The 144,179-nt window shown below is 39.1% G+C and overlaps 1 protein-coding gene across 6 annotated transcripts; it reads right to left on the minus strand.

Annotated features, from left to right (window-relative positions):
* Positions 1-22,552: 22,552 nt before the first annotated feature.
* TSPAN8 (tetraspanin 8) lies at positions 22,553-111,996 on the minus strand. 6 transcript variants are annotated; one of them, XM_081483976.1, is made up of 9 exons: positions 111,935-111,996; positions 81,387-81,554; positions 70,481-70,543; positions 61,047-61,184; positions 56,586-56,660; positions 56,380-56,487; positions 49,845-49,976; positions 46,414-46,497; positions 22,553-22,805 (listed from the first exon to the last, which is right to left on the minus strand). In XM_081483976.1, exons 2-9 carry the CDS (start codon positions 81,444-81,446, stop codon positions 22,734-22,736), a joined length of 732 nt encoding a protein of 243 aa, XP_081340102.1. In that variant the 5' UTR covers positions 81,447-81,554; positions 111,935-111,996; the 3' UTR covers positions 22,553-22,733. The 6 variants fall into 6 exon arrangements, with proteins under 6 accessions (XP_081340102.1, XP_081340103.1, XP_081340107.1 ...); XM_081483977.1 differs by lacking the exon at positions 22,553-22,805 and adding an exon at positions 42,774-43,056; XM_081483975.1 differs by lacking the exon at positions 22,553-22,805 and adding an exon at positions 44,446-44,981.
* Positions 111,997-144,179: the final 32,183 nt, after the last annotated feature.

Below are 144,179 nucleotides of genomic sequence, written 5' to 3' on the forward strand. Positions count from 1 at the left end.
CTGGCAACTCCCCTGAGTACCTGGTGCTGACAGAACCCCTGCAACCCAAGTTGCTGCACCAACTCCACACCTGGCCCTCACTGGAGCAGACCCAAGTCCTCCAGGGCAGTCTCAAGAGCAAACCCTAGTGGACGACCCACATGCACAGGTGGAAATAAAACCACAATTGAAACCCAGCAGCAGTGTGGCTAAGGAGGAAGACCCAAAACCTTCCCACCAGCTGCACAAGTTGCAGATTAAATACACACGATCAACTAGGCAGACTCTGTGTGTATGGAATATATAAAAGGACATTGAGAGCCCCTACAAAAGAAAACACAGTAGTTCTGATAGCTGTGGAGATTTTAGGCAAGAACACACAGGAGTAGGGCCAGATTAGAATCTGAGCAGCCCCCATAACAGGTTCAGAGACAAACACAGTGTTGGAGGGCATCCTAGGGAGGTGAGGTGGACTGTGACTCCCAGGGAGGGAAAGGGCTCTGACAGCAATGACTCAAGAAAAACAAAGGCAGAAAAATACTACAGAAATGAAGGAACAAACTAGAAACACAGAAGTCCAAATAAATGAAGAGGAAATAGGCAAATTACCTGAAAAAGCATTCAGAATAATGATAGTAAAGATCATCAAAAACCTTGAAAACAGAATGGAGAAAATGCAAGAATAAATTAACAAAGACCTAGAAGAATTAAAGAAAAACATACAGAGACAAACAGCACAATTACTGAAATTTTAAACAGTCTGGAAGGAATCAATACCAGAATATCTGAAGCAGAAGAATGAATCAGTGAGGTGGAAGGTAAAATGATGGAAATAACTTCTGAAGAGCAGAATAAAGTAAAAAGAATGCAAAGAACGAGGATAGTCTCAGAGACCTCTGGAACAATATCAAATACACCAACATTCAAATTATAGGAGTCCCAGAAGAAGAAGAGAAAAAGAAAGGGTATGAGAAAAATTTTGAAGAGATTATAGTTGAAAATTTCCCCAAAATGGAAAAGGAAGTAATAAATCAAGTCCAAGAGGTGCAAAGAGTCCCATACAGGATAAACCCAAGGAGGAACATACCAAGACACATACTAATCAAACTAACAAAGACTAAACACAAAGAAAGAATATTAAAAGCAGCAAGGGACAAGCAACAAGTAACATACAAGGGAAACCCCGTACATTTAACAGCTGAACTTTCAACAGAAACTCTGCAGGCCAGAAAGAAATGTCAGGATATATTTAAAATACTGAAAGGGAAAAATCTACAACCAAGATTACTGTACCTAACAAGGATCTCATTCAGAATTGATGGAGAAATAAAAGGCTTTTCAGACAAGCAAAAGTTAAGAGAATTTAGTACCACCAAACCAGCTTTACAGCAAATGTTAAATGGACTTATATAGTCAAGAAATACAACAGAAGAAAAAAGATCTACAAAATCAACCCCAAACAATTAAGAAAATTGCAATAAGAACATATATATCAATAATTACTTTAAATGTAAGTGGATTAAATGCTCCAACCAAAAGACACAGACTGGCTGAATGGATACAAAAACAAGATCCATATATATGTTGTCTACAAGAAAATCACTTCAGACCTCAAGACACATATAGACTGAAAGTGAGAGGATGGAAAAATATATTTCATGCAAATGGAAAGCAAAAGAAAGCTGTAGTAGCAATCCTCATATCAAACAAAATAGACCTTAAAATAAAGGAGATTACAAAACATAAGGAAGGACACTACATAATGATCAAGGGACCAAATCAAGAGGAAGACATAACAATTGTAAATATCTGTGCACCCAACATAGGAGCATCTCAATACATAAGACAAACTCTAACAGACATAAAAGGAGAAACTGACAGTAACACAATAATAGTAGGAGACTTTAACACCCCACTCACACCAAGGGACAGATCATCAAAACAGAAAATTAATAAGAAACACAAGTCTTAAATGATACATTAGATGAGATGGATCTCACTGATCTCTTCAAGACATTCCATCCAAACGCAGAAGAGTACACCTTCTTCTCAAGTGCACATGGAACATTCTCCAGCATAGACCACATCTTGGGTCACAAATCAAACCTCAGTAAATTTAAGAAAACTAAAATCATATCAAGCATCTTCTCCGACCACAATGCTATCAGATTAGATATCAATTACAAGGAAAAAAAAAACCGTGAAAAACACAAACACATGGAGATTAAACAACATGTTTCTGAATAAACAACAGGTTACCAAAGAAATCAAAAGGGAAATCAAAAAACTCCTAGAAACAAATGACAATGAATATATGACAAAGTAAAACCCATGGAATGCAAAAGAACTGCAAAAGCTGTTCTAAGAGGGAAATTTATAGCAATACAATCCTACCTCAAGAAACAAGAAAAACATCAAAGAGACAACCTAACTTTACACCTAAAGCAACTGGGAAAAGAAGAACAACAACAACAAAAATTAACAGAAGGAGAGAAATCATAAAGACCCAAGCAGAAATAAATGAAAAAGAAATTAAAGAAACAATAGTAAAGTTTAATAAAACTAAAAGCTGGTTCTTTGAGAAGATAAACAAAATTGACAAACTTCTAGCCAGACTCTTCAAGAAAAAAAGAGAAAAGAATCAAATCAACAAAATTAGAAATGAAAAAGGAGAGATTACACAGACAATACAGAAATACAAAAGATTATAAGAAACTATTATGAACAACTATATGGCAACAAAATAAAGAACCTGGAAGAAACGGACAGATTCTTAGAAAAGTTCAATCTTCCAAGACTGAACCAGGAAGAGATAGAAGTTATGAACAACCCAATTACAAGCACTGAAATTGAAGGTGTGATCAAAAACCTCCAAAAAACAAAAGCCCAGGACAAGATGGCTTCACAGGAGAATGCTATCAAACATTTAGAGCTAATGTCTATATTTCTAAAACTCTTTCAAAAAATTTCAGAGGAAGGAACCCTTCCAAACTCATTCTACAAGGCCACCATCACCCTGATACCAAAGTCAGACAAAGACAACACACAAAAAGGAAACTACAGGCCAATATCACTGATGAACATAGATACAAAACCCAACAAAATTCTAGAAAACAGAATTCAGCAACACATCAAAAAGTTCATACACCATGATCAAGTTGGATTTATTCCAGGGATGCAAGGATTCTTCAATATACACAAATCAATCAATGTGATACACCATATTAACAGATTGAAAGATAAAAACCATATGATCATCTCAATAGATACAGAAAAAGCCTTTGACAAAATTCAGCACCCATTTACAATTAAAACTCTTCAAAAAATGGCCATAGAAGGAACCTACCTCAACACAGTAAAGGCCATATATGATAAGTCTACAGCAAACATTATTCTCAATGGTGAAAAACTGAAAACATTCCCTGTAATATTAAGAACAAGACAAGGGTGTCCACTTTCACCACTATTATTCAGCATAGCTCCTGAAGTCCTAGCTACAGCAATCAGTGAAGAAAAAGAAATAAACGGAACTTAGTTTGGAAAAGAAGTAAAGCTCTCACTGTTTGTAGATGACATGTTACTGAATATAGAAAACCCTAAAGATAGTATCAGCAAATTATTACAGCTAATCAGTGAATTTAGCAAAGTTGCAGGATACAAAATCAATACACGGAAATCACTTGCATTTCTATATATTAACAATGAAAAATCAGAAAGAGCGATTAAGGAATCAATCCCATTCACCATTGCAACAAAAAGAGTTAAATATCTAGGAATAAACTTACCTAAGTAGAAAAAAGAACTGTACACAGAAAATTATAAGACACTAATGAAAGAAATCAAAGATGACATAAACAGATGGAGAGATATTCCATGTTCCTGGGTAGGAAAAATCAATATTGTGAAAATGGCTAGACTACCAAATGCAATGTACAGATTCAATGCACAGATTCAATGTACAGATCCCTATCAAATTACCAATGACAATTTTCACAGAACTAGAACAAAAATTCTCACAATTCATATGGAAACACAAAAGGCCCTGAATAGCCAAAGCAGCCTTGAGAAAGAAGAATGGAGCTGGAGAAATCAACCTTCCTGACTTTAGGTTATGCTACAAACTTACAGTCATCAGACATTATGGTACTGGCACAAAAACAGAAATATAAACCAATGGAACAAGATAGAAAGCCCAGAAATAAAATAGAAAGCCCATATATGCATACACATATGCACCTATGTGTACCTTATTTTTGACAAAGGAGGCAAGAATATACAATGGGGCAAAGACAGCCTCTTCAATAAATGGTGCTGGGAAAACTGGACAGCTACATGTAAAAGAATGAAATTAGAACACTTCCTAACACCACACACAAAGATAAACTCAAAATGGATAGAAGACCTAAATGTAAGATCAGAAACTATAAAACTCTTAGAGGAAAACATAGGCAGAACACTCCATGACATAAATCAAAGCAAGATCCTCTATGACCCACCTTCTAGAGTAACAGAAATAAGAAGTAAACAAGTAGGACCTGATTAAACTTAAAAGCTTTTGCACAGCAAAGGAAACGATTAAGCAAGGTGAAAAGACAACCCTCAGAATGGGAGAAAATAATAGCAAATGAAACAGCTGACAAAGGATAATTTCCAAAATATACAAGCAGCTCATACAACTTAATACCAGAAAAACAACCCAATCAGAAAGTGGGAAAAAAGACCCAAACAGACATTTCTCCAAAGAAGGCATACAGATGGCTAACAAACACATGATAAGATGCTCAACATCATTCATTATTAGAGAAATGCAAATCAAAACTACAATGAAATATCACCTCACACGGGTCAGAATGGCTATTATCAAAAAGTCTACAAATAATAAATGCTGGAGAGGGTGTGGAGAAAAGGGAACTTGCTTGCACTGTTGGTGGGAATGTAAACTGATACAGCCACTATGGAAGACGGTATGGAGATTCCTTAAAAAGCTAGGAATAAAACCACCAAATGACCCAGCAATCCCACTTCTAGGCATACACCCTGAGGAAACCAAAATTGAAAAAGACACATATATCTCATTGTCCATTGCAGCACTATTTACAATAGCTAGGCCATGGAAGCAACTGAGATGTCCATCGACAGATGAATGGATAAAGAAGTTGTGGTACATATACACAATGGAATATTACTTAGCCATAAAAAGGAACACATTTGAGTCAGTTCTAATGAGGTGGATGAACCTGGAGCCTATTATATAGAGTGAAGTAAGCCAGAAAGAGAAAGATAAATATCATATTCTAATGCATATATACGAAATCTAGAAAAATGGTACTGAATAATTTATTTACAGGGTAGCAATGGAGAAACAGACATATAGAATAGACTTATGGACATGTGGATAGGGGAGGAGAGGGTGAGATGTATGGAAAGAGTAACATGGAAACTTACATTACCATATGTAAAATAGATAGCCAACGGGAATTTCCTGTATGTCTCAGGCAACTCAAACAGGGGCTCTGTATCAACCCAGAGAGGTAGGATGGGGAGGGAGACAGGAGGGAAGTTCAAAAGGGAGGGGATATATGTATACCTATGGCTGATTCATGTTGAGGTTTGACAGAAAACAACAAGATTCTGTAAAGCAATTATCCTTCAATTAAAAAACAAATTAATTAATTAAAAAAAAAAACAGACACAGACACAGACTCACAGATATCGAGAACAAACTAGTGGTTACCAGTGCGGAGACAGATGGGGCAGGGTACGATAGACAAAGGGGATTAAGAGGTACAAACTATACTGTATAAAATAGAAAGGCTAGAGACTTCGCTGATGGTCCAGTGGCTGAGAATCTGCATTGCAATGCAAGGGACACAGGTTCAATCCTTGATCAAGGAAGTAAGATCTCATGCCACAGAGAAACTAAGCCTGTGTGCTTTAACTACTGCGCCCTTGAGCTCTGGAGCCCAAGCAACCACGAGGAAAGATCTCACATGACACATCTAAGATGTGATGTGGCCAAATAAATAAATGAATATTTTTTAAATAAATCAATAAGCTATAAGGATATATCGAATAGCATAGGGAATATAATCAATATTTTATAACTTTAAATGGAGTGTAATATATAAAAATGAGTCACACCTACAACTAATATAATATTGGAAATCATCTCTCTGGAGAGATTATAGGCATTTTTATTTTCCTCTTTGTAAATTTTCTGTTATTTTCAAAAGTACATTTTTGTTGCTTCTTTTTTAAATTAAAAAAAAAATTAGAATAGAACAAATACCAGAGCACTTGCTTGCAATGTTATAGAAGACAGCTAAAAATTGCAATTTCATTATTTATTATTTTCACCAAGCATATTCATCAATGCTTATCAAAAAGATTGAAAGAAAATTTATTTTTTGCACCCTGGAACCTATGATCAAAGTCAGCTGACAATAATGTAATGGATGTATGGATGTAAAGTAGAAACATATAGGAAAATGGACACTGGATATAGAAACCATGTCTGAAAAACACACCTCCACAAAACTCTCCCCTCTTGTTGGAACTCTCCACATTCTTCAAAGGACAGTTTAAGTTCCAAACTCCTTTATGAAGAACTTCTGGACCAAGCTCCCCTGAATGATATGCTCTCCCTTTTCCAAACTCCAGCTTCATTTTAAATCACTACAACTTGTTTCATTCTTCACAAATGCTACCTAAGCTGTCTCCCCAATTAGATGTTAAGCTTTTTGTGAGCAGGGAGGGCCAAGGTACACTTTTACTTCTGAGTAACTTCTTGCCTCCCTCCACAACCTCCCCCCCTACCCCGTTGCAATGCTTCATATTACAAATAAATTATGTGTTAGCATTCAATATTTGTTAGTGCTCATTAGTGAATCTTAGTGAAGTCTTCCATTAACACTGAGTTCTTGAGGAGGAGAGCTGCAAACTCAATAGGAAGGAAAGCATGTAAGAAGATCCTCAGGATGAACTCTCACCATAGTTCTAATAAAGTGACTGCTTCAATAGAGCAGGACCAAGAATAGAAGCCATCCAATTCATCAAATCATTTCAGAGAGAGTACAGCTCTTTCCATTGGCAAGAAGGGCTGAATATTGTGGGAAGATCTTGAGAGGCTTCTAGGACTGTGTTGGCCTTCATGCAGCACCAAGCCCTAGCACCCAGCCTGTAGGTGACAGAATTGAAGAGAGCAGCTTCAGATGGAGGTAACCCACCCATAGCAACTGGATTTCAACTCTTTTACCTGAGTCACTCTAGGCAGATTACCATAGAGGAATAGTCCTAAAGAAAGTCAAAGCTAAACTGTCAAGTAAGGTGTTCAGCATCATAAGTCTGGGTGAAGTTGCTAGTATTAAAAACTCTAGACACCATGATTAGGAAAGGCAGGAAACAAGAAATGAATCAAAAGAAGAGTCCTTCAGACAACAGAATTTCAGGGGAGGAGATTCAGGAAAACAAACAAAATCAGATGTTTACTAGTCAAAACAACTACATATATAGTGGAAGTATCACATTAAGCTTTAATGCTGAAATTGGGCTCTAGGAGAAGTGAAGAGGAGACAGGGGTAGAAAAGGAGTGGGGAGTTTGGAAAGGGGCTCAACATGAGGCTGGACCACTGGATCAGAGTTCCTGGGCCTGAAATACAAAGTTATTTGTATTTGAAATACCTTTCTACCTGATCCAGGTGCTGGTTCACCTGCTCTCTTTCTTTTGTTTCCTACATTTCTTTAGAACCAAGAGCTATCAGTTTGCTCTTGTTGTATGAACCCAACCACTGTTGGAAATTTAAGGGAATAAAGAGAAAGTTTTTCTGATTTTCATGGTTCAAGGTCACAAGCTTTTTTTAAAAAAAAAAATCTTTAAAAAAATAAGAATTTCAGCATGATTATGCTTGTATTTCTCACTGAAAAAGCTGAGAAAAGAAACTCATGTGTTCCTTTTTCTTTTATGGCTGTTTATTGATCAAAGTTCAGCTCATATTCCACTAAAAATGAAGTCAGCCTTCCTAAAATCTTTATCATTTGCAGGTTCTGCAAGTGACCCACAGTGAACCAGTTAGTGAGTGCAGATGGAGAATTGGAAGAGAAGGGGTGTAGGTTTATAAAAGTGTCTTTTGGACTTTAACTAGCATCAGGCTACAACAAAATGTTTTTGTATGTACAAAATAAAATTAATTTTGTAATGAAAATGCATTAGAAGTAACAGGACAATAATAATTAGCCACATGAAATGACATTGAGTTATTTAAAACAATGCTCACCCTGATGCATCATTACACCTGCACAGAGAGAATAAGTCAGATGGAAAAGACCTCAAAGCATTGCTGAAGGTCAAGGTCCTAGAGGGCACAGAAGGCAAAGAACCACATAGAGCAAAGAATTCCAGAGGACAGTGTGAAACATCTGCATGAGGTCAGATCTGAGGAGGTTACAGAAAGCACATTTCCTTGGATCCTGTCTTAAAATCCTTGTTCAGATGCCCCCTGAAAGAGAAGTGTCTGGAGGATGATCAGAGTAACACAGGCTCTGCTGAAGATGTAGAGGATTTACTTTTTAGTAAGCTTCACCAAAATAATAGGAGTAAGTTGATGAATATAGATTTTTCCCATCACTGTGCATTTCTATGTTTATCTACCACCAAACTGCACACAACACTGACTCTTCATACTTTGAGAAACAGATTTTTGAAATCGTCTTATTTGAAGTGAAGGCATGAAATGAAATGCTTTTGTAGCACCGATGAGAAAAGTAAGATGCTCTTTCAAAGGCACCCATGCCTTGGTCTGTCACATTCACGTTCAAGAGTTCAGAACTCTTCATATAAAAAAGTGACATTTGTCTTCCTAACCACAGGAGGAAAAATCCTAAAGATGAGAAACTGTCCCCAGGGATGCCAAGTACTGGTAAGGCAACATGGCAACACACATAATGCAAAAAGCAGGTTGAATTTATTGATAGATGAACATCTAACATTTTCTAGCGCTGTTTCAATTTAGATACTTACTCAAAGCATGTCGAAATGATATAAACCTCGTGAGCCTACATAATTGAGCTTTATTTTTTTATTGAGCAGTTTTTCTTCACAGCATTCTCTCTGTCTCTGTCTGTTTCTTCTTTTCTCACCAGTCTTTGCTTCTCTGTATATAAATCTGGAAAGTAAAAGTCAAGGACTACACAGATATGAAAACAAACATTTGCAAAGTTTATAAATATGGGTCTGCTACACGAAAGTGGGATTCAATTTTCATTTGGCCACTTTTTCTACACCACTGTGTTAAACCCATTTCTCCTCATGCCTCACAAGATGGGGAGCCAACATGCCAAAAAAAAAATCTCGATTGTCTGCCCAGGACACTTTGTGGGTAACAAGGAAATATAAGTCATTATATTTGATAGAATATCTTCTTTTCAAATTTTTCAAAGTTTAATTTGCTTATTTTTCCAATATTACAGTCATATGTATAAGAATATATATTCATGCCCCTGTTAAGAGTCACGTAAAGGACAGAAGTGGAGAAGGAAATAGCAACCCACTCCAGTATTGTTGCTTGGAAAATCCTATGGACGCAGGAGCCTGGTAGGCTACAGTTCATGGAGTCACAAAGAGTTGGGCACGATTTAGCAACTAAATGATGAAAGGACAGAAGATTTGGAATCAGCTGGCCTCCCTGAGATCTCAGACTTGTTACTTAGTTTCTTTACAGTAAATTGTTCCCTTCAGTAAATTTGGAAAAATATTGACCATCAGATGCCCTTGAAGTTAAAATGAGAATGTAGAAATGCTAGAACCTGAAAGTCGAGCTGGAAAGTTTTGAAGGAAGTTGTTATGCCAAGTTTAAATATAAAGACAGAGAGACTCAAGGATTTGCCCTGGAATCATAATCCCCAGAAAACCTAGACAAAATCCTCCAAGTTTTTAAACTTCTAATCCTGTGCCCTTATTCAATACCTGATGCCAATGTTTTGAAAAGTGCCACATGAATTATTTACTGAGTATAGTTCACTTACTAGAAATTACCTACCAAGAACAAAATCAGAAACAGAAGGAAGAAAGGAAAAGGGAAATAAAAAGCAAGTCTCTGAACAACTCAAAACCAAGATTTTAATTTCATGCACATTTCTTAAAAGAGAACCCCTAAAGCCTTCCCTATGACTATTTACCTTTACTTTATATAGAAGTCTAACAACATTAATGATATAGTTTGCCCACTCAGACTAAATTAGAAAATAGAAAAGGAACTGTCAGACACAGGGAACTTAGAGAAGATATTCACTATTCTTTGACAGCTGAGGCAAAGTTGAGGCTCAGATGTGCATGATTTTAGATGATGCTATTGCTGGTATCTAACAGAATTCCAAGATTTCAATTGTATAAAAGGATGCCATAGGAAAAACAAAGGCTCTGTACATAATTGGAGACTATGTAAAATGTGAAAGAGAACAAGAGTGGATGGTCACAGAATTAAACTTGCGTGGGACCCTTGCATGAAAAAAAAAAAAACTATTATTTTGAAAGGAAGTTTAGAAACAGAACATGATGTGTTGATAAGAAGCAGTTATTCTCGGGTTCAGTTTCAGTTCAGTTCGGTAGCTCAGTCGTGTCCGACTCTGCGACCCCATGAACCACAGCATGCCAGCCCTCCCTGTCCATCACCAACTCCCAGAATCCACCCAAACCCATGTCCATTGAGTCGGTGATGCCATCCAAACATCTCATCCTCCATTGTCCCCTTCTCCTCCTGCCTTCAATCTTTCCCAGCATCAGGGTCTTTTCCAGTGAGTCAACTCTTCGCATCAGGTGGCCAAAGTATTGGAGTTTCAGTTTCAACATGAGTCCTTCCAATGAACACCCAGGACTGACCTCCTTTAGGATGGACTGGTTGAATCTCCTTGCAGTCCAAGGCACTCTCAAGAGTCTTCTCCAACACCACAGTTCAAAAGCATCAATTCTTTGGCACTCAGTTTTCTTTATACTCCAACTCTCACATCCATATATGACCACTGGAAAAACCACAGCCTTGACTAGATGGACCCTTGTGGACAAAGTAATGTCTCTGCTTTTTAATATGCTGTCTAGGTTGGTCATAACTTTCCTTCCAAGAAGTAAGTGTCTTTTAATTTCATGGCTGCAATTACCATCAGCAGTCATTTTGGAGCCCCCCCAAAAAAAGTCTGACACTGTTTCCACTGTTTCCCCATCTATTTCCCATGAAGTGATGGGACCAGATGCCATGATCTTAGTTTTCTGAATGTTGAGCTTTAAGCCAACTTTTTCACTCTCCTCTTTCACTTTCATCAAGAGGCTCTTTAGTTCTTCTTCACTTTCTGCCATAAGGGTGGTGTCATCTGCATATCTGAGGTTATTGATAGTTCTCCCAGCAATCTTGATTCCAGCTTGTGTTTCTTCCAGCCCAGCGTTTCTCATGATGTACTCTGCATATAAGTTAAAAAAACAGGGTGACAATATACAGCCTTGACGTACTCCTTTTCCTATTTGGAACCAGTCTGTTGTTCCTTGTCCAGTTCTAACTGCTGCTTCCTGACCTGCATACAAGTTTCTCAAGAGACAGGTCAGGTGGTCTGTATTCCCATCTCTTTCAGAATTTTCCACAGTTTATTGTGGTCCACAAGTCAGAGTCTTTACTGTAGTCAATAAAGCAGAAATAGATGTTTTTCTGGAACTCTCTTGCTTTTTCGATGATCCAGCGGATGTTGGCTATTTGGTCTCTGGTTCCTCTGCCTTTTCTAATATCAACTTGAACGTCTGGAATTTCACAGTTCACGTATTGCTGAAGCCTGGCTTGGAGAATTTTGAGCATTACTTTACTAGCGTGTGAGATGAGTGCAATTGTGCGGTAGTTTGACCATTCTTTGGCATTGTCTTTCTTCAGGATTGGAAAGAAAACTGACCTTTTCCAGTCCTGTGGCCACTGCTGGGTTTTCCAAATTTGCTGGCATATTGAGTGCAGCACTTTCACAGCATCATCTTTGAGGATTTGAAATAGTTCAACTGGAATTCCATCACCTCCACTAGCTTTGCTCATAGTGATGCTTCCTAAGGCCCACCTGAGTTGACATTGTAGGCTGTCTGGCTCTAGGTGAGTATGAGTGATCACACCTTCGTGATTATTTGGATCATGAAGAACTTTGTTGTACAGTTCTGTGTATTCTTGCCGCCTCTTCTTAATATCTTCTGCTTCTGTTAAGTCCATACCATTTCTGTCCTTTATTGAGCCCATCTTTGCATGAAGTGTTCCCTTTGTATCTCTAATTTTCTTGAAGAGAACTCTAGTCTTTCCCATTCTATTGTTTTCCTCTATTTCTTTGCACTGATCACAGAGGAAGGCTTTCTTATCTCTCCTTGCTATTCTTTGGAACTCTGCATTCAAATGGGTATATCTTTCCTTTTCTCCTTTACTTTTTGCCTCTCTTCTTTTCATAGCTATTTGTAAGGCCTCCTCAGACAGCCATTTTTGCTTTTTTGCATTTCTTTTTCTTGGGGATGGTCTTGCTCTCTGTCTCCTGTACAATGTCATGAACCTCCATCCATAGTTCATCAGGCACTCTGTCTATCAGATGTATTCTGGGGCAGAACATGAGAACTGCATCTAATTCCTCCCATTCTATCCCTGAAAGTTTATAAATTCAGAAGTCCTAGCATCTCTGCTATAGGAACCCCAGGAGATGGCTGCTAGTTAAAGACAGAAAGTTAAGAGCCTGAGATCTAGAGGCTCATGAACCTGCAAGGTACTTAGAGCAGTAGTAGTGGAGAGACCATCCCAAGGAGATTTATGTCACCTATTGTTTGACTCTCATGACTTTAATACTTCAGGAGAGTGGGATGTTTGTCTATTTTGTTTCCTGTGTAGCCCAAGTCTATAGAATAGTGCCTGGTGAGTAGTAGGTATTTAATAAATGATGCTTTTGATGGATGAATCAATTAACAGACCTGTGTAGGAAGTACAGGCAATGAGTAGACCCACAGCAGACAATCAGCACAAGAGAAAATGACAACAGCTGGAACAGTGAGATGAAAAAGCTGGGAGGATCATGATGATATCTAAGACATCCCTCTCTTGAAGGAAAGAGCTGAGATCGGTTGACAGTCTCAGTTGACAAGTGGGAACTACTGATTCAGCAGACTTGGATACAATGGTTAGAATGAATTCATTTAAAATCTGCTACCTTGTGGGATTCAGGGGACATTCAGGTTATAATTACAAACAGCATTATGCATATCAAATGTTCTTAAGACTTTAGTTCATAAAAATTGAATTTTTAAAAAATGTTCTTGATGCTACATTAGAGTATAGAGTATAGAAAGTATCTTTTGTGCTCGTGTTGCTTTGGAAAATCCGTGATGTATTTTAGAGCTATTTTCTTCAAAAGTACCTAAAATATAAAGATAGTAAGGCTAGGTTTTTGTTTCTTCTATCTTCAGTAAATATATCAACCATGGACAGTAGAGCAGGGGCAATGCAGAACCACAGAATCAGTTCTCTGCTTCAGTCATGTCAGAGATGTTGCCTCTTGATTCAAGATAAACAGCAGTCTGGCACCAGAGTTGAGCATCAACACAGGAAATGCATACCACAATTAAGCACATTCAGCCCAGAGACACCTAGAATGAAATTCTCAGGAAAGAAAACATGCTTACCAGTCAGACTCAGTGGACCCAGAAAGGACAAAACGAGGAGATAACTTCAAGATATTGTCAGAAAACCATAAAGGCAAAAGAGCTGTAAACACTGCATTCTAGTAGCTTCCAATGGGCAAAACTAGAACAATTTTAGCAAAAAATAATGATAGGATTGGATAATATGAGAAAGAATAGAATTGGCATTCATAAGTCCACACTGATATAAATACATGATTGATTAAATAAATAAAAGACAGTAACCATATATTCTAAAAGAATTTAAAATACCAAATGTAAAAGGAATGAGGAAAATAGAAAACCACCATTAGAACACCACAGTATAATTGCTGCAGGCAAGATTCATGGATGAATGCTAAAATTAGTGGGTGAAACTTTTAGGAGAAACAGGATGTTTGAATAGCCTCAATGTGACTCCCCCAAAATATATATTAATTACTGTGGTGGTTTTAACATATGTCCACAAATTCTTTGATACTCCTGTCTCCAGATGTGGAGCTTAATTTCTCTCCCCTTGAGTGTGGTCTGAACTTAGTGACTTATTTTCGAAGAATAGAGTATAGAAAGGAAAAAAAAAGATAGAAACTCCACACTGGAGAAAGCTGACAAACACCATTTTCACAACATTTGTTGCTGTTCAGTCGCTAACTTGTGTACAACTCTTTGCAACCCCAAGAAATGCCAGCACGTCAGGCTTCCCTATCCTTCACCATCTCTTGGGGTTTTCTCAAACTCATGTCCATTGAGTCAATGATGCCATCCAACCGTCTCATCCTCTGTCACCCCCTTCTCCTCCTGCCCTCAATCTTTCCCAGCATCAAGGTCTTTTCCAGTGAATTGACTCTTTGCATTGGGTAGCCAAAGTATTGGAGCTTCAGCATCAGTCCTTCCAATGACCTTTCAGGGTTGATTTCCTTTAGAGTTGTCTGGTTTGATCTCCTTGCTGTCCAAGGTCAACATTACCAGTAATGAGCCATGTTGCCATGTGAGAAGGGCACTTCACCTCTGGTATTCTTTCCTAAAATACGTTACCTCAGTCTAATCATGAGAAAATATCAATCAGACTCAAATTAAGGGGCATTTTATGAAATATTTTTTAAAAACATCAAGGTCATTAAAAGCAAGGAAAGACTGAGAAACTGACACAGATTAGGAGAAGCTAAGGAGACAACAGTAGTAAATGCAACTCAATATCCTGGTTAGGATCCTAGAGCAAAAAAAGGACATTAGTGGAAAAACTGGTGTAATCTGAATAAAGTTTTTTGTTTAGCTAATAGTTTAATATCAATGTTAGCTTTGTTCATTTTGATAAAAATAGCATGGTTACTTAAGACATTAACATTAGAGGAAGCTGGGTGAAGGGTTTATGGGAACTCATTCTACTGTCTAAAACTTTTATGTACTTCTAAAATTATTCCAAAATTAAATGAGTGTATTATAATAAAAAAAAAAAGGTTAAAAAATAAAGGCCAGGAAGCAGGATAAAAAATAAAAATCATTCATGTAGAAAAATGTGTTAGAATAGGTAACTAATAAGAACCTACTGTGTAGCACAGAAAACCCTGCTCAATACTCTATGGTGACCTCAATGGGAAAGACTCCAAAACAGCACGGGGGAAAGGGGCATATATGTAAGCATATAGCTGATTCACTTTGCTATACAGCAGAAACTGACACAACATTGTAAAGTAACTATCAGCTCAGTTCAGTCACTCAGTTGTGTCCAACTCTTTGCAACCCCATGAATTGCAGCACTCCAGGCCTCCTTGTCCATCACCAACTCCCAGAGTTCACCCAAACTCATGTCCATCGAGTCAGTGATGTCATCCAGACATCTCATCCTCTGTCCTCCCCTTCTCCTCCTGCCCCCAATCCTTCCCAGCATCAGGGGCTTTTCCAATGACTCAACTCTTCGCATCAGGTGGCCAAAGTACTGGAGTTTCAGCTTCAACATCAGTCCTTCCAATGAACACCCAGGACTGATCTCCTTTAGGATGGACTGGTTGGATCTCTTTGCAGTCCAAGGAACTCTCAAGAGTCTTCTCCAACACCACAGTTCAAAAGCATCAATTCTTCGGCGCTCAGCTTTCTTCACAGTCCAACTCTCACATTCATACATGACTACTGGAAAAACCATAGCCTTGACTAGACAGACCTTTGTGGACAAAGTAACGTCTCTGCTTTTTAATATGCTATCTACATTGGTTATAACTTTCCTTCCAAGCAGTAAGAGTCTTTTAATTTCATGGCTGCAATCACCATCTGCAGTGATTTTGAGCCCCCAAAATAAAGTCTGACACTTTCCACTGTTTCCCCATCGATTTCCCATGAAGTGATGGGACCAGATGCCATGATCTTAGTTTTCCGAATGTTGAGCTTTAAGCCAACTTTTTCACTCTCCTCTTTCACTTACATCAAGAGGCTTTTTAGTTCCTCTTCACTTTCTGTCATAAGGGTGGTGTCATCTGCATATCTGAGATTATTGACATTTCTTCCGGCAATCTTGATTCCAGCTTGTGCTTCATCCAGCCCAGCGTTTCTCATGATGTACTCTGCATATAAGTTAAATAAGCAGGGTGACAATATACAGCCTTGACGTACTCCTTTTCCTATTTGGAACCAGTCTGTTGTTCCATGCCCAGTTCTAACTGTTGCTTCCTGACTTGCATACAGATAGAACAAAAATTAAAAAAAAAAAAGAAAGAAAGAAAAAATAAATAGGCTCAGCTCTAGCATTAGAGAATTGAGGTTGAGAAATCTTGGATAGATTCTCAGGGTTTTGGCTTTTTGTTGCCAAATAATTAATTACGTTCTGAACAAAGGCTGGAACAGGCTAGAGAGTGGGTCATAAGTCTGCTAAACCCTTATTATAGGCTTATAATATTGAGAAAGGGCTTCCCTGGTGGCTTTGTGGTAAAGAATCTGCCTGCCAAGCAGGAGGCATGCATTCAATCTTGGGGTCAAGAAGATCTCCTGGCAAAGGAAATGACATCCAACTCTAGCATTCTCCCTTTGGAAACCCCATGGACAGGGGAGCCTGGAGGCTGCAGTCTATGGGTTCACAAAAAGAGTCAGATACGACTTGGTGGCTAAACATAGCAATGTTGAGAGAAGAAGCCAACATCCAACTGATCTACAACTGATCTAGAGTATTCTTACCTAGCTCATTTGTCACTCAAAAGAATGGTAAAGTGAAAAGATCACATCATTTAGAAATACAAAAATTGGGTTCAAGTCCTAACTCTCAGTAGGCTTTCCTGATAGCTCAGTTGGTAAAGAATCTGCCTGCAATGCAGAAGACCCCGGTTCGATTCCTGGATCAGGAAGAACCCCTGGAGAAGGGATAGGCTGTCCACTCTGGTATTCTTGGGCTTCCCTTGTGGCTCAGCTGGTGAAGAATCTGCCTGCAATGTGGGAGACCTGGGTTCCATACCTGGGTTGGGAAGATCCCCTAGAGAAGGGAATGTCTACCCACTCCAGTAAGCTATTTAGTTAAGTCAACAGACTTAAAACACTATCTATGTTTTTCTCATCTGCACAACATAGGTAATAATAATAACATCTATTTTATTCACTTCTGAAAGTTGGAGGAACCTTTAAAGAAAACATGTAAGTCAAAAGACTTGGCAAAATACACCAAATACAGTCCTACAGAAACTTCTGCATTCTCTAAAAAGATTATACTGTATACTTTTAATGATCAACCTATTCAAGTCTTACTACGGGATATGGGAAACTTTCCCATAATAAACAGATTAATTAAATATAAAGTCTTCCTTTTCCATGATGCCTAAAACAGAGAGCTTTCTAAACTGGACTCCAAGTAGACTAGAAGAACATACAGGTTACATTGACATTCACTTTGTTTCCTGGGATTTCATCATCTCAGTATATAACAGGCAAAATGATAAGTACTCTTCATTGCCTCACCTGAAAAACATAGAGATTGGTAGGTGATCTCCAAAAATCTTTCCAGTCAAGAGTTTTTAGGATGTCTATATTATTCCAAAGGAGCAATAATTCAAGGCAATGTTTCCCAGGATTACAGTTGGGGTGTAGGGAAAGAAATTTATACCATCTGTAAGCTTGCTGTAGTTTTCAACACATTACCCATAAAAAAAAAAGTCTTTGTAGTGAACATCCTAACAACAAACACACTCCAAGGAGATCCTGAACCCAATAATCTTCTTATCATAAATTACAGTTTCCTGCTCATATTTTTGGAGAACTATCATCCACAGTGGTCAACCACCAACTGTCAATATTCTAACCAACAATTGAGCCAGGATAAAAAAAAATGTCAGTGTATTTGTTCTTGTCTCAGATATTACAGCTGAATTCAGTACATTCAAAAATTCCATTCACATAATTGACTTTGTGTGTGAGTATGTGTTTTCTTCATATTAAGGCCTCTGAATTAGGTGAAATTCTTATTAATTGTCTTCAGACATATAAAATTGCCTAACTGACTCCAAATAGGCAAAACTCAAAGCAATCGACTCGTTTTTTTCCAACTTTGACTACTTCATCGGAAAGGAACTTGTAATAAATCTAGTCCAAATTAATCTGTTACATATCAGTCCAAAATAATTACCCAAGCCCAGCTCAAACTCAGTTCAGTTGACCAATTCTTTTATCTCTGTGATGTTTACACAAATCTTATCACAATCAGCACTCAGGGTTTGGCTTGAAGGCTGCCAAAAGAATAATAATTTTTTTTAAGGTAAAAATTCATATTTGACTCCACTTTTACCAGCTCAAGAGTGCAAAAAAGAACCTTCAGGATATATGACTAGATGCTGCCTTTTGTTTTGTTGATTAAAAACCATTTAACTTGTAAAAGAGTCTTTCTGCTCTGTTCAGACTACCTTAGAGGTATGTATCCCTGTTAACAGCCATAGCTATGGCCACTTTTTGGCATGGTAAAAATAAAAGTATCAGGTGGGGCATCTCCAATCCATCAACCTTAGGGAGCGTTTCAATTCATGTAAATTCATGAGTTTGGGCCTATTCCTCACTTAAGCCAGATATACTTTAGGATTCATGTCTTTCAGATTTGGAAAAGGTAATAAGAATCATATACAGAGTACCATCCCTAGGGAAGTCAGGAAACACACAATCAGTTATATGATTATGACTTCAGTGAAATACATGAATAGCCACACTCAGTATAATAAAGACTATTAATAGCTTCATGTCAATTCAGGACAAGTTTTGTAATAAAATGAATTATGAAAACAACTCATTTTCAAGAATTTTTTGGATTTGGAAATTGGGACTCATGATCGTGGACCTGTAGTGGGATTAGGATTTGAGTGTAAGAAAGGAACAAGGAAAGAAAAATCAGTTTGTTTTAGTGTCTTCCTGTCTAGGAAAGAAAAGACCTCTCCATTTTCAATAGTTAAAAGAATCTTTTGAGGGTTGATCCTCTCTAACTGAGACCTCAGCTTCTCACCTTCAAAAGGATCCTTGCAAGTAGATAGAAAGCATCTGTGCTTCCAACGTAGACCCTACACTAATTTACTGCCTCCAAACTCCATCCAATTTCTTTTGTAATGTTCACAGTTTCAGAAGACAGCTCTGCTCAGGCCTGAAATAGCAGCTCACCTGGCTCCATTTATCCCCCTTTCTTATTAAGGACAACGTAACCTAAAACCTTTATCTTCAACCTTTAAAGATTTCACACAGGCCATTTGGGGAATTTATTGTCATCTTACAGAGACTTGTCTTTTTCATTCAGCGTAGCCTACTACAAAAGCCAGCTCAGTACCTGTCAGCCATCTGGTCTCTGTGTACATACCAGGCCAAAATTTCCAGGTTTCCTTCTTTGAGTTTGCTCTGTAGAAGACGAATCCGATTAGGTGGAAAATAATGCTGGAAGATTTACAAGCCATTATTCTGAGCACAGATGACATTTTCTTTAATAAGTGTTCCCAGTCTAAATAAGCTTTGAACTTCAGATCTGTCTGGGTGCTGGGGTTTGTTTGCAAGTCTTGTAGTCAACATGACGACACCTTTGACTGAGACCCATATATTTTTAATCAGCAAAGCTGTAGTGTGTGAAATCAGATTCAAATGGCCCTTCCTTTTCCATGTCAGAAATTTCCAGGAACCTAACCTAGTGATTCTAGGGCAGAACAAATAAAATTAAACCAAAGTTTATTGTATCATTACAGTCAGCATCTACTAGTGACTTGAAATCTAGCAAATTCTTGTAACAATAAATAAAGAAATATTTATTTTTTGAGATTATGTAGGGTTATATGATGGTGATAGATGGGGAGAGTTTAGGTTCTGATCAAGCCATGTTATTAATTTATTAACAGTTATTATTTCCTCCTGGTCACTGTTTCTCATTTCTACCTGTATATCAGTGTTGGGGTCCTTTAATGGACCGGAACCTGGTGGTATGGAGTCGACGATAAGAAAGTAAAGGAAAGAGGCTGATATTCCCTGGTTTACGCAGAAAGCCAATAAAATCCTAGACAAAGGATTTGCGCCGTTTACGTAGGCACAGGGCGCCCTCTCGAGGAGGTCTTGAAAGCCTGTGCAGGTAAGTAAACACAGTGAGCCTCTGCACGCCAGAGAACTAGCCTGAAGGAGAGAGAGAGAGAGAGAGATAAAGAAAGACACGAACCTGGAATGGTGTTCCACTTCACACATGACAATATACATGTTTCAATGCTATTCTCCCAGAATGTCCCACCCGCACCTTCTCCCTCAGAGTCCATAAGACTGTTCTATGCATCTGTGTCTCTTATTCTGTCTCGCATATAGGGTTATCATTACCATCTTTCAAATTCCATATATATGCATTAGTATACTGTATTGGTGTTTTTCTTTCTGGCTTACTTCACTCTGTATAATGGGCTCCAGTTTCATCCATCTCAATAGAACTGATTCAAATGTATTCTTTTTAATGGCTGAGTAATATTCCATAGTGTGTATGTACCACAGCTTCCTTATCCATTCATCTTCTGATGGACATCTAGGTTGCTTCCATGTCCTGGCTATTGCAAACAGTGCTGCGATATCCATTCCAGGTTCGATGCATGGGACAGGTGCTCAGGGCTGGGGCAGTGGGATGGCCCAGGGGGATGGGATGGGGAGGGGGGTTGGAGGGGGCTTCAGGATGGGGGGCGCATGTGGACCCATGGCTGGTTCATGTCGGTGTGTGGCAAAAACCACTACAATATTGTAAAGTAGTTAGCCCCAAACTAAAATAAATAAATTTATTAAAAAAAAAAAATAACCAACAAGTACTACTGTATATCACAGGGATCTACACTCAAAATTTTGTAATATCCTATAAGGGAAAAGAATTTGAATAAATATATAATACATGTACAAAAAAAATTTTAATTCAATTAAAAAAAAAAAAAGAAAGACACGGGGACCCATGGAAAAATGGAAAAATGTAGATGGAAAAATGGAATTTATTCAACATAATGTGGGCATATATACACTGTCTTACAAGATAGCTTTTTCAGCAAAGATAAGGATCAAAAATCTTACAAATCATCCAGGAAACATGAGGCTAGAATCCATCTCAAAGAGAGGGGGTTGTAAATAATCACTTCCCATATCAAAAAGGAAGAAGGTTGTAAATAGTTACTTTTCACCTTATGGAAAAGCTAAGGAAGGAAATGTATGCATTCCTCAATCCCTGGGAGAGGTTTGCCATCTCCTCTTAAATCTTGAATATTCAAGAATTAATAAGGGACATAGGAATCATGACAGATCAGAAAACAGCACACAGGAAGCCTCCTGCCAAATGCTTCCTGACATCAGTATCATTGGAGAAACTCTAAAAAATATCAATGCCTCACTCCACAACAGAAAGTAAACCAGGCAGTCTAGGTATGGGTTTCAGAAGTTTTCACTTTTTAAAGTTTTCTTGGTGATTCAAATGTGTTGCCAATTTTGATAACAGCTACTCTGAACCATTCGTTCATTCAATTACTCAACAATTGTGTATTGACTACCAACTATGCCCTGGGACTATTCTAGCACTGGAGACTTGGAGGAAAAAAAAAGGCTGGAGGACTCTCATCAAAGGTCACAGCTGATGTTTGTACAGCGTGCAGGACCCAGGTCATATAGAACCTTAAGGAACTTTGGATTTTATTCAAGGTGCAATGGAAAGCCATGGATGGGGTGGGAGGGGAGAGGGTTAAGCACAGAAGTGACATGATCTGATTTATATTTTCAAAAGATCACTTTGGCCACCCCCTTGGAGAATATGATTAAAATGATGAGGTTTGAGGACAAAACAAACCATGAGTTCAGGGAACATGACAATAGAAACTATTAGACACTTGCTTTTATTATTGCCTTTGTCTCAGACCAACAGAGTGGTATGCCGGTTGTTTTAGAGTTATCATTCCTCTGGGCCACGTTTACATGAATTACTCCAGCACTAGCCCATTCAGTGAGCTCCCAGTATTTGCAGGAGACTACACATGACTTCCTCAGCTACTAGACAGAACTCACTTTCAGAGCACAGCTCACATTTCTCATCTTGATTGTGCATGACTGACTGCTTCCCAGCCCAAGCTTTCACTCAAGTAATAGGAGGATAAAAAGAATCTAAAAGATAACTCTCCCCAGCTGAGGCTTTATATGCTCATAGCCTGACGATTTCTCCTTGCCAAATATTGTTCAGATTATATGTTCATTAAATGATGTCACAGCAGCAGCATCTTTCTAATTTTTGCCAAATGGAGTTAAATGTTTACTCCATTATACTACATCCTTAAAAGCACTTTAAATTTTAATTATTTAAAATAAATGCTTAAAATATCTATTATTGTGATCATAAGAAGAGTAAGCCTCCTGCCTAGCTTGATTCTATTTTCATCCTAATTATATAGAATGCTAATTAAGCAAAATATCCATACAAACTGATTTTAGCTGGCTGCCCAGTGAGTATATATTTACTTAACATTTATTTACTATTTTTATCATTCATTAATGTATGCTTTAACTTATGAATAAGTAAGAAGAAAGTCAATATGTTATGGAATGTGAGCATGTCTTCCAGCCCCAAAATACCTCCTTTTAAGCATGATGCCAATAACACTAACTATTCGTTTGTCTGGGTCTCAGTCAAGTACTCATTCCACTTTGTAGAGTTCCCAGCTTTCTTTTCTGACACCTTAAAAGACAAAAAATAACAGTCAATTAAAAGCAAAAAATGTACATAAGGCTAAAACAGCAGACACAAGCTCTAAGTGTACAGGTGTACAGCTACAGGGTAAAGAGAATAGTGGGGGAAAGGGCATTGGAGAAAGTGTTCTGAAAGAGAATGTAGAGCAGTGCAGATGAATGAGATTTCCAACAGAAGAATGAGATTTCTGATTTCACAATTATGTCCAAGAGGATCCCTATAGTCTTGCATTTCCGTTGTGAGTCAGAGCATAATGTTTCAATTCTTAAAAATATTAGCTTGTCTTTTCATCTGACGCCACCCATTGATAAGACTACTAAGGGAATTAATGGAATTATTATTATTTCCTGAGCTTTTTATCCCCTCTCAAAGGGTCAAGTTCCTAGAGGATGGTAATAAATGGACCATGATAGAGCAGTTTGTGGAAATTTTTACTTGACCTGTAACTTAGCTTTATAAATAATTCTAAACAGTCATAAAATGACTATGTTTGAGGGATAATTGTTCATTGAGGTAGCAAATAAACTCCATGCAATTCAGCAAGAATATAATATCTAAAAATGACTTTCATTTAAAATTAAAATTTCATTTTTGTATGCTTGGCTAATTCTATAACTTTATATTTTTAGAAAATATACACTTTGCATATTTTAAAGGAAGAGGAAAAAATATTTACTTTAGTGATTCAGGATTTTTAATTTTATTTTTTATGAGACAACATAGGGAGAGGACCCAGGGAAAGAATTATTGAATTGGAAGATAAATCTAAGATTTTATAGTATAGCTCAGAGAGTTAAAAGCAGGGAGCTATAAGAGATTCAGTTATGTGGAAGCTATGCTGAGAAGGCTATATATATATATACATATATATATGTATGTATATATGTAGACACACATAAAATAACAATCATAGAAGAAAGATGATTTGATAATTTAATATCTGAAGCAGGACATATTACAGTGTGAGATGAAAGAGGCAAGGAGAAAATTAAAATTGTAATCTTTAAACATGTATTTATTAACCTATAAACTGAAGTGAAGTGAAAGTTGCTCAGTCGTATCCGACTGTTTGTGACCCCATAGACTATGCAGTCCATGGAATCCTCCAGACCAGAATACTGGAGTGGACAGCCTTTCCCTTCTCCAGGGGAACTTCCCAACCCAGGAATTGAATCCAGTCTCCCACACTGCAGGTGGATTCTTTACCAGCTGAGCCACATGGGAAGCCCAAAACTGGTTTCCCTTTAGTTATTGATCTACAAAATAGTTCTATTTAGTGTATTTTCAAAAATAAAACTCTTTTTAAAAATTAAATAACACATAATATAGAAAAAATACACAGTGTGAAACCATCTTAAAAAGTCAAAAGAACATACCTTTGAGGGGATATGTTCAGAGAACTCTCATTCTAATTCTTTTACCTCCACTTCCCTTCCATGCTCCCTCTATGGGCAATCATTTTCATTAATTTCTATTTTATCCTTTGGTCTCCTTTTCCACAAATGAGTGAATATGTATACATATCCCTATATCTCTTTATTTCTTATACACAGAAGTATGATATTGCAATACACATTGATTTTCCCTTAACAAGATAGCCTGGAAATCAATTCATAGCCAGGAATCAGCTCACAGAGATCTTCTTCATTCTTTCCTTACAACTGCATAGTACTTCATAAGTGGACCATAGTTTATTTAACCCATCTCCTTTATTTGGACCCCCAGTCTTTTGCTATTGCAAATAACACCAACGCATAAGCTTTGTGCATACCGTTTCACATTTGTGAGTGTGGAACTACAAGGTAATTCCTAAATGTTGAGACTACAAGATCAAAGGTTAATCAGAGATGTAGCTTTGTCAGATATTTCTAAATTCCCATCTGCAGAGGTTAGACATTTTTGCAAGCCTACAACATTATATAAAAGGGCCTATTTTTTTAGTGCTGCCAACAAAACACATCATTAAAGTTTTCAGATATTTGTCAACCTGCAAGGTGAGGAATGATTTCTTAGAGCAGTTTAATTTATAGTTCTCTTATTTTCAGTTATTTATTTTTCTTTTTCTATAAAGTGTCTTCATGTTTTTGCCAACTTTTCTATTGGATGCTTGATCTTTTTCCTCTTGATTGTAAGTAGCTCTTTACATATAATGGAAATTAGCACTTTTCAGTTCAGTTCAGCCGCTCAGTCGTGTCCGACTCTTTGTGACCCCATGGACTGCTGCACGCCAGGCCTCCCTGTCCATCACCAATTCCCGAAGTCCACTCAAACTCATGTCCATTGAGTCGGTGATGCCATCCAACCATCTCTTCCTCTGTCATTCACTTCTCCTCCTGCCCTCAATCTTTCCCAGCATCAGGGTCTTTTCAAATGAGTCAGTCCTTCACATCAGGTGGCCAAAGTATTGCAGTTTCAGCTTCAACATCAGTCCTTCCAATGAACACTCGGGACTGATCTCCTTTAGGAGGGGCTGGTTAGATCTCCTTGTCTCTTGCAAGATCTCCTTGTCTCTTGCAAGGTCTCCTTGCAAGACTCTCAAGAGTCTTCTCCAACACCACAGTTCAAAAGCATCAATTCTTCAGCGCTCAGCTTTCTTTATAGTCCAACTCTCTCATCCATACGCGACTACTGGAAAAACCATAGCCTTGACTAGATGGGCCTTTGTTGACAGAGTAATGTCTCTGCTTTTTAATATGCTGTCTAGGTTGGTCATAACTTCCTTCCAAGGACTAAGCGTCTTTTAATTTCATGGCTGCAGTCACCATCTGCAGTGATTTTGGAGCCCCCCAAAATTAAGTCTGCCACTGTTTCCACTGTTTCCCCATCTATTGGCCATGAAGTGATGGGACCGGATGCCATGATCTTAGTTTTCTGAATGTTGAGCTTTAAGCCAACTTTTTCACTCCCCTCTTTCACTTTCATCAAGAGGCTCTTAAGTTCTTCTTCACTTTCTGCCGTAAGGTTGGTGTCATCTGCATATCTGAGGTTATTGATATTTCTCCCAGCAATAGCACTTTAAAGTTGTAAATATTTTCTCCAACTTATTCTTCATCTTTTGACTTTAATAGTGGCTCCCTTTTTTATACTACTTCTTACATAGACAACAGTATGGGTATATCTCAGGCCAAAATTTTTTACTTTCATGTAATTAGATGTATTACAGATGCTTCTGTATTTTATGAAATAGTTTTTAAAAATTTCTTTACTTCTAGATTATTAAAGAATGGAATGCTTCTTTTGCTGTTTATGCTTTCTTGTTTAAGATTCACTTAGAATTATTATGGTATAGTGTGAAGTGAAGATATAGTTTTATTCTTTATCAAGTGTTGTCCAATTGCTCCAACATAATTTACTAAAACTCATTTTTTCCCATAGTGGTTTGAGATGCCACCTTTACCATAAACTAGTCAGATGAACTTCAGGGTGTTTATGGAATTTCTATTCTATTTGTGTCATAATATCAGTTGTTTTAATTATTACTCTTCATTTTGCTGCATACTTATTTTTTGCATATGAATTTTAGACTAATTCATCTAGCTTCAAAAAAGTGTTTTTTGATATTTGTATTCAGATTGCATTAAATGTGCATACTAATGAGGTAATTGACATAATTATGATATTGAATCTTCTACTCCAAGAACAAGAGTTATCTAATTTTTCAAGCCTTATTTGTATTTTTTAAGCATTTTCAAGTTTTCTTTATACAGATTTTAAACATTTCATGTGAAATTTATCCTTAAGTATTTTATCTTTTTTGTTTCTATTATAAATGCAATCTTTCACTCTATCTTTTAACCACATTTGCTATTGTTGTTGTTTAGTTTCTAAGTCGTATCCATCTCTTTTGCAATCCCATGGACTGTGGCCTGCCAGGCTTCTCTGTCTGTGGGATTTCCCAGGCAAGAATACTTGAGTAGGTTGCCATTTGCTTCTCTAGGGTATCTTCCTCATCCAGGGATCAAACCCATGTCTCCTGCATTACAGGAGGTGGATTCTGTACCACTGAGCCACCTGGGAAGCCCCTTTAACCACATATTGTTTGTTAATATGAAGACTAATGGTTTCTCTATTCTCACATTTTATAGTCTGTTTCCTCTGCAAATATGTTATGAGTATGTTAGCTTTGGCATTGATTTTCTTGAGTTTCTTCATTAAGTAAGATATTGAACTGAGGGAACCAGCTAAGGGAATATCAACAGATTTCTATTTTATTATGTTCTGTTTTTTTTTAGGAAAGGGCATTTAACTTTACTCAAGGTATTTTTTGGTGTCTATGGAGATAATTATATGATTTTTCTCATTATTCCCTTTGTATATTAAATATTTGTACACTATATACATTCATGTGTAGATTTATGTGTGTGTGTGTTTCATTAACTTGATCAAAAGCACACACATACACACACAAAGGAACTGACCAAATTAAATATCAAAGTCGGATCTGTCCGAATCAAAAACTAACAGAAAACCTTTCCCTCTCCAGATGGGAAAGAAAGTGGTGATTACAGGCAGCTACATTTCCGAGCATAAAACTTTATTTTAAAAAGTAGCTGTAAAAATTATTAAATAAAATTAATAAATAATATATGCTTTTTGATAAATAATTTTGTATGTATACAATGGAAAAGTATAAAGCAATGAAAAGTAATCATCTACAACTACACTAAAAAGTGTGACGAAATTTCATAAACATAATATGGAGTGATAAAAGACGGACACAAATTAGTATATACTGATAAATTCCATTTATATCAAGTACAAAAAAGGGAAAGATGAAGTATGCTGTTAGAAGTCACTAACAGCATCACCTTCAGGTTGATGACTCAAAAGGAGCAAAGAGGGGGCTTCTGAATTAATGGGAGTGGTGGAGTAAAGTTCTGTGTCCCAATCTGAGTACTAGGGTGTTCAGTTTCTGAAAATTCTTTGAGCTGTACACTTACTGATTTTTTGGCTAACAAAGTACTTAAAAGAGCAATGAATAATTATTATATAATTTCTTTGGGCTAGAAATTGGCAAAAGGCTTAGCTAGATAGTTCTGGTTCAGGATCTCTCATCAAGAAAGTTAAGCTTGAACGCAATAGTCATCTAAAGGCTGGATGGGGCTGAGGGATCTGCTTCTAAGAAGGTTCACGCACAGACTGTTGGTGAGAGGCCTCAGTTCCTCACCAACAGATGTCTCCAGAGGGATGCTTGAGTGTCCTCACAATCTAGCACCTGGCTTCTTCCAGATAGTTCAAGGGCAAAGAGGAAGCCACAATGCTTTTTACAATCTGCTTCCGGAAGTCACACACTATCACTTCTACAGCTTTTTATTCATTAGAGTGAGTCACTACATCCCCACAATCAAGGGGAGCACAATTGGACTTTACATTTGGAGAAAGGAGTAGTAGAGAATTTGTAGACTTGCTTTATAAACCTCACATTTGTAGGGACTTTGGGAAGGTCATATAGACACTGCCATATTTAAAGTGGATAACCAACAAGGAACTACTGTGTAGCCCTATGCTCAGTGGATCTCTGCTCAATGTCATGAGGCAGCCTGGATGGGAGGGGAGTTTGGGGGAGAATGGATACATGTATATGTATGGCTGAGTCCCTTCATTGTTCACCTGAAACTACCACAACATTGTTAATCGGCTATACTCCAATACAAAATAAAAAGTTTAAAGTTTGGGGGAAAAAAAAACTTACACTTGTAGGTTTTTTTAAAAAAAAAAATATACCATTCTTTGAGTAGATGGTAAAACAATACAATTTTAAAATAAATACTCTTTCAACTTATACAAGGCTGTATGTCAATTATATCTCAATAAAACTGGAAACAAAGGCTTTAAACCTAAAAAATAAATAAAATTTTTAAATAAATAAAAAGTTTCTTTCAAATGAGCACTGTTATGGAGAAGTGTTTCTTCCCCATATCTGATATTTCTTTCATATTTAGGGACCCTTGTTAGTTTAACTCTGGAGGGCTCTCTGCATGCCATCCCCAGCCTCTCTTCAACATCAAGCTATCCTACTGCCATCCCCTCTGCAGAGATGGTAGAGTGATTCATATGGTGGTAAATTAGAAAATAATACACTGGGCCTCCTTGGCTTAACTCCTCCTTTTCCTCTTTAGAAGCCAACATTCATCTCAGCTTACTTCATGGCTGGATTTTAGTTTGGGAAATGTTATCTCAAACCCAACTTTTGGTGTATGTGCTTTGAACACTGAGAAATAAAACTGGGAGTAGAATTTATAGACCCAAATGACACATTAAAAGTTTTCTTGTAAGGCTTGGATTCATGGGCCATGGATTTGAATGTGTGGGGAGGGAATGCTCCTTTGGCAGTTCATAAAACCCTACTTACAGTATGCTAAGAGGGTTTTTACTATGGCATGACTGGAATTTAACTGCTGCAGCTTGACCTTGGCAAGGTGGGTACCACTTTTGGCAATATTGTCCACAGGTTAGTGGCTGTTTCATAGAGGCAGGACAAGTCTTTGGACCATGGAGGCCTCAGCAAAGGCACGGGGTGGTAGGACCTGGCGTGGCCTGAGGAGGTGCAGTGCAGATCTCAGGAAAGATGTTTGCCATCAGCCCATCCTAAGCCAGATGGTGGAGGTTTTATAACACAGGCTGCTGTGCTTACTCCACAGGTACACCTGAGACAAAGATTCAAGTCTAAAGAGAAGACAGTCATTTCATGGTAGACAGTAGAAGAACAGAATAATGTTTGCTGCTTCCTTCATTATTATTTATTTATTTTTCACTCTGCGGGGTCTTCCTTGCTGCAGGGATTTTCTCCAGTTGTGGCTATTCTCTAGTTGTGGTACATGGGCTTCTCATTGTGGTTGTTTCTCTTGTTGTGGTGCACAGGCCTCAGAGCACACGGGCTTCAGTGGTTGTGGGGTGTGGGCTCATTAGTTGCAGCTCCCAGGCCCTAGAGCACAGATTCAATAGCTGTGGTACAAAGGCTTAGTTGCTCTGAGGCATGTGGGATCTTCCTGGGCCAGGGATCGAACCCGCGTCCCCTGAATTGTCAGGTGGATTCTTTACCCCTGAGCCACCAGGGGTGCCCTGCTTGCTGCTTTCAATGCAAGGTTTCTTAAGTTCTTTACATGCTACCGAACACTAAGGAGATCATAGCTATGAATTATTAGAGCCACTCTGTAGGAAGGCAGTCATTCCACACTAGACAATAGAAGACACAATAATGTTTGATCAGCTACCCTGACTTTCACTCTGAAATAAGGCTGAGATGGAACCCACTGAAAAACTAATGTTGAATTTATAAAGCTTATCCACAGGCTCAAGAGCAGAAAATATTTAGAAGTTACTGGGCATATTTCAAGGTGACATTTAGGAGTTACTGGGCATATTGTAGGTGGATACAGGTACTCTGATGGAAACATGTTTGACAAAATTTTTGGAATTCAACAACACACAAAAAAGATACTGAGCAACTAACTTTCACTTTCCCTGGTGGTCTAGTGGTTAAGAATTCACCTTCCAATGTAGGGGACACAGGTTTGCTCTCTGGTCAGGTAACTAAGGTCGCCACAGGATACGGAGCAACTGAGCCCACCTTCTAGAGCCTGTAGTCCACAACCCAAAAACCCCTGTCCTTCAGTGAAGAGCCCTTGTGCCTCAACTAAGACCTGACACAGCTGAGTATATAAATAAATAAAATTTTTTTAAAAAAGGTACTTGGAGCAGAAACTGGTTCTCACTGAATTCCTCTAAGGACATGATTTTCAACTGCACTGCACATCAGTTAATTCAAAATCTCAAGGGATTGGAGCCAGCCATTGGTACTGAGATATCAGCTTGGAATCAAGTATGCAAAGTGCCTAGCCTCTAACCTGACAAATAGCTGGTGTCTACTAGATAGATGATGGTGCCTGTCCCAGTTTCCACCTCTGCATAATGTGGTCTTTCCTTTTCCTAGGATGATTGGGTAAGTTTCCAAAAGAATTTTAATTATTTTACCAACATTTTTTTCACAACAGGTAATTCAACACTTCAGTTTAATCCAACCACCTCAGAAAAGCTTATTTGAATAACTATTTTTCTTTGGAGACTTAGCAGTCTTGTAATCCCAGCACCATTCTTTCTTTTTCCCCTTTCCCCTTTCTCAGTTGTTCAACTAGGACACACATTACTACCATTTAACCATAAAGATATAGGATAATCATATATAAGAGTAATCTGAGCATAAGGCAATAGCATGTCTGCTTTATGTGTCTTGAATATTTCTGTTTCCAAGATATTTTTAGACTTTTTATGGCTGGATGCTGCCCAGGAAAGTTGGTTATTCCATCAGAAATTTGCTCTTTCTATCTAAGGATTTTTAGATCTTTAGATCTTTGGAAAGTACTTTCCAAAATCCAGAATTTTAACCAATGGGGGGTAATTAATGAGGATAAAAATGGTACTGGGATTTTAGCCAGCATTGCACAAAGCCAGGCCCACAGCCTGACGGCTCCAGCTTCCAGACCCATGAGTCTGTGCTTTTCCCAGGTCACGTAGTCTTCACATCTTTATGTTCATTATACACATTTGATACTCATTTTAATTCTTAGTACTTATTTGGCTTAGTTTTCTTGACTTGCCTATCTCTAGATAAGGCTATGAAAAAAAGAGGTTCGATTGCTAATTATTACAGCTTCCAGGTATGAACTTATTAATGATTTCTTGCATGTTTATGACATTCCTAACCATTTCTGTTTCAAATGTTACTGTGACCCTAACCTGTTTTCCAAAATTGCAATTTCTTCAGAGAACAACATGTTTTGTTGGAATCACTTGAAATAATGTCACAAATTACTCTCGGAGGTATCGTGAGCCAGGTGCAACGTCATGCTCATCTCGGTTTGCTATTGCTCTTGGCTTTGCCACAACAGAAGCTCAGATCATATTAAATAGACACAACTTCTTCAGGTCTCACCTTACCAGCAAAGCTGACTGAGGTTTCTCTCCATGCATCCATGATGCATGCTGTTTAACATCACGATGGGCCCTGGATTACATCCCTTTTCATTCACCGTCTGTCATTTCATGCAGCTCGATTCCTGGCCTATTATTCCTTCCTTGTTTTCTTGGTTCTGTAACTTAACATGATCACTGGATAGCAGTCTTAGAAAAAGAGTCTGAGCAAATGTATCATTCTGTGGAGGAGCTGGTGTCAAAATCCATTTCAAAAATTCAAATCTTTGAAGATGAATTCCATGATGGCTTCAAACTTTCTTTGAAGTGTAAAAAAGCTTCATAATCAAAACCAAAACTTGGTAAGTGAGTATTTAATGATAATGCTAGGTCTACTTATTCTTATAATGATGATATTATAGCTACTAACACTTATTGAGTAGTTACTGTAGCATACGTTCTAAATATTTTGTATGCATTGATTGCCTCATTTAATCTCACAATAGCCATCTCCTTGGTTTTCAGATGAGGCACAGAGAAAGTAAGTAACATGTTCAAAATAACTCAACGAATAGACATTGAAGCCATGATTGGAACTTGGACATACCTGATGCCAGATTCTATAGTTCTTAATCACCATCCATTGTTATAAGAAAGAGGAGATCAAAGTGATCAACTAAACAAACTCTTCTCAGGACAGAGGACAAGATATTTTAATCTCCAGGTATCTTTTGGAATCAAGTTAATTGGTTGTAAGTCATAGGATCTGTCAACTTTCATTTACGTATATGGCAACTTTATTGTTTTTAAAAATGCAAACAAACTGTATCTTATTCTTTCATTTAATAAACATTAGTTACATAAGCATCCATCAGGAGGTACCATGCTATGTGTGGGTAAGGCATAAAGTTAAAAGATACATTTATTGCCTCAGTTGTTCCCTATAAGATAAAAGTAGCAGGCACAGAAACAGAACATTGAAATACAGAATGATAAATGTTATGATGGGGGTGTTCACAAAGCATAAGGCTGAAGGAAAGGAGACCACTTCATTTGAGTTTGTGGTAATATGTCAACATACTCTGATGGTCAGTTGTTACCCTCAGCAATGTAAATACTCTGGAAAGAATCTAAAACTCTGTTTCTTAAACAAATCAGTTTTCCAAGAGATATACTATAGTGTTGTAATTTAAGAATGTACACTGTGGAACCAGGGTAGCTGGATTTGAATCCTGGCTCCATTAATTTTAAGCAACTTACTAAACCTCCTTGAGGTTCAGTTTCCTTATCTATAAAATGAGGATAATAATTTTAATAATGGAATTGTGAGAATTGAATGAGTTTTTAATAATATATGTGAATTCTTTAGAGCAGCAGCCCCCAACCTTTCTGGCACAAGGGACTGGTTTCATGGGAAACACTTTTTCCAGGGACCAGGTTGGGGCATGGTTTCAGGATGATTCAAGTGCATTACATTTATTGTGCACTTTATTTCTATTATTATTATTACATTAGCTCCACCTCAGGTCATCAGGCACTAGATCCCAGAGATTGGGGACACTTGCCTTAGAGCATTACCTAACATATAATAAGCACTATATTATTAACTGTTTTTATTATAATTATAAATAAAATTGATAAATATCAAAATCTTTATAAAGTAAGATGGATAATTTTCTTCAAATGGACAGGTGCTATTACTGACAATATATACTTCAGTTCAGTTCAGCTCAGTCATGTCCGACTCTTTGCGACCCCAGGAACTGCAGCACACCAGGCCTCCCTATCCATCACCAACTCCTGAAGCCTACTCAAACTCATGTCCTTTGAGTCGGTGATGTCATCCAACCATCTCATCCTCTGTCATCCCCTTCTCCTCCCGCCTTCAATCTTTCCCAGCATCAGGGTCTTTTCCAATGTATTGGTTCTTCACATCAGGTGGCCAAAGTATTGGAATTTCAGCTTCAACATCAGTCCTTCCAATGAATATTCAGGACTGATTTCCTTTAAGATGGACTGGTTGGATCTCCTTGCAGTCCAAGGGACTCTCAAGAGTCTTCTCCAACACCACAGTTCAAAAGCATCAATTCTTCAGCACTCAGCTTTCTTTATAGTCCAACTCTCATATCCATACATGACTACTGGAAAAAGTATAGCTTTGACTAAATGGACCTTTGATGGTAAAGTAACGTCTCTGCTTTTTAATATTGAGCCTCTAGTATAATCTAGGTACCTTGCCAGGGTCTGGGGAACAAATTCAACTCTGGAACTTGGGAATACTCAATAAGCTTATAATAAAAAGAAGGCAAAAAAACTAGGTAAGTGATATATAAATATAATGTGCAATGGGAAAAGGCAGATGAATGGAAAAGTTAATTCAGTCCTGATAGATCCAGAAATGCTTCACTGACATTTGAGCCAGACCTTGGAAGGAATCTGTGGGCTTCCATGATAGCTCAGTGGTAAAGAATCTGCCTGCAATGCAGAAGACCCCGGTTCAATTCCTGGGTCAAGAAGTTGCACTGGAGAAGGGAAAGGCTACCCACTCCAATATTCTTGGGCTTCCCTTGTGGCTCAGCTGGTAAAGAATTTGCCTGCAATGTGGGAGACCTGGGTTCGATCCTTGGGTTAGGATGATCCTCTAGAGAAGGGAAAGGCTACCCACTCCAGTATTCTGGCCTGGAGAATTCCATGGACTGTATAGTCCATGGAATTGCAAAGAGTTGGACATGACTGAGCCACTTTCACTTCACTTCACTTTGGAAGGAATCCAACCAAAGGGTACTGAGGTCATTCCAGGATTAGGGAGCAGCATGGCAAAGAAATGAAAGGATAACAGAAGAAGAAAGTTGAAAGCTTATGGGCTTGCTAATGGAGCAGTGTCTGGAGATGAGCAGGGAAAAAGGGAATTAGTTTTTACCAAAAGACTTGTAGTCATGTCCAAACTAGGGAGAGTGTAATGGAACATGATAACATCCGCATTTTAGGAATATTATTCCTGTGGCACAATGGGGAACGTATTTGAAGACAGTAAAAGGTAGAAAAATTCATCTGCAATGATCTTAGAGAGAAATGATGGTGACTTGAACCAGGGCCATGACTAAGGAAAGAGGAAGGGAGAAGACAGAATAAAAGTATCAACAAGGCAGAGGGACCAATTAGACATGGTAGATAAAGAGATGCACTGCAGAATGTCTAGAAGCAACCCTGTCTTCTGCCCACTAGATGCCAGTAACACTCCCCTTCTACCTCAGTTGGGACAGCCAAAAAATGTCTTCAGGCATTTATGCCCTGAGGGGAAAATGGCCCCCAGTTAAGAACAACTGTTCTAAAGTCCTCTCTGTCTCTAAAACACAATGAATATTTATTGAAACAGAAAAAAAACAGGAAACTTTGTGTAATTCCACATGAAAATTTTTAATCTTAGTTATCAGTTCAGTTCAGTTGCTCAGTCGTGTCCGACTCTTTGCGACCCCATGAATTGCAGCACGCCTGGCCTCTCTGTTCATCACCAACTCCCAGAGTCTACCCAAACCCATGTCCATCGAGTCGGTGATGCCATCCAACCATCTCATCCTCTGTCGTCCCCTTCTCCTCCTGCACCCAATCCTACCCAGCATTAGGGTCTTTTCCAATGAGTCAACACTTCACATGAGGTGGCCAAAGTACTGGAGTTTCAGCTTCAACATCAGACCTTCCAATGAACACCCAGGATTGATCTCTTTTAGGATGGATTGATTGGATCTCCTTGCAGTCCAAGGGACTCTCAAGACTCTTCTCCAACACCACAGTTCAAAAGCATCAATTCTTCGGCGCTCAGTTTTCTTCACCATCCAACTCACACATCCATACATGACCACTGGAAAAACCATAGCCTTGACTAGATGGACTTTTGTTGGCAAAGTAATATGCTTTTAAATATGCTATCTAGGTTGGCCATAACCTTCCTTCCAAGGAGTAAGCATCTTTTAATTTCATGGCTGCAATCACCATCAGCAGTGATTCTGGAGCCCAAAAAAATAAAGTCTGACACGGTTTCCACTGTTTCCCCATCTATTTCCCATGAAGTGATGGGACCAGATGCCATGATCTTAGCTTTCTGAATGTTGAGCTTTAAGCCAACTTTTTCACTCTCCTCTTTCACTTTCATCAAGAGGCTCTTCAGTTCTTCTTCACTTTCTGCCATGAGGATGGTGTCATCCGCATATCTGAGGTTACTGATAGTTCTCCCAGCAATCTTGATTCCAGCTTGTGTTTCTTCCAGCCCAGCGTTTCTTATGATGTACTCTGCATATAAGTTAAATAAGCAGGGTGACAATATACAGCCTTGACGTACTCCTTTTCCTATTTGGAACCAGTCTATTGTTCCACGTCCAGTTCTAACTGTTGCTTCCTGACCTGCATACAGGTTTCTCAAGAGACAGGTCAGATGGTCTGGTATTCCCATCTCTTTCAGAATTTTCCACGGTTTATTGTGATCCACACAGTCAAAGGCTTTGGCATAGTCTATAAAGCAGAAATAGATGTTTTTCTGGAACTCTCTTGCTTTTTTGATGATCCAGTGGATATTGGCAATTTGATCTCTGGTTCCTCTGCCTTTTCTAAAACCAGCTTGAACATCTGGAAGTTCACGGTTCACGTATTGCTGAAGCCTGGCTTGGAGAATTTTGAGCATTACTTTACTAGCATGTGAGATGAGTGCAATTGTGCGGTAGTTTGAGCATTCTTTGGCATTGCCTTTCTTTGGGATTGGAACGAAAACTGACGTTTCCACAATTCTCATACCCTTATTCAAAAAGTTCAGCACCCATGTGCTTGCTTTTTAAATCTCCTATTGCTATGGCAGTCTTCTCAGTCCAATCCTTGCCTTGCAAAGATTAGGCTTGTATCAGTGGAAACTACAATTCCCAGGCTCCCTTGCTTTCTGGCTTTGCGGTGAGGTCAGCCAATGGAAGACACTGGCAGAAGACTAGAGAGAGGAAGAGGAAAGAAACCAGGGCACTTCCCTCTTTCTCTGTTCTGATAACAGCTGCTGAGTCACCTTCATGTCTCCTACTCCTACCAGACAGTTCTTTTCCTGTGTCCCTGCCATGGTTCCATCTTCCACCAGGTGGCCCAAGATTCAGGCTTCTGGTTACAATTTCTCCATCCCTCTAGGTCTACAAGTGGTAGCAATATCCTACTGTTCTTAATCTCTGGTTTGCCTTGCCATCCCATTTGACTTCTTACTTCTTCTATCACCCACTTGTGCAAGCAGTTGCTATGCACTAAATTGTATGCCCCTCCAACCCCAAATTCGTATGTTTGTACCCTTACCCTCAGTGTGGCTGTATTTGTAATAACAAAGTAATTAAGGTTAAATGGGGGCTTCCCAGGTGGCACTAGTGGTAAAAAACCTGCCTGCCAATGCAAGAGACATAAGAGAAACAGTTCTGAACCCTGGATTGGGAAGATCCCCTGGAGTAGGAAATTGTAATCCATTCCAGAATGCTTGCTGGAGAAACCCATGGACAGAGGAGCCTGGCAAGCTACAGTCCATGGGGTTGCAAAAAGTCAGACACGACTGGAGCACCTTAATGTGCATGCACAATGTTAAATGAGATCGTAAAAGTGAAGCCAAAATCTGATAGGATTAGTGCCCTTCGATGATGAGACATTAGAGAGCGCACTCTCTCTTGCTGTCATGTGAGAAAAAGTAAACAGGTGGCCGATTGCAAGCTAGAAGAGAGCTCTCACCAGGAACCACATCTGCCAAGAATTTGATCTTGAGCTTCCAGAATTGTGAGACTATTAATTTCTGCTGTTTAAGTCACTCAGTCTATGATATTTTGTTGTGGCAGCCCAAGTTAACTAAAACAGCAGTTCCCATATTATGTGACTATTTCCATTGTTTGAAATAGCTGTGCCTACCCTGACTGACACAGTTCTTTGTATTGTTGATACCACAAAATATTTACCATAACTATCTTAATATGTATCTAACTATGCAAAAGGTATATTCATTTCCTAGTCTATTTCTTCCAAAAACACTGTAAGGTAGGGCAAAATAATATAACATGAGGAGCACAAGTTTTGAGACACTTAGTCTGAACCACTACTCTTCCATTTATCAGCTGCATAACCCAAGAAAAGTAGTTAATCTCATTAGGCCCTGGTATCCTCCTCTGTAAAATGGGTCTGATAGTAATATTATTACTGAAAGTGGGATCTTGCTGCTCACCATTCAAAAGCCAATAAAGAGGCCAGGTTTGTGGAAAGGGAAGTTTACTTTATTTTGAATGACAGCAACTGGGGTAAGGGGAGGGGCAGATGTCTGTCCAAAGACCAACTCCCTCCCACCAACAAGGAAAGGGTAAGAGCTTTTATATACAGAGGGCGGGAACTACATTCAGAAACAGCACAGTCAGCTCTGACAGTCATCTTTAAATCAGTCATCAGTGGTCTGACCAGCATCATCTTGATTATTTTAGATACAGTTAATCCTTAGTTCCAGCATCTGTTTTTTTCCATTTCTTGAGTCCAGTTCTTGCAATTGTGGGGGCTTATGTCATGGCTGGGGCTTCCCCAGTGGCTCAGCGGTAAAGAATCTGCCTGCAATGTAGGAGCCACAGGAGACGCAGGTTCAATCCCTGGGTCAGGAAGATTCCCTAGAGGAGGGCATGGCAACCCACTCTAATATTCTTGCCTGGAGAACGCTATGAACAGAGGAGCCTGTAGGCAGGCTACAGTCCATAGGGTCTCAAAGAGTTGGACGCAACTGAAGTGACTGAGCACACAGCACATGTCATGGCTATAGTCTGGTCATCATGCAGTTAGCTTCTTCCACCTGGTGGGGGTTTCAGTATCCAAAGACAGCTCACAGGATATGGCTTAGAATATTATCTCTAGCCCTTGAAAAGGAACTAAAGTTCCTTGACTTTGCTTTGTGACTACATTATTATTATTTGGACTCCTTTGACTGTTTTCCTTTGTTTACACATGTTCTCATTTCTCTGATTAAACTTATTCTTTGACTAAAGTTTTCCACAGACAAAAGGTAGGCAGAAGAGATGGGGGCCCTGATCCATTTCAGTACTAACCTAAGAAAATTGTTCTCAGATTATATGAGTTTCTCTATGCTAAGTACTTAGAATATTTTTAGGTGTATAATAAGCTCTCAATAAAACTACGTATTATTTTTAGGGGCTTCCTAGGTGGCGCTAGTGGTAAAGAACCCTTCTGCCAATGCAGGAGACATAAGAGTTGTGAATTCGATCCTGGCTTGGGAAGATTATTTTTAGCTACAATTTATTGAGTGCCTACTATGTGCCAAGCACTGGGATAGATACTAGGGACATAAAGACAAATAAGAAACAATCAATGCCTTCAAGGAGCTGCAGTATATTCACAAAGGCAAACACATTAACAGGTAGGTAATTATAATAAAATATGACACATTTTTTAATAGAAATACAATAGGAAAGCCAAATAGAGCATGATCTACCAACACGGTTTGAGAGACAATTGCCAAGGTTTGAATCCCAGTTCTGCCAGTTCCTAATGGTCTGGCTCTGGGAAAATTATCTAACTACTGTAAGAATATTTCCTTACCTACAAAATAAGGATGGTAATAGCATATACTTCATATGGATGTGGTGAGAAGAAACAGATAATAAAAGTAGGTTTTGGTATGTATATTTTTCCTGGGAAATGGCTTGCTCAGAGGAGAGTTACAATTGTCATCAATAGGGAAGCAAACAATTGGGCTGCCTAACCCAGGCCAGGGCTCTGCCAAGATCCTACATCTTGCAGGCTACGCTGGTCTACTTCATCTACTTCCTCATCCTCCTCCTCAGAAGAGGAGACTAAATCTATCATATTTTCCCACTATGAGGATAGATTAGTATAGCCACTTATAAAATTTCTTGACAGACTCTATGAAATCTAATTACAGTATTTGTATGCAAAGCAATTCCACTCCTGCATGTCTACCTAGAAATGAATACATATATGTACCAAAAGATGTAAAAGAATGTTTGTGCTGTGCTTAGTCACTCAGTTGTGTCTGACTCTTTGAAACCGCATGGACTGTAGCCTGCCAGGCTCCTCTGTCCATGATGATACTCTAGACAAGAATACTGGAGTGGGTTGCCATGCCCTCTTCCAGGGGACTTTCCCAACCCAGGAATCAAACACAGGTCTCCTGCATTGCAGACAGATTCTTTATGGTCTGAGTCACCAGGGAAGCCCAAGAATACTGGAGTGGGTAGCCTATCCCTTCTCCAAGGGAACTTCCCAACCCAGGGATTGAACTGGGGTCTCCTGCATCACAGGCAGTTTCTTTGCCAGCTGAGCTACCAGGGAAGCCCCAAAGGAATGTTTATAGCACCTTATATGAATATATCACAGTGTATTTATCCATCCTCATGTTCACAGTGTATGGCATTGGGTTTGCTTCAGATTTGGTGAATAGCACCGTTACTCACAATAGCACCAAACTGGAAGCAAACCCAATGCCCATCAACAAGAGGACAGATGAATACACTGTGATATATTCATATATCATGAGAAACTACATAGCACTGAAAGGTTGTTGTTGAACCACGAAAGACGCAGGGACTCTTGGCCTCCAGGGGAGAAGAATTCAATCCAGGGCCAGTGACAAGGCTTGATCACTCAGAACTTTTGTGTAATAAAGTTTTATTAAAGTATAACAAAGATATAGAAAACTTCTGACATCAGAAGAGGGCAGAAAGAGTGCCCCCCTGCTAGTCTTTAGCCACATGTTATATAGCTACTAGCAGGTTGTTAATTACAGAAAGGAGATATCTCAAAACTCAGAGTGGCACCAAGCTCCTCACCCACAACATGAATTTTGAGATAACATTGGCACCAGGTGAGTCATCCCGGGCCATAAAACAATTGACATGAATCTTGAAGAAAGGCAGATTTCCAAGTAAATATAGAGTTTCATTAACATAGATTAGGAGAACAATGTATGAGTAAAACGTACTGGTTTGTTAAGTCGGTTCTGAGTCTTAGGCGGAACCAACTCGAAGACAGAGTCTAAGGTAAATACATAGTACATTAATATAGCTTAAGACAAACATTTCTATAAGAAAAACGCACTGCTTAGCTCAAGGTTTGAGAAAAGTTAAGTTCAGGTAGAGCCAGGTGTCGTCATGGCAACACAAAATTTTAAGAGAAACCTCTTTTTGAATTTGTATAGAGAAGGGGGAAAAAAATCTTAACACTTGTAATTTGTTTCCTCCTGCCACTTAAGAGAGAGAGAAAAAATGTCTGACACTTGTAGCCTGTGTCCTCTGTTTGGAGACCCGTGGCCTTCCTGCCTGTTGCCCTCTCAGCAATGAGAATAAACTAAAGTGACATGAAACAATATAGATGACTCTCACAAAATGTTGAGCAAAAGAAGCTAGAATGCAGACTTTACTTTCTATTTGTAGAAAGTTCAAGAAGGAGCAAAATAAATTGATAGCCATAGAAATTTATTTGCTGAAGGGTAGTGGTGTATTGATAAATGTTTAACAACCAGTACTCCAACAAAATGCCCTGATCTTACAGAATTTCTATGATGTAAATACTTAAATACTCCCACAATGGTATTTCAAGGTGCTAATGTGATGTCACTGAGCATGAACATGGGAAGAGATGTATATGTATATGTATAGATTTTGCTCTGACAAGTCAGTTGTGAACTACAAATTGGCACTTACCAAGAGCATTGCCAACGACTGAACAACAAAGGCATTTGCCATCTGCCTCTATGGAGACTGAACCCCATGCTGCTATAGCTGTTGACCTTCAACAATCTCTGAGGGAGTTCAGGGTGGGGTGAGGCACTCTGTGCTCCAGGGAATCTGGTGGGACAGGTCTTTAGATGGTCGGATGTTTCTAGGAACAGATTTTATGATCTGAATCCTTGCATCTCCTCATATCTAGAGAAGCACTAAATCTGTTCATGGTGACATCAGATCCTCATGACTAACAAAAAAACCTTTTGTAAAATGAGTGCTTCATGGTATTGAACTCCCCCTTCACTAAAACCTTATATATTGACCTTCCCCCACTGCCAACTTGGAGCAGTCTCTCAGAGCTATCTGAGATGCTGCCTCCTGGGCTGCAGTCCTTATTTTGCCCCAAATAAAACTCAACTCACAACTCTCAAGTTGTACATCTTTTTTTAGTCGACACAGTGAAACCCAGCTTTAGCATGCCCCACAGTGGAGGGTAACATGGAGGGTGTCTGGTGTGCTGGAGATGTTCTGTATCTTCATCTGGACAGTGCATACTATCCAGGTAGTGAATACTTGAGATTTGTACACTTTATTGTGTATATGCACATGTGCGTGCATGCTAAGTCTCTTCAGTTGTGTCCGATTCTTTGAGATCCCATGGACTGCAGCCTGCCAGGCTCCTCCATCCATTGGAGTCTCCAGGCAAGCATACTGGAGAGGGTTGCCATGCCTCCTCAAGGAGATCTTCCTGACCCAAGGATCGAACCCACATCTCTCATGTCTTGTGTTCTCAGGTGGGTTCTTTACCACTAGCACCACCTGAGAAGCCCTTATTGTGTGGGTATTATACCTCAATATAAAGTAAAATGCAAAAATGCTCATGAGAATTAAAAAGATAAAAGCACTTATAACTATGTCCCAGAGGAAAATCCACAGACAAACCAGCAATTCACTGGCTGGAAAGGAAGCATCTTCTTGTCCTCACAACAGAAAGAAAAGGAGACCCCATTAGTAAACACTGGCAAGACTGGCAAACTAATGGCAAGACACCACCAGTAAACATAGACAAGAAGTGGTGACTCTTCGCTGGGCCACTCTCAATCTTCCAACATGACGCTTAATTCAATCTTATCACCAATGGTTGATACATCTCATGAGAGAGTGTTGCTTTTGAAAAGCCTAGAGGCACAGTCCTGACTAACTATGGCCCTGTTACTCAGAGATTATTATTCCACTGGGTGGCTCCAGATGAATGTTTTAAGCTGTGTTCAGTACCACCTGAACAAAATAATCAGACAGGATTGCACCAAAGTAAAGAATATTACTTTTATTTTGGGGGAAAATGCACAGTCATATAATTTTCTTGTGTCTCTGAAATTTTAAATATGTTCAATATGACAGGAATATCTCTGTGATCCAGCTAAATGATACATTTTAATAGGAAAGCTGCTCTTAACATGGCACTCATATATTTAAAGTTACAACTCCAAAGTAAAATTTCAAAGGGGTTTGATCGATGATGGCTTGACACATCCACAGTTTTATTGCTTCCTCATCTGGCAGTACAGGACAATAGAAAATATCAGACCAAATACCTAGAAAATAGAGTGATAGAAGCAATGTGGAATTTAAGGGAAACACTAGAGATATTATAAATAAAAAGAACTTTATTTATGAAAAAATTCTGGCTACTGACAATTCTAATATTATTAATCTAAGTTATCTCTCTTATTGGGAAATTAGAGAGTCTAACATTGAGAAAGCTTCTGAGTATTTTTTGTCTTAATCAGGGTTTTCAGCTGGCAGTCTGCCTCTATCTGGCCCTGTTTGATCATGCAGTAGCACTGCCACCGGAGCAATCTAACCTTCTGAAACACACACACCCTTCTGTAGGTCGTGGCCCTGGAACTCCGAGGAACTCAGGCCTCTGAGGCTAAAGACACCGATTGCTTCTTTCATCTGGTTTAGATCATCCACGTAAAAATCAAGGAGTCTAGAATTTCTCTTGCCATATTTTTAGGCATCTCCAAGAAGAATGGGGGGGGGAGTAACGTTTTTTCTTATAAAGCTTCTAAATCTAAGGGGAATAGCAACATTCAGGAACTTCCTTTGAAGTGAGAATGCGCAGCTGAAAATCTGGGGCATAATTTCGATCTCATTAAGTGACTCCCCCAAGAATAAGGGACCTCAAAACAGTGCCTAATTGGCTCTGAAGTTGGTGAGTGGCATGCTGTGGCTTTGATGCAGAAATGACAGAAAGGACCTGTGTGTACTGTGGATGGAAAGTTTTGGCTCCATCAGCCTCCTCCTCCGAGAGGCAGAGAAAGGGTGAGACGCCATTTATGCTGAGTCATCTCCAGTGCTCCCACTGTACTAAGATGTCCTGCTCACTATTTCTTTCCTGGAAATGCCCTCCAAATGAAAACTTCTGCCCAATATTTTTTTCTTACAAAAAAAAATACATATATATATATCAACACCAATTCTCTGTGAATATAATAACTTTCATTCTGAAAGTTCTAAAAGTCATTCTTTTAGAATGACTTGAGAAAATGTTACAATTTAGTCTTTTGCTTTGCTCCCAAGCCTTAAATCTGGGAGACCAGTACCAGGAAAGAAGAAAGAATATGTCCAAGACAGTGGGATGAGGCAGCTATCACTTTTGCTGTTGCAAACTTGAAACAGAAGCCCACCATGCATCAACAGACTAGACAGTTAATATCACACTTTCCTGCATTTCACTGCCTCTGAAAAGAAAACGTATCATTGTTCACAAAAATAGGCAATAATTAAGAGATTCATCCTACAGTACTGTACGCTGAGACTCAGGATAATCTTGCTAAGTAATGTGCACAAGCGCCCATATTCTGAAGCCATCTAAAAAATGTAAAATTATTTTTTGCTCTTATTTAACTGCTCCATTCCTGGAACCTCTTGTCAGTATAACTTTTAGTCTACAAGTGGTGACTATCAGTGTCAATGGATTTTTTCTTTTCTTTTTTCTTTTCTTAATTAAAGTGAAGAGATAAAGTACTGATCTTTTTTTGTGCTTGTACATTGCTATAGTCAAGTAAGGAGAGATATCATAGTTCGGCTGTTTAACTCAGTAATGAGAATTCCAGTGCCTTGGAGAAGGCAATGACACCCCACTCCAGTAACTCTTGCCTGGAAAATCCCATGGACGGAGGAGCCTGGTAGGCTGCAGTCCATGGGGTCGCTAAGAGTCGGACACGCCTGAGCGACTTCCCTTTCACTTTTCACTTTCATGCATTGGAGAAGGAAATGACAACCCACTCCAGTGTTCTTGCCTGGAGAATCCCAGGGACGGGGAGCCTGATGGACTGCCGTCTATGGGGTCGCACAGAGTCGGACACGACTAAGTGACTTAGCATAGATAGAGAATAAATCCTTTCGGAGACTTCCCCAGTGATCCAGTGGCTAAGATTCGGCGCTCCCGATGTAGGGGGCCCAGGTTCAATCCCTGCTCAGGAAACCAGATCCCACATGCAGCAACTAAGACCTGGTAAGCCAAAGAAATTAATTTAAAAAAATACAAAGAAGAGAAACAAAGGAACTTTTATAATGGGCAGAATAGAGAGAAATAGACTTATTGCCCAGCATCATTTGATTTTGGTCATATATTAGATGTAAAGAAAGGCAGCCACATCTACCAACCAAGAATGCTTCATATCTGGACCTATTCATTTGGGCTAGAAGGAGGTCTGGAGGAGGGTATGGCAACTCACTCCTGTATCTTGCCTGGAGAATCCCATGGACAGAGGAGCCTGACGGGATACAGTCCATAGAGTCATAAAGAGTCTTACACAACTGAAGTGACTTAGCACGCACAAGGAGGTCAGGCTTAACAGCCCAATTTGCTGCTCATAGTTCTAGCCCTGTCTCTTATGGTTTGGCTGGGAAAGTCCACCAGTAACCTAAATGACAATTAGGATACTAAATTGCTTCAATCTCTGCTAAAATTCCTCTCAGACAGTGATGTGGCGCAAGAGAGGTAAAAGCTGCCAGAAAACCCAAGGAGAACGTTGGGCAGCGTTTGTGAGAGGGAAGCAGAAGTCACTTCACTGAGCAAACCAGCCTACAGTGGTGTTAACTAGGGAGACACCTTACACCGTTAGGATTCTTGCCAAGCCCCTGACGTGGGTTGTGAGTGAATTTAACTCACTTGATATCTAAATTAGCAAGATCTAATTATTGATTCCAAAACACTTCCCTGAAACAGTTTTATTTCATCTTTTTGCAAAGAATTTCAGGTCACATAAAAGAAAAATTCCTTCAGTTTTTGTGAAAGTCCTGCCAGGAGGCCCCATCAAGATAAAAACCTATACAGAATTCTTCTTTTAAAGTCAATAATCAAATTGATGAGAGCAAATGCAGATATCTCAAGCAAAGCTTCCTTAAAAACTTCTCCAAGTGAGTCCATAGTCCTTACAGTGAGAAAATCAAAGTCAACTATCTAACTTTTAAAACTTGTTAGATTTCTCTATAAAAGAATAGCAGGAAAATAGCTCTCCACACTTCTGAGCTCAGTTATTTTCTGTTTCAAAATCAGGAAGAGAGATAAAAAATTGTAAAGTTTATATTTTCATTTTGTTTGGTGCTGTTTCTTCAAATGAAGAAGCATTAACTCTGTGCTAGTTTTCAATGGGAAAAGAATAGCTGGGACTAAAAACTGTGTGGAAACTAATTCCATTTTCTCCCCCAGGAGAGAAATCATTCAGAAATAATAGCTTCAGCCCTGCTGAATTCCTAAGATTATAATCCCCTCCCCAGACCCAAGGATGATAGATGCAGCTGCTGGGCCTTAGGCACTTGGTACCCAGTGCTTTTCTGGAGCACCTGGTTTGTATTTGGCTCTTCATACATTTGTTAGAAAAATTAATGAACAAACAAGGGAATAAACAAAGAATGAATAATGCAAGATAATACTGTACCTCAATAACCGCCAGTCCAAACGCTAGTGCAATAACTATGAAAAGATGTCTTGAAAATATTTGGTTAATCGAGGCAAAGCATGACTGTTAAAAACAAAATATAAACAATTAATTTTTACCAAATTTTGACCTTGTTTTAATATGTACAGATTTTTATTCATTGGGTTGACTTTTTACATGGTTATCAAGGAATACACTCAACAAAAAGGAACTGGATTATTCCTATTACTCTAGCTCCTACCCTGTGCCTCTAAAAGGTTGTAACTGTTGTGGTTTGTTCATACATTAGGAAGCATTTGAGGAACAAAGTTTTGCTTCAACTTCCTAATTACTGAATCTAGGACTATTTAGCTATAAATATTCATTTTGTCCTAAATTCTGATTGTTCATTTTAGAGCTATTATCACCTTGACTGTGTATCTTTTAGGTTTGTAACCTGCAGCAGAGAGTTCCCTGGTTGAGGTTTCAGCTGATTATAGTGTAGATTTTCATTTTTAAAACAAGTTCTTTTTCAAAAATCCCTTAATATGTCTCAGGGTTATTTTTACCTTAAAAAGGAAAAAAAAAATCATTATATCTACTGTTACATTCTTTCCTTAAACAAAAAACAGAATTTAGAAAATTGTCTCTCTGCCACATTTTTAAACATTTATTCAAAGCAGTATGAAATATCAAACTCAAATTATTTTAGTATAGTTTGAAGTCAGGTTGATTCCTCTAGCTCCAGTCTTCTTTCTCAAGATTGTTTTGGCTGCACAGGGTCTTTTGTATTTCCATACAAATTGTGAACTTTATGTTCTAGATCTGTGAAAAATACCATTGGTAGTTTGATAGGGATTGCATTGTAAAGCAATTATCCTACAATTAAAAATAAATTCATTAAAAAATATTTTAGGCCAGACCTAAAAATTTCAGCAATTGTAAATTATGTGGATAATTTTTAAAATGGAAAAATAATTTGCAATATAATAGTGGTATTGTCTGTATTGCCAGAAAATATATTATTCCTATGATAGTCTTATAAGTGCAAAAGGTTAACAAAATATTGCTGTTTGTTAAATAAAAGTTCTCCATGTGGTTGAGTAAAACAGTTTTTTTTCCCTGCATTCCTGAATGTAATAGATTTCTCGATTCTCATCTGATTCAAAATGGTAACCTTTAGAGGAAATTATTATATCATTCAAGGTAAACTATGAGATTAATGATATCTACTGAGTCACATTCATTATATTTTAGGTGTTTTCTCCCTCCTTTCCCTCTAGATAATCCCGTTATCTTGGCAAAAGGGAAGGGGGAAAATGTGAATTATGGACATTCCAGATTTCTTATTTTTCCAGACTTCTTTCAAATGACACAAGGTAGACAAAAGTATTTTATGACTTTATGATCTTCCTTTTGGGAAACTGGTGCAACCATAAGCTTATCTTCAGCTGAATTATGTGTGAATTTGGAGGGAATATCTATTATTTTTCAGGATAATACTAGGGCTTTTCAAAATCTATCCTCAGGAAAGATACCTTTGAGTTGAATCGTTAACAGGACACAGATAGCAATCTTCAATTTAATTTACTAATTCCCTCATTAACCTAAGAGGGCACTGCATTTGTTAACATCATATTTACTCCCTCTCTTTCTTGTGGAGATTGTGTCACTAAAATCATGAGGAGAGAAGGAGAACAGAGAGGAGTATAAAAATTAATAATAAAAAATTTTAGTCAGATCACTTTGGTAGCTCTGTAATCTGATGGATAATGCCCCCCCCCCAATATTTTACTTTAAATACTTGGAACAGCAATTTCTCTTCAGAACAGTCTTCTTCATTTTGATAAAACTATTTGGTTGGCCAAAAAGTTCATTTGGGTTTTTTCATAACATCTTGCAGATGTTACAGAAAAACTTGAATGAACATTTTGACCAACTCGTTAGTAAACAGGCTATGATAGTCAACAGGTGAGATGTTTCCCCTGAGATACTTTTTATTTCCTAATATATAATTAACCTCAGTAGTCAGTACTCAACCAATGCTAGATTGAAAATAAATCTTTAGGTATTATAGAAATTAACCCATTGAAATAAAATATCTTTTCATGTATCTCTTTCCCAACTAGACTATAATCTCCTAGAGGGTCCAAAAGTATGTCTAATTCTAGCAAGGGTCTATCTGACACATGGTGGTGGTGGTTTAGTCACTAAGTCATGTCCGACTCTTGTGACCCCACAGACTATAGCCTGCCAGGCTCCTCTGTCCATGGGACTTTCCAGGCAAGAATACTGGAGCGGTTTGCCATTTTCTTCTTCATGGGATCTTCCCAACCCAGGAATTGAACCCGGGTCTCCTGCACTGCAGGCAGATTCTTTACCAATTGAGCTATGAGGGAAGCCTATCTGACACATAGTAGGCACCAAAGAATAGTAACAAATAAATGAAACATTAATATCAACTGTTATTTTTGTACACATCCATCCAAAGTTTCTTCCAGGAAGAAGGAATAAGTTATGTAAAACCCTATGGTAAGGATTAGATATCATGTCCTCCAGGAAGCTGTATCTCGAACTCCAAAGACTGAGTTAGATGGGGTTAGATATCTTGTGGCTGTCCCTATCCAAGAAATACCAGTAGTTCATTGGATTACAGTTGCCTAGTTATTTTTCTCTCTTCCCTATGAGAGCATTCACTTCATGAGTGCAGACATTGCAGCATATTTAGGAATGGATATCCAGCAGCTGATAGAAGGCCAGCACATAGGAAGTGGTCAATAAATATTTGATGAATTAAGCAATAATAAGGAATATGACATCCACGTATTAACACCTGCAAGTAACATAAATATGTCATCTATAACACATGAAAGACAAACCCAAGTTTTCATTGACTTTAAAGGTATGAAGCAACTTCTCAACTGGAACAATAATTAGGCAAACTGGTAGATACATTTAAAATTCAGAGCTGAACTCTCTAAAGCCAAAGTTATTTTTCTACATTCAATACAATTACTTGAGAAAGGAAAACTTTGATTAGAAAAAGAAAGCTTTACTTTGAAAATTAAAGTAAAAATATAGATTTCTAAAGCATATGTTAAAATAGGAAAAAAAATATAGTGGAGAAAAATTATTAAAGTCACCAAAGAGAGGACAAAATAAATTTTATCTGTTAGTTTGTACTTTGCCTCCCTTTGCAGCAGAATGATTCTTTCATCTAGTAAAGTTGAGTTTAAATGATGCGATACTCATAGAAGAAATAAAATACTTTTATTTTTTTATATCTGCTTTTATCTTTAAAAAAGGATTTATTTTTTATTTCCCAGGGAAACTCCTGGGACTTTTATATCAAGATTCCCATTGTAATTGGTGCAATTTAATATTTTGTAGAGACTTTTATTGTGAATAAAATAACAGAACCATTTACTATGCCAAATTTGATTTGTTCTCACCTGTTTGTAAATAGTTTTTCCTCTATACTGTGTACAAGAATTTGATTCACTTGGACATTCACATGTCTTGTAATAGTATTGAAAATTACTTCCCCAATCAGAAGCTCCATTGACCAAACCACAACATTTTAACTGTTTGATGAAAAGTAGATGTGAAAAACAGTCACTAGAGAGGATAAAAACACTGTCAATACATTGAATCACATTCTTTTGAAATCACTATAAAGATGCTTCTTATACCAGAATATTATGTGAGTAACCTCACCTACCTCCTTGAATGTAGAAACAAGAATGAAAGAATATTCCATTTTGGACTTCATATCAATGGAGAAAAAATAAAGTTTCAGGTGCAAAAGTCTGAAGAACTTGGAAAAAATATGAAGCACTCACCTTCTACTTTTTAATGACAAAAGAGAGGCAGAATCAGATTTATGTTTCTTATATCTTAGGAAATAAGCTTCCAGAGGGCTCATGAGAGAGTCAAAGTTTCTTTAAAGTGCTTTTACTTAAAAAATATGAGAGGTTTATAAGGTGAAATTTCTATTTCATGACCTTTGATAACTTTTGGAGAAAAAGGGGAGAAGAGTGAGAGGCATCTCAAAACCCAAAGAACTCAATCAGCCTTCCATGAGATTGAATTTTACATAGCCATCTGTAAAACAGCAAGGAGGGGAAAATGAAGGATGAAATTCTTAGAATAATGTCAGAAAGGTTAAGGCCTAAAATAAACCAAACATTTGGTTGTTGTTCAGTCGCTCAGTCATGTTCAACTCTGTGACTCCATGGACAGCAGCATGCCAGGCTTCCCTATCTATCCTTCACCAACTCCTGGAGCTTGCCCAAACTCATGTCCATTTAGTCAGTGATGCCATCCAACCATCTCTTCCTCTGACATCCCCTTTTCCTCCTGCCTTCAATCTTTCCCAGCATCAGGGTCTTTTCCAATGAGCTGACTCTTCATATTAGGTGGCTAAGTATTGGAGCTTCAGCTTCAGCATCAATCCTTCCAGTGAATGTTCAGAACTGATTTCCTTTAGGATGGACTGGTTGGATCTCCTTGCAGTCCAAGTCTCAAGAGTCTTCTCCAACACCGCAATTCAAAAGCATCAATTCTTCAGTGCTCAGCTTTCTTTATAGTCCAACTCTCACATCCATACATGACTACTGGAAAAACCATAGCTTTGACTAGACGGACCTTTGTCGACAAAGTAATGCCTCTGCTTTTTAATATGCTGTCTAGGTTGGTCATAGATTTTCTCCCAAGGAGCAAGCATGTCTTAATTTCATGACTGCAGTCACCATCTGCAGTCATTTTGGAGCCCAAGAAAATAAAGTCTCTCACTGTTTCTATTGTTTCCCCATCTATTTACCATGAAGTGATGGGACCAGATGCCATCTTCATTTTTTGAATGTTTTGTTTCAAAACAACTTTTTCACTCTCCTCTTTCACTTTCATCAAGAGGCTCTTTAGTTCCCCTTTGCTTCCTGCCATAAGGGTGGTGTCATCTACATATCTGAGGTTATTGATACTTTTTCTGGCAGTCTTGATTCCACCTTATGCTTCATCCAGCCCAGCATTTCTCATGATGTACTCTGCATGGAAGTTAAATAAGCAGGGTGACAACATACAGCCTTGATGTTCTTCTTTCCCAATTTTGAAACAGTCTGTTTTTCCATGTCCAGTTCTAACTGTTGCTTCCTGACCATCAGGTTTCTCTGGAGACAGGTAAGGTGGTCTGGTACTCCCAGGTCTTGAAGAATTTTCCACAGTTTGTTGTGATCCACACAGTCAAGGCTTCAGCATAGTCAATGAAGCAGAATAAGATGTTTTTCTGGGATTCTCTTACTTTTTCGATGATCCAATAGATGTTGGCAATTTGATCTCTGGTTCCTCTTCCTTTTCTAAATTCAGCTTTAACATCTGCAAGTTCTTGGTTCATGTATTTTTGAAGCCTAGCTTAGAGAATTTTGAGCATTACTTTGCTAGCATGTGAAATGAATTAATTGTATGGTAGTTTGAACATTCTTTGGCACTGCCTTTCTTTAAGATTGGAATGAAAACTGACCTTTTCCAGTCCTGTGGCCACTGCTGAGTTTTCCAAATTTGCTGGCATATTGAGTGCAGCACTTTACCAGCATCATCTTTTAGGATTTGAAATAGCTCAGCTGGAATTCCATCACTTCCACTAGCTTTGTTTGAAGTGATGCTTCCTAGGGCAAACCAAACATGGGCAAACACTAAGGGAAGTTGTGGTCATGTTTGGGAAAGGAAATCAAGAAAGCAATAAGCCCAATGACTCAGAGTAATGGGTCATAGTATTATTAGATGAAAGTGAGAGGTAATTCTCTCTCATCTTGTCATATTTGCTCTAATTTGAGACAAAACTTTTCATGCAGAAAAGAAGAAAAAAATTGCTTAAGAAAATAGAACCAAGACTGGGTGGTTTTCTAAGGCTCAGATGCATTGCCATACAAGAATATCAAAAGGACTTTCACTTACTGGGTGACCATGTTACTCACGTTCCTTAAACCTCTCTATGCCACAGTTTCTTCATCTGTAAAATACAGATAACGATAGTTTTTAATGATAGGATCTAATTCATAGATTTGTTGTAAAGATAAAATTAGAATATCCATGTGAAGATATGAAGTGTTTAGCCCAATGCCTGGGCTAGAAAGTACTTAACATATGTTGTCATCATTGTTGATTGTGTTTTGTGGTGGTGGTTGTTATTGCTTCCTTTACACTCTCACGTGAACAGGATCTGTTCAACACTAATATGAATACTTTAGATAACATTATGGAAAATACCTTTTCAACTCTATAGTTGATATAGAGATGGGAATGATGATTAATACACATGAATACAAAGTGGAGTTCCAAAGATATTTCACACAATGGCCTTCAGCAGGTCCAGCTGTGGCAGATATAAAGCCTTGTGATTTGGCTCAAAGATTCACTTGCACAAATATATGACTCATTAGATATTCACATGACAAAGAGTTGGAGACTTCAGATGGTTTCAAGGTCAATCAATATTAGCAAAGAGAGTAATCTTGAAACAATTTCTTTTCTTGCTTCCACAGTAGACACAATCAATTGCTCACTCTTTTTGATTAAATAAACTTGAATGATATTAACTGATATAGACATAGCAGATGAAAAAGAATATAAATCCCACTATATACACTCACAGATCAATCCATTTTTGGAATACAGTATCCCTTAGGACAGCATAGAGATACACAGGAGACAGAGCAGGAGGTAGAAAGGGTAAACATGGTTTGGAATCTAGTCACCAGATCAGGTGTGGGAGCAGCTGGGGAAGAAGTTGGTTGGGATGTATTGAAAGTGTGATGGCATTGGATGAACAAGGCGCTTCTCAGTGAATGATACAAATAGTCATTTCCAAGAATGCAAGATGGGCACATTCTACTAATATATTAGCAGAGAATTTGTGTGGGAATTCCCTGAAAACCCAAAAGATAATCACTTAGGAACTACAAATTATCTCTGTGTGATGGGACCCCAGGTCACCCAGTCAGAGTTTTCTTTTTCCAAAGAAGCATTACTAAAAAATAGAAAAGAAAGGTCTGGTGGATATATATTGTAAAACAAACAAAAACCAGAATAGACAATACTGTAAAAGAGACACAGTCATGTGGACCCAAGAAGCTTCAGGCACAGAATTCATGCACGGAAATCATTCAGAACTGTGCCACACACAGGAAGCTCAGCTCAGCGCTCTGTGATGACCTAGAGGGCTGGGAGGAGGGGTGTGAGGGAGGCTCAAGAGGGGAGGTATGTGTACAAATAGCTGATTCACTTCATTGTACAACAGAAACTCATGCAACATTGTAAAGCAAGTATTTGCTGCTGTTGTTCAGTCATTAGGTCGTGTCCAACTCTTTGCAAGTCCATGGACTGCAGCACCCCAGGCTTCCCTGTCCTTCACTATCTCCCAAACATGAGTTTGCCTAATCTCATGTCCATTGAGTCAGTGATGCCATCCACCCATCTCATCCACTGTTGCCCTTTTCTCCTCCTGCCCCCAATCTCTCCAGCATTAGGGTCTTTTCCAACGAGTCGGCTCTTCACATCAGGTGGCGGAATTATTGAAGCTTCAGCTTCAGTATCAAAATATCTGACAGTAAGTGTATTGTCTTCAGAAGAAAAGTATAAATATACATATATTAAAAAAAAGAATTGTGCTACAACAAACAGAACATTTAGAATCCCATGGATGACACTAAGACCTTGGACACCAGGGACAACATGCAGTGAATGTAACTCAGGACCCACCCAGAGACCCAGTATATTTGTCCTGTAGTATATTTTGTCCTAGATTAACAGGGAAAATCAAGGATGCTTGGCCCTTCCCCGTGGAGAAGCTGAGTTGCCTAAATTCTTTCTGCTTTTAAACCTGGATTAATCTGGACCCTAAAGTGGGAATGATCCAGGAGGAGAGAGGATCAAGGAATGCAGCTCTGGCTGAGCTAGGAGAAACACAACACAGAGGAAGCTAAACAGGGACTAACTCATATAAGGTTTCAGCTCCTGGAAACGATGCTTTAAGCAGAATTTTTACTAGCTGGAGTCTATCCAAATAGGAACTGGGCTCTGGGGGAAATGTCATCTGATAAATAGTTCAAGAAACCAGGGATGTTAGGATGTTTTGACTTGAAAATCAAAGCTCTTAGAAGTCATACAATAAGCCAGTTTCAAAGAAAAAGTTGCAATATGTAGAAGCAGATTTTCTTTTTCCTCTGCAACTCCATAAGGAAGAACTAAAACTAAATTATATAAATTTTAGGGGAGAAAGATTTTGTTTCAAATTAAGAAAAAACACATTAATCATCAGACTTAGATGCAAAGGGAATGGATGGGATGGGCAAAATGGGCAAACTGTCAGCTCTTCCATATTTAATTAAAAGGTGGATGAACATAAATATAAAAAACTTCAGTTAATGATGCGTGTGCTAAGTCACTTCAGTCATGTGCAAGGACTGTAGCCCAACAGGCTCCTCTGTCCATGGGATTCTCCAGGTGAGAAAACTGGAGTGGGTTGCCATTCCCTTCTCCAGGGGATCTTTCCGACCCAGGGATGAAGCTCACATCTCACATCTACCTGCATTGACAGGTGGGTTCTTTACCACTAGTACCTCCTGGGAAGCCCCAGTTAATGACAAGTCAGGTTAAATGTGCTGTAAAATCCTGCTCTACTCTCAAATTCTGAGGATTTCTATGTCATACGTGAAATAAATGCTACATGTCATTAATATGATGGAAATCCTGAGTAAATAAACTGTAGGGGGGAGGAGTTTCACAGAGCGATATTTCAGTCAAGTCTCCAAGTACAGGTAGTATTTGTAAAGAAAGAACAGACTTTTGGACTCAGTGGGAGAAGGAGAGGGTGGTATGACTTGAGAGAATAGCATTGAAACATATACATTAACGTATGTAAAATAGATAGCCAGTGGGAGTTTGATGTATGACCCAGGGCAGTCAAAGCTGGTGCTCTGTGACAACTGGAGAGATAGAGGGAAAAGGGGGGCTCCGAAGAGAGGGGACACATGTATGCCTATGGCCAATTAATACTGATATATGGCAAAACCCATCACAATATTGTAATTATCCTACAATTAAAAAAATTTTTTTTAAAAAAGCAAGTAAAAAAAAAGAAAAGTAGTAAGTACATTCCAAGGATGAGGAATGATGCAAAGGCAGGAGGGCAGAATTATTTAAGACATCCTGAGTAGACAAGCCTAGTTGGACCAGAGTGCTTTCTTCATGGAGTAGTCTTTAGTAAAGTTAAAATACGAGGTAGGAGCCAGATAGTAGAGTACCTTCAACCTCTGTCCGAATCTTGACTTTACCCTGAAGACAGTGAAGTAGCCAAAGTAAATATACATACATACATACATACGTGGGGGGAGGGAGGCTAGTGTACTGATTAAAAAGAATTAATGAGTCAGACAGATCTGCATTCAAATTCCAACCCCATCACTTGTTAGCTGTCATGCCTCTCTAAGTTGTAATCCCCTCATCTCTCTAATAAAGATAATGAGGGTAATGATATTACCCATCTCATAGACTTGTCATCAGAATTAAGTGAGCTATTGAATGTAAATCTGATACATACTAAGTAGTAATAAACAATAGCTATAATTATTTTTAAAAGAGAAGTGGGGCATGGAGGCAGAGAAAGAAAGAAGGGAAATTCCAAGCATTCAAAACACACTATCCTTCTAAATGGTAAATATTAAAGCAATTATTGATTTGGCTCAATCGAGACTTAATCTATCATAAACATATCCTCTTAATATCTGTCCTAAACTACCTCAGAACTTCATAAGAAGCTGGAGAAAAAATTAGAAATAGTCCCGGATTCTTCTTATTGCATAGTGACAGAATAATTGGTCAAAATATGTAAAAGGGAAACATTTTTTCAATCCTTAAGGAAAACATCTGTTAAAAATTAAGTAAAAGGAGAACTATGTCCAACTCTTCAAATAACCTACAAGTTCTAATTACCTCTTCTTGAAGTTCAGAAAAGACTCTCTGGAATACTCTTTCATTTTCATTTGTTGAACTCAAAAGACGTGCATTAGCCAGGAGAGTCTTATTCAGAGCTTGTTCAGTCTGAAAATTGAGAATGCTGTTAAATGATTCATGCCAGGAAGTAGCATGTCAATTTTTCAGACTTTTCCAAAACTGTCAGGTATAATATGTGTACACACCTTAGATTTGCTAGTAGTTGCTAGGATACCTGCCACCACCTGCAGGAGTAGGATCATAAGCAGTCCTATGAAAAACTGAAAAAAAAAAGAAAAGGAAAATATATTCAATATTACCCCCAGGACATTCAGTAACTACCTGGGGACATTTTGGACACGGCGCTTCTTTCTGCAGTAGGAATCCTAATCACAGTAGGAGTATTAACCATGCTCCTCATTTATTCCACTCTCTACCTCAAGAATCAAAGTTGGAGCCATTACTGCTCAAAAACATTTGCTCCAGAGACTGACTAAGGAAAATGATTAAAACTAAAATTGAGTCATAGGATTGTAGGCATCAGTACGATGTTGAATGGAGGGAAGTTCAAAAACTCAAATGAAGTTGTTTGAATATGATTTTTTTCTTCATCAAATACAAACTCAAACTTCAAGACAAATTTCAGAACTGACTTCAAAACAATGTCTCTACCACTACGAGAATAATCTGGAGTCTTTTTACAAATGTAGTCCTGAAATCTGCCTCAGATATACTGAATTCTAATTTTAGAGTTTCCCACAAATTAGTTTTCATAAAACCAAGCTCCTCAAGTAATTAAAGTCCCCAAATTTCAAATGAGGCCTTATTAATCATAAAGCAACCATCAGGGATGATATTAGAGTTCCATTAAAGCTCTTTCACTGAAAAAGCAAGAGAGTTCCAGAAAAATATCTCCTTCTGCTTTACTGACTATGCCAAAGCCTTTGACTGTGTGGATCACAATAAACTGTGGAAAATGCTGAGAGAGATGGGAATACCAGACCACCTGACCTGCCACCTGAGAAATCTGTGTGCAGATCAAGAAGCAATAGTTAGAACTGGACATGGAACAACAGACTGGTTACAAATTCCAAATCGGGAAAGGAGTATGTCAAGGCTGTTTGTCACCCTGCTTATTTAACTTATATGCAGAGTACATCATGAGAAATGCCAGGCTGGATGAAGCACACCTGGAATCAAGATTGCCAGGAGAAATATCAATAACTTTAGATACACAGATGACACCACGCTTATGACAGAAAGTGAAGAAGAAATAAATAGCCTCTTGATGAAAGTTAAAGAATAAAGTGAAAAAGTTGGCTTAAAATTCAACATTCAGAAAAGTAAGATCATGGCATCCAGTCCCATCACTTGATGGCAAACAGACAGGGAAACAGTGGAAACAGTGAAAGACTTTATTTGGGGGGGCTCCAAAATCACTGCAGATAGTGATGCAGCCATGAAATTAAGAGACACTTGCTCCTTGGAAGAAAAGCTATGACCAACTTAGACAGCATATTAAAAAGCAGAGACACTACTTTGACAACAAAGGTCCATCTAGTCAAAGCTATGGTTTTTCCAGTAGTCATGCATAGATGTGATAGTTGGACCATAAAGAAAGCTGAGCACCGAAGAATTGATGCTTTTGAACTGTGGTGTTGGAGAAGACTCTTGAGAGTCCCTAGGACTGCAAGGAGATCCAACCAGTCCATCCTAAAGGAAATCAGTCCTGAATATTCATTGGAAGGACTGATGCTGAAGCTGAAACTCCAATACTTTGGCCCCCTGATGCAAAGAGCTGACTCACTGGAAAAGACCCTGATACTGGGAAAGATTGAAGGCAGGAGAAGAAGGGGACGACAGAGGATGAGATTGTTGGATGGCATCACCGACTCGACAGACATGAGTTTGAGGAAGTTCCAGGAGTTGGTGACATACAGGGAAGCCTGTCTTGCTGTAGTCCTTGGGGTCACAAAGAGTCTGATATGACTGAGCGACTGAGCTGAACGCTCTTTTACCTTGTCTCATAATAAACCATCAGTTAAAAAATATTTGTTCAGGGGCTGACATAATACTTCTTTTATTAGAGAAGAAACAAGTTCAGATGAGCTCTGATAAACTCTTATGTCAGATTTGTATCTAATAAATACTTGAATTAAAAAAATTTTTTTTCTATATCCACTTATTATTTTCTACTGTGTATGTGTTCAGAGTGAATTATCTGTCGGTTATCTCAACTCAATCTATCCTTGAAGATTTCTAAAGGACAAATCTGATTATCTCATGTCCTTACATGGACATTTCTTAGCATGGGCTGTAATTTGACGCTAGTCCACACTCAGACCCACCTTCCATCATTTACTGAAAATAGTCCTTACACACTCTAGCCATACCCAAGATTTTTCAGTTCCCCAAAGATGCTAGCATTGTACTGCCAGGCTCTCTCCCTGGAAAGCTCATCACATCCTCACCCATACAATCACCTTATCCACTTTTGCTTCCAGCTTGAAAATTCCCTCCTCTATCATTGCTCTTTTCTTCTTGTACCACCTTCGCTGTAGCTAATTGTTTACTTGTTAGTCTTCCTTAATGGGTTCTATGAAGTGATGAGACTGTACACCATGATCTTAGTTTTCTGAATGTTGAGTTTTAAGACAACTTTTGATTCTCTTCTTTCACTTTCATCAAGAGGCTCTTTAGTTCTTCTTCACTTTCTGCCATAAGGGTGGTGTCATCTGAGATTATTGATATTTCACCCAGCAATCTTGATTCCAGCTTGTGCTTCATCCAGCCCAGCATTTCTCATGATGTACTCTGCATATAAGTTAAATAAGCAGGGTGACAATATACAGCCTTGAAGTACTCCTTTTCCTATTTGGAACCAGTTTGTTGTTCCATTTCCAGTTCTAACTGTTGCTTCCTGATCTGCATACAGATTTCTCAAGAGGCAGGTCAGGTGGTCTGGTATTCCCATCTCTTTCAGAATTTTCCACGGTTTGTGATCCACACAGTCAAAGGTTTTGGCATAGTCGATAAAGCAGAAATAGATGTTTTTCTGGAACTCTCTTGCTTTTCTGATGATCCAACGGATGTTGGCAGTTTGATCTTTGGTTCCTCTTCCTTTTCTAAAACCAGCTTGAACATCTGGAAGTTCACGGTTCACATATTGTTGAAACTTGGCTTGGAGAACTTTGAGCATTACTTTGCTAGCATGTGAGATGAGTGCAAATGTGCGGTAGTTTGAGCATTCTTTGGCATTGCCTTTCTTTGGGATTGGAATGAAACCTGACCTTTTCCAGTCCTGTGGCCACTGCTGAGTTTTCCAAATTTTCTGGCACACTGAGTGTAGCACTTTCACAGCACCATCTTTTAGGATTCAAAATAGCTCAAGTGGAATTCCATCACTTCCACTAGCTTTGTTTGTAGTGATGCTTCCTAAGGCCCACTTGACTTCACATCCCAGGATGTCTGGTTCTAGGTGAGTGATCACACCACTGTGATTATCTGGGTCATGAATATCTTTTTTGTACAGTTCTTCTGTGTATTCTTGCCATCTCTTCTTAATATCTTCTGCTTCTGCTAGGTCCATACCATTTCTGTCCTTTATTGAGCCCATCTTTGCATAAAATGTTCCCTTGGTATCTCTAATTTTCTTGAAGAGATCTCTAGTCTTTCCCATTAAATTGTTTTCCTCTATATCTTTGCACTGGTCACTGAAAAAGGCTTTCTTATCTCTCCTTGCTATTCTTTGGAACTCTGCATTCAAATGGGTATATCTTTCCTTTTCTCCTTTGCTTTTCACTTCTCTTCTTTTCACAGCTATTTGTACGGCCTCCTCAGACAACCATTTAGCTTTTTTGCATTTTATTTTCCATGGGGATGGTCTTGATCCCTGTCTGCTGTACAATGTCACGAACCTCCGTCCATAGTTCATCAGGCACTCTGTCTATCAGATCTAGTCCCTTAAATCTATTTCTCACTTTCACTGTATAATTGTAAAGAATTTGGTTTAGGTCATACCTGAATGGTCTAGTGGTTTTCCCTACTTTCTTCAATTTAAGTCTGAATTTGGCAATAAGCAGTTCATGATCTGAGCCACTATTAGCTTCCAGTCTTGCTTTTGCTGACTTTATAGAGCTTCTTCATCTTTGGCTGCAAAGAATATAATCAATCTGATTTCGGTTTCCACCATCTGGTGATGTCCATGTGCAGAGTCTTCTCTTGTGTTGTTGGAAGAGGGTGTTTGCTCTGACCCGTGCATTCTCTTGGCAAAACTCTGTTATCCTTTTCCGTACTTCATTCTGTACTCCAAGGCCAAATTTGCCTGTTACTCCAGGTGTTTTGTGACTTCCTACTTTTGCATTCCAGTCCCCTATAATGAAAAGGACGTCCTTTTGGGGTGTTAGTTCTAAAAGGTCTTGTAGGTCTTCATAGACCCATTCAACTTCAGCTTCTTCAGTGTTACTGGTTGGGGCATAGACTTGGATTACTTCTCTCATGGTATCCTCTAATTTGAGATAATTATATTAGCTTCCACAACCAAACCCTCTAAATAAAAGTGAGAGAGTTACATCAATCTTCACAAGTCCTTCTGACAGATAATGGGGATGGGAGATAATCCTCCAAAGTCTAAAGGTTGGGTATTAGGATGTGCTGGGAAAACTCACCAAAACTATCATGAACTGATTTTCTTTCATTGCACCACAGCATCCCAGGAAACCCAGAATCATGATGACAGCACCCACAAAAATTAACATATTCACAGCAATAAAGGGGCTAAGGTTCACATCCCCTGGAGTGAGAATCTGAAAATGAAAAAGAGATTAATGACAGAAAATTCCTTTTCTTGATGTTTGTTATTCAATAAATATCCACTGGGGACCTACTATGTGCCAAAACCTGTTCTAAGACACCAAGATGCCATAGTGGTGTAAACAAGCAAAAATTCCTACCTTTAAGGAGCTTGCCTTCTATTGAAGTGTTACTTGTACAATGTTTCCAATTTTATGCCTTTTGAAGATTTATATTGGATGTTGGGTGGAAGAAATGCAATAGGCTTTTCAAACAAACATTTTTAAAAGTTTAGAAGGATCAGTAGTTTTATCCATGATGTGATCTTTGATTTGCATATTTTGTGTTTTATACCTAAATAGCATCATAAATATGTTTTTATGGTAGTTTAGTTAAATTTTAAAGCCTAAGTTCCTCAAACTACTGATAGACTCAACAGTATGAGTAAATCTCTAAAACATTATGTTGAGCTAAATGTACCGTATTCAAAAGAGTGACTGCTGTATAATTCCATTTATATGGCAATCAAGAATAGATAAATCTATGCAAAAATAAACAAATGGGATATCATCAAACTTACAAGCTTATGCATAGCAAAGGAAATCATAAACAAAACAAAAAGACAACCTACAAAATGGGAGAAAATATTTGCAAACAATGCGACCTACAAGGGATTAATTTACAAAAGATCCAAATAGCTCATGCTATCAACAGCAACAACAACAAAAACAACCCAATTAAAAAATGGGCAGAAGAACTAAATGGACATTTCTACGAGGACATAGATGGCTAACACGTATGTGAAAAGGTGCTCAATATAGCTAACTATTAAAGAAATGCAAATCAAAACTATAATGAGATATCATATATCAATTAGAACGGCCATCATGAAGTCTACAAAAAAGTGAGGGAGAGAGTGTGGAGAAAAGGGATCCCTCCTACATGGTTGGTGGGATGTAAGCTGGTGTAGTCACTATGGGAAGCAGTATGGAGTTTCCTCAAAAACTAAAAATAGAGTTCCCATATTACCCAGCAATCCTAGTCCTAGGCATATATCTGGATAAAACTATAATTCAAAAAACTATGCATCCTTATGTTCAAAGCAACACTATTCACAACAGCCAAGACATGGGAACAGCCTAAATGTCCATCAGTGGATGAATGGATAAAGAAGATATGCTATATATGCTATTTAAAATAGCTAGGACATAGCAGCAACCTAGATGTCCATCAACAGATGAATGGATAAAGAAGTTGTGGTGTATATACAAAATGGAATATTATTCAGCTATAAGAAGGAATGCATTTGAGTCAGTTCTAATGAGATGGATGGACCTAGAGCTTATTATACAGAGTGAAGTAAGTCAGAAAGAGAAAGACAAATATAACTCTTAATGCATATAGAGAGAGTCTAGAAAGATGGTACTGATGGTCCTATTTGCAGGGCAGCAAAGGAGATGCAGACATAAAGGACAGACTTTTGGTCACAGTAGAGGGGGGAGAAGAGGGCTGATGACCGGAGAGAGTAGTAGTGAAACATATACATTGCCATATGTAAAATGTAGAATCAGTGGGAATTTGCTGTATGATGCAGGAAACCCAAAGCCAGTGCTCTGTGATAATCTAGAAGGGTCGGATGGAGAGGGAGGTGGCAGGGAGTTTTAAGAGAGAGGGAACATATGTATATCTATGGCTGATTCATGTTGATATATGGCAGAAATCATCACAATATTGTAAAGTAATTATTCTCCAATTAAAAATAAAATAAAATTTTTAAAAGATATGCACATACAATGTTACACACACATACACACACACACATACTCACGATATGGAATACTACTTAGCCATTAAAAAGAATAAAGTAATGTCATTTGCAGTAAATTCGAAGAACCCAGAGACTATCATAGTAAGTGAAGTAAGTCAGAAAGAGAAAGATAAACTTATCATATAACTTATATGCAGAATCTAAAATATGACACAAGTGGACTTTTATGAAACAGGCTCACAGACATAGAAAACAGACTTGTGGTTACCAAGGGGGAGGTGGGGTGGGAGGGGATGGAGTAGGAATTTGAGGCTAACAGATGAAAACTATTATATACAAAATGAATAAACAACAAGGTCCTACTGTATAGCACAGGGAACTGTATTCAATATTCTGTGATAAGCCATAGTGGAAAAGAATATTTTAAAAGAATGTATATATATGTACAGTATAATGGAATCACTTTTCTGTATAGCAAAAATTAACATAACATTGTAAATCAACTATATTTTGACTTTTAAAAAAATATCCAGATGGGGAATTAAAAAAAGAGTAGGTAAATCTAAGCTATGATGATAGAAATCAGAGCAGTGATGGACTTTGAGCAGAGTATCAAGTAAAGAGGGGACAGACTACAAAGGGATATGAGGAAACTTTCATGAGTTAATAAAAATTCTTTTCATTTTGATTGTAATAGTGATTACAGAGGTCTATACATTTTCCAAAACAAACCAACCATATTTTATACTAAGAAAATAAGTCTAGTTCCTGATATTCCATATCAAATCTATCTCCTTGTTCCCAGGAAGTATAGTCTATACAGTCTTCCAGAAACTCTTTATTTTGCCTGACTATTTAGAAAAGAGATATTGAGGAAAACATCTTAGGGCTCTTTATGATGGGCTGGACTACCAATCCTGCAAAATTTGGTTCTTCTCTTCCCCATATCCATAACCTTCATCACTATCATAACACCTAGCCTCAATCTCTCTCTTGCTCTACAGATATGACCAGAAGCAAATCACAATGAAAAAATGAAACCTTGTGCCTGTGTTATATATGAGTGCTGTGTGCAGCCCATTCATCTCTTAGGAGCTTTATCTACTGGGTTATTTCTAGGCAGACCACTAGTTCTTACACTAGCTCAGAGGCTGCCTTCTGGGATCTGTAGCACAGCATGCAGATGTGTGCCTTTAACAGCAAATACCAAAAAACAAACGAACACTACTACTCATGATCTTTACATTTTTAAAGACTTTTAAAATCAATCCATAGCCTAGACAAAGCCTTTGTTTGACAATCAGAAGGAAGGAATGTGCTGAAGTTGTAAGCGCACTTAAAAACAAAATCTATATTCTAGTCAGTCTTTATAAATTGGTTTCTAACCATGAAAGACAACTAACTTTACTGGGCTCCAGTTTCCCACTTATGAAGGGAATTAGGTCAGCCTCTGTGAATACCCAAAGCTTCCTGTGTCTTCAAGAGTTGATGCTTACAGATAATGTTTCAATTTGCGTATTTAGAAAGCTTGGTTATGTCCTAAAGATTTTTTTGCCTCTTTTTCAGGCTTTTCTGGTTTCTTTTTTTTTTTTTTTAATTAGTTTGCTTATTAAGATTGGAGCTAAGAAATAAGGTTTGTTAGTAACCAGGCATGGCATCTGAGTGAAGACAGATAACAACCAAAAAAAGCAGTATCAGGAAGCCTGGTCTACCCACTCATCAACAAAGTTTGCTTCATGACACTGTAGCCAGTCAGGAAAACCCTAAGGTATCCAAGACAGCTGAAGCTTCACCAGCTGAGTTATCGGTACTTTGGTCAGACAACCCAGATGTAGAAACAGTAGGTCAAACAGCTACCAGTGAGACATGAAGAGTGTGTTGTTTCTGTTGTTTAGTCACTAAGTTGTGTCTAACTCTTTGCGACTCCACAAACTGTAACCTGGCAGGTTCCTCTGTCCATGGGATTTTCCAGGCACGAATACTGGAATGGGTTGCCATTTCCTTCTCCAGGGGAGCTTCCCAACCCAGGGATGGAACTCATATCTCGAGTTTCCTGCATTGGCAGGCGGGTTCTTTACCACTGAGCCACCTGGGAGGCCCCTGGATAGTGTGGCCAGCACTTATTTGGCAGGTAATGAAGCACAGGAAACACCTGGCATAACAGGTAAATTTGGCCTTGGAGCACATAATGAAGCAGGGTAAAGGCTAATAGAGTTTTGCCAAGAGAACACACTGGTAATAGCAAACACCTTTGTCCAACAACACAAGAGAAGACTCTACACGTGGACATCACCAGATGGTCAACACCAAAATCAGATTGATTATATTCTTTGCAGTCAAAGATGTAGAAGCTTTATAGAGTCAGCAAAAACAAGACCGGGAGCATACTGTGGCTCAGATTACGAACTGCTTATTGCCAAATTCAGACTTAAATTGAAGAAAGTAGGGAAAACCACTAGTCCATTCAGGTATGATCTAGATCAAATCCCTTATGAGTATACAGTAGAAGTGACAAATAGATTTAAGGGATTAGATCTGATAGACAGAGTGCCTGATGAACTATGGACAGAGGTTTGTGACATTGTACAGGAGACAGGGATCAAGAAAATCCCCATGGAAAAGAAATGCAAAAAAGCAAAATGGCTGTCTGAGGAGGCCTTACAGATAGCTAGGAAGAGAAGAGAAGCGAAAAGCAAAGGAGAAAAGGAAAGATATTCCCATCTGAATGCAGAGTTTCAAAGAATAGCAAGAAGAGATAAGAAAGCCTTCCTCAGTGATCAGTGCAAAGAAATAGAGGACAACAACAGATTGGGAAAGACTAGAGATCTCTTCAAGAAAATTAGAGATACCAAAGGAATATTTCATGGAAAGATAGACTTGATAAAGGACAGAAATGGTATGGACCTAACAGAAGCAGAAGATATTAAGAAGAGGCAACAAGAATACACAGAAGAACTGTACAAAAAAGATCCTCACAACCCAGATTATCATGATGGTGTGATCACTCACCTAGAGCCAGACATCCTGGAATGTGAAGTCAAGTGGGCATCTCTACGAACAAAGCAAGTGGAGGTGATGGAATTCCGGTTGAGCTATTTCAAATCCTGAAAGATGATGCTGTGAAAGTGCTGCACTCGATATGCCAGCAAATTTGGAAAACTCAGCAGTGGCCACAGGACTAGAAAAGGTCAGTTTTCGTTCCAATCCAAAGAAAGGCAATGCCAAAGAATGCTCAAACTACCGCACAATTGCACTCATCTCACATGCTAGTAAAGTAATGCTCAACATTCTCCAAGCCAGGCTTCAGCAATACGTGAACTGTGAACTTCCAGATGTTCAGGCTGGTTTTAGAAAAGGCAGAGGAACCAGAGATCAAATTGCCAATATCTGCTGGATCATCAAAAAAGCAAGACAGTTCCAGAAAAACATCTATTTCTGCTTTATTGACTATGCCAAAGCCTTTGACTGTGTGGATCACAATAAACTGTGGAAAATTCTGAAAGAGATGGGAATACCAGACCATCTGACCTGTCTCTTGAGAAACCTGTATGCAGGTCAGGAAGCAACAGTTAGAACTGGACGTGGAACAACAGACTGGTTCCAAATAGGAAAAGGAGTACGTCAAGGCTGTATATTGTCACCCTGCTTATTTAACTTATATGCAGAGTACATCATAAGAAACGCTGGGCTGGAAGAAACACAAGCTGGAATCAAGATTGCCAGGAGAAATATCAATAACCTCAGATATGCGGATGACACCACCCTTATGGCAGAAAGTGAAGAAGAACTAAAGAGCCTTTTGATGAAAGTGAAGGAGGAGGGTGAAAAAGTTGGCTTAAAGCTCAACGTTCAGAAAACTAAGATCATGGCATCTGGTCCCATCACTTCATGGGAAATAGATGGGAAAACAGTGGAAACAGTATCAGACTTAATTTTTGTGGTCTCCAAAATCACTGCTGATGGTGATTGCAGCCATGAAATTAAAAGACGCTTACTCCTTAGAAGGAAGGTTATGGCCAACCTAGATAGCATATTGAAAAGCAGAGACATTACTTTGCCAACAAAAGTCCGTCTAGTCAAGGCTATGGTTTTTCCAGTGGTCATGTATGGATGTGAGAGTTGGACGGTGAAGAAAGCTGAGCGCCACCGAATTGATGCTTTTGAACTGTGGTGTTGGAGAAGACTCTTGAGAGTCCCTTGGACTGCAAGGAGATCCAATCAATCCATCCTAAAGGAGATCAATCCTGGGTGTTCATTGGAAGGACTGATGTTGAAGCTGAAACTCCAGTACTTTGGCCACCTCATGCGAAGTGTTGACTCATTGGAAAAGATCCTAATCCTGGGTGGGATTGGGGGGAGGAGGAGAAGGGGATGACAGAGGATGAGATGGTTGGATGACATCACTGACTCGATGGACATCGGTTTGGGTAGACTCCAGGAGTTGGTGATGGACAGAGAGGCCAGGCGTGCTGCAATTCATGGGGTCGCAAAGAGTCGGACACGACTGAGCGACTGAATTGAACTGAACTGAACTGAAGCACTTCTACGAGACTGATTTGGGCACAGTGACTCACTACCAATGTGGCCAGAGAGCAATGTGCTGGCTACCTGGCAATCGCTGTTTTAAGACCAGCCCAACAAGTGGCTATTCCTATTCAGAAACAAAATGAAAATTTGAATTCAGGTATTTGTTTCAGGGGAGAGATGTGTGTGCATGGTGGCTCATTTGTGTCTGACTCTCTGCAATCCCATGGACTGTAGCCCACCAGGCTCCTCTGTCCATGGGATTCTCCAGGCAAGAATACTGGAGTGGGTTGCCAGTTCCTTCTACAGGTGATCTTCCTGACCCAGGGATTGAACCCACATCTCCTGTATCTCCTGCATTGATTGGCAGGCAGATTCTTACCACTGTGCCTCCTGCGAAGCCCTCAAGGGAGAGACAGCAGAGTTTTAAAAGCTATCTTGGAAGAACACTGTCTCTGTGTGTCTTAGGATGGGGGTGGGGGGAATTTCTATAGAAAGGACATGACAGAACCTTGAAGAAGAAGGCTCAGGGTCCTCTTTGGGATCCCTCATAAGGGATCTCCTATGATGGCTGCACATACACTTTGCCTCATGCAGGGCTGAGTTCATCCTGAGGGAGAACAAGGCATCTCTAGGGGACACTTTAGCACCCATGGCTTTGCTAAAAGATGTGCACTTCTTTTCTGTGTTTGCTCTCAGGTTTCCCCTTCTAAAACTTCTCCTGTTTTTCTACTAGTAAAATTTGGTTCTCTGCACAGTCTTGATTCTTTGTCACTGACTTTGAATATATATAAGTCGATTTCTCATCTGTCAAGCTGGTTAAAGTTGTTGGAAAATACTGCTTTTTGTTTAGGGATAGAGACTGACAGAGGACAAGAGTCAAAATATAACTCAAGATGATGTCTAGCTCTATTAACTCATTCTTATCCCCAGATTTTGAGTAACACTATCTCGAGGACAGCTCTTTAATACACTCGATGTGTGAGATTTATTAGACTAAACACCAAGTTTGTTTACCAGAATCACTGGGGGGAAATACAGTGTTCCCATATCTACCAGAAACACAATAAAATTTAAAAATAAAATACAGGTTGCACACACATCTTAAAAAATGACAAAGCACCCTCTAAATCAATGGCTGTTCATCTCTATGCTTATTTATGAGTTCTCAAGTCAGAGAAGGCAGTGGCACCCCACTCCAGTACTCTTGCCTGGAAAATCCCATGGATGCAGGAGCCTGGTAGGCTGCAGTCCATGGGGTCTCTAAGAGTCAGGCACGACTGAGCGACTTCACTTTCACTTTTCATTTTCATTCATTGGAGAAGGAAATGGCAACCCACTCCAGTGTTCTTGCCTGGAGAATTCCAGGGTCGGGGAAGCCTGGTGGGCTGCTGTCTATGGGATCCCACAGAGTCAGACACGACTGAAGTGACTTAGCAGCAGCAGCAGCAGTAAGTCAGACATCAGTTTCTCTCAATGATTCTGTACATTTTTGAATACTGTTATTGGGCTCAAATTTCAGAATCCAAGGACATCAAGAAGTCACAGTCAAATTTATCAGTATAAAACAACAAAGTTCCGATGAAATAGAATGTTACCAACTCATTGTCACACCTGTCTCCCACTCAGTGTCCTCACCATGGCAAGGCTCAGAATGAAGATGTGCCTAATCACCACTGTAGTTTTCTGGGTTCTCTAATGGTAGAAACCAAAGTTTAAAGCAAAGGAAAGAAAGGGAAAAGAAAGAAAGAGGGAAGGAGGAAAGAAAAGGAGGGAAAGAAAGAAGGAAAAACTGGAGAGAAGCAGTGAGAGAGAAGGTGAGAAAAAAAAAAAAAGGTCCAGAAAACGCACCCATTTTAGGAAAAGAATCAGAAGAGATGTCAACTTGCTTTTTCTTTCAAGTAGGTTATTATGTCTAAAAGCATATAATTGCACCATGGTCAGATAAGTTTTAATAGATAATGTATTACCTGAATTTTTGTTTTAAGAATGTCTTAATACTTATTAGATAGGAACCGATATTCCTCTTAGAGAGGAAACTTTACTTGGGTAGCATGAGATAAGAATCATAATCTCAAGAGTGGAACATCCCTGAGAAGAAGGGAGACAGGAGAAAGGAAGCAGTGAAGTCAGGAAATGGTGCCAGGAATCTGTACTGACTAAAATTGACAGAACAACCCCGCCACACACCCTCCCTCCCCATCCCCACACTCTTTCCACACTGTGACACTGTGGTACGGAACAGAAACCATGTGTATAGAAATTAAAGACTAGAGCCAGAATTAACCGTATGAACTAAACTTCCTCCAGACCTGCAGAAATCCTGATAAGTGCTTTGGCAGCCATGGAATGGCATGTGGTGGAGAAACGGGATCCTGCTAATCTTATCTTGATGTCAGGAAGTTGGACATCACCAGTCAACTGCTGAGTTACATGGCTATGACCAGCCTTTTACTGTTACAAGGGATTACCCTCAACACCCGCTGCCCCAAGTCATTGCAACTATCTTTGAATTTTGCTGCCTTTAAAACAGTTTAAAAAAGAAATAAAACAGATTCAAGTAATTCTTCTCCAAGACAACATCTTATCATTTCCTTTTGGAGCACCACTTCACCCTGGGAATCAGCCAAAGTAATTGCCAACGTCTTGTACAAAAATTTCTCTTGGTTGGAGAGGCAAAGCAGTCTATATCCTGCAGATAATTTCAGGCTGTACTTCACAAATAACGAAGCAGGCTAATTTCTGCTTTGACCCCTTCTTATCTCTACTTTCAATGCAATCTTCCTATTTGGGGAGTAACATCTTCTCCGTTCTCCATAAGGACTCATTAATGCCTAACACAGTGCCAGACACAGAGTGAGTAACCTTGATTAATTAAATTACAAAAATCACTTAGCACAAATAATTACGTGAGGCAGTTAGGAAAATGCTGTAAAAACATTTTATTATTACTATCATTACTTTCATCACTATAAGAGAAATAAACTACTTTGTCAGTGGAGTAACATATTTATTTACCTCTTGACCAGTTTTCCCTGTTCGTATCAAAATAGCTACAAAAAGGATAATGGCACCACATAGCTGCAGAAAAAAGGAAAAAAATGTTAGAATGTGCCTAAGATAAACTAAAACTCTAATTCCATACAACCCTAGCCATCTGGTTACAATGGTTTATCGTTAATTCTACCATTACAACCTAAAAGATATAAATGAGGAATATTCATGTATAGATAATTGCTTGAATGTTCCACTGTAGTTGGAAAGTTTGATAAAAAACAATCTGTTTCCCATTCACAGTCATTCATAGGTCTGGGGCAAGAAGTCATCTTCACTATGGGGGACAGGAAAGATGGTTTTCCATATTTCAACTCTGTTTTTGCTAGATTTTAGCATGCAAAGGGCTTCCAGGTGGAGCAGTGGTAAAAAATCCACCTGCCAACACAGGAGACACAAGAGACGTGGGTTCAATCTCTGGTTTGGGAAGATCCCCTGGAGTAGGAAATGGTAACCTGATCCAGTATTCTTGCCTGGAAAATTCCATGGACAGAGGAGCCTGGGGGGCTAGAGTCCATGGGGTCACAGAGAGTCAGACATGACTGAGCACACACATGCGCACTCACACAACATAAAAAAAGTTATGTCTTAACAATTTAAAGACAAAATATCCTTATTGGGCCTCTGGGCTTGTCTCTCAGAAGCTGTCTTAGACTTAAAAGGAAGGGTGTAACTGATAATCACCAAACATTCCTACAAGATTCAAGTCAGATACACAGGCAACAGTAGAATATTTGACAAAATTAACAGTTAAGCAACAACAGTTTACAACACTTTTTGTATCCAAAAAAACTTGTTTAAAAATAAGCTCTTTTAGGTAGTAAAGCTTACCCAGAGAAGAGGAATGATGAGGAACAGTATTTAAAGTCTTAAGTTCCTTTAATGACTGTACCAGATTATTTAATTTGGACCAAGGCCAACACATAAAATGTGAAACACATTTTACTTTAGTGTAAGAAAAAACCTTGTCTTTTAGGTTTGGGTTTTTTGTTTTGTTTGTTTATGATATAGATGTTGTAGCCTTAAAAAAAATCAAAGATCTATTATTAGGCAGAGATGTTGAGAACAAGCTTGGTAACCGACAGGCACAGCAGTAGACCTTAGAGGAGTTTCCAGACTATTCTGGCCTCAGGGTGCTCTGACAGAGAAATGTCTGAGTCCTCCAAGCCCCGTGACATTGTAGCATCATTGCTTTCATGCATGGTCGGGCCGTATGCTCCAAGCCCACAAAGAGCTGTTTCACTTAATGGCTTCTCATTACATTTGGTGCGGAAGCTAACTCGGGGCTTTGTGAAAGCAATAGTAAGTGCAATGAGTGGCTAAACCTATGCTCCCTAATAGAGCTCAAAAACCATCTAGATTCAAACATTTCATTTCAGTAAAGGAACTGGAATCTCCCAAGAGGTAACTGTCACATGGCGAAAATCCAGCACCACTCCAAATTTAGCTCTGCCCTTACTTCAAAACAACAAACACAATGGAAAACCAAAGCTTTTTACCAAAGAACTCTTTGCCAAAGCACCAAATAACCTATACAATTTAATTATATTATAGGTGTGCACACGCACACACTGTAAAACACAAAACATTGAAAAAACAGATTTAGAGTCTGAAAACCATTCTTACTTCTTTTCCTTCTTTCTTCTAAATCCTAATTTCATTTGCAGATGGAGATCAACGCTCGTTTTAGTGGTTCTTGTTAGTAAATAAATCTGTAAGAATTTATGTCAAATGATAATGAAACCCTCTGGGATTTTTAGTAATTTTATAATTGTTGGATTTTTGTTTGTTATTTCAATTTGTTGACTGATATTTTTCTTTCTTTCTCTTTTTCTCCCTTTCACAGTAGATTTACATTAATTGTCTTAATAGTCACTCTGACTTTCAGCTTCAACCGAAAATAACATTAATTACATGAATAGTTATTATGATTATATTTACTTGACTTTTTAATGAAACTATGCATGAGACAATTTTAAGAACTGCACCATAATTTATTAATTAAATGTAACTTTTACATCAAGAATAATAGATGGATGAAACTGGAGCCCATTATACAGAGTGCTCTGAAGTTAGCCAGAAAGAAAAACAACAATACAGTATACTAATGCATATATATGGAATTTGAAAGATGGTAATGATAACCCTATATGTGAGACAGAATAAGAGACACAGATGCATAGAACAGTCTTATGGACTCTGAGGGAGAAGGTGAGGGTGGGACGTTCTGGGAGAATAGCACTGAAACATGTATATTATCATATGTGAAACAGAACACCATTCCACATTCGATGCATGAGACAAATGCTCAGGACTGGGGCAATGGGATGACCCAGAGGGATGGGATGGGGAGGGAGGCGGGAGGGGGGTCCAGGAAGGGGAACACATGTAAACCCATGGCTGATTCATGTCAATGTATGGCAAAAACTACTACAATATTGTAAAGTAATTAGCCCCCAACTAAAGTTAAAAAAAAAAGAATAATCAATCTAGAGTCATGATTGATACTAACTTGTTTTATCCCAATTGTTATAACACTGACCTTCATAATGGTTCTTGGAGCCCTTTCTCCAGTTTGACATTCACTCTTGATCTTTTTACCATGTCTTAAATAATTTGAAGTATGAATTAAAAAATAAGCATCCAGGTCTGTCCTCTCTATTGTTAAGATTGCAAAAGGAAATGAGAAGATATGTTGGGCCCCCCAGGTTATCGGACAGTGGACATTGTGAAACTTACTAGGCCTTCTTCACCCACCTCACCCCCCTTTCTGGTTTCTCTTTGAAGAAAGTCATTTTTGTTGCCACTCAGATATCCTGGACATTTTTTTTTTTTATGAAATTAGGATGCAGTTGGTCTGAACCAGCATTCTAAGAAATTAGGTAATTGACACTTGCTTACAAGTATGCTATGGACTGAGTTATGTGCCCCTTAACTTTCTATGTTGAAACCCTAATCCCCAATGTGACTGTATTTAGGGTACTTACCCAAAGTAGGGCAAAGGCTAATAGAGTTTTGCCACGAGAACGCACTGGTAATAGCAAACACCTTATTCCAACAACACAAGAGAAGACTCTACACGTGGACATCACCAGATGGTCAACACCAAAATCAGATTGATTACATTCTTTGCAGCCAAAGATGGAGAAGCTCTACACAGTCAGCAAAAACAAGACCAGGAGCAGACTGTGGCTCAGATCATGAGCTGCTTATTGCCAAATTCAGACTTAAATTGAAGAAAGTAGAGAAAACCACTAGTCCATTCAGGTATGACCTAGATCAAATCCCTTATGAGTATAGAGTGGAAGTGACAAATAGATTTAAGGGACTAGACCTGATAGACAGAGTGCCTGATGAACTATGGACAGAGGTTCGTGACATTGTACAGGAGACAGGGATCAAGAAAATCCCCATGGAAAAGAAATGCAAAAAAAGCAAAATGGCTGTCTGAGGAGGCCTTACAGATAGCTGGGAAGAGAAGAGAAGCGAAAAGCAAAGGAGAAAAGGAAAGATATTCCCATCTGAATGCAGAGTTCCAAAGAATAGCAAGGAGAGATAAGAAAGCCTTCCTCAGTGATCAGTGCAAAGAAATAGAGGAAAACAACAGATTGGGAAAGCCTAGGGATCTCTTCAAGAAAATTAGAGATACCAAAGGAACATTTCATGGAAAGATAGACTCGATAAAGGACAGAAATGGTATGGACCTAACAGAAGCAGAAGATATTAAGAAGAGGCAACAAGAATACACAGAAGAACTGTACAAAAAAGATATTCACGACCCATATAATCACGATGGTGTGATCACTTACCTAGAGCCAGACATCCTGGAATGTGAAGTCAAGTGGGCCTTAGAAAGCATCACTACGAACAAAGCTAGTGGAGGTGATGGAATTCCAGTTGAGCTATTTCAAATCCTCAAAGGTGATGCTGTGAAAGTGCTGCACTCGATATGCCAGCAAATTTGGAAAACTCAGCAGTGGCCACAGGACTGGAAAAGGTCAGTTTTCGTTCCAATCCCAAAGAAAGGCAATGCCAAAGAATGCTCAAACTACCGCACAATTGCACTCATCTCACATGCTAGTAAAGTAATGCTCAACATTCTCCAAGCCAGGCTTCAGCAATACGTGAACTGTGAACTTCCAGATGCTCAAGCTGGTTTTAGAAAAGGCAGAGGAACCAGAGATCAAATTGCCAATATCCGCTGGATCATCGAAAAAGCAAGAGAGTTCCAGAAAAACATCTATTTCTGCTTTATAGACTATGCCAAAGCCTTTGACTGTGTGGATCACAATAAACCGTGGAAAATTCTGAAAGAGATGGGAATACAAGACCATCTGACCTGTCTCTTGAGAAACCTGTATGCAGGTCAAGAAGCAACAGTTAGAACTAGACATGGAACAACAGACTGGTTCCAAATAGGAAAAGGAGTACGTCAAGGCTGTATATTGTCACCCTGCTTATTTAACTTATATGCAGAGTACATCATAAGAAACGCTGGGCTGGAAGAAACACAAGCTGGAATCAAGATTGCCAGGAGAAATATCAATAACCTCAGATATGCAGATGACACCACCCTTATGGCAGAAAGTGAAGAAGAACTAAAGAGCCTCTTGATGAAAGTGAAAGAGGAGAGTGAAAAAGTTGGCTTAAAGCTCAACGTTCAGGAAACTAAGATCATGGCATCTGGTTCCATCACTTCATGGGAAATAGATGGGGAAACAGTGGAAACAGTGTCAGACTTTATTTTTTTGGGCTCCAGAATCACTGCTGATGGTGATTGCAGCCATGAAATTAAAAGACGCTTACTCCTTGGAAGGAAGGTTATGGCCAACCTAGATAGCATATTGAAAAGCAGAGACATTACTTTGCCAACAAAAGTCCACCCTGTCAAGGCTATGGTTTTTCCAGTGGTCATATATGGATGTGAGAGTTGGACGGTGAAGAAAGCTGAGCGCCGCCGAATTGATGCTTTTGAACTGTGGTGTTGGAGAAGACTCTTGAGAGTCCCTTGGACTGCAAGGAGATCCAATCAATCCACCCTAAAGGAGATCAATCCTGGGTGTTCATTGGAAGGTCTGATGTTGAAGCTGAAACTCCAGTACTTTGGCCACCTCATGCAAAGGGTTGACTCATTGGAAAAGACCCTAATGCTGGGTAGGTTTGGGGGCGGGATGAGAAGGTGACGACAGAGGATGGATGGTTGGATGGCATCACCGATTCGATGGACATGGGTTTGGGTAGACTCCAGGAGTTGGTGATGGTCAGAAAGGCCTGGCGTGCTGCAATTCATGGGGTCGCAAAGAGTCGGACATGACTGAGTGACTGAACTGAACCCAACGTGAAGTGAGCATCTCCCTCTAGCCCCACAGATTCCTTGTCCCATGAGGTTGGAAAAGAATAAGAGTAGAGCTAAAATACTATCACATCAGATTCCAGCATTTTTAAATTAAAAGCAATTTGATTGTTGGAATTGGAAAAATATCATTAAATGAATTATTATTGTGTGTTAGTCCTTAGTCACAAGCTTTCATAAAGTAGATTTGTTAATCTTCACCATTGATCCTACCACATAAAATTACCAACACTGAACAAGTGCAAAGAAAAGTCAAGGAACATGGGTCTTTACAACTGTTGCTCTCGCATAAGATATTTCATTTAGAGATTGTAAGTCTCACCACTATGCTGATGGGAAGAACAAGGGAAGTTAGAAACATCTAACTGAAATCCATAACATCAGAAAGACTTCATTATTAGGAAGACAGGCCACAAAGCAATGTAGATTCAGGATTTGCATCTCAGCCTGTTTCTTCAAAATCCACTTTCTTTCCATTCTTCTAATTCATGATAGAAGAATTTCTGTCATATCATAATTCTTGCTGTCTTATTTCTTCTGTTTCAAAATCCAACATTGGAATTTACTTCTCACTATGCAGAGTGGTTTCATATGCCTATACAATGATGGCTGAAATATCTGTTTCTTAAACATTTATTCAGCATTATTCTGAATTCCTTGTATGTATGAACCCATCTAAACTTCACAACAATCCATAAAGTTAATACTATTACTATTCCCATTTTATAGATAAAGCTCAGAGAGGTTAACCAATTTCCCCAGAGTCACACAGCTAGTGATGAAAAAATTGTTCAACTCTTGACCTCTGGGCTCCAGGACCTTTGTCATTGTCATAGTTCCAAGCTAACTGCATAGTGGTAGGCAACCATTATATTTACAAAGTTCACATTCACACATTTTCGTCATGGTCAAGTTTTAACTTGGGGGACTTCATCAATCAGAATGAAATATAATCGTGCCTTATTTTTCAGGGATCCCATCTCATAGTTATGTCTACTCTGCTTTGTTGTTGTTTAGTTACTAGTCATGACCAACTCTTTGAGACCCCATGGCCTATTGTCCACCAGGCTCCTCTGTCTATGGGATTTCCCAGGCAAGAATACCGGAGTGGGTTACCATTTCCTTTTCCAGGGGATCTTCCCAACACAAGGATCAAACCTGCATCTCCTGCATTGGCAGGCAGATTCTTTACCACTGAGCCACCAAAAGCTCCTACTCTGCTTTAACTGTTTTAATTGCTCTCAGCACATCCAATCTAGAGGCCCAGGTACCATATAAAATGCAACGATGACACTGAAATGTTGGTTTCTGAACTCTCTCGATTCCTTACATCCTTCTGCTCTCTTCAGAGCTTTTCTTGTGTCAACTTCCTTCAGCTGCTAACACATTTGGTTTTACAACCTGGCTCCTCCTTCTCACCTTCCCCCATTTGGGTTTAGTAAAGTTACTTCACTCTGCTTTCTTTCATGAAAAGCCCGCCTTTACACAATCTCTGCCTCTGGCAATGATTTCACCACATCTGTGTGCTACAGGCCCTGTGTTCCATGCTTGTTGTCATTACCATTGTTTAGTCACTAAGTCATGTCCAACTCTTTTGTGACCTTGTGGACCGCAACCTGCCAGGTTTCTTCTGCACCAGACCCCTAAGATACTCCAAGCATCCAAAATACTCCTAAGCCAGACTTATCTAAGAGGACCATAAGAAAATGTGGGCAGTTTATCTGTTTCAACACAAGACTCAGAGAAATAGGTTTTATACCTATGATTTACTTATTCTCTACCATGCATTTCATTCATTCTAATTTGCATCAAACTCTAGAATGAGTGATTAAAAATGATTTTTACTTTCACTTATTTGTCTTCAATTACTTATTCTAACCAATAGAAATCACTCCCTACTTATGTGACATATCTCAAGTTCTCTCACAAAAGAAAGTGGTATGTTAGCTTAAATGACCATATGCATATCTTGGAGATATTTCAACATCTGGCCCTACTTTACAAAGGCTCAGCTTCGTGAAAGTTACACCAGAAAGAATGCATTTGAAAACACAAGGTCATGGATATCTACAAGAAAACCACATCAATGGGACTGTAAAATATTTGCTTAAGTAAACATTAGAAATGTGACAAATTGCTAATTTCCTATGAAGGATTGTAAAACTCCAGCTGAGAACTCTGGGTTGGGAGTACAGGGGAGAATAGAATAGGAATAGTTCCCTAACCTCAGATTCCTCCTGCTCTAACTTTTTTTTTTTTTTTTTTTTTGCTCTAACTTTTGAATGAAAATATCCATGTCACCTGTTGGCTGAGAAGTTATTATCAGCCTTTATGACTGTTGGGAAGATCCCCTGGAGAAGGGAAAGTCTACCCACTCCAGTATTCTGGCCTGAAGAATTCCATGGACTATAGTCCATGGGGTCGCAAAGAGTCGGGCATGACTGAGTGACTTTCACTTTCACTTTTCATGACTGTTGCTCTTATTCAAAATACCTAAAGATTGTAAATCCCACCACTATACTTATGGGAAGAACAAGGCCTTTTAAGGGAAGTTGGAAACATCTAACTGAAATTCATACCATCAGAAAGACTTGATTATCAGGAAAGCAGAGATAGAGGTAACCATAAAATAATCATAGCTTTCCAGGAAAGCAGTGACAATGTTCAGATACAGCATGTAGAGATGTCTACAGCTCACCTTGTATGCGCATCTTAAATTTATAATCCTGAAACTGTAGCATATCTGTTTCCTAGACTGTCCTTTTCATTTCAGTTTAAAATTCAGATCTCTTTCAAATTCCTGATAAGTAATTTAATGAAACACTGACCTCTTATGTATTTACACTAGCCAACAAAATTTTGTATGCTGTTTTTATACAATAGGGATATATTTTGACTATTTTATAATTTGAGGATTGCTACTAGTTTGAAGACTCTGAGACATGTTATTAAAATAGAAGCATATTTATTAGCATATTTATATTTCAGTTTATTTAAATGGCCCATATATATTGTTTATCATAGAAAGACAATGGTTGCAGGTTTTTAAAAACAGGTATCAGGACTTCTTGGAGAAATAGCCGATTCCAGGTCTGGGGCAGGAAACAGGCAAGTGAGCCTGGAATATCTTATCATCCTAAATAGTGAAGAAGTTATCAAAGTTATTAGGGCCATGTAGAAGGGACTCAGGAGCCAAACTGAAGATGCTCCCATTGCCAAAAATGGAATAAATTACACATCAACGAGGATAAGAATGGTGGTGGTATTTAACTCTACTATTTTTTAAGGATATTTAAAAAAATACTTGCTTATTACTGCTGTATGATACCAGAAAATTAACTCATCATTTTGAAATCCGTTGAGTAAAGAGTAAAAACATTTATGCTGCCTTTCTTAAAAAATAAAAACAGGACACTAATGTTAACCAATTAGTAAATGCTTAATCTTTCCTTGTTGAAAGTATTCCAGCTAATAAATGAAGGGAATGATAGATATAGCATATCACCACTCTGAGACGCTTAATGAACTGACAGGTTTAGGTTCTTAAGCACCCATAACTATTAACATCACAAAAAGTGAGATGGTCAGACAGTATATACCTTTTGATGAAAGAACAAAATATCACTTATAAAGTAGTTATCCCCTATATACCCCAAATAATAACCTGAATCTTATCAAATTGCCAAATGCAACTACTAAGTTAGAGATAATATAGAAGACAAGGGAACACGTTAAGCTATACCAGCAAAATCTAGTTCATGGAAAATATGATAAGACAAACCAAACATGCAACTGTATAAAATTTCTGGGGGAGGAGTCGAGAAATGAACCTAGATGGAGAACCTAAAGATGAAAACTGACATAAAAGATATATCAACCCATCACGGTGTTTGGACTTCGTTTGTATTCAGATTCAAAGAGGAACATTTGTGAGGCAACTGGAAATCTGAATCTTGAATAGATACTTAATAAGCAATTTAAAATTCTTATTAATTTAGTGTGATGGTTGCATCTTTTTAAAAAGGGAATTCTTTATCTTTTAGAGATATACATTACAGTATTTACAGATGAAATGGTATATCCAGGATTTGCTTCTAAATAATATGTGGTAGGGAAAGTATATGAGAATATCAGTGGGGAAAGACTGGCCATGGTTTCATGGCTCTTGGGCTTGTCTGATGGGATTGATTACCCTTTTCTATTTTGTGAATGTTTGAGGTTCTCCATAATAAAAACTTAAAAGCAAAGCCAACCAAAGTACATAGGCATTTCTTTGTTTATATTCTACTCTCAACGTTTAATCAATTTTAAATATTTCAAAGGGAAGAAATTGATCAGAACAAACTTTTAAAATCTGGCATATATATACATTTAGTATTTGCAAAAGCAGCCCACTTTTCTAAGGAAAAGAGGAAGCACAAAAAACAAAACTTCTTTATTTTATTTTATCTATATTCTCTCTTATTTAATTTACCAATATAGTACTTGTACTCATTAGGACTACTGACATTGAAAGTCATTCTGGACAGTAAGACTGTATGCATCTACTTAAGTTTAATTAAGAATATCATTATTTTAATAGGAAATAGAAATTTACCAACATGTAGATACCAGCTGCCTATTTACCAGGCGAAAAAAAAAACAGAACTTTCTTTGGCTTATACTGTATAAGTCATTTTATAATACAGTACCAAAATAATTTTTTCATTTAAGTATTTTGGGCTATTTCTACTGACTTACTTTTAAACAATCTTTAATGGCACCATTTATATTATAAATGACAACATCAATTTTCCAACATCCAAATCCATATCTCATTTTTCCATTTTTCAATGTTAGATGCTGCTTATCAATCTGTTATTTTTTATGTCAGTAGACTTTCAAGAGAAACGTAAGAGTTAGCTAAAACACAAACTTTATTGATTAAAAGATGAGGTGATAATACATCAAAATAGAGCTTTAAATTTCTGATTCAAAAGTAGTGGCTTAGTTTAATCTTTCCATGATTAAATAATTTTATTATTTCTCTCTCAAGTTTAGAATGACCATTGTTTCTTCTTTGGACCTTTGAAATGATCCTTTTCTGATGTCTTTACACTCTACCATCCACCTATTTCAAACCCAGGTGTAAAGGTTAGAATTATGGGATTGGGCTCCAGGTGGAATCAAATCAGATTTTTCACAGAGTCCTTAAACTAAGGACGACTGCGTGATATACAACTAAGAACTGTCCTTTAGTTAAGGGATGATTTTTCCCTCTGTGATTGTTTTGTAACAATATCAAAACATTTATGAAATGTTTATCCCCGCAGAACCTGAGGTGCACTTTTTGGGGTCATTGTCTCATTTTCAATTACTGAAATAACCAAAGAAAGAACAAACATGTCCAAACAAGTAAATGGAAAATATATTCTCCTCCTCCTCCTACTTCTCTACTGCAGTCTGTTCTCATTTATGATATTTGTATCAAGATCCCCTTTCTTGCATAAAATTGATAATTACAAGAAAAACACTTACCCAGAACACAAAGTTGAAGAGAAACATAGAACATTTTATACAGACGTTTACACCTGCCATGTTGGAAAAGGATCAGGAATACTGATACTGTGAGTTTAATTGTTTCTTCTAGGATTGTTCTGTGATGCCTCTGGAGTAATTTGCCTGCAGAGATTTCTGCACTCACAGCTTCAGAGCAAAAATAGAAAGCAAAGAAGTGGAGGGGGGGAGAGTGATAATCTGGTTATTAAAGTGGATAAAAAAATTAACCCACACATTTAAATATCACAAGGACTATCTCTAGGCAGGTGTGTTCTTTGCTTGCCATGGCTCCTAGGGTATTGGGTCAGAATATTTACGATCCTTTCTCCAAAACTGCCTCCCCTAAAGTAACTATTAGGTTAAGGGAGAGGGGTTGGAGCAGGGAGAAAAGGGCACAGCAGTGATACAATGTTGTTGGATTCAGATAACACAACCTGACTTCCCCTGCCTCTACTTCCACTACAGGGAAATAAGATTGTTTTGCCCTGAGATAAAGGGACATTGTGTGTCACCTCATTTTTGCACTGCCTTTTCTCAAGAGTACAAAATTTGCTCTCGATGCAACAAAATGCATTTAGAAATCTGCAAACTCTTCAGGCTTAGCTATAGCAATCCTTTATCCTTAACCCCAGAAGAGTGAGAACAACCGTTACCTAGACCTCCCTGTCAAAGCTTCAAAATTTAATTCAAAACAATTCCATGAAGCTGCCTTAAATGCATTGCAGCTAAGGGAAGTGGGGAGGGTGAAGCTGCCCTGTCCATCCTAAGACTATTCAGCTTTTTTATTTTTATTTCTTTATGATGTAAAAGGGGAAAGGTTCTCAAGAGTTACTCCCTGACTGTCACTACTGTGGTCATTTTCTAACGTGTAGCCATTCTGATAGCTCAGTTGGTTTTAAACGTGGGCACTGAACTTCTCTTCCTCTGAAACACTGTAGCTAACAACACTTCTCTCCACTAACTCAGTTTCTGTATACCCTGGTCCTCTTAAACAGAAAATTGAGAATAAGAAGGTAGTCATAGTTCAATGATCATAGATTGTACAATTTGTTTCCAGTACTAATAAAAGGCAGCTGTCACAGGTAAAGGCAAAATTGCCTGCCCTAATCAGGGAGGTGTAGTTTGGGTCATGCTAATTTCCACATCCTGCTTCTAAAGGGGAGTTCTTTTCCCCCCAGTCAAAGAACTCTATACTTCAAAAGATTGTTGGGGAAAATTATTCTTTTAAATCTTTGTGAAGTTCTGTATACTAAGCAGGCATGGACTTCTTAAAAATTTGATGAGTTAAAAGAATATTTTTCTAATTTTCAATGACATACAAAGATGCCTTTGAAAAATCCCATTCCCTAAATATTAAATTTTTAATGTAATTGTGGCAATATTATTTGGAGTTAAGGCCAAATTTAGGGTTACTTAAGAAATAATGAGGGCTTCCCAGATGTGCCAGTAGTAAAGAATCTGCCTACTAATGCAGGAGATGCAAGAGATGTGGGTTCCATCCCTCGGTCGGGAAGATCCCCTGGAGGAGGAAATAGCAACTCATTTCAGTATTTTTGCGTGAGAAATCCCATGGACAGAGGAGCCTGGCAGGCTACGGTACATGAGGTTGCATAGAGTAGGACACGACTGAGCGACTGAGCACAAACACAGAGAAATACCGGCTTAACATTTGAATAATCACAAAATTATTGGTGTCCCTGAGCTGTTTTCTCCTAGAAAATAAAAATAATTTCACAAACTTCTACTGAGATACTAATGTCTACAGAACTATCCATGGCTGAAAGAAGAGAGTTGTTGACTGAATGAAAAACAAATGGATTTATAGCCCTAGAAATGATTATCTATCATTTAGAGGTAAAATCAAAAGAAATATATAGATTAAAATGCTATTTTGTTGACAAGAATGTATTGAGAGTACCTATCAAATTTCAGTTTGAAATAGATTTTTCTGTAGATGCTGAATCTCCCTTAATATGTATATGCATATATAGTTTTTGGTTAAATTGTTATTGAGCTCTGAAACAAACAAAATTTATAAGTGTGTGTTTACAGGAAAATTACTCTGTGTAATAGAATCCTCAGTCCAATACAAAATCTATATGAAAAATCTCATTGTTTCTGTCTTAGTAAATTTTATAATCACCAACATTTTCCCAGGCCAAATGCTACACAGTCATTTTATATTCCTTTTTTGCCTCACATCCAATCATTTCCCATAGTCTGTTGAGCTCCTAAATTGCCTTCAAACCTATTTCTTACTTCTCATCCTTTGCCACTGTCATTCAACTTTTTATCATCTCTTACTTGAGAAATTTCAGTAAAATCATAATTTGTTTTCCTACCAGCCTCATCCCCTTCCTATCTGTCTTAGTATGCCAGAATTTTCTCTCTTGTCTTTCCACAACTCCCCTTGTAAAATACTTATTGCCATGTACTTCCCCTGATTAAAAACCATTCTAAGGATGGCTTCCTGTTACCTACAGGATAAATTTCAGACTTCACAGGATGAGACTTAAAACATCTCCCAGAACTTTCTCCTGCTCTCTAGGTAACCTCCACTGTTAGACTCCATAACCTCAGAATTATTTCACAGGCCTAGAATATACCCGGGGATTTTATGCCTCCGTGCATGTTGTTCCTTCGGCCTGGAATATTCTTTCCTACCTCCTCTACTTGGTGAGGGCTTCCCTGATGGCTCAGATAGTAAAGAATCTACCTGCAATGCAGGAGATCCAGGTTGGATCCCTGGATCAGGAAGATCCCCTGGAGGAGGGCATGGCAACCCACTCCAGTATTCTTGCCTGGAGAATCCCCATTGGACAGAGGAGACTAGTGGGCTACAGTCCATGGGGTCACAAAAGAGTCAGACATGACTGAAGCAACAGGATGCAGCACACCCTACTTGGTGAGTTATTGCAACCCCCTCTTGGTGCTCAGCTGAAATGGCATTTCACCTGTGGAAACCTTTTCTTTATCCATTGCCCCTACTCTGGGAAGACCTCTTTGCTTCTCAGTCGTTATGCCACTAAAATTTGAACAAATCTTTAGTCTAAAATCACTATCCTTTATAACGTTGATTTTTATGCATGAAAGGCCAAGATCCTGACTTATTTATCTCTATGCCCACAGCAACTAGCATGGAAGATAAAGGGATGTGCGATTACAGCCAAGACTTCTAGAAAGTTCAAATGGGATTCCTTCATAAATTTCAAAGAGAACTACCAAGATGTTTCCTGTCCCCACAATAAAAGTCAATTACCAAGTAAATTATTTCATTTATTTCAGGACTTGTCAGCATCTTAACTTGCTAATGTTCAAGTAGGTGATAGTGTGTGCAGTGGGGGTGGGGGTGAGTGTGTGTGTGGGTGTGTGGGTGTGCTCAGTTGTGCCCCACTCTTTTCAACCCCCTTCTCTGTCCGTGGGACTTTCCAGGCAAGAATACTGGAGCGGGTTGCCATTTTCTTCTCCAGGTGATCTTCCCAACCCGGGGACTGAACCCGTGTCTCCTTCATCTCCTGCACTGGCAGGTGGATTCTTTACCACTAAGCCACCTGGGAAGCCCCACAAAGTATATACATAGCAATTCCCAAATGAATGTGACCTCAGAACATATTTTTGAAAGACATATACGTGGATCTACATAGAAACAATCATCTAGATAAATCCTCACATGAGTAAAGGGAATCTCAGAGAGACTGAGTAGCCCAGCTCACAAAACTGGCAGAGCTCTTTCTAGAAATCAGGTCTCATGGTGATCAGATCAGCATTCTGTCCACTTGCATAAACCATCTCTTGGGTGACATAGAGTGATTATGAGTAAGTTACCACCTCAGATCTGGAGAAATGGTCATATAACATAGTTAACAGTGATAAGCAACAGGTGGGGGAGGGGGTGCAGAGTGTCACTAGTAACTCTTAGACCCAGTGATAGGCCAGGTCTGAAAGGAGAAACAATGAAGACTGGGCTATCACAAGAAATGAGAACTGTATAGCAGAAGGAAAAGTCTCAGTAAATTTAGATAAAGTTTTCCTAATGCTCTAATCATGTCAATTATTGTCTTATACAGTGACTGCCTAGAGTAAAGCAGGATGAGGATTGAAATCTGAATAATCATGAAGACTCTCCACAAAGCAATTTTCATAGCAGTATGGTAACCCTGGCACAGAAAAAAGAGAGATTCCCTGTGTTCAAAGCAGAGGAAAGGGCATGAATAGAACCCTATACAGCATTTCCTCTAGGTCCTCAAGCAAATTAGGCCTACATTTCAGATGTAAACCAGAAAACAGGCATTGATAAGAAGTCCATAATTTTATCACTATGTTTCCTCTACAACATATGTCTAATAATTCATTCAACCACTGTTTTGAATGTCTTCTATGTCCTATGCATGATACTAGGATCTGGAAGCACTGTAGTTTACTAAAAAAGATAAAAATCCCTGCCTTCATGAAAGATTATATATATATGTGTGTATATATATATATATATTTGTGTATATATTGAGTAACTAGATATTTTGGTAACAATAGTTTAAAAAGGAAGTTTTTTCCTCATTACGATGTAAACAAAAACAGATGCTCTTTGTTATTATTTTTAAAAATAAATTAGCATATTCAGATAACTTACTATTTAGTCATTCTTTCAGCAAATATCTATTGAATACACGCTATATTCTGAGCCCTGGGGTATGGCACTGAACAACACAGAAATGCTCCAATCTCTTGAATTTTACTCCACCAGAGAGGAAGATAACTTCCTCTTTCTATTTTTGCTTCAAAAATCTAGTTAACCAATACATCTGTCAGTGGAAAGTGTGGAAGTGTTAGTTGCTCAGCCATGTCTGATTCTTTGGGACTCCATGGACTGTAGCCCACCAGGCTCCTCTGTCCATGGGATTTTCCAGGCAAAAATACTGGAGTGGGTTGCCATTTCCTACTCGAGAGAATCTTTGAGACTCTGTGATAGAACCTAGATTTCCTGCATTGCTGGCAGATTCTTTACCATCTGAGCCACCAGGGAAGCCCCTGTCAGTGGAGTGGGCTGACAGAAAAATGAAACCGCGTGTTTTAGAGAAAAGATTACATTTTTTTTTTCATCTTATATAGCCTCCCATTATCACCATCACTCTATACTACAGAGCTATATTTGGCATTGTGAATATTCAGTTCATTTTTCAAAGGCTGATAACAGTAGCAAGAAAAATGTTGCTGAATTTTCTCTTCCTTATGACTGTGCTTAGGTGTGAACGTGCAAGTGCATGAGGTGATGAGGTCATGCATTCTAAAAGGAGTGAAGAGAAAGTTTTGGTACTCTTTAGCACCTAATTTGAAAAACCTTTTTTCTTATTTTTGGAAAATTGAGGTTGTTCATTTATGGGTTTAATGATCCCTTTTATAGGAGCAGAAGCTTGGCTCTTGTCCTCCGATCCATTCCAGCATTCTAGAAACCAACATTCTTCTTATGCTTTCATTTGAACACAATGCTCTATGCTTCCTATCCTATGTGCTTATGGAGCCTGGCTTATAAAAACATTCTGCATATTCTCACCAGGAACAAGAAGCATCTGTTATGAGAAAGATCCCTCTTCTCCTTTGTAGGACATTCTGAAACCACCATATCTACTTGCAGTATTAGTTCTAACTAAAAAAACAAAAAATCTGAGTGAAACTGTCATTGTGAAGTAGCAATACGGTTTATGAAGAGTGAGTACTAATATTCTTCCTCTTTTATGGGTATTTTTATTCTAAAATATTCAGGATTTTCACCTGGACATTAAATTAATAACCAATAAATGTCACATGAAGAAAAATACGAAAGTATGTATTAGAATGCAGACTTTGGATCACCAAAATCTATCGTGTTTTTAAGTAAAGATTGAAGCAAAATGGTACGGTAATTAAAAATCTGTTTTCTGACCATGATGAATGAAAGATGCCTATGATTTCTTATTCACAGAGGATGAGATGATTGGATAGCATCATCAACTCAATGGATGTGAGTTTGGGCAAACTCTGGGAGATAGTGAAGGACAGGGAAGCCTGGTGTGCTGCAGTCCGTGGGGTCGCAAAGAGGCAGACATGACTTAGCAACTGAACAACAACAACAACAATGAATTTTTATTAGTCCTCATTGCAGTGTTTATATTCCTTTTATATTTGTAAAAATCACAGCACATTGAGAAAAAGGCCAGCTACTGGGTGGGGTTGGGGTCTGGTCCTTGGCCTGGCAGCTCCCTAAATTCAGGTTTGCCGGTCTCTCCTTAAGTGATCTGTTTCCTAGAACAGATTCCCTTTGAATTACTCACAGGAGCCATAATGTCAATTTCTTAGTTTATCATTAGAAATATCCCCCATCAAGCCATCTAGCATGAGATACAAGATGATCATAAACTCCTCTCCCATAAAGAAACAGACTTACAAATACAGAGAACGAACTGGTAGTTACCAGTGGGGAGAGGGAAGGGGAAGGGGCAGTATAGGGGTAGGGGGTTAAGTAAAAATGACCATACATAAAATAAATAAGCTACACGGATATATATACAGCATAAAAAATAAAGCCAATAGTTTATAATAACTATAAATGAAATATGACTTTCAAAAATTGTGAATTGCTATATTCTACACCTGAAACATATAATATTGTACATCAACTATTGTTTGCTGTTTAGTTGGTAAGTTGTGTCTGCCTCTTCTGTGATGCCATGGACTGTAGCCTGCCAGGCTCCTCTGTCCATGGGATTTCCCAGGCAAGAATACTGGGGTGGGTTGCCATTTCCTTCAGAAAGCAACAGAGAAGCTAGAGCACACACAGGGATTTTCATGGTGGAAGGAGGGGATAGTAAATTCAGTAAAGGAGGCAGTAGACATATTGCCAAGATTTGATAGGCTGATGGTGAGTCTAGAACCATCCCATGAATCCAAAAACTAAATCCACCAAAAGACACTCTTCTTCCACAATATGACAGTAATGCACCATCATATTCTTTCTCTTCTAAGTGGCTTGCACTGTACTCTCTTCAGTTCATGCCCTGTCTTGTGATCACAGTCTATCCTTAGATAAGAAGACATCAAAGCTGACTAGGTATCCATTTACCAAACTGGCTTCTCAGGCCATGCTAGTGGTAAAGAACCCACCTGCCAATGCAGGAGACATGAGACTTGGTTTTGATCCCTGGATGGAAAAGATCCCCTGGAGGAGAAATGGCAACCCACTACAGTATTCTTCCCTGGAGAATCACATGGACAGAGGACCCTGGCAGGCTACAATCCATAGGGTAGCAAAAAGTTGGATATGACTGAAGCAACTTAGCACTCACTCACTCAATTACCATTCAGTCCTGCTTCCCACATTAATCATTAAACCTCCAGAAAATATTCCAAAGGAAAGGACCCAAACCTTCTCTGCATGCTCTACTTGAAGCTTCAGCGAGCCAGAGAATTACTATAAGTGTTCTGCTCTCTTTCCTCTTCACTCTTCATGCTTTCTTGGATACACAAGTGTGAAGAGGTATTGTTAAGCCAGAAACCCTGGCCTAGCCAAGGCCCGTCTGAAAGGAATGTGCAAATCTGGGAACATATTCCAGTATTTCTAGCTACCAGTACAGGACCTGATGTATATGCAGTATCAGCCAGAAATATCAAGTTTCTCAAGAACCACTGAGTCTCAGCCAATCCCTTAAAGAGCTTTCAGGAAATAGTTCATAAAGCAATTCTCTGTGCAGTAAAAGATTATGTTACCCCCAGGCTTTGAACCTTCTAATGGATTCCCATCACAACTAGAATGAAATCCAAAGCCACACAAGACGGGCCCTTGGCTGCCTCGATGACCTCATTTCTTCCTCCCTTTCTCCCTCACTCACGCTGCTCCAGCCACAGTGGACTTCGTGCTGGTCCTTGGACTTGCCAAATGCACTCCCAACTGGGCGCCTTCCCATTTCCTCTCCCCTCCGGGGAATCCTCTTCATCTGCAGAGTGAAATGGCTCATCCCCTCTACTCACTGGATTACATATTTCTTTGTCTGATTGAAATTTTCCTTTCTGGAATGGAAACTTCAGAATATCAGGAACATTTTCTGTATGTATTGTTTATTACTGTCCCTGGGGCTCAGAATACAGTTCAATTCAGTTCAATCTCTCAGTCGTATCAGACTCTTTGTGACCCCATGGACTGCAGCATGCCAGGCCTCCCTGTCCATCACCAACTCCCGGAGCTTGCTCAAACTCATGTCCATTGAGTCAGTGATGCCATCCAATCATCTCATCCTCTGTTGTCCCCTTCTCCTCCCACCTTCAATCTTTCCCAACATGAGGGTCTTTTCTAATGAGTCAGCTCTTCACATAGGGCTTCCCTTGTGGCTTAGCTGGTAAAGAATCCACCTGCAGTGCGGGAGACCTGGGTTCGATCCCTGGTCTGGAAAGATCCTCTGGAGAAGGGAAAGGCTACCCATTCCGGTATTCCAGCTTGGAGAATTCCCTGAGCTATATAGTCCATGGAGTTGCAAAGAGTCGGATACGACTGAGCAACTTTCACTTTCAGAATATAGTAGGTGTTCAGTAAATGTTTATTGAGTGAATGACTAAACAGCAAGTTACCTGAATACTTTAACTTATTTTTTAATAATAACAAAGAGCATCTGTTGTATTCACCATTACCTTCCTATTGCCTAGCACAGTGACTAGCACATTTTAATACCCATTTGTGCCAGGATACAACACTGCAAAAGAAAAATGAGGCTGCTCTTATGAACCTTATATTCCACCAACTTGAGGCTGCAAACAAATACACAAATGCACCCAGGGATCAAACCAGTGTCTCCTGCATAGGCAGGAGGATTATTTATGGCTGAGCCACCAAAGAAGTCCCCTTTAAAGAAGTAGTTAAGGTAAAATGGGGTCACTAAAGTGGACTTTAATCAATATGATTAATGTCCTTGTAAGAAGAGGAAATTAGGACACATACATGGAAGAAAGACCACATGAAGATGCAAAGAGAAGACCACGTACAAGCCAAAGAGAGAAGCCTCAGAAGAAATCAACATACCGATATCTTGATCTGAGGCTTCTATTCTCTAGAATTGTAAGAAGATTAACTTCTCTTAAGTCACTCGGTCTATAGTACTTTGGTATGACAGCCCTAGCAAATTAACATGGCAAGTTTTAAGCAGTTAAAGTGACACAATACAGTGATCCAGAAGAAGAAGATGGTGGTTTGTTTAGGTTGAACGTGCAGAGGAAGAGAAGCAATTGGATTCAAAATATGCTTTAGAGCTAAAATTGATGTTGAAGGTGAGAGAAAGAGAGGATCATGGGTGCCACTCAAATTCTACTGTGACGAACATGGTGGTAGCGATGTCACCAAGATGGAGAAAACCCCTGACCCCACCAGTTTCCCCTATTAATATCATCTTGCTTTAGTGTGGTACATTTCTTACAATTGATATGTTAACTATTAACATATTATTAATAACCAAAGCCCATAGTTCACATTAAGGTTCAATCTTTTTGTTGTACATTCTATGGATATTGGTGAAAGTATGACATATACCCAACACACTGTTCAAGTATCATGCACAATAGTTTCATGGCTCTAAAATCTCCTGTACTCCACTGACCCATCCTCCTTTCCTCCCCAACTCCAACTCCTGGCAACCACTTATTTTTTTACTCTGTATGTAGTCTTGCCATTTTCAAAATGCTGCAGAGTTGAAGCTATACCATTTGAACTTGTGGCATAATAAGAAATATATGTTTAACTTTTGTCCCAGTTTCTGGCAGACAGCTTCCAAAACCTCTAGAACCTTCAGAAGAATAACAATGTCATTTGTATGCTAATAAAATGACTGGTGACTCGGAGGCCCTAAATAAGTTCAGGATGGTAGCTGGTGGCCTGAGAGACTAAGGCTTGATTGCAACTTTCAGCCCCACCCCTGACCTATGGGAGGGAAGAGAGGCTGGACATTGAACAGATCATCAGTAGCTAAGGATTTAACCCATCATGTTTATCTTATGAGACCTGCGTAAAAACTCCTAACTAATGATGTTGAGAGAGCCCGTAAGTTGGTGAACACATTGAGGTGCTGAGTGGGTGGCATGACTAGAGCAGGCCTGGAAGCTCTGTGCACAGCAATCCCCTAGTACCTTCTACTGTGTATCTCTCTCATTTGGTTGCTCCTGAGTTGTATCCTTTATAACAAACCAGCAATTTTAAGGAAAGTGCTTTCCTAAGTTCTGTGAGTCACGTAAGCAAATTATAGAACCTGAAGAAGGCATGTGATGACCTCTGAAGCCAGTCCCTCAGAGGTGACCAACATTTGAAGGGGGGGTGTGCACACTGTGAGACTGAGTCCTTAACCCCTGGAGTCTGTGCTAACTTTGGGTAGTTAATGTCAGAACTGAACAGAGTTGTAGGACATCTCTGGTGTCTGGAAAGTTGGAGAATCGGTTGGTGTGGGGAGGAAAAAAAACATTATTTGTTAACAGAATTGTTGTGAATAAAAGCAGTTCAGAGTACCCTTTTCAGAATGACCTCTTTCACTTAAGAATGTGCATGCATATTTCCTCCATGACTTTTCATGGCTCAATAATTAATTTCCTTTTAATGGTAATTAATATTCCATTGTGCAGATATACCAGCTTGTTTATCCATTCACCTGTCAAAGGATATTTTGATTGTGTCCAAATTTTGGCAACATGATAGAGCTGCTATCAACATTCATATACAAGTGTTCATGTGGACAGGCGTTTTCAACTCAATTAGTTAAATACCAAGGAGCATGATTGCTGGATCATATGGTAAGAGTATGTTTAGTTTTGAAAGAAACTGCCAACTATCCTCCATAGTAGATCTACCATTTTACATTTTCACCAGCAGTGAATGAGAATTGTTGATTCTCCACATCCTTGCCAGCATTTGGTGTTGTTGGTATTCTGGATTTTGGCCATTCTAATAAGTGTGTTGTGGTATCTCACTGTGTTTTAATGTCCAATTCTTTAATAACATATGAGTCCTTTTTCATACCTTTATTTACCATCTGTAGATCTGTTGTGATGTGTTTTTCAGATCTTCTGCCCAGTTTTTCATTGGGTTGTTTGCTTTCCTATTGCTAAGGTTTTAGAGACAGTCATTTGTCAGATAATGTGTTTTGCAACTACTTTCTCCCATTCTGTGGCTTGTGTTTTCATTCCTTTAATCCCATTTGCTTTTTTTAATGAAACAAGCATCATTCCATAGGAACTGAGACTCAAAAATATTATTCTTAATTCTTTCTTCCAATTTACTGACACATTTTGTTGATTCCATCTCTGAAAACTTCTAGCCTCAAGTCCACTGCCAAAACCATATCATACATTATTAAATTACTACATTAACTGTCTCCTGGGATCTTAACATTTCAGTCTGTCAAGAACTGTGAAGGTTCTGAAGTTTTACCCTACTTTCAAACTAACAAACTAGCCTATTGCAATTGAATGGTTGCTGTCAGAAGACACGAATCTCCTGAATCAGAGACAAATGTCTTTATAACTCATGGCACAGCGACATCTATGAATCTCATTTTCATTGGTTCATTTGGATCCCCAAGTCCCAAAGGAGAAATACCCAGCAGTCTAGGTGGATGTTGAGGATAGTTTATATCACACTGAGAGACTCAGGCTAGGAAACTTCAATTTCTTAAAATCTTCCTCTTTAAAATCCCCCCACCAAAAGGGAAATGCAGTATCTATTTTCCAAGGACACTCTTGAAACCTATCCAAAATAAAAGTTTTCAATGTCTGCTCAGAAGATATGCAGCAGTGTGAGAGACCCATGGAGAATTTTCCCACAGTGTAATCTTCATCTCTCTACTTTATGATAGACAGCCAGAACAAGTAATCAATTAAAAACTCCTTACATTTAACAAAAATACCTTTGATAGTTCTGTTTCCTAAACAAAATATAAATTCCTCATATTCAAGGCCCTGCAACACCTTGAAGAGCATTCGAAACCCTTCAACACCAGTCTCCCAATCTCCCCTTTTAACCTTAATTCCTAAGACTTCCCAATGTGTACCATCCATGCCAACCAATAAGGACTTTTTCTGACTTTACCAGCTCTATATATCCTTTTATTCCTTCCATTCTTCCTGCCTCAAATATTCTCCCCATATCAATACTCACTGATAGAGTCAGATCTGTTCAACTCTTAACTCAAATGATACCTCTCACATGACATATTTTTAAAATAAATCTCTTCCTGTGAGGATGTGGAGTAAAGGGAACCCACTTGCACTGTTGGTGGGAATGTAAACTGATACAGTCACTATAGAGATCAGTATGGATATTCCTTTAAAAACTAGGAATAAAACTACCATATGACCCAGCAATCCCACTACTGGGTATATACTTTGAGAAAACCATAATTCAAAAAGGCACATGTACCCCAGTGTTCTCTACAGCACCATATACAATAGTCAGGACATGGAAGCAACCTAAATGTCCATTGACAGATGAATGGACAAAGAAGTTGTGGTACATATTAATATATATAATGGAATATTACTCAGCCATAAAAAGGAATGAATTTGAATCAGTTGAACTGAGGTGGATGAACTTAGAGCCTACTATACAGAATGAAGTCAGAAAGCAGAAAACAAATATCATATATTAACACATATATATGGAATCTGGCTTCCCTTGTGGCTCAGACCATAAAGAATCTGCCTGTAATGCAGGAGATGCGGGTTTAATCCCTGGGTCAGGAAGATCCCCTGGAGAAAGGAATGGCAACCCACTCCAGTATTCTTGCCTGGAAAATTCCATGGACAGAGGAGCCTGGTAGGCTAAAGAGTTGGATGTGACTGAGTGGCTATCACTTTGTGGAATCTAGAAAAGTGGTACTGAACAATCTATTTGCAGGGCAAGAATAGAGACACAAATGCAGAGAACAGACCTGTGGACCCAGCAGGAGAGGGAGAGGGTGGGATAAACTGAAATAGAAGCATTGACATATATATACTACCATGTGTAAACTAGACAGCTAGTGGGAAATTGCCTTAAAAATAGGGAGTTCAGTCCATTTCTCTGTGACAGCCTAGAGGGGTGGGATCGGGTAGGTGGGGGAGGCTTAAAAGGGAGCCGATAACTATATACTTATGGCTGATTCACATTGTTATACAGCAGAAACCAACACAATGTTGTAAAGCAATTCTCTTCCTTCTCATCTCTTAGGGCATTTTCCCCCATAACTCAATTTAAGTATTCTCTACTAGAGTTAGTAGTCTATTTGCATTTTCTTTCTACTAGTGTACAAGCAGCCAGGGTTTATATTCTTCAACTTCATGTCTCTCATACTATGATCCATATCTAGTGAATATTAAATGTTAATCAATAAATAGACATTGTGATTTTTTGCTTTTCCCTAAGTAATGGGCTTCCCTTGTGGCTCAGATGGTAAAGAAAATGGCTGCAATGCCAAAGTCCCAGGTTCAGTTCCTGGGTCAGGAAGATCCCCTGGAGAAGGGAATGGCAACCCTCTCCATTATTTTTGCCCAGAGAATTCCATGGACAGAGAATTCCATGGCAGGCTACAGTCCATGGGGTCTCAAAAGAGTCAGACACAACTTAGCAACTCAACAACAACAATGAAGGAAAAGGACAAGTTGTCAAGAATATCAATGATAGTAAGAATCTACTTTGAAGGTACTTCTTGGGAGGTAGTGTTTTAGTTGATGTGAAGAAATAAGGAGTCAGTCATACAAAGAGTTGATGGGGGGATTATTCAGGAAAAGGAAACGTGTGTTACTTCTTTCACAAGTTGGCTACATATAAAGTGCTCAGCACAAGACTGCTTTTTGTAAATTCTCAGCAAGTGATCATACTTGTAATTGCTATGACTGTTGACCTTATTCTCTTGGTAGCCAGTCTATAAAGATCTGCAGAACACTGACTAATCTTCGAAACCCTAACAGACACTCAAAAAATAAGCACTGGCAGTTACATCTTTAAACAAGAAGGAAATACATAGAAAATTTTACAAAACAGAAAACCTCATGGGAAATTCAGCTTCCTGTCTCTCTTTTTTCCTTCATTAATCATTCTCTAGATTTCTGTATTATGAAAAACCTCACTAATTAATATAATGATAATTAAGGAATTTACATTTGTTCTGTGAAGCAAATGAATAATGTAATCAAAATATAAGGAGGCAGAATGTTTAATTAAGGAAACCTTTTGTTTCTGAGCATTTGCAACCACGTACATTTGCATACAATCAATGTGTTGATTACAAATGATGGACTTTTTCATTAAAGCAAGATACATTAAGATCTTACTCTTTAACTCTTGACCTTCTTTAACTTATCTTTCTCATCAAAGTTTGTCATAAATAAGGTATATCACTGAGACAGATTCTTTTCTCTGGTTAGTCCAAATTAAAGTTCTTTGTGTGGCCAGTCCTAAATTGACCTTTCCTTTAATAAATTTTTATAATTCATACTTTGTCATTTTCCAGAAGTCAGTGGAGCTAATTAAAGTATACTCTTTTATGGTTAAATGATTTTTTAAATTGTTATAATTTGATAAATATTGAAAAGGTGCTCAAGATGTAGTTTTCCTTCCTTACTATTCTGCCAAATCTTCCTTTCTATAATCCTCAAGACTATTTCTACATCTCTAATTCCATATGCCCAGAGCCCCATAAGGGCCCCATATGGCACTTTACATACCTTAGAAAAAATAGTCTTTGTTCTCAGCCTCATGGGAGGAGAGGAATTGTTAAGTTTTAGCACCAAGATCCTGAAGTCAGGCCTCTACTTAGACAAAAGGTTTTAAACTTAACCCTGAATGACTAATGTGTTCTATTAATCTTAAATGATAATATTGATGTCCCATAGGAAGGACAGCTTCAGATCATCTCTAGAGTGTGTCTTATTCAGGCCATCACATAAAGTATTTTAAAATATCCAAGATCATCATTAGATAAGACCATCATCCAAGACAACTTTTGGTTACTGTTAAAGGATTTAAAAAAGTAATAATAATGTCATGACGCTCATGTAGATATCAAATAAGCATGCATTTAGATTTTAATTAATCATTAATGAAGGAGTTGGTAAGAGGCTACAAGCAGCTTAAAGGAAGGAAAGTCGCTCAGTCGTGTCCGACTCTTTGCGACCCCGTGGACTGTAGCCTGCCAGGCTCCTCCGTCCATGGGATTCTCCAGGCAAGAACACTGGAGTGGTTTGCCATTTCCTTCTCCAGGGGATCTTCCTGACCCAGGGATCGAACCCAGGTCTCCCACATTGGAGGCAGACACTTTAACCTCTGAGCCACCAGGGAAGTCCACAAGCAGCTTAAAGAAGACTCCAAAGACCACATGTAGGTCAAGAGCATTGAAATGAATGTGCAAATGAAGGCAAAGTTAGCTACTTTCACAGTGAAGGACAGGAAGGTAAGAAAAAACAATTTTGGAGGAAAGATGAGCTTAGTTATGAAAATTTTAAAGTCGAGGCTAAAAACAAAGAGCAGAAAGTTGGATCCCAGGACTAAAACTCAAGAGACAAGTCAGCAGAGATAGAGATTCATGAATCTCTCATTGTAAGGACATAATCAAAACCATGAGAAAAAATAAAATGACCCCATATAGGCAAAAAGTCAAAAGAGAAAAGACAGAGATAAGAATGTTAGGATACTCTAACATTAAAAGTATAGACTAGGAAAGAGGACCCTATGAAGGGACGAGGAATGAGGAGAAGTAAGGGATTCAAGAGTGAGAGAGTTGCAAATCCTAGGGAAAAGAATGGTTTCAAGGATGATGCCTGCGTGCATGCTAAGTCACTTCAGTTGCGTCCAACTTTTTGCAATCCTATGGACTATAGCCCACCAGGCTCTTCTGTCCAAGGGATTCTCCAGGCAAGACTACTGGAGTGGGTTGCCATGCTCTCCTCCAGGGGATCTTCTTGACCCAGGGATGGAACCATGTCTCTTAGTTCTCCCGCATTGGCAGGTTGGGAAGCCCTTCAAGTATGATAAAATGGTTCATTTCAAATGTCACTTATAAGACAAATCCTGTGGAGGTCTGAGTCATCAGTTTCCTTACCAGAGAGGTTTTGGTGAAAAATGTGGTTAGAGAAGTTACTTGAAAAGTAAATAGGGGACTTCCCTGGCTGTCCAGTGGTTAAGACTCTGTGCTTCCACTGCAGGGGGCAGGGGTTTTGACCCCTGGTCAAGGAACTACAATCCCACATGCTGCATGCCACGAGGCTCAGCCAAAATAAAAAATAAATAAAATAATTTTTTTAAAAGAAAGATGAGTAGGAATACCTGCTAAAGGTAGCAGATAGAAAATATTCATGTACTCTTTTTCTTTCTTGAATTCATCAAGATAACAGTAAAGAAATTTTGAAACCTATTAACCTGTGGAGACAAACCCAACAAGCAAGGAGGCAACAAAAAATTTTGGAATCTGGAAAACTGATGGATGAGTGGCAAATGACTACATGATATCCAGAAAGCTGAATCCTAAATCAACAGTGAAGACAGTTAAGAAGCCAATCATTTCTCTCCACAGATCCCCTATCCAAGTATTCTGGAAGTAGTGGCACCAGATTCTGATGCTGCTGGAAGTTTGTCTCTTCCCAGGTGGTGCTAGTAGTGGTAAAGAACAACTGCCAATGCAGGAGACGTAAGAGACATGGGTTCAATCCCTGGGTTAGGTCGGGAAGATCCCCTGGAAAAGGAAATGGTAACCCACTCCACTATCTCTGCCTGGAAAACTCCATGGACAGAGAAGCCTGGAGGACTAGAGTCCATGGAATTGCAAAGAATTGGACACAACTGAAGCGACTAGCATGCACATGGTAGAGAAGAATCACTTGAGGATTTGTACGAAACAGACTCCAAGATGGCCACCCTCTCCAGCAGACAGACTTCACCTCTTACAGAAGTCTAGAAGTTTATAGTCTGTAAAGGGTGAAAAAGTTCTTGCACTAGAAGACGCCAACACAGTCATTGGAAGTGTACCCATACTGAATTCCAGGTGAGTGGGAATTGGGATTTAAAGGAGGACTTTTGAATACCAAATATTGAAATCTTCAGCCCTCCTTGACTACTCTGTCCCCATAAAACTGGTAGCTGAAATTACAACTTCCATGCAGGAGATTAGAAACATCTTTACCAGAGACTCCAGCCAGCACAAGGGAAAAGTCCTAAAATATGGACATCAGGAATTTCTGAGGAAACAGGCAGCGGAATCTCCACCACTAAGCTTATTGTCCATGATGCAGAATGCACACTACCCTTTCAGATATTTTCATCAGCTTTTAAGTTCTTCAACTTAAACATAAACATATAGTCGAGGATCCCCAAAGAACTAAATAAAGCCACTAACATGAAAGGCAGAAAACCAAACAAACAGCAAATAAATCAACTGTGCAAGGAGGCGAAAACCTCAAAACACTAATATTTATATGTCAGAGAAATAAGACATATTAACCTTGAAACATGAACAGAAATGGTGCAGATAAGGGAAACTAAGAAAGAACTCTTGGAAAAACAGAAATTGTTTGCAGAAATTAAAAATGGGAAACCTTAGAAAAGGAAAAACTAAGAAAAATGAGGAAATCTCCTAATAAGTAGATCAAAAGATAACAAGAAAATAAATTGGGAAATCAACAAGTTTAACATTCAAATAATGGAAATTTCAGAAAGAATGAATAAATAAAATGGAGGAAAGAAACTCATCAAATAACAAATTCAAGAACACTTCCTACATTGAAAGCATCCACAGAGTGTCCCCCCAAAATACAACAGATAAAATATTCCACATTAAGGCACATCCTGAGAAATTTCAGGACACTGTTCACAAATATATTCCTAAAAAGTAGCTGTAGAGAAAAATAAAATGAAAATATAAGTGGGGGAGATGAAGAGGGCATAGTAGGAGGACGCTGAGCTCACCTCCCCTGAAAATACATAAAAAATATGACTGTATGAGGAGCAATTCTCATTGAAAACAATCTAGAGACTGGCAGAAAGCTCTTCTACAACCAAGACTGTAAGGAAAGATCCAAATGGAGTCTGATGGGAAGCATGGAGAAGTGACCTAGTCAGGACCCACACACCTAACAGGGGACACGGAAGAGGAGAGAAGTGTTATGGTCTCAGATAGCATTCCTTGTGAGTGAGAAGTTTGAGTCACTGTTTCAGTTCAGTTCAGTCACTCAGTCATGTCCGACTCTTTGCAACTCCATGGACTGCAGCACGCCAGGCCTCCCTGTCCATCAACAACTCCCAGAGTTTATTCAAACTCATGTTCATAGAGTCGGTGAGGCTGTCCAACCATCTCACCCTCTGTCATCCCCTTCTGCTCCCGGCTTCAATCTTTCCCAGCATCAAGGTCTTTTCCAATGAGTCAGTTCTTTGCATCAGGTGGCCAAAGTATTGGAGTTTCAGCTTTAGCATTAGTCCTTCTAATGAATGTTCAGGACTGATTTCCTTTAGGATGGACTGCTTGGATCTCCTTGCTGGACAAGGGACTCTCAAGAGTCTTCTCCAACACCACAGTTCAAAAACATAAATTTTTTGACACTCAGCTTTCTTTACCATCCAACTCTCACATCCATACATGACCACTGGAAAAACCATAGCCTTGACTAGATGGACCTTTGTTGGCAAAGTCATGTCTCTGCTTTTTAATATGCTGTCTAGGTTGGTCATAACTGTTCTTCCAAGGAGTAACAGTCTTTTAGTTTCACGGCTACAATCACCATCTGCAGTGATTTTGGAGGTCCAAAAAATAGTCTGTCACTGTTTCCACTGTTTCCCCATCTATTTGCCATGAAGTGATGGGACCGGAGGCCATGATCTTAATTTCCTGAATGTTGAGTTTTAAGCCAGCTTTTTCGCTCACCTCTTTTACTTTCATCAAGAAGCTCTTCAGTTCTTCTTTGCTCTCTGCCATAAGGGTGGTGTCATCCGCATATCTGAGGCTATTGATAATTCTCCCAGCAATCTTGATTCCAGCTTGTGCTTCATCCAGCCCAGCGTTTCTCATGATGTACTCTGCATATAAGTTAAATAAGCAGGGTGACAATATACAGCCTTGACACACCACTGTTCCTATTTGGAACCAGTCTGTTGTTCCATGTCCAGTTCTAACTGTTGCTTCCTGACCTGCATACAGATTTCTCAGGAGGCAGGTCAGGTGGTCTGGTAGTCCCATCTCTTTCAGAATTTTCCACAGTTTTTTGTGATCCACACAGTCAAAGGCTTTGGCATAGTCAATAAAGCAGATGTTTTCTGGAAGTCTCTTGCTTTTTCTATGATCTAGCAGATGGTGGCAATTTGATCTCTGGTTTCTCTGTCTTTTCTAAGTCTAGCTTGAACATCTGGAAGTTCTCAATTCATGTACTGTTGAAGTCTGATTTGGAGAATTTTGAGCATTACTTTACTAGCGTGTGAGATGAGTGCAATTGTGCAGTAGTTTGAGCATTCTTTGGCATTGCCTTTCTTTGGGATAGGAATGAAAACTTACATTTTCCAGTCTTGTGGCCACACCTGAGTTTTCCAAATTCGCTGGCATTTGAGTGTAACACTTTAACAGCATCATCTTTTAGAATTAGAAATAGCTCAGTTGGAATTCCATCATCTTTGCTAGCTTTGTTCGTAGTGATTCTTTCTAAGGCCCACCTGCCATTGGACTCCAGTATGTCTGGGCTCTAAGTGAGTGATCATGCTATCACGGTTATCTGGGTCATTAAGATCTTTTTTGTCTGCTCCTTTGGTGTATTCTTGCCACCTCTTATTATTATCTTCTGCTTCTGTTAGGTCCATACCATTTCTGTCCTTTATTGTGCCCATCTTTGCATGAAACCTTCCCTTCATATCTCTAATTTTCTTGAAGAGATCTCTAGTCTTTCCCATTTTATTGCTTTCCTCTATTTCTTTGCATTGATCACTGAGGAAGGCCTTCTTATCGTTCCTTGCTATTCTTTGGAACTCTGCATTCAAATGGGTATATCTCTCCTTTTCTCCTTTGTCTTTCACTTCTCTTCTTTTCACAGCTATTTGTAAGGCTTCCTCAGACAACCATTTTTCCTTTTTGCATTCTTTTTCTTGGGGATGGTTTTGATCCCTGCCTCCTGTACAGTTTCATGTACCTCAGTGCATAGTTCTTGAGGCACTCTCTAACAATTCTAATCCCATGAATCTATTTCTCACTTCCACTTTATAATCGTAAGGGATTTGATTTAGGTCATACCTGAATGGTCTAGTGGTTTTCCCTATTTTCGTCAATTTAAGTCTGAATTTGGCATTAAGGAGTTCACGATCTGAGCCACAGTCAGCTCCCAGTCTTGTTTTTGCTGATTGTATAGAGCTTCTCTATCTTTGGCTGCAAAGAATATAATCAATCTGATTTTGATATTGACCATCTGGTGATGTCTATGTGTAAAGTCTTCTCTTGTGTTGGAAGAGGGTGTTTGCCATGACCAGTGCATTCTCTTGGAAAAACTCTATTAGCCTTTTCCCTGCTTCATTCTGTACTCCAAGGCCAAATTTGCCTGTTACTCCAGGTATTTCCTGACTTCCTACTTTTGCATTCCAGTCCCCTATAATGAAAAGCACATCCCTTTTGGGTGTTAGTTCTAGAAGGTCTTGTAGGTCTGTAGAACCATTCAACTTCAGCTTCTTCAGCATTACTGGTTGGGGCATAGACTTGGATTATCATGATAGTGAATGGTTGCCTTGGAAATGAACAGAGATCATCCTGTCATTTTTGAGACTGCATCCAAGTACTGCATTTCGGACTCTTTTGTTGACTATGATGGCTACTCCATTTCTTTTAAGGGATTCTTGCTCACAATAGTATATATAATGGTCATCTAAGTTAAATTCACCCATTCCAGTCCATTTTAATTCCCTGATTCCTAAAGTGTCAATGTTCACTCTTGCCATCTCCTGTTTGACCACTTCCAATTTGCTTTGATTCATGGACCTAACATTCCAGGTTCCTATGCAATATTGCTCTTTACAGCACCAGACCTTGCTTCCATCACCAGTCTCATCCACAACTGGGTATTGTATTTGCTTTGGATCCATCTTTTCATTCTTTCTGGAGTTATTTCTCCACTGATCTCCAGTAGCATATTGGGCCCCTACCAACTGGGGGAGTTCATCTTTCAGTGTCCTATCTTTTTGCCTTTTCATACTGTTCATGGGTTTCTCAAGGCAAGAATACTGAAGTGGTTTGCCTTTCCCTTCTCTTGTGGACCACGTTTTGCCAGAACTCTCCACCATGACCCACCCATCTTCGGTGGCCCTACATGGCATGGCTCATAGCTTCACTGAGTTAGATAAGGCTGTGGTCCATGTGATCAGATTGGTTAGTTTTCTGTGATTGTGGTATGCAGTCTGTCTGCCCTCTGATGGAGAAGGATAAGAGGTTTAAGGAAGTTTCTGATGGGAAAGACTGAAGGGGAAATTGGGTCTTGTTCTGATGGGCAGGGCATGCTCAGTAAATCTTTAATCCAATTTTCTGTTGATGGGTGGGGCTGTGTTTTCTCTCTGTCATTTACCTGGTGCCAAACTATGGTGGAGGTAATGAAGATAATGGCGACCTCTTTCAAAAGGTCCCATGCAGACACTGCTACACTCAGTACCCCCAAACCTGTAGCAGGCCACCACTGACCCACGCCTCCACCAGAGACTCCTAGACACTCACGGGCAAGTCTGGGTCAGTCTCTTTTGGGGTCACTGCTCCTTTCTCCTGGGCTCTGGTGCATATCAGGTTCTATTTGTGCCTTCCAAGAGTCTGTTTCCCCAGTCTTATGTAAGTTCTGGCAGCTCTATGGTGGGCTTAATGAAGACCTCCTCCAAGAGGGCTTATGCCATACCCAGGTCTGCTGCACCTAGAGCCCCTGCCCCTGCAGCAGTCCACTGCTGTCCCATACCTCCTCAGGAGACACCCAAACACAGTTCTGTCTCAGTCTGTGTGGGGTCTCTGGGTCCTGGTGCACACAAGGTTTGTTTGAGCCCTCTGAGCATCTCTGGCAGGTATAGGGTTTGATTCTAAACGTAATTTTGCCCCTCCTACCATCTTGCTTGGGCTTCTCCTTTGCCCTTGGACGTGAGATCTCTTCTCAAAGTCACTCCAGCACCACACAGCCACTTATTAGGTACCCAATTTAAAAATGGGCAAAAGACCTGAATAGGCATTTTTTAAAAGAAGGCATACAGATGGCCTATAATTACATGAAAAGATGCACAACATTGCTAATCATCAGGGAAATGCAAATCAAAACAATGAGATATCAGCTTTCATCTGTCAGGATGGATATTTTCAAAAAGACCACAAATAACAAATGTTAGCAAAAAGGTGGGGAAAAGGGAACCCTGGTACCCATGATGGGAATGTAAACTGGTGTAGTCCCTGTTAAAAACAGTATGGAAGTACCTCAAAAGACTAAAAATAGAACTATGATATGATCCAGCAATTCCACTCTTGAGTGTATCTGAAAAAAAAAAAAACCCACTAACTCAAAAAGGTTATTTGCACCCCAATGTTCAAAGCAGCATTATTTACAACGTCCAATATATAAAGGCAACCTAAATGTCCAATCAACAGATGAGTAGATAAAGAAAATGTAAGGTATACACAAGTATACATATAATATATGTATTATATACATATAAAATGTATATAATGGAATATTATGCAGCTGTTAAAAAAAGAGAGAATGACATATTGCCATTTACAGCAACACAGATGGACCTGGAGCATATTATACTTAGTAAAAATAACAAAGACAAATTCTGTATGTTGTGACATGTATGTGGAACCTAAAAAAAATTTTTTAATGAATACAATATAACAAAACGGATGCACAGATACAGAGAAGGGAGAGGGAAGTAAGGAGGGTCATATAGGAATAGGGGATTAAGAGGTACAAACCACTGTGTATAAAATGAATGAGATACAAGGATGCACTATACAGCACAGGGAGGGTAGTCAATATTTAATAAGAAGTTTAAATGGAGTATAATCTATAAAAATATTAAAACACTATGTCACACACTTGAAATTAATATTGTAAATCAACTACTGTTTAATAAAAGTAAATAAATAAAATTAAATCACAAAAAAATCAAGGATTAGAATACCTTTGGATTTCTTAGCAACACAAAAACAATGGCAGAATAGTTTCAAAATTCTGATAGAAAGTGACTTCTGATTCAGAATTCTATATAGAGACATACTACTGATTAAGAGTAATGAAAGACTGCAGAGATTTTTAGACATTCAGGAAACCAAAATATTTACACACATCCCCCATGTACCCCCTTTCTCCAGAAGTTACTACAAATATTCTACCAAGAAGAGGGTATAGAAACAGGAAATCCACCTCAAGGGTTAGGCAGAGGAAATCGTGAGTGATGAGCTAAGATTACAAAAGGAAAGACATGTCACAACCAGTCAAACTGGAGCAGGTCAGAAGTTCCAGTAAAAAAGTCTGCAAAAGGTGAAATTAATAAAATCCCTGATGTGTTTTGAGGGATTGAATCAGTTCATAGAAAAACTAAGCAAATGAAGACAAGAAAAATTAACTCCAGGGAATATAAAAAAGTGTGCAGGAAAGGACATCTAATCATGTGAGTTCCCTGTGAATGAGATTTAAAAGTCATAGCCATGTGACACCAAAATGGGTGTTTAACTATATAGGAAAGGGAGTTCTTAGAAGTACATGTGTGAAGGACAGAGTTAGCAATAGAAGAAACTTCATTTTTCATAGAAGTGGTCAACAGGCAGAGCCTATAATGTAAAAATCAAGGAGTAGTATGCTACATAAAGATATTAAGAGTAAAAAAATAAAAGAAATAAAAGTGCATTGCCTATGGGCTGCCAGAGAGGCAAAGTCTGGGGTTTTGTTATAAGCTTTGGAAAACTATCTGACCCCTTAAGCTGAAATTTTAATCAAATTTTACATTTTGGTAAAAATGTAAACTAAATTCTAAAAAAGTGAACAGGAGTTGAGAACATTGAGATAATTACACAGGCGTTTTGGATGAATTTGGTGGGGGAAGAAAAAGTAAGATAGGTAGGTAGGTAAAGAAAGACGTGAGAAGTTTTTTAAAATATGGAGAAGTGAGACTTCCCTGGCTGTCCAGTGGTTAAAGCTTTGTCTTCCAATGCAAGGGGTGTAGGTTAGATCCCTAATCAGGGGGTAAGACCCAACATGCCTCAGGGCCAAAAAAAAAAAAAACAAAACCCAAAACATAAGACAGAAGCAATATTGTAACAAATTCAATAAAGACTTTAAAATGGTCCACATTAAAAAAAATGTTTTTATTTAAACAAAAATAAGGAGATTCTTGAGCATTTACATGAGTCACAATGTCAGAATCAGAAAATGGAAAGAAGTCACAAGTATAAATGAGAGAGGAAACTGTAAGGGAGCAGAGTCCTCCCCTTGATGGAGTAGGGAGAAATGACTTGAAAAGCACAACTTTGCACAGAAGAGGGGACACCTCTTCTGAAATTTGAGGAGGGGTGGGAAAGTGTGTGCGGATACAGACAAAAATGAAGTGATCTTGGGAGGGACAAGCAGGAAAAATACAACATTCTAACACCAAATTCTCAAAATTCAATGAACTATCAGATTTGAATTTTCACTAGACATTTGAGATACTCTTTCCAGTATACAAAATCAGTCTCCACTATTTTTGTTTTTATGTTGTGAAGTCAATGCACTCGGTGATCCCTGACCTTTTCAAATCACTCATGCAACAGTAAATGTGGGCTTGCACTCATGTATACACACACACACACACACACCTCTTTTACTTACTGATAGGCACCTGCTTCCCAAGAAACTATGCTGATACCATAGCAAAGAAGTCTTTGGAATTTTCTTGTAATTGAAAGAAATCTATTCCTGTTTGCATCTCTTAAGGATACAGCAGCAGTGTTACCTTGCGGCAGCTACCAGCTTAACTCTACACTTAATTTAGGTATGGCAATTCAACAACAGGTTCATCAAGTTTCATTTCTCGTGCATCTCTAGAGCCATGTTAATCGATCATGCCAACAACAGTGTCAGTGTCCTGTAAGATCACATCTTGCAAATGATAAATCATAGCCCGGGAGCAATAAGTAATCAATTGTCTCCATCCTATTTGATGGTGTTAAATTTTCAATTTCAGCTTTCTCACATTTATGTGGCTTGTAAAATTCCTGGTTGCACTTCAAACACAAATAACTATCATTAATGGAGAATTTATAATGTGTCAAACACTGTTTATGCTTTGTATATTCATGTCAGCATTGTCATGTCATGTCATACATTTCATTATTCATGTCATGTCATACATTCATTAACTTATGTTATTCTCCTAACAGCCACCCTAGAGCAGAAGTAGAATATGTACTGGCCTCATTTTAAGGAATGTGAAGTGACTGACCCAGGATTGAAATCCAGGCATATCTCCCTCTAGAGTCCTAGAATAGCACATACTATGCCTCTATGCCTCTCTTGCCCCCAGGGTGCAGGGGAAACAGAGTGAGGTTTAGGCTAAAACCTGGACAGTGGTCCATTGGAAAAGGCCATTTCTCCTTTATGCTTCACAGCATATTAGATGCAAGCCTTTAATAGAGCTGATATCTGCTACAAAGCTTATATAAATCTTCCCTCCTATTACAAACATTATTCCTGAATTCTTTAGGGCTTGGAGATGACTCTGTGTGTGTGTGTGTGTGTGTGTGTGTGTGTGTGTGTGTGTGTACATGTATGCCCATATGCCAGAAACTCTATGTTACTTTACCGAATTTAGCAATAACATTATGAATTATAAAAGTTGGTGCAAAAGTAACTGCAGTTTTTGCATTGTTGAAATTTGCTGTTTGATACCAGAATACATTCTTAAATAAATACGGTTATGTTATACATCACTTTCATGTGCATTTCTGGCTTACGTTTTTTCGCTAATGACTTGTTGCTTTTTTATATTTATTTAAGACTATGAAAATGATGTTAGACAAAAAGCAAATATGAGCAGTTTTCTTACTTGAGTTCAAAATGGATTGTAAAGCACTGGAGACAACTCACAACATCAACAACACATTTGGCCCAGGAACTACTAGCAAACATAGAGCACAGTGGTGGTTCTAGAAGTTTTGCAAAGGAGACAAGAACCTTGAAGATGAGGAGCACAGTGTCTAGCCATTGGAAGTTGGCAACAACGAACTGAGAGCCATCATTGAAGCTGATCCTCTTACAACTACACAAGAAGTTGCTGAAGAGTTCAACATCGACCATTCTATGGTCGTTTGGCATTTGAAGCAAACTGGAAAGGTGAAAAAGCTCAATAAGTGGGTGCCTTGTAAGCTGACAAAAAAAAAAAATCATCATTTGGAAGTGTCATCTTCTCTTATTCTACCCAACAACAAGGAACCCTTTCTCAATTGGATTGTGATGTGCGACAAAAAGTGGATTTTATACGACAACCAGTAACAACCGGCTCAGTGGCTGGATGGAGAAAAAGCTCCAAATCACTTCTCAAAGCCAAACTTGCACCAAAAAAGGTCATGGTCATTGTTTGGTGGTCTGCTGTCCGTTTGATCCACTACAGCTTTCTGAATTCTGGTGAAAGCAATACATCTGAGAAGCATGCTCAGCAAATCAAGCATCAAAAACTGTAATGCCTGCAGCCGGCATTGGTCAACAGAATGGGTCCAATTCTTCTCGATGACAATGCCCGCACAGCCAACGCTTCAAAAGTTGAACAAATTGGGCTAGGAAGTTTTGCCTCATCTGCCATATTCACCTGATCTCTCACCAACTGGCTATCACTTCTTCAAGCATCTCAACAACTTTTTGCAGGGAAAATGCTTCCACAACCGCCAGGATGCACAAAGTGCTTTCTAAGAGTTTGTCAAATCCTGAAGCATGATTTTTACCCTACAGGAATAAACAAACTTATTTCTCATTTAGCAAAAGTGTGTTGACTGTAATGGTTCCTATTTGATTAATAAAGATGTGTTTGAGTCTATTTATAATGATTTAAATTTCAGGGTTCAAAACCACAATTACTTTTGTACTAACAACTCAATTTGTGATTATCCGTGGTGCTATGTTTTATGCGGGAAAAACTGGGATTCAAAATGGCTAAATGATGTCTTGCTTAAACAACTCAGAACTGCTGGGCCTAAGAGTTTGGGAGAAAATGCAACATAGAACCACCTTTTCAAGCTACCAATGGTATTTTTCACAGAACTAGAACAAATCATTTCACAATTTGTATGGAAATATAAGAAACTCGAATAGCCAAAGCAATCTTGAGAAAGAAGAATGGAACTGGAGGAATCAACCTGCCTGACTTCAGGCTCTACTACAAAGCCACAGTCATCAAGACAGCATGGTACTGGCACAAAGATAGAAATATAGATCAATGGAACAAAATAGAAAGCCCAGAGATCAATCCACGCACCTATGGACACCTTATCTTCGACAAAGGAGGCAAGAATATACAATGGAGAAAAGACAATCTCTTTAACAAGTGGTGCTGGGAAAACTGGTCAACCACTTGTAAAAGAATGAAACTAGAACACTCCCTAACACCATACACAAAAATAAACTCAAAATGGATTAAAGATCTAAATGTAAGACCAGAAATTATAAAACTCCTAGAGGAAAACATAGGCAAAACACTCTCCAACATAAATCACAGCAGGATCCTCCATGACCCACCTCCCAGAATATTGGAAATAAAAGCAAAAATAAACAAATGGGACCTAATTAAAATTAAAAGCTTTTGCACAACAAAGGAAACTATAAGCAAGGTGAAAAGACAGCCTTCAGAATGGGAGAAAATAATCACAAACGAAGCAACAGACAAACAATTAATCTCAAAAATATACAAGCAACTCCTGCAGCTCAATTCCAGAAAAATAAACGACCCAATCAAAAAATGGGCCAAAGAACTAAACAGACATTTCTCCAAAGAAGACATACAGATGGCTAACAAACACATGAAAAGATGCTCAACATCACTCATTATTAGAGAAATGCAAATCAAAACCACGATGAGATACCATTTCACACCAGTCAGAATGGCTGCTATCCAAAAGACTACAAGCAATAAATGCTGGAGAGGGTGTGGAGAAAAGGGAACCCTCTTACACTGTTGGTGGGAATGCAAACTAGTACAGCCACTATGGAGAACAGTGTGGAGATTCCGTGCCATATGACCCAGCAATCCCACTGCTGGGCATACACACTGAGGAAACCAGAATTGAAAGAGACGCGTGTACCCCAATGTTCATCGCAGCACTGTTTACAATAGCCAGGACATGGAAGCAATCTAGATATCCATCAGCAGACGAATGGATAAGGAAGCTGTGGTACATATACACAATGGAATATTACTCAGCCATTAAAAAGAATACATTTGAATCAGTTCTATTGAGATGGATGAAACTGGAGCCCATTATACAGAGTGAAATAAGCCAGAAAGAAAAACACAAATACAGTATACTAATGCATATATATGGAATTTGAAAGATGGTAACGATAACCCTATATGTGAGACAGAATAAGAGACACAGATGCATAGAACAGTCTTATGGACTCTGAGGGAGAAGGTGAGGGTGGGACGTTCTGGGAGAATAGCATTGAAACATGTATATTATCTTATGTGAAACGGAACACCATTCCAGGTTCGATGCATGAGACAAATGCTCGGGGCTGGGGCAATGGGATAACCCAGAGGGATGGGATGGGGAGGGAGGTGGGAGGGGGGTTCAGAATGGGGAACACATGTAAACCCATGGCTGATTCGTGTCAATGTATGGCAAAAACCACTATAATATTGTAAAGTAATTAGCCCCCAACTAAAAAAAAAAAAAAACACCTTTTGAGCCCAGCTCTGAATACAAAAGCTGGGAATACAACAGAATGTAGAGCTGTATTCCTCCTATCTGTTGCTGTTATGCAAATGGCCCAAAGGTGATGAAGAGATGTAAATATTTCTCATTAATTTTGTTAAAGACCCTTGATGGGATTGATTTAGGAACTTGTATATGTATACTATTAAATGGAGACACACAAAGTGAATCCTTAATGCAGGAAATGATAGGTTACACTCAGCTCATTGTTTTTTATGATGGGGAACAGAACAAGGATGCTCATTGAACATAAATATAAGATCATACAAAAATTACTCCTTCATAAGTCTCATGTTGTACAACACAAGGCTCAACAATGCCTTGGATGCTGCAAACAACTGTGCTTGGTCCTTTTAAAAGACAAAAGATTTCCCTGAACAACTTCATTTCTTTCCTGATAAAGCAAGAGTTTCTCTGCTTTGCAATATTCAAAGGACAACCTGCTCTCACCAAGAACCAGAAAACAATGCTCTGTTTTCTATGGAAAAATTGACCTCACAAAATTATCCTGACCTTGAGATTTTTTGAAGTAGAATCAATGTGAAAACTGTCCTTGGGCACCTCCTTTCCCAAAACAAAAGTTTCATGGGAAATTTCCACTACCTTAACTGCTTAATTATGGTTTCTACTTTCTTCACATCTTGTTCTTGTCTGTTGAAAGAGCCCTTATTTATTTCAGTTGGAGCAGACAGAGGACTGGCATACACAAGTCACTGTAATAACTCACACCCTCAGGAATTAGAAAAGGATAATTCAACTCTTTTTAAAAATCACATAAAACTATAATTTCCTCCTATGGTTATCTGGCTGTATATTCCAAATCTAAATATACTAAGGACATCAAAAAATAGAGTATCTTTGTGCATGCTATATGCATCATCTTCAGAAAGCTCTGACTACTTTAACAGACTTTTTTTTCCACAAGGAAGATTCTAGAAATGATACAAGCCCTATCTTGTTAGAAAATAAAAAATAAATTTGCACACTGGTGCCAGCTAAACCCAGAATCGACTTTAAAATACAAAACAGTTCCACATTCGTGATTATGCAAAATATCCAAAATATGAGGCTGTCACACCCAAGGGAAACCCTCAAACTTAAAAATCACATCACTTGTGTGACTTTCAGAGATTTGTACTCTTCTCTCATTTCAAACTACATCATATGTTACAGTTTCATCAAAGCAGCTTGTTTCATTTAAAATATCTTCAAGGAGCTTAGCGAGAACAGCTGCAATGCAGGTCCCTCCTCTCACCGGAATACTACTGAGTGTTCCTTTCTGTTTTGTGTTCAGACTAGATTTGGTTAACCAGATTTCTGGTAAGTCTGCCCAGCCACCTGTCTCCATGTTCAAAGTTAATTGTTGTTTGTCCCAGGTGAGTATAAGAGTGGATAAACAACGTTAGTGTACCTTTTATAGGGAGAACAAACAAGTTTTAATAGTCAGAAAGGAAGGGAGGAAGGACAGGAGGGAAGGAAGAAGAGAAGGGAAGAGAGAGGGAGAGGGAAGGAGGGAAGGAGGGAGAACTTTTTATAAGAGATTGCCCTGGTTGCTTTTTATGGCATAACTAATCAACATACTTAGTTGAATTATCATTAGCATTAATCAGTTACCCTGGGACAGGAGTCAGTGTAGAGACAGGACGCATCCATTTGCTCTTCAGACTTCAGTATATGAAATACAGTGATGCTATCTTACATACATTATCTATTGTGACATCATTTGGCCAATGAGCCCACACTCTTCAAGTTGGAACCTGTAAAGTGCCACCGTAAGCCCTCCTCCTGAGCAACTCCACCCTGTTCCAACTTGCCCCACCCCTCCCCAGTTCCACCATTGTGTGAATAATCTTACTTGACTATGGTTTGTTTCAAATTGGTTACAATTCAACAAACTATTTTCTGCAAAAAACCAAGACATATGGACAAAAGTAAAAGAACAAATTAAAACATTTTAGCTGTTAAGATGAACATAAATATACTATGCCTCCCTGGTAGCTCAGTCTATAAAGAATCTGCCTGCTACACAGAAGACCCAGGTTCCATCCCTGGGTCAGTAAGATGCCCTAGAGAAGGAAATGGCAAACCTCTCTGGTATCCTTGCCTGGAGAAGCCCTTCAGTCCTTGGGGTCGCAAAGAGTTGGGCACGACTGTGCTATTAACACTTTAATAAACAAATCAGATGTTTGTCCATACGTTGCACATAGAATCACCATCAATAAAGCAGAACTGCCAAGACTGAAGCTTGAAAATTAAAGGAAATACTGACACTAAATTTACACACATTTTGGGTGTGTAGTATTAATCTTTTAATTCTTTTTAGTTTCACACATCTGGTCCTCTTTGTTTTCCTGTGAATTTCTGTATATTATTTTATATACAGAAGCTTGACATTGTTCCTTTGAATTGTCTAGGAGGCAGGTTTGCAAACATGCTTCTTTATTGGGGCAACATATTCTGAAGAATGGGGCTTCCCTGATGTCTCAGTGGTAAAGAAGCCACCTGCCAATGCAGGAGATACAGGTTCAATCCCTGGGTGAGGAAGATCCCTTGGAGAAAGAAATGGAAACCCACTCCAGTATTCTTGCCTGGAAAATCCCACGGACATGGGAGTCTAGCGGGCTACAGTCCATGGGGTCACAAAAGAGTCCAACAGGACTTAGCAACTAAACAACAACAATTTAGAAGAGTAGAGACTCATCATCTCCAGGAAGAATGGTTTAGTTATAAAAACTAGTGGTGCAGAAAGTACAGTGTCAAAAGCCATTAACTCTAACTCACACTGCCACAACCACTGGTAGCAAAGTATATTTACTTGGCAGCCTTGATCACAGGTGTATCACTACATAGTGGGGCATGCTGGGTGGCTCAGATAGTAAAAAACCTGCCTGTACTATAGACACACATCCTATATTTTAAGAAGGTCATATCTTTGGGGAAACAAAAATCTCTGTAGTTCAGAGGTGTATGCATCTGTGGTTCACTAATTGGAGTGAGAATCTCAGGGCATAGATGCATTCAGTATTAGTTCTAGTAGATAGATTAGATAGATTAGACCTAATTTAATTAGCTAAATGCCTGTATATTGCTTTTCCAGGGAAATGAGTAAAAAGAAGAACCCCAGGCTGAAAACTATAAAAGCATTCTTCACAATATTGTACATATGGCAGTCCCATTCATGGGTAGCAGCGTAATGCAATGAGGTGTCAGATTCTGGGTTTCTAGACCTGGTTTTCCCATTCGGTAGCTATATGATGTTAGGATGGTTGTCTAAATTCTCTGGGCCTTCATTTATTCATATTTTCCAAATGGATAGGAACTGTGTGTTTGTCTTGCTTTGTCCTGTAATCATAATGGTTTTTAAACTCAGTCACTGAAATGTATACAGAAGGGAAAAATTACATTGTAAGACTGTTATAGCTCCTGCTATTTCTATTTTATTATTCCCAGACAAGGCACTGGGAACATATCACCACTACCAGGCAACCTAGATGGCTCGACAAGCTTTCTTGTCCAATATTAATATCCACTGATGCAATTAATCAAGCTAGCAGAACTTCCAGAGAAAACAGATGCCTACAAGGGAAAAATGGCATGAATCTGCCTCACAGTGATTTCCAGGCAGCTCTCCTGGTGGATGCCAGATGAGTGGCTAAATCAGGATTCAGCAAACTTTCCAAGTAGAAGGCCAGATAATAAATATTTTAAGCTTTGCATGCCTTTGTCAAAGCTATGCAACTCTACCATTATTGTACAAAAGCGGGCATAAACAATATGTACATGAAGAGTGTGGCTCTGTTCCAATGAAACTTTATGGTCACTGATATTTAAATTTCATAATTTTCACAAATCACAAAATATTATTCTTCTTTTCTTTTTTTTCCCCTCAACTGTTTAAAAATGTAAAAGTCATTCTTAGCTCTTTGGTGTACAAAAGCAAGCATTCCCCAGTATTTGGGCCAACGGCCTTAGTTTGCAGATCTCTAGATGAATGTTAGGAAATTATAGAGGCTTTTCCTCTTGGCTCTGTTGAGATGTCTGTTTGGGTTACACTGTGTGGTTATTTATTGTTCTCAGCACTGATTCCCCTGGCAAGGGACACTTGCAAGGGATATTGCGCAAAGTGAATACACTGATAGAGAAAACAAACCAAACCAAACATCTCACACGTGGCACCAAGACAAAGGTGAGCAGTGGATACAACAAGTCTGAAGTCAGGTGGCGGGTGCACTGATCTCTGATCCTGCCTTCACCACAGAATCACCATGAGACTAAAGGGAAGGTAATAGTGGGTGCCCCACATGATACAGACAATGCCACGTTGATGTCTGCACATGAAACACAGCATTTTCCCCTCTAACAGACCTTATCTAGTACCTCGATCACCTGCTCTTAAACTGGTTTGACAGGTTTTGGAGGCCCCCTGCGCATTATAGAGGGAAAAATTCTGTTTAATACCATGTACACTCAGTCTTACCTCTAACTCCCTTTGGAAATTGCAAATACTTCTCAAAAAAAAAAAAAATTCAGTAAGTCACCAATGTTTGTGTTGATCAGATTATTTTACTCATTGATCAGATTATTTTACTCAGGGCTTAGAGCAAACATAAACAGGGGCCTGGGGTGAACAGACATTCAAGAAGAAGGAAAAAAGTCAACAAAAAGAAAGAAGCACCCAAACTTTGTCAGTTTTATAGCTCAGACTAAGTGGAGCTTAGCATTTGTTCCATAGCATTTACTGAGCTCTTCCTCAGTTCTAAGTGGGAAACCAGAATCTTTACCTTCATGATGCTTACAAACAAAGAAAATGATTGAGCATTATCCCTGTGTTAATAATAGCCAATTTTAAACTAAAAGGTCAATTGGACTCTAGTAAGAAAGTCAAATTTAGCAGGGAATTTCAGAAGTATCCATTTTCATTCAAGATAGCCTATAATCAAATCTGCAGTATAATGATACACTGAGTTGACTGCCTACCAGATCCTTTTGCTTATATTTTTTTCTCACATTTGTAACCAGAATACATTGGTTGTTCAATACTGATGTAATGGTTATGATGGTCAATCAACCATGTTCAAGAAAAATAGATAAAAGAAACAGTCCCAATTTAAGTTTGGGAAGATTTCCTACCATTTGCTTCACTAATATTTTGTGGTAGGAACAAAGCTCAAGAAATTCTCTGTAGAACACTCAGCTCATTAAAATACACATTAATTATGCCACTAACAGTGGCATATATAGCCATTATAATGGCCATATACCACCATTAATTTATTGCCACTAACAGTGTTCGAAAGGCAGATTGATTGGAAATGTCTAAAAAGTAGGGGGTAACACCAGGGATAAAGTAAACTCTAGAGTCAGATAGGTCCAGATCTGAGCTCTAGTTCAACCATCTATTAGCAGTGTGACCTCACAAAATGATGCCCACTTCCCAAGACTCAACGTTCTCATCTGTAAGACATGAGTAGGAATTCGTCCCTATAGGCTGTTGTGAGAATTCCATGACATGCTGTCTAGAAGAGGGCTCAGGAAAGCATCAGGCACAGAGCAGGCTTCCAATCAGTGTCAACCTCTCTGAAGAGATCAGACTGTGTTGGTCAAGTCCTGTAAAGTCAGAATCCAGGGCACAGTCATTGGCTTCCTAGTAAACTGAGATTATACAATAAACCCCTGCTCCCAGACACTGAGAAACCTGGATTCACTTTCCTGCTTCAAATAGGAACAGATTTAGGGGATTTTTTTTTGGTAACTGAGGACTTAGCAATGACTGTGCAGATCTGAATCCTGTCATTTGTGACTTTGCAAAATTTTTAACCCTGTCTATACCTCAGTCATGCATGTACAGTTGCTCAGTCATATCCTACTCTTTGCGACCTCCTGAACTGTAGTCCACCAGGGTCCTCAGTTCATGGAATTCTCCAGACAAGAATATTGGAGTGGGTTGCCATTTCCTCCTCCAGGGGATATTGACGCAGGGATCAAACCCACGTCTCCTGCAGGCCCTGCATGCGACAGGCGGATTCCTTACCACTGAGCCGCCCGGGAATTTCTTCTATGCTTCAGTATAATGTCTTTAAAATTAGAATAATGGTAATACCTAATTCTTATGCTATTAGAGTTATTGTGTGGAGATACACGCACAGAGGAGCCCGCAACAGGCTACAGTTCATGGGTCGCATAAGAGCCAGACATGACTTAGTGGCTAAACAACAACACACACATACATATATACACAAAAACACACACGTAATAGTAATTCTGTGTAAGTTTACTAACAGTAATTCTATATAAGCTTGTAAGTATTAGCTTTATAATTAACACTGACATTCTGGACATTAAAGATAAGTATATATAGAAAAAATAGTGAAGCTAAAAGATTGAGAAGGTACAGGGAGTCAGCTAAATGCACAAAGAGAGCAAGATTTATTCATTTACAAAACCATTATTGAGTACTGTAAGGTGCTAGGCACTGTCCTTTTTTGCTATCCTCTTTCTAAAGGTGAGGGGAGACTTCACCTGCAAGATATACTTTCAAAATTATTTGCTAGTTTAAAAAAATTTTTATACTTTATTTATTTAATGATTGATGGATTTTTGGCTGCACTGGGTCTTCATTTCTATGTGGGCTTTTCTCTAGTTGCCGCGAGTGCAGGCTACTCTCCAGCTGTGGTGCACAGGCTTCTCATTCTGGTGGCTTTTCTTGCAGTGGAGCATGGGTTTTAGGGTGCTCGGGCTTCAGTGGTTTCAGCACGTGGACTCAATAGTGGCAGTTTTCAGGCTGTAGAGCACAGGGTCAGCAGTTCTGGTGCAAGGGCTTAGTTGCTCCACGGTATGTGGGATCTTCCCGGATCAGGGATTGAACCCCATGTTTCCTACACTGGCAGGCAGATTCTTCACCAATGAGTCACCAGGGAAGCCTTATTTTAAAATTTTAAATAAATCTCTTTGTAAAGTTATGCTACAGCCACTTGCTTCTTTCTCTGAAAATCTGAAGAGAGAGAAAAACAATTCAATCCAAGGAGATTTTCTCCATAGTTCTGATCCCCTTATAGATTTGTTCCTTTGGTTAGTTCTGCAGGAGCCCTCTCACCTCTTATCTTGGATTCTGAGAGAAGGTTGCACCATCCTTGCTGTGTCATAGGAAATGCAGCCTATTAAAGGAAACCTTGCTCTTGGAAGCTGCACTTCAATGTACCTTTTATGAATGTTGTATTTAAGGCAAGAGGTAGCTCCAAGCCAAAAAGAAACTGAGACAGTTCCCCAGTCCTAACTTACGATGATAGACTCCTAATGCTGGGAGGGTAAACTCCAGCTGCTATGAAGTAACAGCAGCAGACTGAGTCTTTAAAGAAGCTGTCACTTGGGTTATTGCTTTTCAGGGATGGGGAGAGACGGAGATGAGGGCCTTTACAGTATGTGTGATCCAAATCAGTACTCAAGACTTAAAATATCTCTTTTTTGACTAACAGCGACTAATAAACAGTGAAATATGAAAATAAATGTTCTGGAGTCAGGATGCATATTGGTTTCCCAAATATAGAACCCTTTGGAATTGGGCAGCTTGGGATGTAAGGCCCTGAGACTACAGGAGCCGCCCTCCATGGTCCCACTGATGAAGGACTCTTTGCCCTCCTCTGCCCCGAGACAGCAGCCAGAGCTGAGGTTCCAGCTCTCCTGTATCAGATGCTTGCTTTCTGGTGATCTGTACACCACTTCCCAGAGTGCCAGGCCTTCCTTCACCACAGCACCCTGCGCAACACCCCCTCCTCCCCCAGGCTGAAGACAGTGTTCCTGGATATGGGTTTAAATAGGCCAAAATATAGAAGAGGTAGTTATATGCTTCCATCAGGAAAATGACTCATACTTTCTCTCACTTATATAGCTGAGGTAAACCAATGAAATGTTCTGCACAGAATGAGGAAGATTTGCTTCATTTGCTCTCCTGCAAATAACAATCAAATTCTCTGAGGAAAAAAAAAAAAAGTTACCTCTGTAGATCTCTGGTTAGGCACTCACTCACAACAATTAAAAAAGGCTTCCAGCTGACCCAAAAGAATTCAACTTCGGAAAATTACTAACCATGTACTAGCTACTGAGCTGTCAGAATGCGTTTTAAAGTACTTGTTTGAAATCAACCCCCACCCAAACCCCAGTTTTCTTTGTTTTGTTTATTGTTTCTCCTTGAAAATATTGCATTAAATTTATAGGATAACTTAATGTCCATGATATCTTAACAGTGAAAGAATATGGTATAGAATCTTTCCATAAAGTCCCAACAGAAACCGGTTGTGAATATCCACCCATGTCCAAGGATCTCCATTTGGAAAGTAATGGAGAAGCAGTACAGGTGTTGTAAATTGGATTGATTTTACTATAGTAACTAGCCAAAACTAGTAGAGAAGGACTAGAGAGGGCAGCAGGAGGCTGAGAACAAGATCAGCGATTTAAAGGCTATTTCTCAGGGACTGAAAAAAAAAATCAGTACATATTTAAAAGAGATTTCAGCAACAGCACCTCCAATATGTGGTTGTCATTCTAATTGGGTCAGGATTGAGAGGAAAGGAATAGGCCCATGAAGAAAACCACACTGACTGTAAATATCATTCAGACTTAGAACTGGGGGTGGGGAAAGTGATTGGCTTTCCTGAGCATATTCTCCAAAAGTAACTCCTAGGCAAGGGCAGGTAGACTGTGATGAAAAGAATGAAGACAAAGTGAAGTCACTGACACGTTCTGTGACCACATCTGGAGTCAGGTAGAGGAGGTAATCACAGCATGGTCCCTTTTTCATGCACTTGATTCCTCACTCACAAAGGCCCAGGCCCTGCCCCACTGTTTCCAACTCATTTTCTCTGATATCTAAACTTGTCTTGGCCCTTTTCAAGGCCAGATTAATTTATTAATACCATGGTAACAAGCAATCATCCATCTACGGATACAATCCTGATTTGGGGGAAAAAACTCATGAGGTTCAATGAAATGAACAGGAACAACCCAATTCAGTAAGAGTGAGCCAGACAGATAGAGGTGATGTTTTAGAAGGGAGGCACCAATGAGGAGGAGCTCAATTGCTATGGTTTGCAATAGGTGTAACCAAAATTATCCTCATATTTCCTTGATTCTGTGGATTGTGGGAGGTATCACTGTAATATCATTTTTCAAGATGGTGAGGGGCATAAAGCCACCATATTAAATATATACACTTGTAAGATATTTTCTAATTTCAGAAGCAATTTTTAAAACATGCATCTTAGAATGAAGAAATAAAGTAATTTCATACATCAAATAAGTGATTAAGTGTTACAAGTGCTATGGAGAATTTATTCACTGGTTCATTCTCTCATTTACTGAGTCTTCTCCGTATGCTAGGTACACACTGTTGAATAAAGCAAAAATCCTTGCCCTCAACAGAATCTCAGCCTGGGGGTGGAGATAAGCATGTGAACATATTCAAAAGGGCCATCATAAAGAACCTCCAAGTGTCAGTACAACACAGAGATTCACAGCCTTGAATGGCTAGGTTGCGATCCAAGCTGTGCCACTTACTAGTTGAGCCTTAGGGTATTACTTAACCTTCTGACCCTGTTCAGCATCCATAAAACGGAATGGTAATAACCATGCTTACTTTTATTAGACAGTAGGAAAAAGTAAATTAGTTAATGAATTAAAAATGCTTAGCATGGTCTTGGACACATAATAAAAGCTGACTTCTAATCTTGCTATGTACACACAGGATGCAGAATTGTGTGTGGAAAGAGACCAGGGAAGTTTTACCAGACAGTGCCAGAGCCTAGCATTGAGGGACTAGGAATTCACTTGGCAGATAAGAAAGACTTTTCTGAGTCTCATTTTCTACATGTGCCCCATTTTAGGAACCAAAGTCAGAAGGCAGCATCTGGTCAACTACCTCAGGGTCAGATCATGAAAGAATTTGGTGCCAGTTCTGTTTGGTTAGCAGTTTTGTTTGGTCAAGACAAGCAAAGTTTTGTCAACTTCAGCCAAAGAAACCAGTGAAAAAGGAGAATACAGTTTATTGACAGGTTGTGGATAACACTGAATAAGCGAGTCTTTGAAAGAATCCATGACAGCTAAGTAATTCCAGGTAACTGGAGCAAATGGTCCATCTTCTTTGGGGTTTTTTTTTTTTTTTGAGATTAAAAATATTTATTTATTGAATGAGTCTTAGGTTGAAGAATTAATTGCATATAAAATTATTAGTCTGACTATAATTCGGAAATATATTATCATCGCTTTAATTTAGGTATCAATAAGCTTTTTGTGTATATTTCTAGCTAGCACATATTTTAGGCATTGGAGTTCATATGATTTTTTTTCATTTTTTTTTTACTTTAAAATATTGTAGTAGTTTTTGCCATACATTGACATGAATCAGCCATGGGTTTACATGTGTTCCCCATCCTGGACCCCCCTCCCACCTCCCTCCCCATCCCATCCCTCTGGGTCATCCCATTGCCCCAGCCCTGAGCATTTGTCTCATGCATCGAACATGGAATGGTGTTCTGTTTCACATATGATAATATACACGTTTCAGTGCTATTTTCCCAGAACGTTCTACCCCCACCTTCTCCCTCAGAGTCCATAAGACTGTTCTATGCATCTGTGTCTCTTATTCTATCTCACATATAGGGTTATCGTTACCATTTTTCAAATTCCATATATATGCATTAGTATACTGTATTGGTGTTTTTCTTTCTGGCTTACTTCACTCTGTATTATGGGCTCCAGTTTCATCCATCTCAATAGAACTGATTCAAACGTATTTTTTTTTTTAATGACTGAGTAATATTCCATTGTGTATATGTACCACAGCTTCCTTATCCATTCGTCTGCTGATGGCCATCTAGGTTGCTTCCATGTCCTGGCTATTGTAAACAGTGCTGCGATGAATATTGGGGTACTTGTGTCTCTTTCAATTCTGGTTTCCTCGGTGTGTATGCCCAGCAGTGGGATTGCTGGGTCATATGGCAGTTCTATTCCCAGTTTTTTAAGGAATCTCCACACTGTTCTCCATAGTGGCTGTACTAGTTTGCATTCCCACCAACAGTGTAAGAGGGTTCCCTTTTCTCCACACCCTCTCCAGCATTTATTGCTTGTAGACTTTTGGATAGCAGCCATTCTGACTGTTGTGAAATGGTATCTCATTGTGGTTTTGATTTGCATTTCTCTAATAATGAGTGATGTTGAGCATCTTTTCATGTGTTTGTTAGCCATCTGTATGTCTTCTTTGGAGAAATGTCTGTTTAGTTCTTTGGCCCATTTTTTGATTGGGTCGTTTATTTTTCTGGAATTGAGCTGCAGGAGTTGCTTGTATATTTTTGAGATTAATTGTCTGTTGCTTCGTTTGCGATTATTTTCTCCCATTCTGAAGGCTGTCTTTTCACCTTGCTTATAGTTTCCTTTCTTGTGCAAAAGCTTTTAAGTTTAATTAAATCCCATTTGTTTATTTTTGCTTTTATTTCCAATATTCTGGGAGGTGGGTCATGGAGGATCCGGCTGTGATTTATGTCGGAGAGTGTTTTGCCTATGTTTTCCTCTAGGAGTTTTATAATTTCTGGTCTTACATTTAGATCTTTAATCCATTTTGAGTTTATTTTGGTGTATGGTGTTAGGGAGTGTTCTAGTTTCATTCTTTTACAAGTGGTTGACCAGTTTTCCCAGCACCACTTGTTAAAGAGATTGTCTTTTTTCCATTGTATATTCTCGCCTCCTTTGTCGAAGATAAGGTGTCCATAGGTGCGTGGATTGATCTCTGGGCTTTCTATTTTGTTCCATTGATCTATATTTCTATCTTTGTGCCAGTACCATGCTGTCTTGATGACTGTGGCTTTGTAGTAGAGCCTGAAGTCAGGCAGGTTGATTCCTCCAGTTCCATTCTTCTTCCTCAAGATTGCTTTGGCTATTCGAGTTTCTTATATTTCCATACAAATTGTGAAATGATTTGTTCTAGTTCTGTGAAAAATACCATTGGTAGCTTGATAGGGATTGCACTGAATCTATAGATTGCTTTGGGTAGTATACTTATTTTCACTATATTAATTCTTCCAATCCATGAACACGGTATATTTCTCCATCTGTTTGTGTCCTCTTTGATTTCTTTCATCAGTGTTTTATAGTTTTCTATATATAAGTCTTTTGTTTCTTTAGGTAGATATATTCCTAAGTATTTTATTCTTTTTGTTGCAGTGGTGAATGGTATTGTTTCCTTAATTTCTCTTTCTGTTTTCTCATTCTTGGAGTATAGGAATGCAAGGGATTTCTGTGTGTTAATTTTATATCCTGCAACTTTACTATATTCATTGATTAGCTCTAGTAATTTTCTGGTAGAATCTTTAGGGTTTTCTATGTAGAGGATCATGTCATCTGCAAACAGTGAGAGTTTTACTTCTTCTTTTCCTATTTGTATTCCTTTTATTTCTTTTTCCGCTCTGATTGCTGTGGCCAAAACTTCCAAAACTATGTTGAATAGTAGTGGTGAAAGTGGGCATCCTTGCCTTGTACCTGATTTTAGGGGAAATGCTTTCAGTTTTTCACCATTGAGGATAATGTTTGCTGTGGGTTTGTCATATATAGCTTTTATTATGTTGAGGTATGTTCCTTCTATTCCTGCTTTCTGGAGGGTTTTAATCATAAATGGATGCTGAATTTTGTCAAAGGCTTTTTCTGCATCTATTGAGATAACCATATGGTTTTTTTCTTTCAATTTGTTAATGTGGTGTATTACATTGATTGATTTGCGGATGTTCAAGAAACCTTGCATTCCTGGGATAAAGCCCACTTGGTCATGATGTATGATCTTTTTAATATGATGTTGGATTCTGTTTGCTAGAATTTTATTAAGGATTTTTGCATCTATGTTCATCAGTGATATTGGCCTGTAGTTTTCTTTTTTTTGCGGCATCTTTGTCTGGTTTTGGAATTAAGGTGATGGTGGCCTCATAGAATGAGTTTGGAAGTTTACCATCTTCTGCAATTTTCTGGAAGAGTTTGAGTAGGATAGGTGTTAGCTCTTCTCTAAATTTTTGGTAGAATTCTGCTGTGAAGCCGTCTGGTCCTGGGCTTTTGTTTGCTGGAAGATTTCTGATTACAGTTTCGATTTCCGTGCTTGTGATGGGTCTGTTAAGATCTTCTATTTCTTCCTGGTTCAGTTTTGGAAAGTTATACTTTTCTAAGAATTTGACCATTTCTTCCAAGTTGTCCATTTTATTGGCGTATAGCTGTTGGTAGTAGTCTCTCATGATCCTTTGTATTTCTGTGTAGTCTGTTGTGATCTCTCCATTTTCATTTCTAATTTTGTTGATTTGATTCTTCTCCCTTTGTTTCTTGATGGGTTTGGCTAACGGTTTGTCAATTTTATTTATCTTCTCAAAAAACCAGCTTTTAGCTTTGTTGATTTTTGCTATGGTCTCTTTTGTTTCTTTTGCATTTATTTCTGCCCTAATTTTTAAGATTTCTTTCCTTCTACTGACCCTGGGGTTCTTCATTTCTTCCTTCTCTAGTTGCTTTAGGTGTAGAGTTAGGTTATTTGATTTTTTTCTTGTTTCTTGAGGTATGCCTGTATTGCTATGAACCTTCCCCTTAGCATTGCTTTTACAGTGTCCCATAGGTTTTGGGTTGTTGTGTTTTCATTTTCATTCATTTCTATGCATAATTTGATTTCTTCTGTGATTTGTTGGTTATTCAGAAGCGTGTTGTTTAGCCTCCATATGTTGGAATTTTTAATAGTTTTTCTCCTGTAATTGAGGTCTAATCTTACTGCATTGTGGTCAGAGAAGATGGCTGGGATGATTTCAATTTTTCGGAATTTACCAAGGCTAGATTTATGGCCCAGGATGTGATCTATCCTGGAGAAAGTTCCGTGTGCACTTGAGAAAAGGTGAAATTGGTTGTTTTGGGGTGGAAAGTCCTGTAAATATCAATTAAATCTAATTTGTCTATTGTATCATTTAAAGTTTGTGTTTCCTTGTTAATTTTCTGTTTAGTTGATCTATCCATATGTGTGAGTGGAGTATTAAAGTCTCCCACTATTATTGCGTTATTGTTAATTTCTCCTTTCATACTTGTTAGTATTTGCCTTATATATTGTGGTGCTCCTATGTTGGGTGCATATATATTTATAATTGTTATATCTTCTTCTTGGATTGACCCTTTGATCATTATGTAGTGTCCTTCTTTGTCCCTTTTCACAGCCTTTATTTTAAAGTCTATTTTATCTGAAATGAGTATTGCGACTCCTGCTTTCTTTTGGTCTCCGTTTGCATGAAATATGTTTTTCCATCCCTTCACTTTCAGTCTGTATGTGTCCCTAGCTTTGAGGTGGGTCTCTTGTAGACAGCATATATAGGGGTCTTGTTTTTGTATCCATTCAGCAAGCCTTTGTCTTTTGGTTGGGGCAATCAACCCATTTACATTTAAGGTAATTATTGATAAGTATGATCCCGTTGCCATTTACTTTGTTGTTTTGAGTTCGTGTTTAAACATCCTTTCTGTGTTTCCTGTTTAGAGAAGATCCTGTAGCATTTGTTGGAAAGCTGGTTTGGTGGTGCTGAATTCCCTCAGCTCTTGCTTGTCTGTAAATCTTTTGAATTCTCCTTCATATCTGAATGAGATCCTTGCTGGGTACAGTAATCTGGGTTGTAGATTATTCTCTTTCATTACTTTAAGTATGTCCTGCCATTCCCTTCTGGCCTGAAGAGTTTCTATTGAAAGATCAGCTGTTATCCTTATGGGGATCCCCCTGTGTGTTATTTGTTGTTTTTCCCTTGCTGCTTTTAATATTTGTTCTTTGTGTTTGATCTTTGTTAATTTGATTAATATGTGTCTTGGGGTGTTTTTCCTTGGGTTTATCCTGTTTGAGACTCTCTGGGTTTCTTGGACTTCTGTGACTATTTCCTTCCTCATTTTAGGGAAATTTTCAACTATTATCTCCTCGAGTATTTTTTCATGGCCTTTCCTTTTATCTTCTTCTTCTGGGACTCCTATGATTCGAATGTTGGGGCGTTTCATATTGTCCCAGAGGTCCCTGAGGTTTTCCTCATTTCTTTTGATTCTTGTTTCTTTTTTCCTCTCTGTTTCATTTATTTCCACCATTCTATCTTCTACCTCACTTATCCTATCTTCTGCCTCCGTTATTCTACTGTTGGTTCCCTCCAGAGTGTCTTTTATCGCCTTTATTTCATTATTCATTCTATATTGACTCCTTTTTATTTCTTCTAGGTCCTTGATAAACATTTCTTGCATCTTCTCAATCCTTATATCCAGGCTATTTATCTGTAACTCCATTTTGCTTTCAAGATTTGGGATCATTTTTATTATCATTATTCTAAATTCTTTTTCAGATAGATTTCCTATCTCCTCCTTTTTTGTTTGGTTTGGTGGGCATTTCTCATTTTCCTTTGCTTGCTGAGTATTTCTCTGCCTTTTCATCTTGTTTAGATTGCTGTGTTAGGTGTGGCCTTTCTGTATTCTGGTAGTTTGAAGTTCCTCTTTATTGTGGAGGTTCCATGCTGTGGGTGGGGTTGGACGGGTGGCTTGTCAAGGTTTCCTGGATGAGGGAGCTTGTGTCGGTGTTCTGGTGGGTGGAGCTGGATTTCTTCCCTCTAGAGTGCAATGGAGTGTCCAGTATTGAGTTTTGAGATGTCTATGGATTTGGTGTGCCTCTGGGCAGCCTATATATTGATGCTCAGGGCTATGTTCCTGCATTGCTGGAGAATTTGCGTAGTATGTCTTGCTCTGGAACTTATTGGCTCTTGGGTGGAGCTTGGTTTCAGTGCATATGAGGAGGCTATTGGATGATCTCTTATTAATTAATGTTTCCCCTGGCTTTCAGTCTTATTCTTGCAGTAGCCTCAAGACTTCTCCATCCATACAGCATCAATAATAAAACTTTAAGGTTAATGGTGAAAAGATTCTCCACAGTGAGGGATACCCAGAGAGGTTCACTGAGTTACATGGAGAGGTGAAGTGGGGGAGGGGGGGTTGAGGTGACCAGGAGGAGAGAAGGGGGACTCAAACGTGGAGAGAGCAGTCTAGCCAGTAAGCACTTCCCTCTGTGCTCTCCACAGTCTGGAACCCTCAGAGCGGTTCACAGAGATACAAAGAGAGGGGGGAGGAAGGTAATAGAGGTGAGCGTGAGTAGAAAGGGAGGGATCAAGAGGGGAGAGAGAGATCTGGGCAGTATTCTGTTCCTGAAGTGTTCTCTGGTACCCAGAACACCCTCAGAGATTCACAGAATTGGGTTGAGAAGAGAAGGAGGAGGGTGGGAGATAGAGGTTCCCTGGGGGAGAAGAAAGAGCGTCAATAGGGGGAGAGAGTAATCCAGCCAGTAATCACACTCCTGAGTAAAAATGGGTCCTAAAGATTGGGTTCTTAAATGTACAAAATTGATATCAAATATGTAAAACAAAGATTAAAAATCTAGAGTAGAGGTTAGACTCTTATAAAACATACAATATAAAAAAAAGAAAACAGTGTAAAAAGAAAAAGAACAGTAAAACAGTAAAAAAAAAAAAAGAAAAGAAACAGTAAAAAAAAAAGTAAAACAGGAAAGAAACAGTAAAAAAAAAGATAACACAAAAGGTATATGTATGCAGTTTGCTTTAAAAATAGGGGTTTTTTTTTGCAAGTTAATAGTTGATTATGAAAATGAAAATTAAGGGTGTAATAGAGGACTTAAAGAAAAAAGAAAGAAAAAAAATTTTTTTTTTAATTTTTAAAAAAAATTAAAAAAAATGATAATAGTAAAAATATATATCCCGTACTTTCTCTGGAGCTGTTGTGAGCAGTGTGGTGTCTGTTCAGTTTCAAATAGATCCTTGTTCCTGCTTATACTTTTCAAGATCTATAGGCCCCTTTCAATGCAGTCCGTATTAACTACAGGGTTTTTAATCTGTTGGCCTGTCACTTCCAACGTGCTTCCCTCTGTTTATTTGGCTTCTGTTTGGAGGCCTCTTCAGTATCCAATTTCCTCCTTGCCACAAAGGGGCGGAGGTGGTCTCTTTAGGTTCGCTTGTTCAGTCATGCTGTGGGGAGGGAGGAACACTGCAAACCTATATCAGTGGCGTGTGTGTGGCGAGCTCGCAGTGTCTCGGCTGCACTGGATTCGCCCCCGCTCACGGCGTGTGTGCTTTCCCCGTCTACCCTGCTCAGGCTTCAGGTTACTCGGCTGGGGAGTGGGCCCTGAGATGCGTGCACTTCCCAGGTCTAAGCCGCTCAGGTTCAGGTTCCCAGGTACTCCACAAAGGCACAGACTCGGTTGTGCCCGCGGTTTGTGCCCTTCCCGGTCGGAGCAGCTCAGGCAGCCAGGAGTTTGGCGAGCGCACTCTCCCCTGTTGGGGCGGTGCGGCTTATCACCTCCCTGGTCCCCATCTCGGTTTACGGGCGCGCCCGGCTCCGATGTGCTTTGTGTCAGTTCTGGGGAGCTGGTCTCTGGCTGCGACCCTCCCGGCGGCTGTCGACTCTCCGGGATCTCAGGCAGTCTTTGCTTAGAAGCTGAGAGCCTGTTTGCAGATTGGTAGGGGGTGCCCTCTCTGGGACCGAGTTTGCCCCTTTCCGGCTCTGGCTGGCCCCGCCTGCCCGCTGTGTCCGGCGGGGGATGGGGCGGTCCGCAGCCGGCTAGCTCTCCTCTGGTATCGCTCAGTCCTTTGTTCTGTGAGCGAGCCGGCAGTGCCTTAGATTTGGGCTTTTTGTGGGATAGTTTTCTCTCTCTGGCTGTCCCACAGTTTAGGTTACTATCTCACGTTAGCTCCCTCAGATTGCCCTCAGGGCGTTCGGGCCCAGTCCTTACCCTAAGCAGTGCCGCCCGCTCCTCTCCGTTCAGCCCCCACTTGCTGGTGGCAGATGCGAGCGTCTGGGGTTCTTTGCTGGGAGTTGCCTTTAGGCATGTAATCTGTGGGTTTTATTTATTTTTTCTCCCAGTTATGTTGCCCTCTGAGATTCGAAATCTTCCCCCAAACCCACCGGTGAGAGGGTTTCCTGATGCTTGGAAATTTCTCCTCTTTTACGACTCCCTCCCCGGGATGAGTCTCCATCCCTAACTCTTTTGTCTCTCTTTTTATCTTTTATAATTTCTCCTACCTGCTTTCGAAGATAATGCGCTGTCTTTCTGGATGCCTGACGTCCTCTGCCAGCGTTCAGAAGTAGTTTTGTGAAGTTTGCTCAGCGTTCAGATGCTCTTTCTATAAATTTGTGGAGGAGAGAGTGGTCTCCCCGTCCTATTCCTCCGCCATCTTAGGCCCCTCCCTCTGGTCCATCTTCTTAAAGTGCCTTAATCTACAACATGTGTCAGCAACAGAATCTACAATATGTGCCTGAAATAAACCACTTCCAACAACTTTCACTCCTTCTTTCTCTTCACTCAAAATTGAAAATATTCAGGCTCGCGGGCATTGGACCTGGGTATTTCCCCAAAGTAACATGAGTTGTGTGGCTCCCAGGAAAGCTGAGGATGAATATTCCATGGGCAAAAGAGACACACAAGAGTCTCGCATGCTCTGCCAAGGATTTGGAGTTTTTGTGTAGGCAGAGGGAAGCCTGTGGAGGTGTATAGATGGAGATAATCCACACTTCTGTTCTCTTCAGGAACACAAGGCTCTACTCTGGAAAGTGAAATGAATTCCAGTGGGCCAGCATTAACCCCAGGACCCAGCCTCACCCACAGTGAGCAAGCACCAGTCCTGGGATGCCCTGGACCCTGGCCATGCCCATCAGCCCTGGAAACCCCAGGTCTCCGGGTCTCCAGAGACCCCAGGACCCAGTTCTGCCCACCAGTAGGCAGACACCAGTCCCAAGACCACCTCAACCCTGCAGCCTACCATGTCAGGACCCAGTCCACCCACCAGCAGACCAATACTAGCTCCAACACTAGCTTGAACCCCTCAGTCAGCCAGGTCACCAATGGGCCAGCTTTGGGACACCACAAATCCTCCAACTAGCAGTATGAGGAACCAGCCACACCCATTAGCAGGCCAACATTAGATCCGGAAATCTCAACCCAGCAATCACCCACATCAAAACCAGGCTCCATCTAAGAGTGAGACAGCACTAGCCTTGGGCTTCCTCCCTGGGCTCCACAGCTAGGCATCTCATGACCCAGCCTTGCCAATCAGAAGCCAACAGACTCCACCCAAGGCACAGCATGGAAATCAACCAGTCCAGGGCCAGCTACCCATAGTATTCAGACCACCACAACAGAAGGGGGCACCACTCAGTCCACATAGGGAACACCCCTCGAGTATGTAGCTCTGGTGACCAGAAGAGAGTGTGTTGCTAGGACACATAGGATGTCTCCTACAGAAGGCCACTTCTCCAAACTCAAAAAATGTAACCAACCTACCACATACATAGCAATAAAAATGAGATAACAGAGTAACATGTTCAAAGAGAAGGAACAAGACAAAACCCTAGAACAACAACTGACTAAAGGGCAGCTAGGCAATCTACCCAACAAAGAGTTCAAAGTGATGATTGCAAAGATGTCCAAAGAAATCAGGAGAAGACTGGATGAACAGAGTGAGAAGTTAGAATTGAGTGAGAAGTGAGAAATTAGAAGAGAGTGAGAGTTGGAAAATATAAAGAAGAAACAAATAGAGATCAAGTATACAGTAACTGGAATGAAAAATACATTAGAAGGTATCAACAGTAGATTAGATGATACCAAGGAACAGATAAGCAAGCTGAAGACAGTAATGGAAAACACTGAAGCTGAACAGAAAAAAGACCAGAGGAACAATAAAAAGAAATGAGAACAGTTTAAGAGACATCTGAGATAACATCAACCATACTAATTGCATTATAGGGGTCCTAGGAGGAGAAGAGACAGAGAAAGGGGCAGAGAATATACTTGAAGACATAATAACTGAAAACTTTCCTAACTTGGGAAGGAAAACAGACTTCCAGGTCCAGGAATCACAGAGAGTCCCCAACAGGATCAATCCAAAGAGGCAGATTATGACGTATAAACTTCCAGCTGCTAAATAAGTGAGTCATGGGTATGAAATGTACACTGTGGGGAATATAGTCAAAAGTATCTTTGTATGGTGACATATCATAACAAGACTTCTGGTGGTGATCAGTTCAAAATGTACAGAAATATCAAATCACTATGTTATGTAACAGGAACTAACATAGTATTTTAGGTCAATTTTACCTCAAAAACAAACTCATAGAAAAAGAGATTGCATTTGTGCTCATGACAGGTGGGAAGTAGGGGGAGGGAGGATAGGGTGAAAGCAGTCAAAAGGTACAAATTACCAATTATAAGATGAATAAGCATTTAGGGAGGTAATGTGTGACATGATAAATAAAATTGAACTTGCCCTATGTTACATATGAAAGTTGTCAAGAAAGTAAATCTTAAGAGTTATCATTACAATAAAAAAATCTATCTCTTTAGTTTTATAGCTGTATGATATGATGGGTGTTCACTAAACTTACTGCGATAATCACTTCTTGATGTATGTAAACCAAATCATGCTTTACACTTTTAATTTATACAGTGCTGTATGCCAACTATATCCTAATAAAACTAGAAGAAAACAGAGTTAAATCAGAATGCAGTGTCTGAATTTCAGTTCTATAACCTGGCAGAAAATGCTCTAATTTCTATTTGACAGCATTTATATACAAGTACTGTACTAATAGCTGGATTAAAAAAAAGATACGACCTTTTTTGCTGAAGCAGCTCACAATGTAAGTGTTTCAACCTCTTCAAAGTTCTTTAAATTTCTATATAATTACTTAGCTGTAGATTTCTCACATTAACAAATTAATAATGTGCTATTTATCAGGTCCCAGATAAGCCTATTCCCATCTGTGTGAAACAAAATGAGCTATGTAAACAATACAAAGGTAGATTTTCTTATTAGAGTTAGAATCAAAAACTCTACTTCTCATGTAAATGGAAGAAGAAAACAAATTTTAGATAGGGTAATAAATCCAAAGTAATTTACATTTAGTTTTTGATTGTTTGAAGAAAAAGATATACTTTCTACATGTACCCAATTCCTCCATCCACCAGTAACTTTATACATACTTCAGTTAATTTAGTTACTGGATGTATTAGAGGCTTCCCAGGTGGTGCTAGTGGTAAAGAACCACCTGTCAATTCAGGAGACCAAAAGAGATGCTGGTTCAATCCCTGGGTAAGGAAGATCCCCTGGAGGAGGACATGGCAACCCATTCCAGTATTCTTGCCTGGAGAATCCCTTAGACAGAGAAACCTGATGGGCTATAGTCCATAAGGTTGCAAAGAGTTGGATATGACTGAAGCGACTTAGCACACACGTACGCAGAGGCAGGAGAATCAAGTGATAAAAAAGGGCATCAATATAGTATAGTATCAAAACCAGAGCACTTTGGGGAGTGAATAAAGTCACAGTAATTACACTGAGACAACAGAAGTAACCTGAGACCATCCCAGGCAAACTGAGGCATTACAGTCACCCTATTGAAAATTTGTGCTCTGAGGTCAGAGTTTGTGTGCAGGGAGGAACAATTGAGGGATTTTGAATAATGTTGTTAAATGACCAGGACTTCAGGAAACTTAGTCTAAAAGTGGATTATGGCTAGATTGGAGCAGAGACAAACTGAGGATAGAGAAGCCCATGAAGATGTAGCTAGGAAGGAAATAATGAAAAGATGAAGCTAGGATGGTGGCAATAAAAAGAGAATACCTAGGAGAACAAGATGGCAGAAGAGTAGGTGGACATGGAGTACATATCTCTCCACAGATACATCAGGAATATACCTTCAGACACAGAAGTGCATGCAGAACACCAGCTGAGAGAGGACAGGAGGACCTGACCAGAGGAAAAGAATATATAGAACCACACAAAACTCGGTAGGATGAAGGAACTGGGGGAAAAACAAGAGTATTAGTAGGACTAGATCTACCCTCGGTGGGTGGGGGAACTGAAGCAGGGGTCCAATCCCCACATAAGGGCAATTGTCTGAGTCAGAGGAGAAATATTTAAAGCTGAGAGTGAAACAGCTGATTGGATTGTGATACTGCTGAGTCATGTGTAGAGGGTGGAGCCATCAGCATAGCCTCTCTCTCTCCACATGCCAGCATTGGGAGCTGAACAATAGAGAAGCTGGCCCATCAAACACCTGACACACTGAACTACAGAGTAGAACCCCACCTAAGGTGCCCCTCTATATGCCTAATGCACTAATCTACAGATTAGGACCTCAAGCAAGCGAGTCCTCTAAGTGCCTGAATGGGTGGAGCTATGGAAAAAGACTGGCCAAAGAGGCCTTCTGATCGCCAGCTAAAGAGGCTCAAAAAAAGACTCTGACAGGGCCATAATTCTTGCCACAGAAGCAGTCTGTGTCCCTGAACACTTGGCGCTGCCAGGGTCCCTGCAAGCCAAGCAGCTGCACCACCTTCATGCTCAACTGTCACTGGGGCAGAGCTGCCCCTGGCAAAAAAAAAAAAAAAGTCTTGTGTTTATGCACGTAGGGTTGCTTTGGTCCTGTCTGACTCTTTATGACCCTCTAGACTGTGGCCTGCCAGGCTTCTCTGTCAGAGAGGGTGTTCTCCAGGCAAGATTACTGAAGCATATTGGCCAATACTGGTTGCTATACCCTTCTAGAGCACTATATTTCCTACCACCCTAGCTGTCAACCCCCTTAAGTACCTGGTGCTGCCAGAACCCCTGCGACCCAAGCATCTGCACCACTTCCACACCTGGCCCTCAGAGGGGCAAACCCAAGTCCTCCAGGGCAGCCTCGGGAGCTAAACCCCACCAAACGACCCACATGTAGAGGTGGAAATAAAACCACAATTGAAACCCAGGGGCAGTGTGACTAAGGAAGAAGATCCAAAACCTTCCCACCAGCTGTACAACCTGCAGATTAAATCCACATGATCAACTAAGCAGACTCTGTGTCTATGGAATATATAAAAAGCCATTGAGAGCTCCCACAAAAGAAAACACACTAGTTCTGATAGCCATGGACATTGGAGGCAAGAACACACAGGAATACAACCAGATTAGAATCTGAGCTGCCCCTACAGCAGGTCCAGAGATCAGCGCAGTGTTGGAGGGCATCCTAGGGAGGTAAGGTGGACTGTGAATCCCCAGGAGGGAAAGGATTCTAACAGCAGAGACTGAAGACAACCATTCATTACTTTTATTTTTTGACTTGTTCTGTAGATTCTTTTGGATTTTTTTTTTCTGTTTTTTCTTCGTGCCTCACCCCCCCACCAGTGTAGTTATCAATTTTTTCTTTTTCCTCAGTCACATTTTTTACTGTTGTCATAAACCTCTCCCTCTATGTTGGGCTTTTGCAGTTCTGTGGAGTTTCCTCTTTCTTTTCTTTTCTCTTTTTTTAATTTTAATTTTTAATTTTTAAACCTATTATTACTTTTTCTACATTTACTCATTTGTTTGCTTTTCCTACTGTTCTTTTCCCCTTGCAGTTAATCTTTAACATATATAAATCTTCTTTATCTACCTCTATTTAACTTTGTTTATCTATTCTTTCTTTCTTTTCCTTCCCTCCTTTTCTCTCAACATATTTGTTTGTTTTATTTTGATTGCTTTATTCTCCAACTGGAACCTTGATTTAGTTTTGTTTTCCAGTTTGTACTTAAGTTAGTTTTGTTCTTAACCAGTAAATATAATTTTTGATTTCCTTTGTTCACCGGAACAATCTACTGTACTTTATTTTTGTTGGACTGTTTTCACTTTGTTCATGGATGTATATGTGTATGTGTATATTCCATTATTATAATTATTATTTGCCTGATTTTGTAACACCTATTTGTCTGGGGTTCATCTTTGGTTTCTCATTTTTGGATATTTGTTTTACTCTCCCTTAATGCCATACTTATGAGTATACAGTAGAAGTGGCAAATAGATTTAAGAGACTAGATCTGATAGACAGAGTGTCTGATGAACTATGGACAGAGGTTTGTGACACTGTACAAGAGACAGGGATCAAGACAATCCCCATGGAAAAGAAATGCAAAAAAGCAAAATGGCTGTCTGAGGAGACCTTACAGATAGCTGGGAAGAGAAGAGAAGCAAAAAGCAAAGGAGAAAAGGAAAGATATTCCCATCTGAATGCAGAGTTCTAAAGAATAGCAAGGAGAGATAAGAAAGCCTTCCTCAGGAATCAGTGCAAAGAAATAGAGGAAAACAACAGATTGGGAAAGACTAGAGATCTCTTCAAGAAAATTAGAGATACCAAAGGAATATTTCATGCAAGGATAGGCTCGATGAAGGACAGAACTGGTATGGACCTAACAGAAGCAGAAGATATTAAGAAGAGGTGGCAAGAATACACAGAAGAACTGTACAAAAGAGATCTTCACAACCCAGATAATCACGATGGTGTGATCACTCACCTAAAGCCAGACATCCTGGAATGTGAGGTCAAGTGGGCCTTAGAGAGCATCACTACGGACAAAGCTAGTGGAGGTGATGGAATTCCAGTTGAGCTATTTCAAATCCTGAAAGATGATGTTGTGAAAGTGCTTCACTTGATATGCCAGCAAATCTGGAAAACTCAGCAGTGGCCACAGGACTGGAAAAGGTCAGTTTTCGTTCCAATCCCAAAGAAAGGCAATGCCAAAGAATGCTCAAACTACCGCACAATTGCACTCATCTCACATGCTAGTAAAGTAATGCTCAACATTCTCCAAGCCAGGCTTCAGCAATATGTGAACCGTGAACTTCCAGATGCTCAAGCTGGTTTTAGAAAAGGCAGAAGAACCAGAGATCAAATTGCCAATATCCGCTGGATCATCGAAAAAGCAAGAGAGTTCCAGAAAAACATCTATTTCTGCTTTATAGACTATGCCAAAGCCTTTGACTGTGTGGATCACAATAAACTGTGGAAAATTCTGAAAGAGATGGGAATACCAGACCATCTGACCTGTCTCTTGGGAAACCTGTATACAGGTCAGGAAGCAACAGTTAGAACTGGACATGGAACAACAGACTGGTTCCAAATAGGAAAAGGAGTACGTCAAGGCTGTATATTGTCACCCTGCTTATTTAACTTATATGCAGAGTACATCATGAGAAACGCTGGGCTGGAAGAAGCACAGCTGGAATCAAGATTGCCGGGAGAAATATCAATTACCTCAGATATGCAGATGACACCAGCCTTATGGCAGAAAGTGAAGAAGAACTAAAGAGCCTCTTGATGAAAGTGAAAGAGGAGAGTGAAAAAGTTGGCTTAAAGCTCAACGTTCAGAAAACTAAGATCATGGCATCTGGTCCCATCACTCCATGGGAAATAGATGGGGAAACAGTATCAGATTTTATTTTGGGGGCTCCAGAATCACTGGTGATGGTGACTGCAGCCATGAAATTAAAAGACGCTTACTCCTTGGAAGGAAGGTTATGGCCAACCTAGATAGCATATTTAAAAGCAGAGACATTACTTTGCCAACAAAGGTCCGTCTAGTCAAGGCTATGGTTTTTCCAGTGGTCATGTATGGATGTAAGAGTTGGATGGTGAAGAAAGCTGAGCACCGCAAAATTGATGCTTTTGAACTGTGGTGTTGGAGAAGACTCTTGAGAGTCCCTTGGACTGCAAGGAGATCCAAGCAGTCCATCCTCAAGGAGATCAATCCTGGGTGTTCATTGGAAGGACTGATGTTGAAGCTGAAACTCCAATACTTTGGCCACCTCATGCGAAGAGTTGACTCATTGGAAAAGACCCTAGTGCTGGGTGGGATTGGGGGCAGGAAGAGAAGGGGACGACAGAGGATGAGATGGTTGGATGGCATCACTGACTCGATGGACATGGGTTTGAGTAGACTCTGGGAGTTGGAGATAGACAGAGAGGCCTGGCGTGCTGCGATTCATGGGGTCACAAAGAGTCAGACACGACTGAGCGACTGAACTGAATGTCATAACACACCACTTGTGGAATCTTTGTTCCTGACCAGAGATGAAACTCTGAGCCTTTGGAGTGGGAGCACTGACTCCAAGACCCTAGACTACCAGAGTAGTAACCCTAGGGAGTATCAAATAGTAAGAACTCACACAAAGGAAATCACTTGAATACAAGACCCGGCATCACCCAAACACCAGTAGCACCCTGTGTAGGACGCCTCATCTAAACAACAAACAAAACGAAAATACAAACCCAATCGTTAGCAAACAGGAGTACCACCTCACTCAGCTTTGCCCATCAGAGGAAAAACAAACAAACAAACAAACAAAAACTCAGCACAAATCTCCCCCTATACAAAGGTCACACAAACCACTGGACCAACCTTAGGAGGGCAGAAACCAAAAGGAAGAAATAATTCAACCTTCTTCAAGGAAAGAATTCAACTTTTGTTGAAGTCTGGAAAAAGGAGACCTCAAACACAATAACTTAAAAAGAAAATGAAAAGGCAGAGAAATACTGCATAAATGAAGGAACAAGCTAGAAACACAGAAGTCCAAATAAATGAAGAGGAAATAGGAAAATTACCTGGCAAAGAATTCAGAATAATGATAGTAAAGATGATCAAAAACCTTGAAATCAAAATGGAGAAAATGAAAGAATCAATTAAAAAAGACCTAGAACAATTAAAGAGTAAGCATACAGAAACAAACAACACAATTACTGAAATTAAAAATACTCCAGAAGGAATCAATAGCAGAATATCTGAAGCAGAAGAATGCATCAGTGAGCTGGAAAATAAAATGGTGGAAATAACTTCTGAAGAGCAGAATAAAGTAAAAAGAATGAAAAGAGCTGAGGACAGTCTCAGAGACCTCTGGGAGCATATCAGACACACCAACATTTGAATTATAGGGGTCCCAGAAGAAGAAGAGAAAAAGAAAGGGTATGAGAAAACTTTTAAAGAGATTATAGTTGAAAATTTCCCCAACACGGTAAAGGAAATAGCCAATCAAGTCCAAGAGGCACAAAGAATCCCATACAGGATAAACCCAAGGAGAAACATGCCAAGACATATACTAATCAAACTAACAAAGACTAAACACAAAGAAAGAGTATTAAAAGCAGCAAGGAAGAAGCTACAAGTAACATACAAAGGGAACCCCATATGTTTAATTGCTGATCTTTCAGCAGAAACTCTGCAGGCCAGAAGGAAATGGCAGGATGTATTTAAAGTACTGAAAGGGGGAAAATCTACAACCAAGATTACTGTACCCAGCAAGGATCTCATTCAAACGTGATGGAGAAATAAAAAAGCTGTTCAGACAAGCAAAAGTTAAGAGAATTCAGTACCACCAAACCAGCTTTGCAACAAATGTTAAACGGACTTATATAGTCAAGAAATACAACAGAAGAAAAAAGGTCTACAAAATCAACCCCAAACAATTAGAAAATGGCAATAGGAACATACATATCAGTAATTACTTTAAATGTAAATGGGTTAAATGTTCCAACCAAAAGACACAGACTGGCTGAATGGATACAAAAACAAGACCCAGGGGGCGGCCCTAAGATGGTGGAGGAATAGGACGGGGAGACGACTCTCTCTCCCACAAAATCACCGAAAGAACATTTAGACGCTGAACAAATTCCACAAAACAACTTCTGAATACTGGCAGAGGACATCAGACACACAGAAAGGCAGCCCATAGTCTTCAAAAGGAGGTAGGACAAAAGATAAAAGATAAAAAGAGAGGCAAAAGAGGTAGGGATGGAGATCCGTCCTGGGAAGGGAGTCTTAAAAAAGAGAGAAGTTTCCAAACACCAGGAAACACTCTCTCCGGAGGGTCTCTGTCGAGCCTTTGAATCGCAGAGGGCAAAATGACTGGGAGGAAAAATAAATAAATAATTAAAACCTTCGGTTTATGTACCTAACAGAAAATCCCAGCGGGCACACAGCCCAGACGGGTGCATCCCCAACTAGTAAGCAGGGGCTAGGCAGGGAGGGGCGGGCTGCATTGCTTTGGGTAAAGACTGGGCCTGAATGCCCCAAGGACAATCTGAGGCAACTAGATTGAGATGGCAACCTAGACCATGGGATAGCTTTCCTGTGAAAAGCTTTAACCTAAGACACCGCCAGGCCCCCTCACAGAACAAAGGACTGAGCAGAGCAAGCCTGCTGCGGACCAGCCCATCCCCCGCAGGAGACAGGCAGGCGAGGGTAGCCAGAGCCAGAAGGGTGGAATCGCTGCCCCAGAGAGGCATCCTATACCAAACTGCGAACAGACCTCGCTGCTAACCAGGACTTCTTGGGACTTCGGAAGTTCGACATCCGCCAAGAGGGTTGCAGCCAGAGATCAGCTCCCCAGGGGAGAGCATGCACACCTGGGAAGCTGCACCCATTGTACACCCAGAAAACTGAGCGTCTGGGATGCGGGAAGGGAAAAAGGTACAGCCCCCAACCGCGCTAGCCAAAAACCTAGTCACCGGAGCTTCTCAGACCTGGGAAGGACACAAAACCCAGGCTCAACAAAGTCTGCGCCTTTGTGAAGTACCCGGGAAGCAGAACCTGAGCAGCTTAGACCTGGGGAGTACAGGCAACCCCAGGGGCCACTTCAGACAGTTCCCAGCAGTGCAACCTAGAGCCTCAGCAGTGTAGACTGGGAAAGCACACACGCTGTGAGGGGGCAAACCCAGTGTGGCTGAAACATTGTGAGCACACAACAGTGAGATTTGTTTGTAGTGTTCCTCCCTCCCCACAGCATGACTGAACAAATGAGACTAAAAAAAAGTGACCACCACCGCCCCCCTTGTGTCAGGGTGGATATTAGACACTGAAGAGACCAGCAAACGGAAGAAGCTAAAAGAAACAGAGGGAACCACTTTGGAAGTGACAGATGCAACAGATTAAAACACTGTAGTTAGCACCGACTACATAGGAAGGGGCCTGGAAACCTAGAGAAGTACAAGCTGGACCAAGGAACTATCTGAAAATGAACTGACTCCACACTGTCCATAAGAGCTCCAGAGAAAGTCCTAGATATATTTTTACTATTATCATTTTTTTTAATTTTTAAAACATTTTTAATTATTTTTTTAATTTTAAATTTTTTATTTTATTTTCTTATTTTAATTTTAATTTTAAGTCCCCTATTACTCCTTCAATTTTCATTTTTATAACGTACTATTACCTCGCAAAAAAAAGACACTATTTTTATTTCGTTTTTTTTATTTTTTTAAGACCTTATTTGTAAAGCTAACTTCATATATATACATATATACACACACATATATATATATACACATATATATATGTGTGTGTATATATGTATATATATATATTTTATAAATTTTGTGACTCTGGTGGGTTTTTTCTTTTTTTTCTCTTTTTTTATTATGGTATTTTTGAGAACCTAACCTCTACTCTAGATTTTTAATTTTGTTATCAACTTTGTATCTTCAAGAACCCAATCTTCTGCACCCATTTTTACTTGGGAGCAAGATCACTGGCTTGATTGCTCTCTCCCCCTTTTAACTACACCTTTTAACTCTCCTTTTTCTCCACCAGGTCGCCTCCATCTCACTACTCCCCTTTTTTCTCAACCCAACTCTGTGAATCTCTTTGTGTGTTCTGGGCTGTGGAGAACACTTAGAGAACTGATGACTGGCTGGATCTGTCTCTCCTCTTCTGATTCCCCTTTTTCTCCTCCTGGCCACCTCTGTCTCCTTCCTCCCTCTTCTCTTCCCTTTGTAATTCCATGAACATCTCTGAGAGATCCAGACGGTGGAGAGCACATAGGGAAGTGATTAATGGCTAGCTTGCTCCCTCCCCTTTTGATTCCCCTCTTCTCCTCCTGGCCACCTCTATCTCCCCTCTTCCTCTTCTCTTCTCCATGTAACTCTGTGAACCTCTCTGGGTGTCCCTCACTGTGGAGAAACTTTTCATCATTAACCTACATGTTTTGTCATCGGTGCAGTATAGATGGAGAAGTCTTGAGGCTACTGTAAGAATAAGACTGAAAACCAGAGACAGGAGACTTAAGTCCAAATCTTGAGAACACCAGAGAACTCCCGAATCCAGGAAGCATTAAATGATAGGAGCTCATCAAACACCTCCATACCTACACTGAAACCAAGCACCACCAAAGGGCCAACAAGTTCCAGAGTAAGATATACCACACAAATTCTCCAGCAACACAGGAACATAGCCCTGAGCTTCAATATACAGGCTTCCCAGAGTCACACCAAACCCACTGACATCTCAAAACTCATTATTGGATTTGGATTCATTACTTCATTGCACTCCAGAGAGAAGAAATCAAGCTCCACCCACCAGAATCCCGACACAAGCTTCCCCAACCAGGAAACCTTGACAAGCCACCCGTCTAACCCCATCCACAGCGAGGAACCTCCATAATAGAGAGGAACCACAAACTGCCAGAAAACAGAAAGGCCATCCCAGAGAGCAATATAAACAAGATGAAATACAAATACAGCAATATAAACAAGATGAAAAGGCAGAGAAATACCCAGCAGGTAAAGGAACAGGATAAATGCCCTCCAAATCAAACAAAAGAGGAAGAGATAGGGAATCTACTTGATAAAGAATTCTGAATAATGATAGTGAAAATGATCCAAAATCTGGAAAACAAATTGGAGTTACAGATAAATAATCTGGAGACAAGGATCGAGAAGATGCAAGAAAGGTTTAACAAGGACATAGAAGAAATAAAAAAGAGTCAATATATAATGAATACTGCAATAAATGAGATCAAAAACACTCTGGAGGGAACCAACAGTAGAATAATGGAGGCAGAAAATAGGATAAGTGAGGTAGAAGATAGAATGGTAGAAATAAATGAAACAGAGAGGAAAAAAGAAAAAAGAATTAAAAGAAATGAGGACAATCTCAGAGACCTCTGGGACAATGTTAAACGCACCAACATACAAATCACAGGGGTTCCAGAAGAAGACAAAAAGAAAGACCATGAGAAAATACTCGAGGAGATAATAGTTGAAAACTTCCCTAAAGTGGGGAAGGAAATAATCACCCAAGTCCAAGAAACCCAGAGAGTCCCAAACAGGATAAACCAAAGGCGAAACACTCCAAGACACATAATAATCAAATTAACAAAGATCAAACAAAAAGAACAAATATTAAAAGCAGCAGGGAAAAACAACAAATAACACACAAGGAGATTCCCATAAGGATAACAGCTGATCTTTCAATAGAAATTCTACAGGCCAGAAGGGAATGGCAGGACATACTTAAAGTGATGAAAGAAAATAATCTACAGCCCAGACTACTGTATCCTGCAAGAATCTCATTCAAATATGAAGGAGAAATCAAAATCTTTACAGATAAACTAAAGCTCAGAGAATTCAGCACCACCAAACCAGCCCTCCAACAAATGCTAAAGGATCTTCTCTAGACAAGAAACACAGAAAGGGTGTATAATCTCGAACCCATAACAATAAAGTAAATGGCAATGGGATCATACCTATCAATAATTACCTTAAATGTAAATGGGTTGAATGCCCCAACCAAAAGACAAAGACTGGCTGAATGGATACAAAAACAAGATCCCTATATATGTTGTCTACAAGAGACCAACCTCGAAACAAGTGACACATACAGACTGAAAGTGAAGGGCTGGAAAAAGATATTTCATGCAAATAGAGACCAAAATAAAGCAGGAGTAGCAATACTCATATCAGATAAAATAGACTTTAAAACAAAGGCGGTGAAAAGAGACAAAGAAGGACACTACATAATGATCAAAGATCAATCCAAGAAGAAGATATAACAATTATAAATATATATGCACCCAACATGGGAGCACCACAATATGTAAGGCAAATGCTAACAAGTATGAAAGGGGAAATTAACAATAACACAATAATAGTGGGAGACTTTAATACCCCACTTACACCTATGGACAGATCAACTAACCAGAATATTAACAAGGAAACACAAACTTTAAATGATACAATAGACCAGTTAGACCTGATTGATATCTATAGGTCATTTCACCCCAAAACAATGAATTGCACCTTTTCCTCAAGTGCACATAGAACCTTCCCCAGAATAGATCACATCCTGGGCCATAAATCTAGTCTTGGTAAATTCAAAAGAATTGAAATCATTCCAAGCATTAAAAACTCCAACATATGGAGGCTGAACAACACACTGCAGAATAACCAACAAATCACAGAAGAAATCAAAAGAGAAATCCATATATGCATAGAAACAAGCAAAAATGAAAACACAACAATTCAAAACCTATGGGACACTGTAAAAGCAGTGCTAAGGGGAAGATTCATAGCAATACAGGCTCACTGCAAGAAACAAGAAAAAAAGCCAAATAAATATCCTAACTCTAACTCTACACCTAAAGCAACTAGAAAAGGAAGAAATTAAGAACCCCAAGGTTAGTAGAAGAAGAGAAATCATAAACATTAGGGCAGAAATAAATGCAAAAGAAACAAAATAGACCATAGCAAAAATCAACAAAGCCAGAAGCTGGTTCTTTGAGAAGATAAAGAAAATTGACAAGCCATTAGCCAGACTCATCAAGAAACAAAGGGAGAAGAATCAAATCAACAAAATTAGAAATGAAAATGGAGAGATCACAACAGACAACACAGAAATACAAAAGGTCATAAGAGACTATTATCAGCAACTATGTGCAAATAAAATGGACAACTTGGAAGAAATGGATAAATTCTTAAAAAAGTACGACTTCCCAAAACTGAACCAGGAAGAAATAGAAAATCTCAACAGATCCATCACAAACATGGAAATTGAAACTGTAATCAGAAATCTTCCAGCAAACAAAAGCCCAGGGCCAGATGGATTCACAGCTAAATTCTACCAAAAATTTAGAGAAGAGCTAACACCTATCCTACTCAAACTCTTCCAGAAAATGGCAGAGGAAGGTAAACTTCCAAACTCATTCTATGAGGTCAACATATCCTAATACCAAAACCTGATAAAGATGCCACAAAAAAAGAAAATTAGAGGCCACTATCACTGATGAACATAGATGCAAAAATCCTTAACAAAATCCTAGCAAACAGAATCCAACAACATATTAAAAAGATCATACATCATGACCAAGTGGGCTTTATCCCAGGGATGCAAGCATTCTTCAATATCTGCAAATCAAACAAAGTAATACACCACATAAACAAACTGAAAAATAAAAACCATATGATTATTTCAATAGATACAGAGAAAGCCTTTGACAAAATTCAACATCCATTTATGTTAAAAACTCTCCAGAAAGCAGGAATAGAAGGAACATACCTCAACATAATAAAAGCTATATATGACAAACCCATAGCAAACATTATCCTAAATGGTGAAAAACTGAAAGCATTTCCCCTAAAGTCAGGAACAAGACAAGGGTGCCCACTCTCACCACTACTATTCAACATAGCTCTGGAAGTTTTGGCCACAGCAATCAGAGCAGAAAAAGAAATAAAAGGAATCCAGATTGGAAAAGAAGAAGTAAAACTCTCACTGTTTGCAGATGACATGATCCTCTAGATAGAAAACCCTAAAGACTCCACCAGAAAATTACTAGAGCTAATCAATGAATATAGTAAAGTTGTAGGATATAAATTTAACACACAGAAATCCCTTGCATTCCTATACACTAACAATGAGAACACAGAAAGAGAAATTAAGGAAACAATTCCATTTACCATTGCAATAAAAGAATAAAATACTTAGGGATATATCTACCTAAAGAAACAAAAGACCTATATTCTATAAAACACTGGTGAAAGAAATCAAAGAGGACACAAACAGATGGAGAAATATACCGTGTTCATGGATCAGAAGCATCAATATAGTGAAAATGCGTATACTACCCAAAGCAATCTATAGATTCGATGTAATCCCTATCAAGCTACCAACGGTATTCTTCAGAAAACCAGAACAAATAATTTCACAATTTGTATGGAAATACAAAAACCCTCA

This window comes from Giraffa tippelskirchi, chromosome 4, assembly GCF_054371585.1.
Source record: "Giraffa tippelskirchi isolate mGirTip1 chromosome 4, T2T-mGirTip1v1.2.pri, whole genome shotgun sequence".
Lineage (NCBI taxonomy): Eukaryota > Metazoa > Chordata > Mammalia > Artiodactyla > Giraffidae > Giraffa > Giraffa tippelskirchi.

Excerpts from the sequence above, each read along its gene's own strand:
- TSPAN8 (XM_081483975.1), bottom strand. The coding sequence starts at position 81,446 with ATGGCAGGTGTAAACGTCTGTATAAAATGTTCTATGTTTCTCTTCAAC. Across the intron at positions 56,488-56,585 it reads CAACTACTAGCAAATCTAAG|ACTGAACAAGCTCTGAATAA; the intron begins GTGTGTACACAT and ends CTCAATTTTCAG. Across the intron at positions 49,977-56,379 it reads TTTCTGAACTTCAAGAAGAG|TTAAAATGTTGTGGTTTGGT; the intron begins GTAATTAGAACT and ends TTCATCAAACAG.